We start from the raw sequence: 115,081 nt of genomic DNA, 5'->3' as shown, positions 1-115,081 counted from the left end.
GGGTATTGGTCTTGATATTCCAGTAAGCAGAGGGTATTGGTCTTGATATTCCAGTAAGCAGAGGGTATTGGTCTTAATATTCCAGTAAGGAGAGGGTATTGGTCTTAATATTCCTGTAAGCAGAGGGTATTGGTCTTAATATTCCAGTAAGGAGAGGGTATTGCTCAATCATATTTTGTTTTGTCAATAAAATATGTTTAAACTAAACTTATGGATAGGTGTACAAAAATATGTTCTCTAGATCTTGTCCTGCCTTCTTGTGAGATTTGTATCTGGTCCAGGTCTCAGGAAAGTTGAAATTAGTGAAATTAATTTAATAAATTTAATTCTGATTTTGCAAACAAAGAAGTTGGCGTTAGGGGGGGGGGGGGGGGGGGGGGGGGAGAAATCTGAGTGCTTATTGACAGTTAGGACAAAACTTCTTATATTGGGGCCTGATTTTGATGAGTAAATGTACGTATCAAAACTTGTATTACGTTGTTTATTTGAATGCGAGATATGTGCTCCACAGAATGTCGGGTCAAGAATAAGACACTCGCCATCGAGTCCAGGGGATGCCCTAGGCCAGTTGTACCTCTCACTCAGCGAGCTGAATGTCGCGACCAGCCTCACACGGCCCCACGAACGAGAGAAAATCTCGAAAGAATCGATAGTTACATGCTGGAGGGTGTCTGGGACCCTAACGCAAACAAATATAACAGCACTCTCCTAAAATGTCAAACATGCACCAACAGAAATATAGGAACAATACGTCATAGCGGCCTCATTCGTATATCAGGGCAAGGATGACCTGTCATGAAATAAGGTCACTGTAAAGGCAGCTGTGTCGTTCCCTTATTTTCGGTGGCAAGTATATACGCTGATGACAACAGAATACGCGAACGCCAATCACATTAAAATCAGATCTTAGTTCTCGATATCGCTTAACAAAGTTCTGAGGACATCCCATTAAGGGTCACGTCAGAACGACCTTTCATCCAATCAATCAGAACGTCGCTTAATTACCAGATCATGAAAGTGACAGTCGGAATGTATTTTCTAATCATGCAACCACGAAATATTTAACACGGGGTATTCCGAACGACAGTTACGGGTTTTATGATTATATCCATACAATCAAGGCCATCTATAAGGTATTCCAGAATGTTCTTCTTATCAGTTTTAAATTTTTTTAATCAAGAATACGTCAAAATATGTTTCGAAGCGTAGTCGCCAGTTTGAAACTAGTGTCGTAAAGCTCGAGAAAGCTGCCTTCTGATTGGCTAATGTCGATTTCCTGTCAGGTATTTCACTGGTCGGTCAAAATTCGCGAAAGGTCGTTCTGACGTGACCTGTAATGGGATGTCCTCAGATCTTTGTTTATCGGTAGCGAGAACTAAGATCTGATTTTAATGAGATTGAGCGAACGCTTATATTGTGTTTATTTGTTGTTTAACGCCGCACTTAGCAATACGGTCTGTAAATAAACGAGTCTGTACCAGTCAAACCAGTGATTGATATTATGAGCAACAATTCACGCCGTCGGTGTACGATGACACGCAGTCTACCAAGTCACGTACTTAAGTGGCCTCCCCTTGCAAAGCATAGGTTGCTGGGGAGAGTTGAACCCAGACTCCCCAGATGGTACGGTTTGATTGATTGTTTGTTTTTAACGCCGCACTCGGCAATATTCCAGCTATATGACGGCGGTCTCGACCAGACAATCCAGTGATTGACATCATAAGCATCGATCCACGCAATTGGGATCGATGACATACATCAACAAAGTCAGCGAGGCTGACCACCCGATTCCGTAAGTCGCTTCTTACGACAGGCATGGTCGCTTTTTACGGCAAGCGTGGGTTGCTGAAGACCTATTCTACCCCGGATCTTCACGGGCCCCAGGGGATACGAATATCTTTAGATGTAGTGCTGCATGGGTATGGAATGTTATGTCAAACAAATGACATCTATTTGTATGTGTTCCATTATATGCGGGGGCACGGGTGGCCCAGTCGTCTAAGGCGCCGCGATTCGCTGTGCAGAGTTGCGTCCCCTGGACACGCCAGAACCCTATGATTGTGGGTTCGAATCCCGGTTCGCCCCGATTATGTTTCTAGGTTTGTCAGCACCATACCCGTGCTCGTGGGTTTCACCGAAGTGGTAAACGTCTGAGACCTGCATCACTTCAGGCTTTCCTCCCACATTAAGCTGACACGCCGTGATACAACTGGAATACTGTTAAAAGCGGCGTTAAACCCAACTCAATCACTCACTCACTCCATTATATGCTACTCAATTCTACCTATTCTTTCATATATTACTACAGTTAATCCGACATGCACGGTTGGCCCAGTTGTCTAAGGCGCCGCGATTTGCTGTGCAGATTTTCGTCCCTTGGGCACGCCAGAAACCTATGATTGTGGGTTCGAATCCCGGTTCGCCCCGATTATGTCTCTAGGTTTGTCAGCACTATACCTTTGCTCGTGGGTTTCACCGAAGTGGTAAACGTCTCACTCACTCACTCATTGCACCCATCCTCGAGTATCCAGTGTATTATATATCTTGTCCATTGTAATAAAAAGCCTGGACCAAGAGAAATTTAGTGCTAATTTATAGTGATAAGAGAGACTGATTGATCAGATTACCATGGACATATACCCTAGATACTTGAGGATGGTTCATCTCTCGTATAATGTATATACTAGCGACCGTCTGGAAGAATATACCACTTATTCAACATTTGAGAACCATATCATGTGAAGTTCAGGATATAAGAAAATATATAAAAATGGGGTGCTTTTCCGTTTTTCATTAACATATACGAGCCATTATGGATAACAATGATGTGACCTCTCTCCGACTGCTAGAATGACAAATTGCTGTAACAAACTGGATTAAGCTTGAATAATGCGATGAATATGCAATGGCTGTACTGAAGTGATAAATTGTTTCTTAACAGTTTGTGAGGGACATTCAAGTGAGTGAGTGAGGTTTTACGCCGCTTTTAGCAATATTCCAGCAATATCACAGAAATCGGAACACCAGAAATGGGCTTCACACATTGTACCCATGTCGGGAATCGAAATCGGCGGGACGAGCGAACGCTTTAACCACTAGGCTACATTCAAGAAACACCGTCCAGTCCTATTTCTTTCTTTCGTCGAATCCAATCCCAAATACCGTCGTTAAAAATTAATGGCGTCCGCTTGAAACTTAACTATGAACCTATTGGATAACCCAGAGGTAAGTGTGTTCGATTGTCATGGATGAGGTATGGGTTCGATTCCAAATTTAGGTTCATGCCTCGAATTCTTTTGTAACTCCAAGTATGGAAATATGTGAAGCTGCACAGTACATTAATTTACTATGCGAAATTGATGCTTTACCCAAAAGTGAAAAATCGATTCAAATCATGCATACATACATTTTCGATCCATTAAACGAGTACCTTGGGAAATTTGGCAGACATTTTCTATCGTTTCCATACATTTTCAAGGCATTCAAGCAGAAGCCATTACTCCCCAGGGTACTACTGATTTGAGAGCTCAAAGAATATATTTTAATAATAAAATAGAAAAAACCCCACAATATTCAGTAATATGCTGTATATAAATGTTACCCCTGTTTCAGACATAACTACATTACTGCCGAACACTTTTGTACTTAGAAGATCAAGATGCAGGCGTAAGGTCACGTTTTGCTTGATCGAAAGTTGCTTATTATTCACAATTAAAACACATCTGTGACGTCATTCTATTGTTTGAACGCTCCATTATTTTTCAGGAATGGAGAGTTGCTTGTCAACTGTACATTATCTTGAAGCAGCATTTGAATTTGTCAAATATTTTCAACTACGGAATATTTTGTCAAAGTGTAAAAGTATAGATGAGTTTTAAGTAGGGGAATATCCTCGTAACTCTCCATTCCTTAAAAATAATGGAGCAGAGGCCCTGCGGGGCCTCTGCTCCATTATTTTTAAGGAATGGAGAGTTACTCGGGCATTCCCCTCTACGGAAAGTTAAGTCGTAAAGTACCGTGTAGCCTTGGTAATCTATATGTACACGCAAGAATAATTGATTCAGACGTTGTTCTGGTGTTTTGGAATAGTCCAAAGCCGTTGCTTAAATCACTTTGACAATTTCCGATGTCTCTTTAAGCTAGGTGCCAGGTCGTGCGTGAGGACGATGGCTTCATCTCATGTTTTCAATAGTTTCTGTCGTTTTTTTAGATTTCCGATCATTGTTTATTAGTGTTGTTTTGGCGGTCTTACTTTAAGAAACAGAGGAAGCCGTACAAGTCATGGCGGGACCCCTTCTGCCTGTCTCCGTGTGAATACGTTGTTGATTAGAATCGGTCCCCACCAGTCTATGCATGTAGTTTGTTTGTTTGTTGTTTAACGCCGCACTCAGGAATATTTCAGCTAAAGGTATGACGGCGGTCTGTAAATAATCGAGTCTGGACCAGACAATCCAATGATTGACATCATGAGCATCGATCCACGCAATTGGGATCGATGACATGCATCAATCAAGTCAGCGAGCCTGACCACCCGAACCCGTTATAGTCGCCTCTCACAAGCAGAGTCGCTTTTTACAGCAAGCGTGGGTTGCTGAAGATCTATTCTACCCCGGATCTTCACGGGTCCTATGCAGGTAGTAATGTGCGTCTGAACTGGTGAGTAGCTGGATGGGAGACCGCACTCTACTTTCCGCTGTAGAAGGATGTGTTCTAGGGAATACTTCTTGACTCCTTTATGTACGACACAAGTCTGTCTGCGGGTCCACAAAGGCGTCTGCAATCCCCCGTGTAATAAATACAGTGACCATCAGGATATCTCCTTTTTAGTCATGTAATTCCAAGAGTATTCCTGAGTTATAAGAATATAAATGACTTCTCTCACTCCCTTTTTGGACATCACTCCGCGGCTAACATGTTCTAGTCAGGTCAAAGGTGTGTCCCCCCGACAGGGAGTTTGGCTAAGGGGGAGGGTGTGAGGAATGCCACTGATTAGTTAGTGTTTCTTAATACAGAGTACGTCCTGCATATCTTGCCTCTGATACTACAATATTACCCTTGAGAGCGTCCAGCGCTCGTCATATAACGAGATGAGTGTTTACCCATTAAATGAGTAACCGGTTGGGGGGGGGGGGGGGGGGGGGGGGGGGGGGGGGTGGGAAATGGGAATGCAAAAACATATCTTTGGCATGTGTACGCCCAAGTGGATAAGAATAAAGTGTGTATTTACACTGAGCCTTGAGCTTTTGCTGTACTACACAGAGCATGATAAATATAGGCCCGTAAACGACGATCTCTAACAAGTAGCTTGATGATTGTGCAGATCGCAATTACTAAGGCTGGGACGAGTCCAAATTTACTACCCGGGTACCCACCACCCTGTTACCCGACCCTACCGAATACCCGCTGTAGGTCTTAAGAGGTAGGTACAAACTGTCCGATTGAGAAAAGTTTGACCGTAGCCCTGGCAAAATGTGTTTAGATAACGTATAAAACGATCTGGTGTATACACTGAAGTTGACTGGAACTTTTGTTCTTATTCAAACATTCAAAAGATAGAAGGAATGGGCGTAGTAGTCAGAAAGATCTGCGAACATTAGTGACTTGTAGTTTAAACATATAGTTCTAGATATTTTTTCTCTTTTGAACAATATATCACGTGACTAACCACGGGTCCGGGTAGTCCTATTGGTACCCGGATCCTACTCATTACCCACCCGACCCGAGTGCCCGAGTTACCCGTCCCAGCCCTATAGTAAATACCTATTGCTATATGAACTGACATCGTCCATAGCCTTGTTCGTTTAAGTGTTGTACCTTTTAACTACATGTCACTTAACATTATTGTTGAAACAGCGCTGTGTGATTGAGAGCGTAGCTGTCGGGGAGAAGCAGGTCGATATGAGACGAGTCCTTTACGACCATTGTGCTCTCAAAACCATTCGGCGCAATGAATCTCGCAATGTCTCGTTGTTTGTCGTGTCTCCACGCTTGTATATACAGAACTTGTTAAAGTGTCAGGTGAAATTATTTTTAATTGACGTATCCTCTGGCGTTATGGTTACAGTACGAGTACACATTGATAACTACGAAAGCCTATTGGGGTCAAAATTGAACTATGGAAAAGACACGAAAAGAAATTCGTTATAACGGAAAAAGATTCGTTATTACGGAAATGATTTCGTTACAACGATTATTTATTTTCGCAATAACGAATCTATTTTCCGTTTTAACGAAAATATTTCCGTAATAACGAATCTTTTTTTCCGTTATAACGATTTTCTTTTCGCATCTTTTTCATATTTCAATTTTGACCCCAATAGGCTTCCGTAGATAACGACTCTTAGACTACGAGGGAGTTCTTCTGTAACCGACACTCGTCTTGTCCGCCGCCCTGTGTGGATTCCGAGTAACATTGTGTAGCAAGTATTTTTATTTGATAGGCATTTAGAAGTTGGAAGAACATGAATACATGACACTTTTTATTGATAGCAACTTCTTTTATTCTTTGTCACGACGTTTCAGAGCTACTTCTTGCTCTTTCATCAGGTGAATACTAAGTTTTAAAGTGTGACAATCTCATTAAGATCTTAGTTCTCGCTATCGCTTTGTTTAGCATTGTTTAATGAGATTGATCTGAGGATGGTGGTTTGACATGGAGTGAATGTACTGGTCCGTGTGTGGGTGGGTTCGCGGTAATCGGAAGTGTGGATGTTGTTATGACTTGTTGAGTTGTACATTGAGGCAGGGTAATTGGTGTGGCTTTGTTTCCATGGTGAACTTGATCCTTTGGTGTTGTAGGTTGAGGTGGTCCATTAGGGCTTCTGGGTCGTTGTCTTTCTCTAGGGCGGTGAAGGTTTCATCTACACACACACACACACACACACACACACACACACACACACACACACCCCCCCCAACCCCACACCCACCCCCCCCCCCCCACCCTCCACCTACCACCACAATATATAGTTTTATTAAATTTTATCTTAGTTACGGTTTATCTTACTAGAAGATTCTACGAGCGCTTCCGGTTAATGATTATTCAGTGCTCATAACATACAGGCAGGGGAGTTAACTGACTATTAAAGTCGAATTTCCACCCTTTCCGAACTAGGCTGGTATTATGGAGTAACATTTTGGCTGGACAAACGAGTCTTTGCATAGTCCAATCAAAATCGCGATTCGTAAACTGTCATGCAGATTTCGGTCGATTGCAGGATTTGCAAAGCATGTGCACCGCTAACTCGTTGTCAACAGATGTTTTCTAAATCTTTTCTTGTTTTTAATCAAGGTGCTCACGTGATTTGAGGCACTTCGCGATGTAAGACTCGTTCGTTCACAATACAGATCTTGATTGTCGATCAGATCGTCTTGACTGGGCGCCGCCATTTTGTTAGAAACAAATGTAAGTGATACGAGAGGTGGAATCGGATTGGTCTATTTGAGAGGCATAGAAAGGACATAACTAGTAACACTGTTGGCGCTACGATCGAGCCTTGTTCAGCACGCGTGGAAACTGGACTTTTGAAGTCAGTTAACGTAGTACCCTCTTACCTCGGGAAGATAAACATACATGTACATACGGTGCCTATAGTGGTCTAAGGCCAAGTAAGTCACTTTGGACTTTCGCCCGCTTATCGTAGGTTTTTATCACGGAGCACCCGGGTTAGAACAGCAACAACAACCTATGCTTGTCGTAAGAGTCTCCAAAACGGATCGGGTGGTCTGGCTCGATGACTTGGTTGATTGGTGCCATTGTACGCTGACGACTTGGATCTATGCTCACAATATCGACCACTGGATTGTCCAGACTCAATTATTTATTGGCCGCCGTCCGTATAGCAGCAATACTGCTGAGTGCGGCGTAAAACAACATACATGGTGCTTGTGTCGAACATGTTCACCTGTGTGACATTACGTTAAGCGGACATCCCGTGTTAGGCGTTAAACCCCACTCTGTCACTCACTCATTTACTATCATAGTGCTGCGATGCTCCTTTCCCCCTTTTCTGTTGCCATAGACTCTGACCCTGGTTCCCCATGGGGATATGAGTACACTGTGTGAAGCCTTTTTCATGCCGTAATACTGATGGATTAGTGCTAAATGCGACATGAACCCATTCTTTCCAGAACAACAGTGCGATACCTCGTGAGAACAAAACAACATTCACATACATATCTCTTTTCACACATGGGGGCACGGGTGGCTCAGTCGTCTAAAGCGCCGCGAATCGCTGTGCAGAGTTGCGTCCCTTGGGCACGCCAGAAACCTATGATTGTGGGTTCGAATCCCGGTTCGCCCCAATTATGTTTCTAGGTTTGTCAGCACCATTACCCGTGCTCGTGGGTTTCACCGAAGTGGTAAACGTCTGAGACCTGCTTTCCTCCCACATTAAGCTGACACGCCGTGATATAACTGGAATACTGTTAAAAGCGGCGTTAAACCCAACTCACTTACTTACTCACTTTTCACTTATATGATTAAAAACACCGCTTGCTTTACTATTATTATAAGTATTATCAGTGCAGTAGCCACCTTGTCCAAAAGAGATGTTTCCCGGCATTCAAATCATCTTAACTGTGTTTCTCACTACACCTGTTGGTAGTGTAGCCTGTGAGAGGTCATTCTCAACCCTCCGGCGACAAGACCATCAATGACTGATGAACGACTGAGTGGCCTTGCCATGTTGCACACTCAAGCCACCCTGACACTTGCATGATTTTTGTCCCTGCAATGACGCGCAATGCGTCGTGGCAATTAAGGCGTGCCATTTCGGTGGTACGCAGCGGAGCGTGAAGCCGCGTTTGCGCCCTGTTCGCGCACTGTGCACGCATAAGTTACGCAATGTCTACGCAATGCACGTTCAAAAATGGGCCGCATTGACACGCAATGGCACGACTTGTTTACGCATAGGTTAAGTATTGTTCGCGCATTGTTCACGTCTACCGTACCGCACTGTTCCACAGTGTCACACACGACACGCATAGTTTCCGCTGTTTTCCCGCATCGCCACGCATTGCCCCGACGACTTCGCGCATGCGTGAAGTCGTCGTGGCAATTTTTGGTCCCACTTTGTCCCACTTGGCGGCACGCTTCAAATCCCGCTGTTGGCGTATTTCAATTCCAAATAGAAGAGACGCTTTATTCCTCGACTCGCTGTGGACGATACAACATGCCGAATACCAGGGACACTGTTATTGCAGAACAGAGAAGGTGCTCTTCTTCTGTCTGTTTTACTGTGGACTCTTCTTCACAGTTTCTATTTGATTCTCTGTAATAACTTCACGTTGTGTCTGTTGAACAACATCCACACTTGAGCAGGAGGAAGGAGGAGAAAGATCCCTCTCCCTGTCTGCAATCTCTGTCTCTTTCTCTGGCCTGTCCTCTTCCTGTCTTTTCTGCACTGGTCTTCCCCTTCTTCTACGGACTTTCTCCTTGTAAGGCATGTTGTCCGTTTGCTGACAAGTTGCAGAATGGTCGGGAACTATGCGCGAACAATGCGTAAAGACTGCATGAGCAGTTCGTGACATGCGCGACCTATGCGTGAGCTGGGCGTTCCACGATTACGTGAACAACTCGTGACAACACCCTAACGACCGCACGATCACTCCGTGACATGCTCGAATGCGTAAACGCGGCGCGAACAGGCGCGCCCACAACGTGGACAGTTCGTGACCAATGCGTGGCATGGCGTGTCAGAGTGTGTAGTGGATTCTCATGGCAAGCATTGACATGCACCGTCGGCAGTGTTCGCGCCGAGTTCGTGCAGTGTTCACGCATGGTTCACGGAAATGGCACGCACATGGCACGAACATTTCAAAATTCTCTCTACGACATGGCACGCACCCCCGCACCCTTCACACACTCCTCACGCTCGTTCCCGAAGACTTTAATCATTGGCACGCCGAAGTGCGAGCCATTGCGGGAACGAAAATCGTGCAAGTGTCAGGGTGGCTTTATTGAGCCACAGATTACATTCCAAGCCCCAAAGCAGTTTATGACAGAAAAAAGGACTGGCGCAAACTGAAACAATGTTAGATTGTACACAACATAACACAAGATCACTCCTTTAGAAGAATATGATATTATTAAGTTGTTTCATTTAATTGTGTTCAATGTTTAGCTGAAATTTGCCAAAGATGTTTGAAATATATTTCGAATAAAATTTACCTTTTTAGTCATTTGTGTTGTTTTAAAAAAATTAAATTGCACTTCAGTTCACTACATCAGACAGTTTTATTTGAATCATGAAAATACAAGTTGGGGACAAGTGATACTTGTATAAATATTTGCCCCCATGTAAAAAAAGTTAACTACGGCCTTGATTATATGTGTTTCGTGCTTGTCTAATCTGTTGGGATACCCTGGCAGACGAGGTCCCCAGTGTCTCATGCTTGTCTAGCCTGTTGGGATACCGGGGCTGACGAGGCTCCCAGTGTCTCATGCTTGTTTACCCCGTTGAGATACCGGGGCAGACGAGGTCCCCAGTGTCTCATGCTTGTTTAGCCCGTTGAGATACCGGGGCAGACGAGGCTCCCAGTGTCTCATGCTTGTTTAGCCCGTTGAGATACCGGGGCAGACGAGGCTCCCAGTGTCTCATGCTTGTTTAGCCCGTTGAGATACCGGGGCAGACGAGGTTCCCAGTGTCTCATGCTTGTCTAGCCTGTTGGGATACCGGGGCAGACGAGGCTCCCAGTGTCTCATTGCTTGTATAGCCTGTTTGGATTCCGGGGCAGACGAGGCTCCCAGTGTCACATGCTTGTCTAGCCTGTTGGGATACCGGGGCAGACGAGGCTCCCAGTGTCACATGCTTGTCTAGCCTGTTGGGTTAGCGGGACAGACGAGGTCACCAGAGTCTTATGCTTGTCTAGCCTGTTAGGATACCGGGACAGACGAGGTCACCAGAGTCTTATGCTTGTCTAGCCTGTTGGGATACCGGGGCAGACGAGGTCCCCAGTGTCTTATGCTTGTCTAGCCTGTTGGGATACCGGGGCAGACGAGGTCCCCAGTGTCTTATGCTTGTCTAGCCTGTTGGGATTCCGGGGCAGATGAGGTCCCCAAGATCTTATGCTTGTCTAGCGTGTTGGGATTCCGGGGCAGACGAGGCTCCCAGTGTCTCATGCTTGTCTAATATTTTGGGATTCCGGAGTAGAAGAGGTCCCGAGTGTCTAACGCATGTCTATAACCGCAGAAGAGGCCCCAACTAGCCAGTAGAAAATGTATATAATAAATGGTTCCAAATATATTCTTTGTCATGGGATGGAAGGGTGGAGACCTTTTTGTGGGCTTCTTTATATTAAATATTGCTCCCCTGGGATTCGAGGCCTCCGTTTGAATTTATACAGAGCATTATAGTTTAACCGTTGTTTTATATTCCTCCAAATGTGTCTCCCAAGTGTTTTATTCATCTCACTGGAACATGACTGCCCTTGTTCATCCGAGGGGAGTACAACTTTTTTTAAAATTAAACTATTTAAAAGAACACACACACAAAATTGTTACGGTGTCATTTCCAAATTGAAACGCAAATTAAAGCGGCTTATCATAAGCATGTGTTTATGAAACACAATCAAATAGTGATGTGACAAGTTGCTCGCGAAACGGAGAGCGTATCCTGCCCCACAGGTGGCACCCGTCACAAACACATGCAAAGGCAAATCTATTGTTCACCTGAAAACAACGGGAACATATGGTACAAGTCAAAATAGGGAATTGCATCAGACATCAATTTGGTAATGACCTCCACATGTCTACCATAAAACCTTTTAAAAGGTTTACCAAAGATGTATATACGTCCTTGGGTTTACTGAGCGTTTACAAACAACGTTTGAGCAAGAGTTGTATGACTTTAATAAAGAAAGAGGTACGTACATAAGTAAATTGTAAAATCAGTACATGGTATAAATGAATAAACAATAATTATACTGAAGCACACAGACAGTTTAAGATTTGCAATAAAGGCAATACAACGGTGAAATAAGTGACAGCAGCAATAAATCGGTGTTTTCAGAACAGTATCCCACCCGCCTTTGTACATAAGTACAAAAAACGCAAGTCAGATCGTAAAAGGCCTCGAAATTCCCTTTATAGCGCATATGTGTGTACGGACACCCTTCTAAACCCGTCCCGTCCCGAAACTTCTCGAACGAACATGTCATGATGTGTAAACATCCAGGGGAGGTAACTGACACCGACAATCCTCGACATTTTACCGGCGCTTTAATTATTTACTTCCACTGGCAATCACTACAAATAAACAGACAACAATCTACAGCCACATAACAACATACTGATAGAAATTAACTGGATATGTGTCACATATGGAATTCTGTAAGGTCCAGGGTTCGATCCCGGGCCGCGTCATACAAAAAGACGTTAAAAGATTGTACTTGTTGTTACCCTGTCTGGCGCTCGGCATTAAGGGGCTAAAACAAGGACTGGTCGGCTCGGAGTCAGTATACTGTGTCTGAGTGGGGTATTCATGTTAAACTGCGGCATGGTATCTCAGTGAGCTAGCACTATAAATCGACATCAGTCCGGACTAGTACAAGCAGCCACACACACACATACACGTGCATGCACGTCGCTATATAAGTGCGATAATCTTGGACGCGACGTTAAACCCAATTTCACCTCACCTCACCTCTGATATATGGAACTATTTACACAAAGAAAGAACTATAGAAAATGAAAGTACAGAAATGTTAATGTGTTGCTATCATGTGCATGTGTTGAACGATTCTAGAAAGGATTGACTGTCTACTTAAATTGTAAAAATTGTAAATGCAAGAGTAAGTGAGTTGGGTTTAACGTCGCTTTTAACAGTATTCCAGTTATATCGTGGCGTGTCAGCTTAATGTGGGAGAAAAGCCCGAAGTGATGCAGGTCTCAGACGTTTACCACTTCGGTGAAACCAGCGAGCACGGGTATGGTACTGACAAACCTAGAAACATAATTGGGGCGAACCAGGATTCGAACCCACAATCACAGGTATCTGGCGTGCCTAAGGGACGCAACTCTGCACGCTTTAGACGATTGGGTCACCCGTGCCTCCTGTAAATGCAAGAGAATAACCATCGTAGATTTTCTGCCGAAACAGATTCCACTTTGGTTAAAGGGCAAAAAACAAGACACTTCTCGGCGTAATTCGTTCAGACATTACTGTATGCAATACAGTTGAGACTTAACTTGAAGCATGACTTTGTTAACCATGTGGTTTCAGCTGCTAAAGGGTATATTTATATCTCAAGTATCTTTGGAAACGTTGCTGAATTTTTTATTTTATTCTTTATAAGTTATGGAAATATAAAATGACCATATTGCAAAGTTTGAAAGAAAATGGCCGTCGTGGGTATAACCAACACTAGGACTCTTGTTGTTTCTTTAAATACCCTGAGTATACATTGTACATATCTCTACTGCAATGAGTACAAAAAATATAGAAAGAAGAAGTCTAACCCCAGAGACGTCGTTCAATATCCACGACGTCCCGCGGCTGCACCATGAACCTGTAGTCATGAATCACTATCAAATACTGATGATACAAGGCGATAATTCTGTCCCACCGACGCCACATGCCACAAACACACGCTAAGGCTAGTCAATTGTTCACCAACAAAATCAAAGCAAAGCAAACACATCTAACTGTTACACATGTATGCGATGATATCCTAGCTGGATTGACAGTGTAATGAAATAGGAAGGACATATGAGAGACAACAGCAGACATCGATATATCAAACTATGTTACCGACAATAACGTTTGGTGTCCCAACAAACGGAGACATCTGATTGGCTAAGCCAAGGAGAATACCACCTTCCGGTTATTCGCATTCTATTTTTAGTAATTCAAATGAATGCCGTAAATTTTCAGACCTTGGAGTCAATAAGCGTTTCGAATGATTCATGGTCACTTCAAGGCCAATGGATATGACGGAAAACTTGTATTAGATAACAACTCAAGCTTCAGGTTTCACATTGAACATCAGTTAATTGCTACCAGATAACACGTCATGAGGATCGTAATCTGACAACTGAACGTATAATAAAATCATGTATATTTGCGTCAACACCTTTATAGCTGTCTCTTAAAATTGTAAACATTGTCAATCATTTTTGTATGATTATTTTTTTAATCTAATGAGAACAGTTAATCATGAACTACTACTCACATATATACAGAAAACGTATGAACTGCGTTTCTCTAAAACCAGCTTCACAATGACACACAATTATCTACAGAACAGATTGTTACCAATCACTCCGATACGGGCACTTGGTGTTTACAGTAAGAGTGATGCACATGAGGGTATGATTAATAAAAAATCATTAATTCCATTACAAGACAATGTTTTTGAAGAAGCAAATGTTTGTTTAATAAATTTACAATCTTCGTCATCAAAGGGCTTAGGACCGTATCCAACCTGTTTTCTGTAGGTGTGGGTGTCTGGGCGTAGACGCGGTCCATTTCATAAACGTTCTCGCATTAAAGAAAATTGTCATTTTCATGGCCTGATAATTGTTGTTGATATCAAGAAAGAGTTGAGGTTCATATATAACAATTTCCCAGTGTTGGGTTGTCCTTTATTGTGTCCATGGTACCTAAGTAATTGGTAATTATTTTGAGCTAAAGACAGTACGTAAATATATGCTACATTTGCCCTTATCTACCAACCACTCTTCGTTGTGTACTACAGGTAACTCTCTTGCCATTAATGACAGTTTTATCAAAACATGATAAATGCAACACATGAATAATTAATATAAGTAATAAATTGTCCCGATGAATTCATAATTGTTTTTAGGTAACATTCATACTTCAAGTTTAGAATATTTTATCTTACTTGTATCATTTACTGATATTTTTTATGTTTATTTCTTAATACAAAATGCTTCTGTTAAGACATCAAGTTACGTACATAATAAGATTAATACATTAAAACTCGCACAGTTTAGGTTCTAAGGTTTATCTCCCATTAGATAGACAGCCAGTTTTTAGACAGCCAGTTGTCAGACACTGAAGTAGGGGATTAATTAGGGCAGTACCCACAACAATGGTACAGTCCTACTCAGTGAACTAATTAGGCAAGGTTCATTGTTTGATCTTTCTCTACTTATTTTCTACTTATTTATTATTATTGTTATTTACTAGATTGCTACTCCAGTTGCCTGTTGTACTCTGATTATAAGTTATTATGTTAATCCAATATGTAGTGTTTAATCTTTCATACTTGTGGAAAATGAAGAACTTCTCAACTAGACTACTACTCAAGTTACACTTGCACTTATCTGCTTGTTATAATAACATTCTTAATATAAAACAATCAATCTTTTACTATCAGTTTGTCAGAGTCTACTCAGTTTAACCAACTGTGATATAAATATCATTACTGGCAGATCATGGAAGCATTATCAGAATGGCCGGGTTAAGGAAAGTGGAATATATTATGTCACAGAGAGGCACACCTCAGATTCTTCTGGATGGATATCTCTACAACCGAAATCGAGAAAGACAGACCAGCACCCACTGGAGGTGTGTTATCAAGACCTGCACTGGTAGATGCACAACAAGTGACGACTTCCTCCGGAACCAGACTGAGCAAAAACATCCACCAGAACATGTCAACAAACACAAGTTCCTCAGCACACTCCGAAAGGGCGCCCGTGAAGAAACAACCAAGATGCAGTCCCTCTACAATGACCACCTTCTGCCTTCCTTCTCCAACGTCAGCGGTGCCCTTTACAGACAGCGCCGCAACACCATGCCTGCTCTCCCCAGGAATCTCTCAGATGTTGATCTCCTAGGTTCCTGGACTGAGACCATTGATGGACGGCCCTTCCTCCTCCTAAGTGATGGCGTGCACAACAAGATCCTAGCCTTCTCTACCCTGGAACAGCTACACGCCTTGCAGACTGCGGACATGGTGTACATGGATGGCACCTTAACCTCCTGCCCAGACCTGTGGGATCAAGTATATATCCTTCATGCTCGAGCTGGTTCTACATCCTATCCACTTGTCTTCACCCTGTTGGCTGATCGTCAAGCCGCCACCTATGCCAGACTGTTCCGACTCTTGAAGACTGAAGTGCAGCAGAGACTGAACAGACCACTTGCTCCAACCAGAATTCAGACAGACTTCGAGCTGGCTGCAATCCGTGCAGTAGAAGAAGAGTTCCCCCAGACCATCATCAAAGTGTGCTACTTCCACTACTGCCAAGCCCTGTGGAGAAAAGTGCAAGACCTAGGACTGACAGTGCCATACAAAGAAGACCCTCGGGTCCAACAGTTTATCAGGAGAGCGGCTAGCCTGGCTCTACTTCCCCCAAACCGAGTGCAAGATGTATGGCTGGATGTAATGAACTCTTCCCCTGATGGTCGTCGCATTGAAGATTTCAAAGACTACATGGTTATCAACTGGGTGGATGATGATGCAAGGTTTCCGCTGCCCTTGTGGAATCACCATGAAACTGAAGGGCCACGCACCAACAACCGTCTGGAAGGTTTTCACTGCCGGTTGAACCAGTCCCTGCCTCATCGCCATCCCAATATCTTCCAGTTTATAGAGGTCATAAGACGTATTGAACATGCGGAAAAAAGCAAACTAGCCCAGGTTAACTTCGGAGCAGCACCACCCAGCCGCAAGCGAGTGTATCGCGAGATCGACAACCGGATCATCAGATTGAAAGACCATCTACGCCTTGGTCAGAAGACTCCAGGTCAGTTTTTAGATGCTGTGGGCCACATCCTGAAACTTGCCTAAAGACCTTAGTCTGATGAACCGAGTATGACGTTGTGTACATATCATGACTAAATTTAATATATGTGTATATACATCTGATGTAACAGCCAAATCTGAGATGAACGTTTATAAAATAAGTATATCTGACTTATCACGTCTTTTTGTTTTGTTATATCTTGATGTTTAGCTATGGGTCATTCCATTATCATTCAAGGTAACAGCATTGCACTTTGGTGTGCACTCAACCAGAAAAGTTGTTATTTTCAGGTGTCTAACAACTGTCTGTCTAACTAATGGAAGGACACCGTTCTAAGTGTAATACATTGCAATGTTAATTACTCCAATATATTAAAGTTTAACCCATCACTCAAAATTCCAACTATGGGTCCCGTTCCAGGTCTCGATGTTTGAGACCTTACAAATAATGCACCAAACGAACACTCTCAACCTTACATCAGCATCGTTAAAATATGTTAAAGAAGGCAATATCTTGAATGAATAATTTACATCTTCGCAAGAAAAAGTTGTATTTTAACTGGAACAGTATTACCTAAATTATTTGTCCAGTAAACCTCATGTTTGACATTCGTCCGTAAACCATCACTAGGTTTCAGCAGACGACCTGTAGGATTGCAGTCTGCGCATGCGTCAAACCACCACCCACTCTGATAATCGACTGCGCAGCTTCCAGATGGCATATTGTCATTGTCGCGGTCAAATGTACTAAAAGAGGACCCATTCAGTGGACTTAGACAATCCCCAAGAGGTAGTTTTTTCGGCGTCCCGGAGACCGAAAATGTCATCCGGTAGTTGTTCGCTTCATCTGCAACTCTCATATTTCTATAATATTGATGATGATTTCTATTGTTCACATTCATCACCACTTTGAGGTCATATTCCCTAGACATTGTTATAAGATGAATCTTCTCAAGTCCAAGCCAATGGTCGCTTGACAATTTACCAAACCCGTTTTTGTAGCCGTTCCAGTTTTGATAGAAATCCACAGAAGATATATTCCGGAACATAATTCGAGTTCTCCCGCCGAACCTCATCTCGCAGTAAACCGGAAATGACGTTGAGAAGGCCAGTGGTTTGATGTTGTACACGCCGTCGGTGTAGCCGAAGCCAGAGTTGAAACCCTCAGAACAATCTGTCGCAAGAGAAGATTTATACAATTAGTTATGTGGTCACTTGCACAAACTACTCTTAGCGTTACACTCATACGAAATGATCGGGATCGTGCAATCGTCACTATTCGCATCTTTCCGGTACCTACTACATTCGTGACCAACTCGTGTTATTCCGAGACAAGCCGATTAGCGACTCGTGCCCCTCTCGTGTCCATTTTTGCGACCGGGTTCCGTTTTTGGCGCAAACGGGCATACCTAAAACAATTGTCAACTCGTTGTGTAATGGTTCACACATTTCCCCGTATATTATATATATTTCAGATGCAATTTTAAGCAGATCTGGACATGCGGAATTATACAGTATGTTTGAACACATTTAACTGTATCTTGAGTATATGTTTAGATGCAAGCAATATGTAAAATCAAATATTATTTCTGAGGGATTCTTTGACGAAGAACTTGAAATCATACGCGCACTCTGATTGGTTTATCGTATTTTCGCACATAACATTCATCGATAGGGGGACGAGTCTTCTTGCAGGTTACGGAAAGGGGCGAGTAGTGACGAACGCGCCATGAGTCGAAACGGTGCAAGCCAACCAGGATATTAGTTCTTCGACAAACTTAATCCCTATTATTTAGATGAATTTTGGCAATCTGCCTCCGTTTAAAATGTGGAAAATGTAGATTGTCAGTGCCACATCGTAATATATACGGATATCCAACGTCATACAAATTGATGTTAATTGTAGGACCACGTTGGTGACAGAATCAAATCATTCACGTTTGTTTTAATTCATCAAATGGCTCACTGCGACATCCTTTCCACTGCGCTATAACTAGACATGGCTTACCGAAAATATTCTGTTTTGATATCCATTTTGATAATATACCAAAAGTTGAAAAGTGTATTAAGCAGAGATCATTGTCTCTGATTAAGATAATAAACTTATCACTATTTTCAAAACAAATTATTATCGTCCCTATTAAACTCTCATTGTATTATATTGTGTTGGGGACATTTAAGTCTACGATACTTTCACTTTGAACTTTTTGATTGACAAGTAACTGTAAAGACAAGATATTTTATGGGTGTCATTTGTTTGTAACAGGTCAGGTCATTCATATTTGTTCACGGTACTCGCGGACTGCACAAGGTGTATGTCAGCTTAGCTGAGTTGAGACATGTGAACCAAATGAAAGCTTTTACCTAGAAACTTTCTGTAGATATGACTTTGTCAGATATTACTCTCGGGTATAGTTTTAATGTTAACCATCAGTCCCGACAGACAGCACTGTGGACCCGTGAAGATCCGGGGTAGAATAGGTCTTCAGCTACCCATGCTTGCCGTAAAAAGCGACTATCGGGATCTGGTGGTCGGGCTCGCTGACTTGGTTGATGCATGTTATCGAATCCCAATTGCGTGGATCGATGTTCCTGATATCAATCACTGGATTGTCTGGTCCAGACTCGATTATTTACAGACAGCCGTCATAAAGCTGGAATATTGCTGAGTGCGGCGTAGAACAACAAACAAACAAACAAACAAACAAACAAACCGATAGCACTGAAACAGAGACAATCCACTGTTCGATAACAACTCATCCAAACATCCCCAATGGGAAGAAATGTAAGCACAATATTTAATAGTAAAGTGCATTTGTCATATATGATATATACTGTTTTAAAACTCAGTTAATTTCAGTTACTTAAAAATATTTATCGCATCAAAGTACACATCAAAATGAATATAAATCGTCTGAGATAAAACTCAATAGGAAAAAGCGGGAGTTGTTAAGTAAACAAACGCACGTGTGTGGATTTGAATTTCTCACCCTGCCTGATCCGATCTGTATTAACAACTGCACTACATGCAACACATGTACTGTGTAATGTCGAAATGACGATATATATTTTTCACGATTTTTTGAACTTTCAAATGATCACATATTGCCATAATTGATCAAAGTACTGGGATAACATTTGTGTTAAAGTACCTCTATCATGCGCATTCTGATTGGTTTGTCGTACACATCACATTGATCGACAGTGTGACGAGTCTTCTTGCAAGGTTACGGAAAGGGTCGAGTGTTGACGAATGGAGATTTTTTCGTTTGTGACGGAATAATTTCAGACAGTGCTTCAAGGTATACATTTTTTGGACGAAAACAAGAGCTTAACAATCTTTTTAGGTTTTTTTCAGGCCATCACGTGAACAGCATCTTTTTGTAAAAACCCGAGGCCATTTCTGTTTTCAAGTATTTTGTTGAGCATTGTTTTTTTAACGACTGGTGATATGTAAAATGCTGTATCACGAAATACTAATTACTCAAAACAAACAGCTTCCCCTTTTCCGAGTTTCTGCCAAGCTCTGTGTGCCAATGATTACTAAATGTGAAAAGTTGTAGAAATAAATTGATTGTTGAAAGAATCAACAATGAAATGAGCAGCAAGACACCCAAAAATGTGTTTCACATATTGTACTGATTTTGGGGAATCGAACTCGGGCCTTTAGGCGTGACAAGTCAACGCTTTACCTGCTATGCTACCGCACCGCCACAGTCAGTGTTTTAAGTTGGCTTCGTCGTTTAAGTCTGTTTACACAAACACGTGTCAAATAAGTTCTGAAGCATTGTATATTCCATGCAGGTGTTCACCAGTATTGTCACGTGAAGTCCTGGTTAAGAATGAGTGAGTGAGTTTGGTTTAACGCCGCTTTTAGCAATATTCCAGGAATATCACGGCGGGGGACACCAGAAACTTGCTTCACACAGTGGACCCATGTCGGGAATCGAACCCGGATCTTCGGCGTGACGAGCGAACGCCTTAACCAGTAGGCTACCCGATCTTAGTTCTCCCTATTGCTAAACAATGAACTGAGGACTTCCAATTACGGGTCACGTCAGAACGACCTTTCGCGAAATTTGACCGACCAATGAAATGACTGACAAGAAATCGACATTGGCCAATCAGAAGGCAGCTTTCTCGAGCTTTACGACGCTGGTTTCAAACTGGCGACTACGCCTCGAAACATATTTTGACAGAAACTCTACTGTCGTTCGGAATACCCTCAGGCTCTGTTAAATATATGTGGTTGCATGATTAGAAGACACATTCCGACTGTCAATTTCATGATCTGGTAAGCGACGCTCTTATTGGTTGGATGAAAGGTCGTTCTGACGTGACCCATAATGGGATGTCCTCAGTTCATCGTTTAGCAATAGCGAGAACTAAGATCTGATTCTAATGAGATTGTTCCTGAAGAGGACTCCTTTTTGTAACAGAAACCTCTTTTAAACATATTTAGCCTTTTCACACAAAAAGTGCGTATAAACACATCAATAGCCCACATATCGACCCATAAAAGATGGCTGCTGATCACCGATAGGAACTGTAAACTGTATCTACTTTTCCTCTATTTAACGCTGAGTTGCTAATACAAGCCTTTTATACACGCGGGGTTAACAGCTCTCGCGAAATTAATAGCCATCCGAGTGTCTAATAGAGAAAATACGGTACCCTTGGTAAGGGGATGTTTTTGACTGCGAGTTTGACGTTCTGGGCCGTAACCATGACTACTTCTACTGTTAAGGACCCGTTGGGTGGCGAACACGTAATTTCCCCATTGAAACGTTAATGGAAGTAAAATATAACATTATGAAAAAAGGTTTTATAAACTTTATTCATGACAACATGTTGTTTACAAACCTTTTTGTGATCGATATTTATTGCCATCACTGTCAACCAGCCAGGTTCGGATTTGATAAAAAAGACGTGAAAGTGCATTCGAAAACACTCACAAATGCCCCGACATCACAGGAACTTGATCACAACAGGTTATCAAACTTCATTTCAGAACACGCACACTTAAGCAAAACATACTTAAACCACTGTGTCTAGGACCATCTTCCCGAGGCAAGAGAGTTAACTGACTATAAAAGTCCAGTTTCCACTGGACTTTTAAAGTCAGCTAACTCTTTTGCCTCAGGAAGATGGTCAAGGCCACAACTGTCACATTTCGTTCATATGCTGGCTGTTCAGTCATACTCTATGCAGTTCCATTGCCAATCGCGTTGTACGAGCAGGCTCATTCACAATAAATCTTCAGGTTAATGTTGAACCACGTCATAGATCGGGGTTGTTGTCTTGCGTCGTGTAACTTGCAGAGGCACGGGGAGCGTAAACAACAACATTGTGAGAACTGTGATGTAGCTCTAGTTCTTCCATTTCCAAGTTCGGGGTGGAGAGGCATTTATAATCAATTTGTATGAATTATTGGGGGGAATTGCTAACAGACAAATAAGACTTACACATGTAAAAAATAGTAGAATTCATATAGTTTGTTGAAGAAATATATTCGTTCAGCACTGAGGGGTGAGTGAGGTAAAGTTAACAATGCATAGGCATTATTTTAGCCATATAGTGACGAGAAAAAGTTGATTTATACACACTAGTGCGTCATGAATACAAGTAATATTTAAAAGCAAATTTGTCAAACATATTATTTTTGACACAAAAATCGTATTTATAACTTATATAGGCGACTAAAGGGGATCGGGTGATTAGGTTCCCTGACTTGGTTGAAGCATGTCATCGTATCCCAATTGTGTGGATCGATGCTCATGAGGGGGCACTGGTGGCCACGTCGTCTAAGGCGCCGCGATTCGCTGTGCTCGTGGATTTCATCGAATTGGTTAACGTCTGAGACCTGCATCATTTCGGGCTTTCCTTCCACTTTAAGCTGACATGCCGCGATATTACTGTAATACTGTTAAAAGCGGCTCAAACTCAACTCACTCACTCACTCACGATCTCAATCACTGGATTGTCTGGTCTAGAATCGATTGTATACAGACCGCCGTCATACAGCTGGAATATTGGTGAGTGCGGCGTTAAACAACAAATAAATAAACAAACAAAATAAAATACTGAAGAAGCAGTTTTGACGGATATAAGTGCGAAACTAATTGATGTTGTTTACATCACTTATAATGATGTTGAAGTTGAGAAGCCCAGTGGTTGAAGCGTTCACTCCACGCGCGAAAACCCAGAATCGATACCTATTCTCATAATCACTGTCATGCGAAATCATTTTGATAATTACACGGACAGTCATCCGTAGCTAATAACGTTTGCTATTGATTCGGACGCGCAACAAGCCACTCGCGACTTGCTAAAACCCCAGTAACAGTCGACCGTAAATCTAAGCACAATTTAAAAGTATTCGGAACTAGACTCATAGAAGAGTGATTCTATAAAGCTGTTCGTAGTCGTTGCGAATATCGCGACCTGCTCCGCTTGGTTAAGCGCCAACCCTATGCCACAACTCTGCTCCTCTGAAGGAGAAGTGACTCGAACATGTGGGCATGGAGGAAAATCAAGGGGATAGAGCAGGTGTTACGGACCAGCGTATTCTGGTTTGGACCAGAGAACTAGAGCATACACATCCAGGTCCTACAGTCCTCTATGGTGGAGGATCAGTCCTGATGTTGGGTAGCATGACTGCAAGCTTGACATGGTCACTGTGCAGTGAATCTGACGGGTGACAGGTACTGGCGTCATATCATGGATCAAGTCGTTGTACCACCAATTGTCTTCCAGACCCGTCCACACGGACGACAACGCGAGGCAACAGGTCCTCCAGCAGAACGTCTCCAAGACTATCCATTGGCCAGCCATGAGTCCACATCTCAAACCGCTTGAACACATCTGAGGACGCAAGATGCGGAAGCTGGACCCACCAGTAAGGCAATCTATATGAACCTACTCTCGGAACGCATCAGAAGTCCCCCTGGAGGCATGAGAAGGTGGGTTGTGGCGGTCGCGATCATCAGGGCGTTTTTGCACTCTATTGACAAATCTCTGGTTGTCTTGGACACCCCTCAGCTTCTCAAATACAGTAGTTAATTCCTAGTGTACATAAGAGACAACCAACAGTCCCATTCGTTAAAAATAATGGATCGTTTGATCACAAGAGTGATGCCACATATGTCAATGTTAATTAACAATTACTAATGTTTGTTTCAGTGTTTGGTTTTAACATTACTTTACACACAACTGAGAGTAACCTCAATTCAGAAAATATAAAATTAAGACCCATTCTGAAACCAACTGAAACCTATTCATGATGTTTAATGGAGAAAAAGTAATGAAAACCTTTTTGACATTTATTTTACTTTTTAGACCTGTATATTAATAAAATTATTGTGGGTGACACATCATATTAAACCGCGTACCACATTAAGTAACTACATATGATGGCGAATGAATACCAGTTGTTATGCATGTCTTATCATAGTCATGAGTGGCCCGGCAAGTCCGATACTGGCGTTATTTGTGATGGGATAACAACATTTGAAAGGGCCGGAATCCTGAATTTCTTAACATACTTTACATTTTATTTTACAAAATACTTATTTTAGTTTTATCAACTGAGACAAATATAAGATATATTGCCGTATTGCTCTTTAATACTTGTGTTCTGATAAGTGAGACTGCAATGTTACACATCAGTTTAGGGAATACCCTCTCTTGATTGTGTGACTCACAAATAAACATTTAATTACTTGTATACTTTTTAATGCATAGGATAGTTCTGTATAAAATTGTTTTGGGGGAGTATATCAACCCACAATGTATTACTTTTATGTCAATTTTGTTGCACCAATAAGGGACAAGTACAAGCAAGTTTGAAATGAGCCTGTAACAGATATGTCCCACCTACCTCAAAATCAATAGGCTAGCTTTTTTCCAAAGGGTTATAGCTTCTCATTTGCTTTCTGGACATAGGTCTAATGTGCGTCAATGGTCTTCACCAATTGAATCTACCAAGCGATACAATCTCATTAAAATCAGACCTTAGTTCTCGCTACAATTAAAACAAAGATAAGAGGAGATCCCCTTTAATAAGGGTCACGTCAGAACGACCTTTCATCCGACCAACAAGAGCGTTGCCGACCAGATCAAGGAAGTGACAGTCGGAATGTGCTTTCTGATCATGCAACCTCATAAAGGTTAGCACGGGTATTGCGAACGACAGTTACAGTCAGTACGACCATCAAAACCATGTCTTTCTTTCGTCTAAGTGGGATATACATTTTTAACGGACGTTGCATTGTATATACGTGGGAACCACTGTCATACAATCTCGATCATATATTAGACATTCAAGAATGTCCTTTTGTTCAGTGTTAAAGTTTTTCATCCCAGAACTTTGTCAACATATTTTTCAATCATAGCCTGAAATGGATATCCTCAGTTTGAATCTAGTGCCGTAAAGCTCGAGCAAACTCCTTTTTGATTGGCTAATGTTGACTTCTTGTTAGTCATTCATTGGTCGGTCAAAGTTCGCAAGAGGTCGTTCTGACGTGACCCGTAATGTAATGACCTCATGTCCTCAGATCTTTGTGTAGCGGTAGCGATAACTAAGATCTGATTTTAATGAAATTACCAACCATTACCTAACGTGAAGTGGGGCGTGACCTAGGTATGGCTGAAGGTCAATACCGAGTTCCTTGTTGCACCACGTGGGGACCTGGGGAAGAATGTCTCCCCAGCACCCATTGCTGGTTGTAAGTGGCGACCGAATTGGGCAACTCGTTTGCCGTAGGTTGGGCCCCTGTATCAGTGGAGGAAGGGATTCTGGTGGATGAGAGCACTGGAGCCAGGAACCGGTGTTCCTTTTGCCCAACTCTCTACTTCGACCCTTACTTCACCTAGATGGGTAGTTAGAATTGGCCCGATTCTATCAATCGGCTGGCCACGCCATGCCCTGTGCATGGAAAATTTTGAATTTCACAATAATAACAATATGATAAATGGCTTTAAGTCATGCAACATTATTATCTAAATATGACATTGTAAATTTTGCCTACAGTCCTATGCCAGAAGGCGGTGGCTCATGGGCCAATTTGGTGATATGGACCTCTGTTTTCTGTGTTCTTTAGAAATGTGTCATGGGCCGAAACCAGCCTGGCATGTATTCTTTTAGATGTCACAGCTTTTCAAGTCTGTATTTTCTGGAGTATAGCACCCTTGTCGCCCTGATGTTGCAGACTGGCTTCCACTGTAGCATCGCCCTTGTGGACAATCGATGGCGGGTGGGGAGCAGGGGTGTTGAATACTATTAATTACACAATGTCTCAATACCCTCAATCTGGTTCATCCAAGACTAACACACGTCGACATGTTGACTCTGTTTCTTCTGATGAAGAAAATGATGATTCTTGGCCGAAGTCCTTAGTTATTACTTCCGCTGATGGTAACCCATTAAAATTAAATCCCCTTGCTATTTCCAAAGGAATTGAAAGTGTTTGTGGAACAGTTAAAAATGTCACTCGTCTCCGAAGCGGTTCACTTCCAGTTGAATGTGCACGGAGGCAGCAATCTGTTAATCTGCTGGGTTTACAGCAGTTTGTTAACACCAAGGTTGTTGTCTCGGTGCACAGGACACTGAATTCGTGTCGGGACATCATCAGAAATTATGCTCGTAGTCTTGCTGACATGGGCAAAGAAGAGATTGTGGCGGAGCTAAGATCCCAAGGTGTTACTGCTGTAAAGCGTTTCACCAGAAAACAAGATGAATCAATAATAAAAAACCCCACATATCTTGTCACTTTTGACCTTCAGAATTTACCACAGTCAATCAAAGCTGGATACTTTATATCAGAGTGGAAGAGTATGTGCCTAACCCACTCTGATGCTTTAGGTGCCAGATATTTGTACACGGTGCAAAATCATGCACTCGCAAAACTGTATGCGTATGTTGTGCAGGGGCTAATGAGAGCTCTGAGTGCACAAATGAAAAACTCAAATGTAACAACTGTGATGGCGAACATGTTGCCTCCTCTAAATTGTGCTCAATGTTTCACCATGAATCCAAAATTCTGAAAAAAAATACAGACAAAACATAACTTATCATGAAGTCGGAAAATTCATTAAGTCCCCGTCTCAAACAACTGTTTCAAAATCTTATTCCGCCACAGTCTCAACTCCAGTTCCAGTCATGAAAGTTCTCACAACTTCAACACAATGCCAAACAGACATATCTTGGATACATGATCAGCGGATCATTTCAGACGAGTCTACTAAACTCAGCCAGTTCAGAACCCCTAATTCAATGTCTGAATTCAGAGTTCATACAAACTGACCAAACGTCAGAAAAACAAGTCGAAACACTCAAGGGCGTTGACCATTTGACAAAAACGAAAAAAAACCAAATGCCGATACAAACAGTAAAGGGAGGATATCGGAAGATTTCATTTCTTACAAAGATGTATGTATTTTCAATGACAGTTCTGAAACCTATTTACAGCCTGGAGCGGCTACGTACTCATCTCTTGATTTATCTCTTACAGACTCTGATCTACTTCATGAAGTCGAATGGTCAGCCCACGATGACCTCTGTGGCAGTGACCATTTCCCAACAATATTAAAACCTGTTATCCCATCTGACGTTCCTCCATCAACCAGATTGAACTTTTCAAAAGCTAACTGGCCCTTGTTTGAAATACTGTCTTCAAACAACGCCTGCTCTTTTTACTGATGTACCTGATCCAATACAACATTTACTGATAAAATGAATAAAATAGCTGATACATGTATTCCTAAGTCTACAAATCCTCACATCCGTAAACAATGGTTTACTAACTATTGCAAACAAGCTAGGAAGGCACGGACAAAAGCTGAACACTATTTCCGTCGCCATCCTATGGTCCATAATTTGAATAAATATAAAATCTTAAATGCTAAAGCCAGACGAACACTTAAACGAAATAAACGTCAATCTTGGCAGCACTATGTTACAAAAATAAATTCATGGACTCCGATGTCCAAAGTATGGAACATGATCCAAAAGATCAAAGTTAAGGGTTCCAAAGCCAGCATCCACCATCTTAAAAATGGGGATGAACTGCTTACTGATAGTTCAGATATTGCTAATAAACTAGGAGCAACTTTGGCAACACATTCTTCCTCGACCAACATTACAAAAATACCAAAAGTAGCAGGAAAAGAAAAACATCAATTTTAAATCAGATAAAGGGGGAGACTACAATGAAATATTTTCAATCCATGAGCTCCATACTGCCCTTGGGCAAGCTCATGATACTGCTACAGGAACTGATAAGTTCAATATACATTATCCTGAAGCATTTACCGGAAATTTGTTTGGAAACCTTTTTGCTAATATTTGACAATATTTGGACATCTGGTAGGTTTCTTCATCATGGCGTGATGCCATAGTTATTTCTATACCGAAACCAGGACGGGATCATACCGTTCCATCAAATTATAGACCCATTTGGTTGACTAGCTGCGTTTTCAAAACGATGGAACGCATGGTCAATAATAGACGGACATGGTACTTAGAAACTAATAATTTAATAACAAATATTCAGAGGGTTTTCGTAAAAATTGCAGTGTCACTGACCAATTAGTTCGATTGGAATCATTTGTTAAGAATGCAATAATAAACAAGCAACATGCAGTGTCTCTCTTTTTCGATCTAGAAAAAGCATATGACACTACATGGAAACACGGTTTTTTAAAAGATTTACATGACTTTGGATTTCGAGGCCGATTGCCTCAATTTATAGCCGTCTTTTTAACTGATAGGCAATTTCAAGTCAGCGTGGGTTCTAACCTGTCTGATCATTGTCATCAGGATCAGGGTGTCCCTCAAGACAGTATTTTGTCTGTCACGTTGTTAAGTATCAAAATAAATAGCCTTTCCAAAGTTTTAAATGATTCAATTGACGGATCACTTTTTGTGGATGATTCTTATGTAACAATATGCATACTATTGAAAGATCAGAAAACGCTCCTCCAACTGTACAGAGCACTCATTTGCTCTAAACTAGATTATGGCTCAATCATCTATGGTAGTATGGTAGTATCCACCATCAAGGTCTGAGGCTTTGCCTTGGTGCCTTCAGAACTTCTCCTATCAATAGTTTATATGTTGAGGCTGATGATCCATCACTCAAACACCGTCGCTTAAAACTATCCTTACAATACATATGTTAACGTTTTTTCGAATCCGTCTAATCCAGCGTATCGCTGTATTTTTAATCGTCTGTATCAGGATCTCTATCATAAGTAACAATCCCTTACTCCGCCCCTTGGCATAAGAATAAAACCTGAAATTTCTGCTGCAAAAAAAGAACTTACTGACATATCTCCCATCCAATGACTGCCATCACCCCCGTGGCAACCACAGGTAGATCTTGAATTAACAAAACTAAAGAAATCAGAAACAAATCAACTAATGTATCAGCAAGAGTATTATCAGTTTCGAAATACCTACAATACTTACAGATCTATATTTACAGATGGTTCCAAAGATGGTGGTGCAGTTGCTAGTTTCACTGTCATTGGATCGAAAACATTATCGTCAAGACTACCAGATGCATGTTCCATTTTAAAAGCAGAATCCAAAGCTATTTTAACAGCGCTAGAATACATTAATCAACAATCTAAATATATACAATTTATCATCTTTTCTCTCTCGCATGTCTTCAGGCTATTCAAAATAATGCATGTCATTATCCACTCTTATTAGAAATTGTTGAATTATATAATGATCTTGCAACTGGCCAATACGACATTGTCTTTTGTTGGTTACAGCTTTTGTCTTTTGTTGGTTTTGTTGCAACTAAAGCAGCTCTCAACCAATTAGTGACACCACTTCAAATTCCATACAGCGATTATAAACCAGTGATCAGATGTTACATCCGAGATCTGATGCAAAAGAAGTGGGACATCCAAGTAGGTATCAATAAATTACATGAAATAAAACCAACTATTGGCTACACCTACTTGGGCTGTCAGTCCAGATTTGAAGAGGTCATAATACGACGATGTCGTAATAGCCATAGCAGGTATCCAAATGAATATTTTTTGAAAGGTGGGGATCCTCCATTTTGTATCCCTTGTGATGAAAGAATCACTGTCCTATCCTGCTTGACTGTATTGATTTGTCCATCACAAGGGATAAATATTTCAAAGTGTCATCTATAAAGGATATTTTTTAATCAAATACATGCTCATTTAAACATCAGTTTTTTAAAAGGAAATAGAATTAATTAATACATTTTGATGTAGAAAGTTATATATTTTATAAATTGGTAGTGTATGATTATCAACTGAGATTGTCAGTGGCTATATCCTCGAAGGGGGTTGAAGTAGCGTAAAATTATTGTCCCCCTGAAAGCGTATGTAAGCCCACATAAATCAAAGTATCTCTATGTCTACCAGTGTTTTAATCGTAGAATATTTTTTTGTTATAAATCTCCGGCTAAACCCTAATAATAACCACCAGTGACTAAAGGGATGTTGAAATCCTGCTGGGGTCCATGCAGGTAGCAAAGGTACTGTCAGTCCCCATTGTCCCCAATATGGTGACCTCACTTTAGTTGCTGGTGATATATAGCCCAATCTGATCTATTGTAATGTTATGAATAGTCGTATTTTATGGTTTTATACTAGTTTTAAACATACATCTGTGATAATCTAGTTGTTTTACTGCCCTTCGTCGACAGAATGTTTTACAGTTTACATATATATTATTAAATTCAAATTTTGTCTCGTCACGATATGGCTGAAATATTGCCGATGTGACGTTGAATATTAACTCACTCACTCACTCACTCACTCACTCACTCACTCACTCACTCACTCACTCACATGAACCTCAGTTTCATTCCATCGATATCTTTAGAGACAGCCGCTCGAAAATCGCGCAAGTCATCAACTATCGCTGATTAAACCGCATTCCAATTGGACTGGGAGTTAATTCAACGTCATTGAAATATTCAATTTGCATCCGATCCAGGTAGAGAATAAGTCTTAAACAACCCATGTTTGCCGGAACAGGCGACTATGCTTGCAGTAAGAGGCAACTTACGGGATCGGGTGGTCAGGCTAGCTGACTTGGTTGATGATTGTCATCGCATCCCAATTGCGTAGGTCGATGCTCATGATATCATTCACTGGTTTTACTAGTCCAGACTCGATTATTTACAGACCGCCATCTGGAATATTGCTGAGTGCGGCTTTTAACAACTGACATTTTCAGATAACCTCCTGTCGTACGTCTTGGTGTACGGAGTAATACGAATAAGCACGCACTCGTTGCGTTGTTACCACGACACACGCTGCAGAATTGAGTTAAATACCAAAGTCTCACCAGTCATTGGTCGCTCACACCGAGTACCAACGTGGCCATCCACGCATGCGCAGCTACCATCCGGTTTCAGGAAACCGCCATTAAGACATTTCGCCTGTAATACAGAAAATTAATGGCGTAATTCATGTTCGTGAAACATATCCTGAATTATTGCAAAAAACATAATTTTGAGATATACACGATGATGAATAAATCGATTTAATAACACGTGTTGCAATTTTCGATTGTTTTATGAGGTGAGGTGAAATGGGGTTTAACGTCGCGTCCAAGATTATTGCACTTATATAGCGACGTGAATGCACATGTGTGTGTGGCTGCTTGAACTAGTCCGGACTGATGCCGATTAATAGTGCTAGCCCACAGAGATACCATGCCGCGTGAAGATCCGGGGTAGAATGGGTCTTCAGCAACCCATGCTTGTCGTAAGAGTCGACTAACGGGATCGGGTGGTCAGGCTCGCTGATTTGGTTGATGCATGTCATCGATCCCAATTGCGAGGATCGATGCTCATGATGTCAATCACTGGGTTGTCTGGTCCAGGCTTGATTATCTACAGACCGATGTCATATAGCTGGAATATTTCTGAGTACGGTGTTAAACAACAAACAAATAAACCATGCCGCAGATTAACATAAATACGCCACGCAGACACAGTTTACTGACTCCGAGCCGACTAGTCCTTGTTTTAGCCCCTTAATGCCGAGCGCCAGACAGGGTAACAACAAGTACCATCTTTTAACGTCTTTTGGTATGACGCGGCCGGAGATCGAACCCCGGACCTCCCGATCTCCGGGCGGTCGCTCTTACCACTAGACCACGGAAGCGGTGATTGTTTTATGAAATATTGTTTACCTTTTTGTCAGTCTGCGTTAACATTCCACGGAGTGATATGTAGCTTTAATTTCAAGTCTGTATTTCATTTATTCCTTTGAGTGAGTGAGTGAGTACGGTTTTACGCCGCTTTTAGCAATATTCCAGCAATATCACGGCGGGGGACACCAGAAATGGGCTTCACACATTTTACCCATGTCGGGAATCGAACCCGGGTCTTCGGCGTGACGAGCAAACGCTTAAACCACTAGGCTACCCGACCGCCCTTATTCCTTTGAAGTGTAAGGCAAATTTAATTTGAGTCTACGCATGTTATCATTATAAACCTAATGTGTCAGTAAATATTGACGAAAATGTTATGCAATGGCAAAAAAGCAGATTAATATATTTTACGAAATTTACATGGTACATTGAACCGTATGGAGTTTGAAATATACTGACGAGGCGAAATAGTGAAACATAGCATAACATATTTAACATGATTCTTTCTGTGTCGAGTGAAACCACACGATATTCAAACATTTCACACATTGTCACATTGTGGCCACATGCCTGAGTCCGTATACTGAACTCAGTCATTGACATTTTCCCTGCTCTATCACCATGCGTTCCTTTATTTTTTTCCATCAGTATATGTGTGTTGACGGAGAGGGTATTTTTTAGGTATGTGGCCACTATAGTGATTATGTCTGTACCTTAAAGGGGAAGTTTACACGCAAAAATCGCTTTCTTTCTTTTTCTAAACAAAACGCAATTTTAGAATTAGTTAGTATCTGTGTTTGAAAATATACACTCATTTTTTTCACAGTGAAAGTAGGAAGCTCACAATAGTGTGAAAATGATATGCTGTTATGAGGCCTTCGTTTTTCGAGCTAAACAGGCCTGAGTTACCCCCCTTAGATTATGACGTAATTGGTGCCAATTCAACCGGGTCCCTGTCTATTCTGAACGCAAAAGATATCAAGTACCAGTTTTCGGTAAAACAACATGGCCTACGACACACTCCGGCGCAGTGGTGACTCTGCAAAACACTATGCTGGCTGTGGAATCCAGAACCGTACCTACACCACGGAAAGAGGCTGTAACAAAGCATGATGACGTCATAATGTTTATCAATTGGCACCAATGACGTCATATTGCAAGGGGCATAAGCCATGGTGTTTTTGTTATGGAAATAGAACACTTGGTAAATGTGAAAAATATAAATCGTTTTAATGCAAAACATATGTTAATTAATTGTGATATTTTTATATTTTTGTCTATGACACTTCTAGGTTAACACTTTTATTGTGGAAAAAGTACAAGAAAATTAGGTTCATTTCCGTGGGAACTTGCCCTTTAAGAACAAGTTCATCGATGCATCTGGCAAGGAGCTTTGGAAAACATAAAAACCTAATGCAATTTACCGGCAAAGTCGCCTTTCACGCAAGGGAAATTCTTCTCTGATGTTGGCTTCAGCTTGTGTCATTAAATAGGTACATGCATCAATAATATAGCAAAGTTTCGCTTTCGAAATTGTTTCATGTCATGGGATCGATGAGACAAGGCACAGATCGATGTATTAGTTCTGAACTCAAGGTGAGATAATGCATGAACAACATAAATCGTCAATCTCGGAAAAAGACTTTCGATTTTCTGCTAAACAGATTACTTTGGGCGTACGAAGCAAACATGTGATCATAATAATATGAATAGATAACTGAAATCACTAATGACACCATGTGTTCAGAAAAGGGAAAACGCCTCCTGCACAACTGATCTAACGAATCACAGTAAAGATTGGTTGTTGTTTAACGCCGCACTCGGCAGTATTCCAGCTATATGACGGCGATTAAGAATCGAGAAAACAATCGAATCTGGACCAGACGATCGTGTGATCGACATCATGAGTATCGATCCACGCAATTGGGATACGATGACATGCATCAACCAAGTCAGCGAGCCTGACCACCCGATCAATTTAGTCGCCTCTTATGAGATTACTGGGGACCTATTTTCTTACCAGGAATTCAAACGGGTCGAATCATTAAGACAATGTCATCTGAGGTTTACCGAAAAAACAATATATGGAATCCTGGACTTCAACATTGATAACGTCTATGTAAAATTTGGTGGTAAGACATTTTAGCAAGAAGTAGGCATCACCATCGGCAACAATTGTGCCCCCTCCTTACTGATCTGTTTCTTTATGCATATGAATCGGAATTTCTGCTCGGATTGGAAAAACCAAAACAAGGTAATTTGGCCAAGTAGTTTGATATAAACTTCAGGAAAATGGTTCATCTGATATCCTTCAATGGCCATCAAATACTAGGAACTAGAAATATGGGAGACCAGTGAGACTGCCTCGTCTGCTCAAATATTTAGATCTATGCATAAAGATTCAGAGTGACAAAACACTCTACATTTTACAACTTTTAAGGTACACCTGAGAATGCTCTTTCTGCCAAGATTTCATATGATTCTTGCTCAAAAGTTGTTTTAACAATGTAAAACATTCAAGGCCTCAGAAAAGATTTCAAAACGTCTTGTGGTAGACATGTGGCGGACATTTCCAAATTTGACGCATGGTGTCCGATACAATCTCCTTTGTTGACTTGTACCATATGGGCCCGTGTTTTTTTCTGAAGAAAAGTTGGCTTGCCTTTGCATGTGTATGTGACGGATGCCACCGGTGGGATAGGTTGTTCCTGTTGTAAAAGTATTGAACCTCTCTGATATAAATACCAGTAAGTTCTTTTGTACTAAAGTATATTTGGCAAAGCTGTTCAACTCATTCATTCTCATCTATTTGCAAATTATTAATGTTAAAATCAGATGTTAAAATTAGATGAAGAAAACTGACAAGACGGAGTTGGTTTTTCGGGTTTAAGTAATTTATACAATGACTTTCTCAGACACATTCAGTTACGCGTGGCAAATTTGACATGATCTTTTCAATGCTTGAATGACTTTTTTGAAACTCATTTATTTTATGACTGAATCTTTCTTTTCATGGACAGCGTTAACAAATAGTACACACATTTAACATGAATTAATAACGATGGAATGCCATATCCACCATGTCTAAGAGATGTATAGAAGTATTTCTGAACAAATACCCGCATCAGAGGGAGACGATGTAATATTCTAACCCCGTTGGGACTACCAAGTGGCGGTATGCTTGTCGTAAGAGGTGGCTTAATGGATGGGTGGTCGGACTTGGTAACTTCGTTGAATGGTGCAATCGTTCCTCGTCCGCGTGGGTCGTTGCTTACAATATTAATTACTTGTTTGCCTGGTGATGTCTCTTTTATATGCAAACAACAGGTGAATTATTGAAAAGTTTAAAGTGTTGAGAAAACAGAAAGAATTACAATGTTATCAACTAAAGTAAAGACACGTTACTGAGTACAAGCGATGTGCTATATATAACATAAATAGCTTTTACCGATTAATTTGTGTAGGAGAAATATACTAGTCTCTTACAGGTTAGATAAACCAATATATATGTACGTTACCCATTTATTTAATTTAAAACCCATAATATTTATTACATAAAGTTTTCATTAACAATTTCAGTCAGTATTAAATGCTGATCTTTTTTTTCCTTTACAAATTTCGAAATAATTCGTTCGAATCTTATATATCTTTGCGTTTATTATTTATGATATATAAACCATCATATGGTTGTGCATGTTTATTGAGGAATCCATATTCTTCTAGCATTCTGTTTGTTCGGTGATAACATAATGTTATAAAGGTATGTGACACGGGTCTGACATGTAACACAGAGGTGTTTGTGTAGGGATATCTTAGAATCCAGATAATAACCAAAATCTATATTTATTCCAATTAAATCCGTTTAAAACAAAAGTATGAAATACTTATATAGTTTTGTTTTCTTAATTGAAGCATGATATATCCTGGTCTGTCTCAAACAAATTTGAAAATATTGCAAATACATGTAGACTAAAATGATTCTGTTCTCCGTATACACTACGGTGGGACGACATTTTTTCACATTTTATAATCAAAAGCGTATTCCCAAAAATAATTTAAATACTCGGGATTATATTGATCGAAGTCGTTTCAACGCATTGCGGCCTTTTGAGAATGGGGGCGAACCTTGTAGGTTATGGAAACATGCGAGTGGTTACGAATGTGACCATGTGGAAGATTAATTGAACTTTCAAAACCTCACATTCAATTCAAAGTAAGTATTCATTGCCTGACGCAGCACAGCCATGCGACGTCAGCCTGTAAAATATTTATTATATACATATTTCCTGACCTGGTTTACTGAAAAATTGCCAAGTGCGGCGTTAAGACAACAAACAAACAAACAAACACACACACATAACAGGGGGTTGGATAGTTCAAATAACTGTGTTAAGTTCCGGCATGTGTCCACATACTCGCTGTTTGGGTCAGATTTGTTGTAGCGCCATACCAAGATGATCGCACCTTTGGTTAAGTCTATACAAACACGATATCTGTCGACAATGTCTCATCACCCTTTTGTAGTGATGTTTATTTGTGAGCGGTTGAACAGTGTTTCACTTGTATCACGGCCTAACAACCCAGTCAAGGTGACAAAAAAGCCGTTGTGACGCAGAACGTTGAAGATTATCACTTCAGTGTAATTCGTGGGCACGGGTGTTGTGCGGTCAAACCAAGGATCATAATCAGGACGAGTTTGTATCAGCGGATCCTGACCCCGCTAAAGGACGCAACTATTTGAGGTTCGGCGCCATAGACTACTGGACCAGCTGTGACCAGACAGTTATTTGTGGAAACATTAAAAAACAGCAAATTGCTTGATTATTCATTTGGTTGATGTGGACATAGGTAATAATATGAATGGAGATGTGTAAAATATGAACTCACCTTTCCATAATAATTAATATCGACAGCATCCGTCATCTTGGTACAGTCACCCATATCGAAATCATCATTTAGATGACAGCTCCGGGTCAGTTTGTCATGCTGAAAAGACTTGCACAGATCACTTTCAGCACACAGGGATGCACACTTGAGTCGACTGACTCCTTTAGCCACGCTGAACGTATACTGGCTCTGAAGAACCTTGCCTCGACAAGCAGAGATATCGGTAAATTCTTCAAACCTTATATCATCACTTTTTGCAAAAGTTAGAAGAAGCAGGACAGACAAACTGTATAGATTTCGCTTCATAATATTCGAGTACTTTTGTAGTGAAGCTCCAATGACTTCTTCAAATATCCAGTACCATGGTGTCATTTCGGTTCTAAACGATGCCACTTTTAGTTAAATGATCACTCTTAGTGGCAGTACTTTTCTTTTGCCCGTTGTGCAATGAATCAGAGTGAAAGCCAAATCACTCGCAGGTACTGACGGTTCGCAGCATTGCGCAAGCAATTGGCGCTACCCGTCTCTGTTGATTGGTTAGGAAATCAATTTCCACTCTGCGTTGCTTTAGTTCAATTGTTTTATGCTTGGGTCACATGATCCCTAAGATATTAGCAACAGTAAAAAAATTAAAAGCTTCACAGTTCATACACTTTAAACAAAAGAAAACAACCTATTTTATAACAGTTTATAATCTCTGTATCAGTTGTCCGACCCGTGAAGATCCGGGGTAGAATAGGTCTTCAGCAACCCATGCTTGACCTAAAAGATAAGTATGCTTGTCATAGGACCCGACTAACGGGATCGGGTTGTCAGGCTCGCTGACTTGGTTGATACATGTCATCGCATTCCAACTGATTTTGGTCACTGGATTGTCTGGTCCAGACTCGATTATTTACAGACCGCCCGCATATAGCTGGAGTGCGGCGTTAAACCACAAACAAACAAACAAAAATCAATTGTCCATTCTGATTGAATCGTAAAGTAATAATCATCACTCATGACTCAGTCATGAACAATAGATATACTGTCAAAATGTGTTTAGAATGTAAACACATACAAGAATATTTAGAGCTAAACCATCTTCCCGAGGCAAGTCCGTCCACTAGCCTTTTTGTCACAGTCTTGTTTCCACCCTTGCCACGACAAGCCCACTCTCCTGTGTTAAATATGATTGGATATACAGAGAGAGTTATTTTATTAACGTGTCACGTGTTACAAAAGAGAGATATATACATGTTCTTTGGCATATTAAAAAAGTAACACCCAGCCACTAGGATTGTGAGACACAATAAAACATTATATACTATAAAATAAATTGACAATATAATTTACATGTCCAGCTAAATGCCTAGCTAAATGATTGCTTACGTTTAAACATCTTTAAAAGTGTACTGGCTAACAAAGGCTGGATATCTTTACATTTTAAAATATAAATGAAAGCGACATCAACGCTAATATTTTCAAATAACGGATTTAAAACAATACATTCTCTAAGTAAAATACTTCTAAGATCATCATATAAAGGACATAACATTAAAAAGTGAAATTCATCTTCGACAAACTTTTGATGAACAAATTTAAAACAGTGCGGGCAGATTCTATTTTCTAAAAGGGTTGGTGGAGTTGTAAAACGTGCTGTTTCGATAGCCAGGGGTACAGATCCAGATCTAAAACTAGCTAAAATGCGACGGTGGTCCCTTAAAACATAAGGAGCAACAACGTTACGATCATGAAATTGCCTGTAAGTCCTTAGTTGATTGCCTTTAACGTTATGTTGATCGTTCCAAAGCTCTGTTCTCCATCTCAGTTCATCTTTTTCATGAGAACGTTTTTAACATGGGCAATTTTCTTCTGTCGGGACATTGGAGCAGTTAGAACATCATAGATATTAAGATTATAGGCAATTTTAACAACTTCAGTGTTCCATGAACTTTTATAAGACTTAGACATAGTAAACATTTTCTTAATCAAATCGTTACAAGCACTGTTGTTAATCTTGATGTACAGTCTGATAACATTAACATGTAATTTAACAAACGGGGAGGAGAGACCAATGTCTCCGTTAGTGGCTATATTGGAGGCACGTTTACTAACACCAAGAAAGAGTTTACAGGCTCTATTTTGGATTAGATTAACTTCTCTCTAAACGTTCAATCCCCATATGCTAGAGCCATAAAACATTACCGGCTCAACAAGATTTTCATACAATTTCATAAAAACATCATAAGACATACCCTCAGCAAAATAAAACTTAGATATTAACGAAGACAACGCACGGCTGGCAGATTTGTACAACTCTTTAACAGTTTTCTTCATATCTAGCTGCTCGTCAACCCATAGTCCCAGATAACGATATGATTCTACACAGACCAGTGTTTGCCTAGCGTAGAGGAATGAAACAGATGCTGTTGGCTGTGATACATTTCTAAAATGAATTACATTTGTCTTATTCATATTCAATGACAGTTGCCAACGTGTTGACCATGCATGCAGTACATTAAGCATGGATTGAAATGAACATTCACCGGGGGCAATTAATGCAACATCGTCAACATACATTAACATGGAGAGCATTGACTCATCAACAGGTACACCACAATTGAGATTGTTAATAGCCTCAGCCAGGTCGTTAACATACACAGAAAATAAAGCTGGGGATAATGTACAGCCTTGCTTTACACCATGATTAACAGTAAAACGTTCTGTAAGAAATTCTCCTACACGTACAGTACAATTGACATCTACATACAATGACTGGATAGCATTCAATATCGTTCCTCGGCTTTTTAAAAATCAACAAATGTAACAAAGGTTGATTGTTTTTTGTTTTTTCTATACTGAATTATAGACGTTAAAATATATACATGATTAATACAATCGCTTTTTGAACTAAAACCATTTTGCTCATCTGCTAGGATAGTGTTCTTTTCAAGCCAATCAGTTAGTCTTGAATTGAGTACCCATGGACCCTAGCGTGGTGATCTACCTTCAGTTGTTGGCGATCTTTAGCCTGTTTTTATATTGTGTTGCAAAATGATAATATATTTTTACATGCTCTCTAACTAGTTTTATGTAAATCTGTGATATTCTAGTTATTATACTGCCCTTCGTTGGTAGAATTTTATACAGTTTAAGATATATTGTTATTGTCAAATTTTGTTTCGTCACGATATGGCTGAAATATTGCCGATGTGACGTTAAACTTTAACTCACTCACTCACTCACGCACTTGAATTGAGTACATCAGCATTTACTTTACAGGGAATAGATGTTACCGTAATACCTTTATATTCTAAATGGTTTCTAAAATCCTTCATAACACTCTTAGGAATAGGATGGATTATACCGCTGTTCCACATAGCTGGTACAGTTCCATTTTCAAAGCAGTATTTAATAATTCTCTACAACAAATCAACTGAACTTACATTTGTTAACACTTCAGCAGGAATATCATCTACACCTGCAGCCTTTCCATTCTTAAGTCTAAAAACAGCCTTTTCAACTGGCTGCACTGAAATAAGTTGATTTAAAATGTAAGTATCAAGCATGGGAGACTGATCTAATGTAGGGTTCACATTTAAAATACAATCACCTGGTGCTGTGTTAAGTAGTGACAGATATGCATTTTTCCATTTTGATAAAACAGAGTCACAATCATATCGGATGTTTCCATCATCATCCGTGACTTCAAAAGGAACTTGGCCATGTATCATCAGCCAGTCCGTTTTTTCCATTTTTTTCCAAAAGTCTTTTCCATTCTTTTGATCAAGTGACGCAGCCAGTCTATTTTAGCTGATCAATCGCGGAGTTGCGCTTCATTTTACGGTTAGTGCTGTCAAATGTTTTCCTTCCATCTGTATACAACTTTTTTAGCTTTCTTTTTTCGTTTTTGTTACCTTTAAACCTCAACCATTTCTTTTCAAATTCACAAACAGTATTCCAAAGAGCTTGCAAACCAGCATTCCAGTATGGTATATGGAATGTCTTTCTATTTTTAGGTCGATTTTTATTCCCGCATACAAAAGGTCAATTGCCCCAGTCGTCTAAGGCGCCGCGATTCGCCAGAAACCTATGATTGTGGGTTCGAATCCCGGTTCGCCCCGATTTTGTTTGTAGGTTTGTCAGCACCATACCCGTGCTCGTTGGTTTCACCGAAGTGGTAAATGTCTGAGACCTGCATCACTTCGGGCTTTCCTCCCACATTAAGCTGACACGCCGCGATATGACTGGAAAAATGTTAAAAGCGGCGTTAAACCCAACTCACTCACTCACTCACACAAGAAACGACAGATAAGCACCGTCAGCATCCCTTTCATCAAACAGATTTCGCTCTATTTTTTCCATGGTTTCTAAAAGGAGCTGTATGGAGTTTTCATCGTTTAGGAAGTTGTCAGGAATATGATTAACCTTGTGTCTTATGTTATTGGCCTTTTCCCTATCAGGCCCAGTTTCTGGGCTATTTGATAAAAGTGAAATGGTCGTTTCTAAAATGGAGTGATCGGGGATTTCTTCAACTCCTTCAATAAAATCAGAATTTAGACCACACATGGCATTAGAGTCGCCAGTGAGAAACATTAGACCAGAAGCATTTTGATATTTATAGCTTTCTCGCGACCGTAAGGTGTGGTCAAATAATTCATTACTGTTGTTTTGCGTAGATACTTTTTTTATCATATAGAAACACATAAAACACGCGACCCTTATAGTGGCCAAGAGGGGATACTGAAATAGGTATTGCTTTACTGCGAGAAAGCGTGAAAGAGATGACACGAGACGAGAAAGCGATATACATGTTTTCTCGTCTCGTGTTATCGCTTTCTCGTCTCGTGGTATCGCTTTCTCGTCTCGTGTTATCACTGTCTCGTCTCGTGTTATTGCTGTCTCGTCTCGTGTTATCGCTTTCTCGTCTCGTGTTATCACTGTCTCGTCTCGTGTTATCACTGTCTCGTCTCGTGTTATCGCTTTCTCGTCTCGTGTTATCACTGTCTCGTCTCGTGTTATTGCTTTCTCGTCTCGTGTTATCGCTTTTTGTGTCGTGTTATCGCTTTCTCGTGTCGTGTTATCACTTTCTCGTGTCGTGGTATCACTTTCTCATCTCGTGTTATTGCTTTCTCGCCTCGTGTTATCCTTTCTCATCTCGTGTTATTGCTTTCTCATGTCGTGGTTTCACTTTCTCGTGTCGTGTTATCACTTTCTCGTCTCGTGTTATCACTTTCTCATGTCGTGGTTTCACTTTCTCGTGTCGTGTTATTGCTTTCTCGTGTCGTGTTATCACTTTCTCGTCTCGTGTTATTCGTGTTATCACTTTCTCATCTCGTGTTATCACTTTCTCGTCTCGTGTTATTCGTGTTATCACTTTCTCGTCTCGTGTTATCACTTTCTCGTCTCGTGTTATCACTTTCTCGTCTCGTGTTATTCGTGTTATCACTTTCTCGTCTCGTGTTATTCGTGTTATCACTTTCTCGTCTCGTGTTATCACTTTCTCATCTCGTGTTATCACTTTCTCGTCTCGTGGTTTCGGTTTGTCGCTTTCTGGCGACCGTAACCGAAGGCGAGAAAACGAAGCCCCCTCTCGGCCACCACAGCTGTGTGTTTCTATACGATTAAATGTATATAAATGATGAAATCATGATGGGGACAATCCAAGGAAACTGAATACAAATAAAATAGTCTATCTGGTCTACATCTTACTGTGACTCAGTGCAACTCAAGTCGCCATCTTGTCATGGTGAGGTCAAGTGGTTGCGGAGAGACTATGTTTGTTTGTTTGTTTGTTTATCAGATACAAAGAGGACTCATCAAAGCAATACCTGCCAACATCATATGGTGTTATTGGTCAGACATGTATGAACCGTGACAGATCAAAGGGCTCTCCGAGATTTCATAAATTAAAAAACAACGCAATGATAGGTGAAGAGGGCAATACAAAGAGTAGCAGACGGAGATCGATGACGAACTCACTTGAACGTTCGCGCAATAACTGGAGCGTTGAAATACATTATTCAATCTCCTAGTAGTCCAGGCAATGTAGGCCATTTTCTAACTCAATTTGAAAATAATTGCAAACAGAATGTATGTCACCACAATGCATTTCTACTAGGTCCCCAAAACAACATACTAAAGGTCGAAGGAGACTTCGCTTGAACGCTCACACTACAGCCAGAGCGATGCAATACATTTTTCACTTCATAACATCATCGTTTCCTTTTCAAGGATGTACTCCAGAGCCTGTCATACATTGAAATAAACTATTGTCATAGCGACTGATTTATGACTACCATTGTCTGAAGTACATTTGACTCCAAAGGCAAATTACCCTGTAGCCATGTCTCCATAACTTAATTGTCATTACGTTTTAGGCGCTAATCGCCGTTGTTAATCCTCACCAACATTTCATTGTATATTGACTGACAGCCAACTGGGCTACTTTATCACTTCTCGTTAATTACTGTTATTTATAGTATGACATTTATTGCCTTAATTGTTCATCCCCTAAGCTGTGTCACCCCCAGAAGTCCCATGTCCAGAACAACGTCATTGTCTTTCCATTGTTGTTCATTACTATTACTATGTGCTACCATTACACTATTACTACGGTGTTAGTCAGGCTTGGTATTCCGAGTGCTGGCATAGGGACGACCTCGAGCAGGATGTGCTGCTCGTAGGAAACGCCCTGAGGTGAGCTGGAGCTCCGTTCACCTCTTGTACGCCGGAGCTGGAAGGTCCGCTCATTGCTGTGTTCGTGTTGTCAGAGTAGGTATTCCGCTCATTGCGCAATTGTTGTTTATTGTTTACATGTTGTGCATAAAGCGTTCCGGGACAGTGATGTCGATTTTGTCCTTTATTCCCCCAAGAGCTAATTCCCCGTCAACATGCGCGTTGACACTATTTTTAAAGTTACCAGAGTTGTTGTCTCTCGTTTGGAACAATTTTACTGACAGTTTTTGTAACTGAAAGTAAATAGTGCACTAAATTATGACTTGAGTGGACAGAGATCCGTAGTTAATCGTCAATTTGCTAATAAGTGAATGAGTGAGTTGGGTTTAACGCCGCTTTTAACAGCAATCCTGTTATATCGCGGCGTGTCAGCTTACTGTAGGAGGAAAGCCCGAAGTGATGCAGGTCTCAGACGTTTACCACTTCGGTGAAACCCAAAAAAACTTCGGTGCCCCCCCCCCGATGAGACAGCAATCAAAATGTTGACTATCGTTAACGGAGTTACTTTTTCCAAACGCATAAAGCAAACTTCATCGGTAATGGATAATGAAATATTTATTGTCAACCATACCGTTCAACCAACACAGTGCTTGAACACACGGGTTGTCTTGTTCTACTCGACATGAGTTATTGGTTTTCAGTGAAAATCGCACGGTGCTTGACGTGAGGCAGTTTCTGAATGAGAAACCAACGATAAAAAGTAAAGGTGAGGTGAGGTGAAATTGGGTTTAACGTCGCGTCCAAGATTATTGCACTTATATAGCGAAGTGCATGCACGTGTGTGTGTGTGTGGCTTCTTGTACTAGTCCGGACTGATGCCGATTTATAGTGCTAGCTCACTGAGATACCATGCCGCAGTTTAACATGAATACCCCACTCAGACACAGTATACTGACTCCGAGCCGACCAGTCCTTGTTTTAGCCCCTTAATGTCGAGCGCCAGTCAGGGTAACAACAAGTACCATCTTTTAACGTCTTTTGGTACGACGCGGCCGGGGATCGAACCCCGGACCTTCCGCTCTCCGGGCGGACGCTCTACCACAAGACCACGGAGGCGGCTAAAAAGTAAAACACTTACTCAGGGCGAATGGAAAATGTAGCTACGACTGAAACCTTTTTCTCCATGCACAAATCCGGTCAATGAATGAACGGATTCCACCTGAATGATACTAAAATAAAACTTTGTGTGTCTATCAAGGATCAGGGGCGGTCGGGTAGCCTAGCGGTTAAAGCGTTTGCTCGTCACGTCGAAGACCCGGGTTCGATTCCCGACATGGGTACAATGTGTGAAGCCCATTTCTGGTGTCTCCCGCCGTGATATTGCTGGAATATTGCTAAAAGTGGCGTAAAACCATACTCACTCACTCACTATCAACGATCAACTAAAAAGTCGAGGAAAAGAAGAAGAAAAAGAAGAAGAAAGTACTCAAAGATTCCGACTTTAATCATAGCAAATCTGCATGGTGCTTGTTATATTTGATATCAAAAGACACTTGGATGAGATTCTCTATAGAAACAATATTACCGCGAAGTTTCATTGCAAAAAAACAACATGCATATTCCAGAAACTGGTATTATAAGCAAAAGCTCTGAGGTCATGATGATGCATTAAAAAATAAGTAATAAAAAAGCTTAATTAAGTAAAGTAAATAATGTCATGTTTTGTTTGGTTTACATGGCAACGATGTTTAGAATCGGATCAGGATTCTGGTATCCAAATTTGTAGAGACACCAGGGTTTTGCTTATTACTATCTACAAACTGAAAAAGTTGTAGAAGTGATGTTGGATGATAAATAAAATCTCACCCATGTGCTTTTTGATAGCAAATATACCAACACTTGTTGATAAAAGTGGAAAAACCCCTCGGCAAGCCTCGAAGCATTTCCACTTTTATCAATTTACAATTATATTTACAGACTACCGTCATATAGCTGGAATATTGCTGAGTGCGGCGTTAACCAACCAACAAACAAACAAGTAAATAATTAATATTTCGAAATGACATATAGGACTAATAATACGACAACACGTGTGAGACACTCGGATGAGATATTCTCTGTCGTTAAGCATCTCTCTCTCTCCCTCTCTCTCTCTCTCTCTCTCTCTCTCTCTCTCTCTCTCTCTCTCTCTCTCTCTCTCTCTCTCTCTCTCTAACCACTCTGGTTTAGAAAGCAATATTTTGGTGAAAATGTGAATTATGGATGTAATAATAATAAGTCTGCATTAAATATTAACTCTCACTTATTTTTCAACTTCTTTGATAGGCATTTAGAAGTTGGAGTACTAAATAAGGATAAGAATTTATGGATGAACAACTTCTTATTACACTAAAGAGCGAGGTTTCGGCGTAGGCTCTCACATTGTGATCAAGCAAGATAACGGTGTTAGAACCTACACCGAAATTGTAATGAAGAAGTTGTTCATCTATAAACTCTTATCCTTACTTATTTTTCAACTGTTCGTCTTTTATTTGCAAATTCATATTTCTATATTCAGATAAAGATATATGAGGGCGGTCTGTAAATAATCGAGTATTGACCTGACAATCCAGCGATTGACATCATGAGCATCGATCCACGTAATTGGGATAGATGACATGCGTCAGGTCAGCGAGCCTGACCACCAGATCCCGTTAGTCGTCTCTTAGGACAAGCATATCCGCCTTTTACGACAAGCATTGGTTGCTGAAGACCTATTCTTCACAGGTCAATCATACGAAGTTTTGTTTCAGCTAAAAGGAATTTTCTGAGAGAGTTCTTCGACGTATTCAGTCGCAATTGTGATTTTTTTCTTTTTCTTATTTGAATTAACAATTTAGCACTTACTAATTTCAGAATGGAATATGACATTTCGTGCAAGGAGAGCGTGAACAAATAGCATAAAACATTTTATACGTGAATGAGAAAAGACGCCTCCGAAGTTTTGGTTTGAAATGTAAAACCCCATCTTCCCGAGGCAAGGGAGTTAAATGACCATAAAATACTTGTTTCCGCCATTGCCGAACTAGGCTGGAATGATGGAGTTACATTTTGGCTGGACCAACGAGTCTAAGCATAGACCAATCAATATCGCGTAACGAAATCGACATCCGGTTCGTACACTTCTGTGCAGATTTCGGACGATTGCAGAATTTGCAGATCGTGTGTATTTGTCAGCTGGGCTTCGACAAATATTGAAGGTGAATATAGTCTGTTAACTCCTTTGCCTCGGGAAGATGGTAAAGCTCGAGAGGGAGGGAGTAGCACGGTGAAGGCCTATGGGTTTACATTTTCAACCCAAAGCAAGAAGTGCTTCTCTGACTTATAAACCGTCAAAACAACATTTATTAAGATTTGTCTAACATTCTGTTTTAAAGTGCGTTATGAGTCACACACAATGGTTAATATCCGTGATAGGTCATTACGTCCAACAAAATTGTTAATATCCGTGATAGGTCACTACGTCAAACACAATTGTTAATATCCGTGATAGGTCATTACGTCCAACACAATTGTCAATATCCGTGACAGGTCATTACGTCCAACATAATTGTTAATATCCGTGACAGGTCATTACGTCCAACACAATTGTTAATATCCGTGACAGGTCATTACGTCCAACACAATTGTTAATATCCGTGACAGGTCATTACGTCCAACACAATTGTTAGTATCCGTGACAGGTCATTACGTCCAACATAATTGTCAATATCCGTGAAAGGTCATTACGTCCAACATAATTGTCAATATCCGTTACAGAGTATTACGTCAAACACAATTGTCAATATCTGTGACAGGTCATTACGTTCAACATAATTGTAAATATCCGTGACAGGTCATTTCGTCCAACATAATTGTCAATATCCGTGACAGGTCATTACGTCCAACATAATTGTCAATATCCGTGACAGGTCATTACGTCCAACACAATTGTCAATATCCGTGACAGGTCATTACGTCCAACACAATTGTCAATATCCGTGACAGGTCATTACGTCCAACACAATTGTTAATATCCGTGACAGGTCATTACGTGCAACACAATTGTTAATATCCGTGACAGGTCATTACGTCCAACATAATTGTCAATATCCGTGACAGGTCATTACGTCCAACACAATTGTCAATATCCGTTACAGAGTATTACGTCAAACACAATTGTCAATATCTGTGACAGGTCATTACGTTCAACATAATTGTCAATATCCGTGACAGGTCATAAGATCCAACATAATTGTAAATATCCGTGACAGGTCATTACGTCCAACATAATTGTCAATATCCGTGACAGGTCATTACGTCCAACATAATTGTAAATATCCGTGACAGGTCATTACGTCCAACACAATTGTCAATATCCATGATAGGTCATTATGTCCAACACAATGGTCAATATCCGTGATAGGTCATTACGTCCAACATAATTGTCAATATCCGTGACAGGTCATTATGTCCAACACAATTGTCAATATCCATGATAGGTCATTACGTTGAACACAATTGTTGATATCCGTGACAAGTCATTACGATCAACACAATTGTCAATATCCGTGATAGGTCATTACGTCCAACATAATTGTCAATATAAGTGATAGGTCATTACGTCCAACATAATTGTCAATATCCGTGACAGGTCATTACGTCCAACATAATTGTCAATATCCGTGACAGGTCATTACGTTCAACACAATTGGCAATATCCGTGACAGGTTTATGCATATTTGTGTACATCACATGATCAGTATTAGTGAGTGAGTGAGTGAGCTGGGTTTAACGCCGCTTTTAACAGTATTCCAGTTATATCACGGCGTGTCGATGACTTAGACGACTTGGCACCCCGCCCCCCCCCCCCCCCCCCCCCCCTTGTAATATTTTACCAAACGCCGTCGGCGTGGAAAGATGCTCACGATGTCAATCACTGGAGTGTCTGGTCCAGATTCGATATATTTACAGACCACCGTCATATAGCTTGAATATTGGCGAATAAAAAATTAATGTTGAAAACTGGTTCAACTTGAAGATAAGAATCGAACTACGTACTATCACATTACACTGTGACAGGGTTTGAATCCGTGAGATGCAATTGAATACATGTGTAAAGTTTTGATATAAGCCCGAATAAACGTATTTATTACTTGCCCGTGAAGAGATCACCCGTTTAATAAACATACAGCTGTATTACACATTGTGTAATACCAAAACGCGTGCTTATGTACTCTCGGAACACGTTTCACGAACAAATATTGAAAGCTCTCAACATCCCTTGGCTTATTCAACGACATTGCTTGTGGAGATGATAGATCACTGAGAGGAGCTTATGCACACTGGATGACCCCAGCAACCTTGTTGCTAGGTTGACGTCACATGGCATTGTTTCGCCGAAGGATCTTGCAACAAAATTCCACAAATTACGTCATCGGGTATTGTGACGTGATTGTAAACTTTGAGGCGCAAGGCCCCGTTCCACAAGGCGATCGTACGGTAGCGCGACGACAGTCGTTGGTCAGAGTTAAAGTATATGAGTTGCGATAACCTTACCGCTACGATAATTTTGTGGACGGACGCCTGAATTCTAAAGTTGGACCGTTGGATGGTATTAAATTCATACGTTTCAACTTTTGACGTATTTGAAGTATTACTGAAGTATTACTGTGTAAAACTCAGTTGGATTATGCCGTGGATCGTGTAGGTGTCAGCCTATTCACACTCAACAGTATAATTCTAAAAACGTTATAAATGGCCAGTAATAAATAAAATACTAAACTCGCTCCCGTGTAAAACCAATTTTATGAAACTCGTTAATAGTTATGGTATCTGACTCGCTTTCGCTCGTCAGATACCAGAACTATTCACTCGTTTCATAAAATTGGTATTACACGGGAGCTTGTTTAGTATTCTATATTTAATTTTAGATTTAGATCACAATTACTACACCCAATTTCCATTATTCGTGTTTCCAAGTGTTTATTGATAATTTGTATAGCATGGCTACCTTTTATTGTAAAATGTATTAGAGCAAGAGTCTTCTTTCAAAGCTACCATATAGCTTTGTGTTTCTCATTGGTGGCATACTAAAATATAATTTTGATTGTCTATTGAGGAATCAGTATTTCAAACAATAGACATTTATGTCGCCCATCTTACGTAAGCTTGAATTTTTATATTCATGCATATACAACCACCTGTGCTAATTAATAAAGTATTAATTAAACATTATTAAGATTATATACAATTTGTTGCAATAAACGGTGAATAATAATCAACAGTGGATTGTCTTTAAAAATATGCGGTGTATATGATGAGGGTGATCGGTAGATTCCATTCTGACAACTGGAATGTTCACTCACAAATTCTAATATTTCGATATTCCGGGGTAGAATAGGTCTTCAGCAACCCATGCTTGCCGTAAAAGGCAACTGTGCTTGTCGTAAGAGGCGACTAACGAGATCGGGTGGTCAGGCTCGCTGACTTGGTTGATGCATGTCATCGGTCCCAATTGCGTGGATCGATGCTCATGTTGGCAATCACTGATTTGTCTGGTCCTGACTGAATTATTTACAGACTGCTGTCATATAGCTGGAATATTGCTGAGTGCGGCGTTAAACAACAAACAAACAAAAAATATTTCGATATCACATATAGAAGTAATAATACGAACATGACATCTGTTTGCTTTCTTTAGTGAGGCTTCTTTATTTTGAAAAATAACATATATTTTTAAATATTGCAGTCAGATTACTGTGAACACGCTTTTTAGCGTGACTTAAATGTAGTGTCGCATCAGCAAACTTTAGCAGCATAGTAACAAAGGAATATTTGTTGTTATATAAATTACTTGAATATAGTTATCAAAATCGATATTAACGTGAAGTTCGTTTTGGAAAGCTGAAACTGTGCCGTAATTGCACCCGTTAGTCTCTCATTCCCCAGGATAAATAGAGAAAGTCAACTGAGGGTCCTCCGAGATGAAATACATCAAGACGGGTAGATAAAGGTTACAAATATCCCAGGCTTGCCGACTTTTTATCACCTAGTTTTAATATATTTGAGCTTGGAAGACAAGAGTGTGGAACTCTATACTTATCAACCAAAATCAACAGTAGTAACTAGTGTCTCGAGTGTACAGTGAATGAGTCTGGTTTTACGCCGCTTTAAGAAATATTCCAGCAATATCATGGCGAAGGACACAAGAATTAGGCTTCACACATTATACCCATGTGGGGAATCGAACCCGGGCCTTCGGCGTGGCGAGCGAACGCTTTCACCACTAGGCTACCCGACCGCCCTTCTTGAGCATTAATAGCCATCCCCTATTAACTCAGTAGGTTGATGCCAGTTTACCAGCTTAAGTATCAGAGAGACTAGTGATGCCATTAGATGATATCGTGCAGGAATATCCACTGAGGCTTTAGGTTGGGTCGATATTTTAAATGCCTTATGTTTTATAGGAAAGGTTTAGAACTCGTTTTCTTGTAGTGATGTTAGATAAACCATATTGATAATCAATATCAACGATATGCATATGGTTAATTGGCTTCATGCCCCATTGGCTTCCATCGATGTGTTCTCCGTCCATCATGTTGTAACAGTATTATCCTTCTGTTGTCATTACTTACTCATGCTATCCCACTCATGTAAGCAGTTGTTGTTACTGTTAATCCTCCACCTACTATATATAGTATGTACAATATTCCTCATTCAGTCTTGCTTGACAACGGCATAAGGATCTATACCGAAACGTCGCCTTTACAGTATTAAAGAAGTTGTTATCCATAAATTGTGTTAACCTTATCATTAACCATATTGATCATGACCCAATGTGTCTGTGTCGGTAGCATGTCAATCTGACCTGACCTGGTAGTCTTGTGGGTGAGGCTTTGGCTCGCCACGCCGGTTACTCTGGTTTGATTCTCAGCATGCATTTTGGTTTGGTTTGTTGTTTTACGCCGCACTCAGCAATAGCTATATGAAGGCGGTCTGTCAATAATCGAGTCTGGACCAGACAATCCAGTGATTGATATCATGAGCATCGTTCCACGCAATTGGGATCGATGACATGCTCCAACCAATTCAGCGAGACTGACCACCCGATCCCGTTAGTCGCCTCTTACGACAAGCATTGACAAGCTTCTTACGGCAAGCATGGGTTGCTCAAGTCCTATTCTACCCCTGATCTTCACGGATCTCTCAGCATTAAAACTATTTGGAGCCTATAGATGATCCATTGCGTGATTTTGCTGGAATATATTGGTAAAACCATACTCAATCACTTACGTCAGTTATGACAATTTGCCACCGTGGTTTATCCTATAATGTATTATTCCCAGACATACCCCCGCCGTCTATACATTCCTGAAATGTTTCTTATCACTAACAACCCAGGAATTATTCTAAAATAATTGACAATGTTCAATTCAATTCAGTGTTTATTGTTTTTAAACCATCTGACTCATAATCCATTACAAGGATATAATTAAACAACATGCGCATGTGCATTTACTCTTTTCAACACATACATAGAATAATGATACAAATATTTTCCTAACATGGATAAGATATGCATGTCTTCTGTGATAAATATCGATTTTAAACAATGAATATTTTTACTATGTTACTTAGTTACGTTCGGAGTACAAAATTATTTGATCTACGTCTAAACGTTCAAATTAAATCAAAAGAAAAAAAACACCCAGAATACACTCTTCAAAAAAAGAAACGCACAGGTAGTATGTCGTTCATTGAACCTGACTACACAAAAAAATCCGGTATATAAATTGGATATATGTTATTGGAAAATGTTGGTAGCGTGATGTTCGACATTCGTTGATTTGCAATGTCTTAAAGGGACACTGATCTAACGCAATTCCCCGGACTGGTTGTTGCCTTTGTTATTGTTTTTTCCCCGTGAGTACCCGGATGATACGCAATGCAACTGAGCGTGACCAGAGACTGGGCTACCGTCTGCAAGGACAGCTAAATAAACTTGGAGGCTGGAGGCAATATTTGTTTAACGCATATTTGAACACTGATTAGTTTAACCGTGATCTATAAAGATTTCGACAAAAGGCGCATGTTAATTAATTTCTTCAGCCTAAACAAACAGACAAAAAGAATGGCGGAGCTTATCGTATGTCGTCATTTGGAAATACCCCAGATGGTTATAGTTTAATAATAAAAAAAAGTATCCATGCAGTGAAAGCATTTTCGGATTTCGGATTGCGTCGATAATACGATTACTACTCACTTGTTGTCATCCACGTTTTCTGGTATAACCCTACACTTGTGTATTTGTCGTCATTCACTTGATGCTCAGTTAATGAATTTATTACCGGTACAATTAGTGGTAGCACCACTTAGATTACCTGACAAAGGTTCCCATTTGGCATTTATTGTGTCTGGGGTAATTATTCAATCTAAATCAAGGTTTGAAGTGAGGTGAAATGTGTGTTATGTAATATGCACGTGGCAGCCCAGCAAGAGGTGAATGATCAGTTCATTTACTTTTTTGGTAAATCAACGGATCGTTCCTAGTCATCAAAGGATTAACAGAAAATACGTTGATTGATTAATCACTGTTATCTTGCACAGTGGATATGTCAAAAGGGAGTGTTTACATGTCTAAGTTTACTAAAACAAAGGGAATACACTCATATCATGGCGTGAAGTGTCGATGTAAAAACAACATACTTTGTTCAAAGGGTTAGCTAATAATACGTTGATTGATTGCTCATTGTTATCTATCACTCAATGGATTTTTTAGGAACCGTGGACGTTATGAAAATAGTTGTCACGTGGGCTTTCTCAGCCGACCATTGAGACTTGACACCTATGTGAAACACCTGAAACAATCCAAGTGATCAGTTGAGATAGGAACACAGGTTATAATATCCCGAAACGATATATATCTTTAAAAATATTTGATTGTTACAGAGACACGTGACATCGAATAGGTTTCTTTGTACAGCTGCAGACGAGTGGGATATTGTTCCTTTGTGTGGATATTCACGGAAACATTCCTCGAACAAGGAAGCTGCCCAAAATTTATTCACATAAATTTGGTAGGTTGTAATTATGGTATTTGCATTTTGTTTTCCTTCATTCGCTGTAGCATTGAACCGATTCGTTCTTGTTCCTCTACGTCTTGGTTGGGAAATTCTTCAGATTGACTAAAATTGATTAAGACGATCAAAAGGGCAGATTATTATGTTGGATTAGAAGCCAAACAACATAGAAACGTACTTTTCAACGTAACATTTTCAGTCTCTTGGTGATGACATTAAACATCAAAATGTTTGAAATTCGTTATCATAATAATACAGATGGAAATGTTTTTCAGTCACTTTGTAAAATAACTGAATATTTAGGCGTTTAATAAATTTGAAAATGTTACACATTTTGACAGTAAAAAAATATACACACTATAAAAAAAAGCAATGCTCAGGTTTACTTTGTGTTGCAAGTCAAAATAGTGTAAACGAAAATCGCAAAATTACCAAGCAAGTGACTTATCAAAATTTCGTCACCATTACCGATGCTACCCGCAAAGATACCTACATTTCCTTATTATCTCGAAAACTGTATTTCATTTTGTTGATCAATGTGACCATACGCCCTTATTACTACCCATAAAAGTGACTAATGCGCTTACGAATGGCGCAGCAGAGGTCGCGAACTAGTCTAGATTTCTGCTATACATCCGGGTACTCATTGAGAAAAAACAATAACAAAGGCAACAACCCGGGGAATTGCGTTAGATCAGTGCCCCTTTAAAAGGCATTGTTTTCATACTTCTTCAAAAATGTCATGGAGGAAAACAGTAAAACGAAATGCACTTGCAAGTTATGGAATTCGTAACACGTGGTAGTGGCTATAAAAAAAAGCTAGCATAAGCCAATAATTAGTCATTTAATTGTCAACAAGTTCGGAAATGCCGAAACTCAGCGCTGCCGATCGGAACATCGCCATAGAACGTATCCAAAGAGGGGAATCACAGTTTTCTGTTTCAGGCCACTTCAACGTCCACCACAGCACCATTTGCCGCCTTTGTGACTGATACACACAGTTCAATTCCACTGCAGATCGTCCGAGAACCGGACGACCTAGAGTTACCACCCCTGCACAGCATCGCTACTTTCGACTGTTGAACCCACGTCATGTCATCGCAATGCCACAGCTACGGAGACTGCAGGACTCATCCATGGTTTGAGGAGGCTATCGGACCAGACTGTCAGGAACTATCTCCGCGAGGTTGGAATCCGACCCAGAAGACCAGTTATCCTTCCTGATTTGCAACAGATCCATCGACAGCGACGCTTGCGTTGGTGCCATACCTTACAGCCTTGGAATTTGAGAAACTGGAGACGAGTGTAGTTTAGCGATGAATCACGATTTCTTCTTCGCCGGCGAGATGGAAGACAACGTGTTTATCGTCGTCGATATGAGCGTATTGCCCCACATTGTGTACGTGTATTCGACTATTTCGGTGGCGGTAGTGTCATGGTGTGGGGGGCAACATCCTATACCACGAGAACTGACTTGGTTGTGGTTCAGGTAAATTTGACAAGAAATCGCTACATGAATCAAATTCTTCAACGTTACCTTCTTCCTATCATTGACCGCCAGAGGGGGCTGTTTCAACAGGACAACGCTCCACCGCACACAGCTCGTGTCACGATAGACTACCTTCATAATGCCAAATTTAACGTCTTGCCCTCCAGATCTCAACCAAATCGAACACCTCTGGGATGAACTCGATCGACGTGTACGTCAACGTCAGAACACGAAGCAGACACTCCCACAACTGGCCAACGCGTTACAAGCAGAATGGCGCAGAATTCCTGATACTGAGTTCACCTGGAGGCCTTATGTGACATGACAATGAACAGTTTTCAATGCCTTTGTACAACGACAACATGTCAGTATCGAGCTCCAAAAATTCATATTTGTATCTATGGTATTAAATTAAAAATATCGACTTTATTAGGTACAATAAATTTACTAAAAATCTACCTGTGCGTTTCTTTTTTTGAAGAGTGTAGCTGCAAATTGATGAATCATCGTTTTCAATAACCGCTCAAGGAAAAGTGTGTTTCCACTGTGTTTTTACCGTAGGCGACAGCCGCTGTTTGTAGTCCAATGCGGTTTGTGAATATTTCACGTTCAATATTTGAGGGTATGTCGACTCTTAAAAGAGATATTCCCCATTTCCACATTTTGAAATCAGAAGAAATCAATTATATTTTTTTCGTCCTTATTGTTTAAGAAAATAGTTTTATCAACAGTGTTGATATGGGCCGTGCTAATATATGTTTCATGCTACTTTAAGACAGGTAATAAACCTATCACAGATTGTGACCATTCTGTTTTCGTAATAACCTCTTAGGTGGTTTTATTTTCTTCTAGTTAGACCTCATCCCGGTTCAGAGTTTTCACTTTTTCCTCGTAAGACCTCATCCCGGTTAAGAGTTTTCACTTTTTCCTCGTAAGACCTCATCCCGAGCGGGAGGTTTTACCTTTTCCCAGGAGGACCTCATCCTGGTTTAGAGTTTTCACTTTTTCCTCGTAAGACCTCACCCCGGTTCAGAGTTTTCACTTTTTCCTCGTAAGACCTCATCCCGAGCGGGAGGTTTTACTTTTTCCCAGGAGGACCTCATCCCGGTTAAGAGTTTTCACTTTTTCCTCGTAAGACCTCATCCCGAGCGGGAGGTTTTACCTTTTCCCAGGAGGACCTCATCCCGGTTCAGAGTTTTCACTTTTTCCTCGTAAGACCTCACCCCGGTTCAGAGTTTTCACTTTTTCCTCGTAAGACCTCATCCCGAGCGGGAGGTTTTACCTTTTCCTAGGAGGACCTCATCCCGGTTCAGAGTTTTCACTTTTTCCTCGTAAGACCTCATCCCGGTTCAGAGTTTTCACTTTTTCCTCGTAAGACCTCATCCCGAGCGGGAGGTTTTACCTTTTCCCAGTAAGACCTCATCCCGTGTAGGAGGTTTTACTTTTCCTCGTAAGACCTCAACCCGGGTAAGAGGTTTTACTTTTTCCTCGTAAGACCTCATCCCGAGTGTAAGGTTACACCGTTTTCTAGTAAGACCTCATCCCGGGTAGGAGGTTTTACTTTTTCCTCGTAAGACCTCATCCCACGAGGAGGTTTTACCTTTTTCTTTTACCTAATCAGTAGAGTAGCAGATGGCGTTTCAAACGTCCATTTTTCTGAAATCGAAAACAAGAATGTTTTCACTATAAGATGACGGGAACAGAATCCACAACCTCCCTATCAGTTGTCAGGCACTCTGACCTTTAGCCCACAGAATGGGCTGAAGATAGATTGTTCATTAGAAGGTTCCATGTTTAGTGTATAATATGAAACAAATATTAACGAATGTTATTTCGACGGTTTATAAGTCAGAGAAATCACTTCTCGGTTTTGGTTTCAAATGTAAACCCTCGTGATTCATCCTCCGTGCTATCAAATCCCCCGCCCCTCTGGTTTTATATTTCCAACCAAACCCCCCTCGAAGTCGTCTATTCTCATGTACGTAAAGATATGTAAACCCCGATATTATAATGATAATGTGTTATTGATACCGACTACTAACCTGTATGTGGTCAATGTATTCACCCATGTCCTTCGGAATCGATGTCCACGTGTGTTAAGTGTAAAAATATGTCAATGTCCTGTAATGCATAGTCAATGAGGGATATTGAGGTGGTTTAGGGAAGATCAATCAATGAACGGCCAGGATTGACGTCAAGGAACTATCATTATGACAGCAGAGGGGCACCAGAAATGGGCTTAACACATTGTAATCAAGACGTCAAGTGGGGAATCGAACATGGAAGAGCTAACGCTTTAGACACAAGCCTATCCCACCGCCCGCCTGACTTAAACCGGATTATGTAAATTTTCTGAAATAAGAATTTATGCATAATATAACATCATAAATAGCACAATCGGGTAATATTAAACAACATTTGGTTTATTTTGTTTTTAAATGAGATATGTATTTTAAGTCAATAAAAAAATATTAAGAAAAGTTTTACTTTGCTGTTTTCTCGACAGGGGCCACCAAGAATTGGGGTAGTGTGCGAACACTTTAGCCATTATCACAGGCTATCCCACCAATCCATGAACAGCTTAGAATGTCAGTATACCCGTTGATGGTCACGTTATTCTATGCAATGTATGATACAATGTATCGCAGTGCTAGACCTAGGGGACATGTGTGACTAAAAAACTGTACTGTCGGAAAATCTAGAAAAAATGTGTTTTGCCCGTTGTAAAATGATAGACTTTTCACAGACTGTTGCAATTGAAATATCGAGTCACTAACGATCGATCTACCTGTGGTTTGAAGTATTTCAGTCAGAAGAAAAATCCGAACGAAAACAGTAAGTACAGATTTATTCGAAGTCCAATGATGGAAGTCTAAAACGGACTATAGGAACATGCGCACGTGACTCCGTTATAATGATAATAAAGTAGTCCACATAAACATCTAATCCTCAGAAAAAATCATGTGGAGAAAATTCTTGATGTGAGTCTTCTAAAATAACAAAATGACGCTGCATTTGTTTTGTCAACACTGCTCCCATGATGCATGTCACATTACACTTGCATAGCCATAGCCATGGTACACGATATAGAGTCTGTACTTGAACAGTTCTTTCCGCTTTAACGAGATAGAGGGAAATCATATATTAGGGTGCATTACCGAACTGCCCAAGCTATGGGGGTTTCAATTCATACCAACAAGTCCACAGTATAAGTAAAACAGAGAACGTAAATGGGTGGTCTCAAAAACAGAACCAGGCGTGAGAGGATATCAGACAGGTTTGACTGAGCACACTTGTGTCGGTGTTGCGATATTTTCTTCTCTTTGTTGGCAGCCTGCCACCGGCGTGAATTTTGAGAGAGGTCTCAGCATGGGACTGTTCATTTCTTCTTAATGATGTCTACAAGCTTACAAACTTGTAGATGTTGGGGCGGTTAGGACCAAATTTTGTTCAGCTCAGAGTGTTAGTGGTCCTGGAACCCACAGTGTCAAACAGGTTCTGCACAATACGTCCATCAGATTCTACCGTCCAGCAACATTGTCACTGAATTTCAGAACTCTGCCATGATATAATAATCAAGGATTTCGAAGGTGAGCGAGGGGAAAGGCAGACGCACGTGGATTTACTCTCATGTTATTATTGTCTGGAGTTCACATTTTGGGGCATTTCATATACTAATTGAACAGAGTTCACCTGCACATGTCCACTTTAGTGATACAGACTGTAACCAAAAAATGCAATGAGCCGTAGCTCTTAATCCCTTATAACAACGGTAACAACACTCAGGGTGAGGACACAGTAAGGTTAAACCGTGTCCAAAAGACAATCTCAGGTGGCTAACGCTATATCTCCCATCAAGTCAGCTCTGTTTTTAAGCGCATAATTATGTTTTTACATACTGAAATAAAAGGAATTTAAAAAAAATCATATTTAACAAACCTACACATTACCAAATACAAAACTTTATAACCCTTTCTAGACTTCGTTCTAATTAACCTGGATCATTCAACTCGCTCGCGAAGGTCTTATACGACTTTAAAGTGAATACGTCTACAGTGTACAAGTAACTTTTAACTGTATCATATATACTCATGATAAGCAATTATTTTCGTTCCTAATTCGAATGAGCACATCCTAAGGCTAAATCTGCAAAAGGACAGACAAAATATTTCTTTGTACAATGCAAACGATACAAACGTAGCGGCTGATAATAGAAACAATGATTTAATAATCTGCAATATATCATTTGTTCTCGTTCAATCTATTGTACATACTGAAGTGATTGTAAAGTTTCTGGGGGGAACTAAAATGTTGTGGTATTATGAATGTATTTAGAATATGAATAGCGAAAAACAGTCACCATATCGGATGTACATGTATAACTTGTCTTCCAAAACCACGCTTGTGCCGTGGCCCATGGTCATAAAACTAATCGGTCCCATAAAAGGAGCAAATAGTTTCGCAGATACTACTTGCTATGGTTCACTCCCAATTGACACACGACCTAATCATCAGTCAGACCAGTCAAGTGTGACCAGTGTACCTGCCTGGTTTTACCTCCTAATTACCGAGCTGCCCAATACTGTCATACTGTCGGCAGAGTAAGCGGCTCCAACTCGTTGAGTGATACAGACTAACCAGATTATGATTGTGTTTGTAAGTTGCGTTTAATCTGTGTCGGGTTGCAGTTGTTTTATTAGGCAAGACCAGGGGTAGTTGTTTCAATTAAACCTTTTAGCCGTTGAGTTTGTTTTGCATTCATTTCATTAAATACATTGTTAGGTAGAATGATAACACGTTATATGGATTAAACATCTCCTTAACCTGAGTATAATCTCACATGTACCCTAAGTACCGTACTATATTACTTTGCGGAGACACTGAGTATAATTTTTGAGTTGGCATTGTATGCTGTCTGAATGACTTTACACAAATCCCTGCGTCAATGGACCCGTGAAGATCTTCAACAACCCATTCTTGGCGTAAAAGTGCGACAGCGCTTGTCGTAAGAGGCGACTACCGGGATCGGGTGGTCAGGCTCGCTGACTTGGTTGATGCATGTCATCGTATCCCAATTGCGTGGATCGATGCACATGATGTCAATCACTGGATTGTCTGGTCCAGACTCGATTATTTACAGACCGCCGTCATACAGCTGAAATATTGCTAAGTGCGGCGTTATACAACTAACAAACAAACAAAACTTTGAGGAATTCACAACAATCACTATGACGAGGTATGCATATCTTGCAATCAACCTGAATCCAGTTACTGGAATGTCAAACCCGGGCTTGGTTAAAACAAGAATTGCAGTTAGATCCCCTATATGCTGTAGATCTCCTGTAGTCAAGAGATGCAATAGCGAGGCAGAACAATGTCAATTTATGAGGGACAGACAGCTACTCGAACATATATAAACATAGCAGCCAAAGATAAAAATGAAATCATATCATGTACGGAAATAGAAATCATATCAACACAAAAAGAGAAAGTGTATGAGTACTAAAACTGGCAATAGATATGCGTACCCTACGTACACACATGAGTCCCATTCGACTGTCTACAAAACACGAATAACTGTCAAACATGTTTGGGTACCCCTTCTGTTCAGGCAAGTTATTTAGTTCAATAATTTTGTATTAAAATCCTTTTCAATATGTTTGCACCATTTTCCCTATTCCATGCATGTTTATGCTGCTACATCTTATTGCTCATGTTTCCAAGTATTGTAAAACACTTCAGTGTTTCTCCTTCTTAATCTAACGTTATAACATTTCAGGTCATTACCATCATCTAATACACAAGAGATGATACCAAGACATATTTAATCGGTTTTATGGTCTATGCGGTCTTACAATTGATTTAATTAGTCTTTAAATCTTATGTCTAGTACATATTTTAACAAACAGGGCTGTTAGATGATATAAGGAAGGTAACATCCAGTTGAGGACTGAATACGACGTACTTTAGTCTGTTAACGACGTTTCTACAATTAATATTTTGAATAAGCCGTTAATACGCCAGTTGTGACAGGGATGATGGTATGGTAGCTGTAGCAGACAGATTGACAGCCGTTGTTACGTGAGTCACTAGGTTATTAGTACGGCATTGGCCTTGTTGATTGTTACTCTACTTTGAAGATTTCTGTGGCCAGTGGCGGACGTAATTCAAACTCCTTCCACACTGACATCGCACCAAATATATTTGTGTACCGATTACATAACTCTTATTGACAGGGTAGGGTGGTAGTTCACGCGAAACGGACGACACTGTGTAAATTGAGCGGCTCCTTTAATATCGCCTCACAACATACTTTTAATGAATGACCAATTAAACGATGATACACATCAGGATCGCGGAGAAAATACAAGATTCGTTCTCGTTGAATATATATATATATATATATCAAGGCACCAATTCATCTTTCATAAACTTTTTGTGTCTTTGTGCTTAATATATCCACATATCAACGAAAATATGTAATACATGTATCCACAAAAAATATACATGTACAGGGCATTGCCTAAAAGTCGGGCCGGGCCAAGACGGGCCAAAGTGTTATTGGCTAATAACTTCATTATCGGCGATCATACCTTCATAAAAAACTGATGCAATATAAACACATGACATGAATGAACAATCACCAAACAAAAAAGTGCACCATAATTAAGTAATTCGGAGTAAATCGCTTGAAAACCAGAATGTGGAGCTGTGTGTAAGCGTCGCTGATCTAGCTTACCTGTAAAAGAGCAATCGTTAACGAAATAAGATTTAAAACGTATCAAATACTTCTAGCTATCGTGATACAAATTTCCATCTGTCGGCATAGCGTTTATATTTATAGGAACGTATTATATCTCAATAAATACCACTTTATAATGTCACTGTTCGTCGTATTTAAAGCAGACACGTTGGTTAAAGTAGACCTCTTCTCCCTATACTCTCAACAGTCACACAAGTGTTCGGTCCGACTTGGCCCGGGCTGTCAAAATCAACTTAAACCTTACAGATGTATCATCAAATGGATTCACATCTATAGATTAGTTTATGAAGGGTCTCAAAGTGAAGCCCTTTTCCCTCTACATTCTCAACATAGTCTCTATCAGAAGTGTTTTGCTTGTGTTGGGTCCGACTTGGCCCGGGCGGTCAAAATCAACTTTAAACACACAGATGTATCTTCAAATGTGTTTACATCTATAGATTAGTGTTAAATCTACCTATACACCACTTTATAATGTCATCGTACATCGTATTGAAAGAAAACAAGGGGCTCAAAGTGAAGCATTTTCATTGTATTTTCTTAAGAAAATCTATGTCAGAAGTGTTCGGTCCGACTTGGCCCGGGCTGTCAAAATCAAATTAAACCGCACAGATGTATCTTCAGATGTGTTTACATCTATAGACTATTGTTATATCTACCTAAATACCACTTTATAGTGTGTCAGATCGCGGTATATAAAGTAAACAAGGGGCTCAAAGTGAAGCCCTTTTCCCTCTACATTCTCAACATAGTCTCTATCAGAAGTGTTTGGCTTGTGTTGGGGCCGACTTGGCCCGGGGGGTCAAAATCAACTTTAAACACACAGTTGTATCTTCAAATGTGTTTACATCTATAGATTAGTGTTATATCTACCTATATACCACTTAATAATGTCACAGTGTATGGCATTTAAAGAAAACTGGGACGTTAATGTCAAGCTCTTTTACTGTATTTTCTTAAGAAATATTATCAAATAAGAATATGTGATATGTGATCACTTACAGACTTTAATGGTTTCACAAAAGGAACGACATTTCTCTTCTGACATGCTTGATTGTATTGCAGTCATTACATTTCCCCAAGACTCTGCACCAGTTTGATATAACGATTGTTACAACAGTGGAATTGCTATAAACGCATTGACGCGCGAAAGGGACGCGGTAATCAAAGAATTAAAACATTAACATAAATACGAAGGCCACAATAGCACCCGAATAGGACTCTGAAAAGCAACGCCACTGATTACGTTACTGATTGTTGTTTGAGACAACCAAACCGGAAATGACAACGTGACAGCAGAGATCACATCAGCAATAGGTATGGGTTTCATATGATTTATTTTGTAAAAATGCACTGAAGTGTAGCGTAATTCACTGTGGTTTGAATTCCAGTATTTTCCAGATGAATAAATTATATCGCCAACTTGAACAAGGGGATATTATGTTGTGAAATTTGATTCCATCATCTCCAGGACACGATGCTTGCCCATTGCCCATTGTCTTGCGAACTAAATTATTAAGATCTACAATTAATGTTCCCTTTGAATTCGTTGTAACCGTAGTTTGCTGTATAAACTTAATTTGATATTCCCAATGGTGCGTGAATGTTACTGAGTCTCTTGTGTGTCGGGGGCACGGGTGGCCCAGTCGTCTAAGGCGCCGCTATTCGCTATGCAGAGTTGAAGATACAAGCCAAACACTTCTGATAGAGACTATGTTGAGAATGAAGAGGGGGAAAGGGCTTCACCTTGAGCACCTTGTTTTCTTTAAATACGATGTACCGTGACATTATAAAGTGGTACACAGGTAGATTTAATACTAATCTATAGATGTAAACCCATTTGAAGATACATCTGTGTGTTTAAAGTCGATTTTGACAGCCCGGGCCAAGTCGGACCCAACACAAGCCAAACACTTCTGATCAAGACTATGTTGAGAATGTAGAGGGGAAAGGGCTTCACTTTGAGCCCCTTGTTTTCTTTAAATACCGCGATCTGAGACACTATAATGTGGTATTTAGGTAGATATAATACTAATCTATAGATGTGAATCCATTTGATGATACATCTGTGAGGTTTAAGTTGATTTTGACATTTTGTATTAAGAAAATACAGTAAAAGTGCTTGACTTTAACGGCTCAGATTTCTTTAAATGCGATACACTAGGACATTATAAAGTAGTGTATAGGTAGGTATAATACTAATCTATAGATGTAAACACGTTTGAAGATACATCTGTGTGTTTAAAGTCGATTTGGACCGCCCGGGCCAAGTCGGACCCAACACAAACACACATTTCTGATAGAGACTATCTTGAGAATATAGAGGAGAAAGGGCTTCACTTTGAGTCCCTTGTTTTCTTTAAGTACATCGATCTGAGACACTATAAAAGGGTATTTAGGTAGATATAGTACTAATCTATAGAAGTGAATCCATTTGATGACACATCTGTGAGGTTTAATTTGATTTTGACAGCACGGGCCAAGTCGGACCGAACACTTCTGACTTGGATTTTCTTAAGAAAATACGGTAAAAGTGCTTCACTTTGAGCCCCTTGTTTTCTTTAAATACGATGTACCGTGACATTATAAAGTGGTATATAGGTAGATGTAATACTAATCTATAGATGTAACACATTTGAAGATCTGTGCGGTTTAAAGTCGTTTGTGTACAATATTCACTCACGTTTACCTCAATCGCATTGAAACAAAATTCCCACTGGTCAGTTCGCCACCGCATGTAATTAAATAATTATTTCGAGATTTCGTTAGAATGTAAGATATTCAGCCAAACGTTATGCAATAAAAGACGAATATTTTTTTTTCATTAAAATACGCACACGCGTACCTGTATGTTTCATACCTACCCCATTAAACGATGATACACATCTTGATGAATATATCAAGGCTCTAATTCATCTTTCATTAACATTTGTTTGTCTTTGTGCTTAATATATCCACATATCAACGAACATTTGTAAAACATGTATCCACAAAAAAAATAAAAATTTCAGGCTAGGTGTTTGCCCACAGCAACACCTCCATAACTGTTTATTCACGCGTGGTGTGGTAGATCGTAATTGACCGACAGCAGGTATATCTTAAATAGTAATGTAATGATATAATATAAAGTATATTTAACACGATACAATATACTTTGCACACGGTTAGTTAATGCTTTAAAGGTACTGACGAAAACATGGGCGAAATATTTTAATAACGCCGTAAAATAGTTGAATCATGTGTCATGCTTGTAGACACACCTTTATGTATTTGCGAAACTAAAACTGTTGAGCAAAGGAAAATATTCTCGCCCATGGGCCAATCTCTCTCGTCCAGAGCGAAATATTTCAATAACGCCGTAAAATAGTTGAATTAAGTTAAAATTTGTTAAATTATGTGACATGAAACTTCTAAGAACACCTTTATGTATATGCGCCACTAAAACATGAGTTTTGAGCAAAGGGAAATATTCTCGCCCATTGGCCAAACCTTTTCTCGCCCATGGGCTAAATATTTCAATAACGCTATAAAATAGCTGAATTAAGTAAAATTGAGTTACATTATGTGCCATGAAAATGGTAAGAACACCCGCATGTATTTGCGAAACAAAAACATGAGTTTTGAGTAAAGGAAAATATTCTCGCCCATGGGCGAAATATTTCAATATCGCTATAAAATAGTTGAATTAAGTTAAAATGAGTGAAATTTTGTGTCATGATACTTGAATAAATACATTTAATGTATTTGCGATACAAAAACATGAGTTTTGAGTAAAGGAAAATATTCTCGCCCATGGGCCAAACCTTTTTCTCGCCAGTTGGCGAGAATATTTCAATATCGCTATAAAATCGTTGAATTAAGTTAAAATGAGTAAAATTTTGTGTCATGATACTTGAATAAATACATTTAATGTATTTGCGAAACAAAAACATGAGTTTTGAGTAAAGGAACATATTCTCGCCCATGGGCCTGCCCATTGGCCAAAACTTTTTTCTCGCCCATGGGCGAAATATATCAATATCGCTATAAAATCGTTGAATAAAGTTAAAATGAGTTAAATTTTGTGTCATGATACTTGAATAAATACATTTAATGTATTGGCGAAACAAAAACATGAGTTTTGGGTAAAGGAACATATTCTCGCCCATGGGCCTACCCATGGGCCAGTCTTCGCCAATGGGCAGGCCCATGGGCGACATAGTGTAAATATTGGGTTTTTGAACAATTTTTTTTCATTTTTTCTTCCTTGGTATGTTCCCATGAAAACAACATGTTTAATTTTGTAAATACCTTTAACCGAGACTGGGCAAAGACCGTAGAGTTTCTGGACTTTTGGGTTTCCAGAATTAAAATGGGACGTGTTATTTGAAATCATGCACGTAATTGTTTGAAATCATGTCTACGTCACAACTAGCCACATGAGCAATCGGTTCGGTACCATGTCCCCAAGGTCGTTTGTCCAGAACACCTCAGAAGGCACATTTGTTCGTTTCTCGTCCGCCGGACGAAGGAGACGACCATTCGGGTTACAATCTGCGCATGCGTTAAACCAAAATCCGCTTTCGTATTCGACGGCACAGCTTCCGGCATCATTGTCGTTGTCTCGGTCGTACGTGCTGAATGCCGATGCGTTGAGTGGAGTTAAACAATCTCCTAGGGTGGCACCGCTTTTACCACGTGTTTTCGCAAAATACATACGGTAGTCATCTCCCTCGTTTGAAAGAAAAAAGTTCTCGTAGTACTGTTGCTTATAAGAATCGTCGACAAATCTCAGTTCAATTTTCAGTGTACATGTCCCCGGTTTACAAATGTGGTATATCTTCTCCAGCCCCAGCCAGTGATCGTTGTTGGTCAGCCCGAAGCCGTCGCGATAATCTGCCCAACTCCGGTTGAAATCTAACGTGGCAGTTGGTGTTTCAAAGCGATAGTGGACAATCGTTCTTCCTCCAACCTTCATGACACATCTCACCGCAAACCCCGTCGATGAAGACGTTGGCTGGATGTTGTAGTAGCCGTCGGAATACCCAGCAGCATAACCTTCACTGCAATCTGAAATAATATTGGTCACATCTTATGCATGGGGCAAGTTGTGGAACATATTCTATCTAAAGTCACGAAACATAGGACACAAAACAGTCGCATTGTCTGCAAGACAACATCATTGCGTTATACATACACATTAAACAATACGATCTCCGTAACAGAGGGCAATTAGCACTTCGGGCGTCTTTAATCGGTAAGAATAAGATTTATGGATGAACAACTTACAATTAATAAAGAAGTTGTTCATCCATAAATCTTATCCTTACTTAGTAGTCCGACTTCTAAATGCCTATCAAAGAAGACTTTAATCGGTTCCCATCCACATCACCATTAGAGAAATCAAAGCTCACATCACCTAAAATCTGGCATTGATTTACACTCTAAGCGCTGTGTTCTAATATTGAACATTGGACGCGTCCGCATGTTCTGCCACAGAATACGAATGTTCTAGTTCGGGCAGCACGTGTTCTATTGCTGAACGCCCGTGATCTGTTGTGGAACACGCGTGTTCTTTCCTGGGCCCATGGACAAAAGCAGAGATAATAAGCTGAATACTGATAGATAAATTTAAATTCGACCATAAGTTTCTGTTTTCGGAATTTTTTTGATGAGAAGAAATGATCTCGAGGTTGATAGATTGGTAAGTCAAACAGAAAATGTGCATAAAAAGCCTGATATTTTGAGTTTGATGAATAATAAACAGCTTATAAACCCGGCATACTTTGTTTCAATATGTACCCTGACTAAATAAAGCAAGACTCGTTATTAAAATGCAGCTCATTGGTAGTACATGGAAATAACTTGCTTACATTACGGGGCATTTACATGCATCAGAAAACTGGCATTCGGTTGGCTAATTTTACCATCCACGATAACCTGGAGACGAGTGAGTGAGTATGGGTTTACGCCGCTTTAAGCAAATATCACGGCGGGGGACACCAGAAATGGGCTTCACATATTTAACCCATGTCGGGAATCGAACCCGGGTCTTCGGCGTGACGAGCGAACGCTTTAACCACTAGGCTACCCGAGTTTACGTAGAGTAGTGTGTACGTTGGTAGTGTCCTTTATTGAGCACATGGTGGTGCCAGTACTGTGACTGCGCTATGCACATGGTGGTGTCAGTACTGTGACTGCGCTATGCACATGGTGGTGCCAGTACTGTGACTGCTATGCACATGGTGGTGCCAGTACTGTGACTGGGCTATGCACAAGGTGGTGCCAGTACTGTGACTGGGCTATGCACATGGTGGTGCCAGTACTGTGACTGGGCTATGCACATGGTGCCAGTACTGTGACTGCGCTATGCACATGGTGGTGCCAGTACTGTGACTGGGCTATGCACAAGGTGGTGCCAGTACTGTGACTGGGCTATGCACATGGTGGTGCCAGTACTGTGACTGCGCTATGCACATGGTGGTGCCAGTACTGTGACTGGGCTATGCACATGGTGGTGCCAGTACGGTGACTGCGCTGTGCACATGGTGGTGCCAGTACTGTGACTGCGCTATGCACATGGTGGTGCCAGTACTGTGACTGCGCTATGCACATGGTGGTGCCAGTACTGTGACTGCGCTATGCACATGGTGGTGCCAGTACTGTGACTGGGCTAGGCACATGGTGGTGCCAGTACTGTGACTGGGCTATGCACATGGTGGTGCCAGTACTGTGACTGCGCTATGCACATGGTGGTGCCAGTACTGTGACTGGGCTATGCACATGGTGGTGCCAGTACTGTGACTGGGCTATGCCCATGGTGGTGCCAGTACTGTGACTGCGCTATGCTCATGGTGGTGCCAGTACTGTGACTGCGCTATGCTCATGGTGGTGCCAGTACTGTGACTGGGCTATGCCCATGGTGGTGCCAGTACTGTGACTGCGCTATGCTTTATGCTTTCCTGTATGTACTTGTATAATCTCTAAGTATCACATGTTGTGATTTATGAAGATACACTTCACTTTCTATATGATCATTGTCTATTGATATTGTACTGATTTTTTACACAAGTTCAATCATGTACTGCTAAACATCAATATCGTCAGCCTCGTCTGTCTACTCAGCAAAATGGTACTGGCCTCCAAATAGTATGAACCGAATCTATTATAGTAACATCGTAATTTATTAAGAATACGAACGATTGAGAATGTTAGTGGCCTTCAAATAATATGAACCTAATCTATTATAAGCGTATTATCAAAATTAGACCACCTCGGCATAACCACGAGGTACACCTACAAAACACCGCAACATTGCAGTCGCCCAGGGGGTGCAGACTCACCAATGGCCATGGCGCCACTGTCTTGGGCTATATCCACAGTTTCTTGTGTGTGGATATTCATGTATGATGTATGACTATGCATAGATGTTTGATAGTGCGGATGTCACCATTCATTATTTATTTGTAACAGTGTATGACAGGACAAACTGTTCATACAAACATGTTTTGTTTGTTTGTGTGTTTGTTTGTTTGTTTAAAGCCGCGATCAGCACTATTCCAGCTATATGACTGCGATCTGTATATAATCGAGTCTGGACCAGAGAATCCAGTAATTGAAGTCATAAGGAACATCAATGTACGTAACTGGGATACAATGACATGCATCAACCAATTCAGAGAAGAGCATGACCACCCGTTCCCGTTAGTCGCCTCTTACCACAAGCACAGTCGCCTGTTACCACAAGCATGGGTTGTTGAAGACCTATTCTCTACCCGGATCTTCACGGGTCCATAAAACATGTAAAATAAAAGCCATTATCACCATCCTAGATTTACCTGTTCGATTTTTGGCACTGGTTCAGTTTTTGGTAAGATTGGGATCTTCCACAACCACATCACCTAGTTACCTACTCCCAGTGAAGCAGTCAACCAACATCACCTAATTCCTTTTACCTCAAACCTGGATGAAGATTTGCACATCCTTTAACTCTTTTTTCAGGGGGGCAGTTGTCTCCAACTCGAATTACCAAATGGTGACACCAACATCAAACTCAGGGTGATATTGTGAGGCCACAAATTGTTTTACCTGCTTTTTGGATCCGCCGACTGTAAATGTGCTCTTCTGATAGCATATTGCACCAGATATATTTTCTTAAGGAGGACCCACTGAAGTTGACATACCGGGTATATTAAACATGCGAGTCAAAAGTTTATTGTTGTTCTTGAAAATGATAGGATGTATAGATGCATAACAGTATTCCCGCTTGATTCGTAAGGTTTGCAACATCCCACAAACCATTTTTATGTTTTTTATACCAGCCGAGTTGCAGCGGGGGAGAAAACTTTACAGAAATGTGACTACTTTTTCCCCACCTCCCAAAGCATAAGAAATATGTGAAAATATTTAAAAAGAGTGCAGCTTATCACGAGGGCAAGGCGGTTTTATGTACCCTCTTTATGGCCTTGATATCGAACCGTACACCGTCACAAATAATACTGTATTCCCTGAGGGATATGCCAACAAGGAATTTATCTTAGCGTCATGTTTTTTATTTGTCAGGATTTGAAAACAAAGGAAGTTTGTTTGTCGCCATATTGCCAAGTGAGCTCCAGGCCACACGTACGCCGCAATCAGTGTTACTGTACTTTACATTAGAGCGAGTGTGTTATCATTTAAAATCAGCATTATATTACATAAGAAACAAAGACAGCTAAACCAGTCATTGATGAAACGATAAATCACCATAGCTACGATTATACACAGTTCATTGACCACTGACACAAGATTCAACATAAAAATTCACAGTAACTGCTTATCTAAAAAGTGTTATGAGTCCAACATTACACAAAGTCTTGTAAAAAAATATTTAAAAAATATTTCCCTTTTATAGATGTCATAATCTACAGTAAACTGTAAACATAAAATGCCAACGTTAGAAAATATCCAGCCTCGGTTATCCGTCCAAATAGTTTCCTTTGGACGTAAAGGCAAAGTAGCGGTGAAACATATGAATGGATCACTGAAAATATAGCATTCAATAATTTCGTGCTAAGAATGTCACTGATGATTAATACATTCTTGCATACACAAACTTTGCTTAACATATCATTTCTTTATATTCACATCAAAGCAATATTTAGTTTGATTATGCGTATATTGAACGTATCAATATTTGGCCAGATACCTTGACAACATAGATTTATTGGTTCGAATCCTTCTTTGAGTAACGACTATTGAAAGACCCCCGAAAGACATACTTTGGTCCATGTTTCACGACTTTGTCCGCTAAACGGTTTCAAATCACAAAAAGCATCCCTTATTGACTGAGTCCATATGTAACAATCGTCCAAAAATCGATTTACAATTTCCTAAAAAATTTCATTGATGAGGAGGGAATTTTTCTATGAACCCTAATGGCTAAAGTGAAATGTTACACAATGTGTTTAAGTGATACAAATGTTTTTCATCCACGAAAACCTGGAGACGACTGAATGTGTGTTTTTATTGACTGAATAACAATAAAAAACTGCAAGTGAAAGTAGCTTCAAAAAATCCTTTTTCTATAGCTTACATCGAAATATCTGACTTTTGCTAGTGTTTTCTTCCAGCAAAGGGATTCGTGCTCTAACCAATGTTTTAAAGCTACAGTGGGTGAAATTATGGTATAGCGGCATTTATTCCAAATTTCCAAAGCACGACTTCAAAATCTCCCCCCGCTGTCCAGAAGACACCACTGGCCCAACTGGTAGCGAGTAATACCATGAAAATAGAGAGTGGAGTTTTAAGTGTTAGTAATGACAGATTACAAAATTGGCGAAGGGGCTGTTAAAGAAACCAGCTTGTATTCGGTTTCGAAAAGGCTACTTCGGAGAAGGCATAGTCTTCCTCCTCTCTATGCCTACAGCTCAGCCTCACCCTGTGAGGGTAGCATAGAAAAATCTCGAAATGTCTCGAATCCTCCGAATTATTCCATTGGGCGTAGAAGGAAACAAAGGTGATGGAAATATATACGAATGGATCACTGAGCATCAGTGATGAAAAGGCATTGCGTGTGGAAATCTCCATACAAAGGCCATAGCACCCACCCATCTATAACCTCCCAAGTCGTGAAACATTTTTTGTTGTTGTTGTTTCACACCGCACTCAGCAATATTCCAGGTATATGTAAATAATCGACTCTGGGCCAGATAATCCAGTGATTGGCATCATGAGCATCGATCCACGCATTTTGGATACGATGACATGCATCAACCAAGTCAGCGAGCCTGATCACCCGATCCCGTTAGTCGCCTCTTACGACAAGCATAGTCGCCTTTCATTTTCAATTTCGTGTTTGGCAAAATTTAAATACTCTCAATTCTGTAGGTACTTTTCTGCATCTTCCTAGTTCAATCTTAAGGCAAAGAGAAGAACATCTTTATCTTGAAAAATATTTTCTAAATTTATGAAGTTATTTCAAAAGATACTGTTCAGTTTTAAACTGGGACTTGAACATTACTTAGTATTCGGAATAGAACTATCTCATTTCATTGCATCAAACTATTGCATTTGGAGTGTTGATTTTACATGCATATGTATGTACTCTCTCCAAGATGACTAACATAATCATGCCCCATATCCCAGCACCATGTAACAGAATCGGGTTTATTTTTTTTATCAAATACTTTAAATACTTTAAAGATTTCTTAAAATACGGAAGAAGATCATTTTAGCTTGCGTTGCAGCATGTGTTAACTGGAAATTTCAAGATTCTTATTTAGATGAATAGATACCTAAATAGTTGTATTTCGTAGCTACGTCTGGAGCCTTACCTCTATAAAACTATTTCCCCCGTTTTGACATTTTACTGACAATTGTTTTTAAAAACAATTACTTTTGTTTTTTCCATGTTGAAAGTTTAACATAATATTTCACAAAACACTTCTAATACATTAATTTAAAAAGAAAGGGACTTAGAATACAAACCTGCCTAACTCCAAAATGACATTGAAATTCATTGGTATAAATACTAATACTACTTCGTACCACAGCTTTTACTGGACGTTGATATGTGGATGGTAGTAATTTAGACATTTCTGCATGGATTCCACGTTGCCTTGGTATAGACAACAATCTATCACGCTCTACTGTGTGGAAAGCATTGCAAAAATCAACAAAAATCGAGTACAGCTTTCCCCCCTTCCTAGATAGATACCGTTGAATTAATGAATACAATATGAAAACTTTGTCTCTAGTAGTATAACTCTCTCTCTAAAGCCAGCTTGCGATTCTGTTGTTTTATCAAACAAATCAGCCCCCCAAAACGAGTTTTTTTATTAATAATATGCAAGGAAAGTTGCTCAAAATACTTATGTGATTTCTTTATCATTATCAGCATCATTTACCGGTCCATGTTTATGTAGTGGCATGATTACACCAACTGACCAAACTATGGGGAAAATTGCATTCTCACAAATTGAATTAAATAAAGTTTCTAAATATGGTGCGACAATATGAGGCAAATGTTATTCCGGTAAAATTTCATCACATCCTTTATCGTTCTTTAAGCAGTATATACTTGAGATTATTTCTTCCTTCGTGATGCGTGAATCTAGAATATCTTCTACAATACAACTTTCATCATTTTGCGAGTAGTCATCTACAGGTATTTCTTCATTATTTATTTCGAAGAAGACCCGTGAAATGCCGGGGAAGAATAGATATTCAGCAACCCATGCTTGCCGTAAAAGGCGACTATGCTTGTCGTAAGAGGCAACTAACGGGATCGGGTGGTCAGGCTCGCTGTCTTGCTTGATGCATGTCATCGTATTCCAATTGCGTGATGCTCATGTTGTCAGTCACTGGATTGTCTGGTCCAGACTAGATTATTTACAGACCGCCGTCAAATAGCTAGAATATTGCTGAGTGCGGCGTTAAACAAAAAAACAAAACAACAACAAACAAACAAACAAATATTTGGAAGGAATATAGTTTCCTTAAAAATCATAGAATGTTCCTTAATCTATATTATTACCAACATGCGTACGTCCCAGAAGCGCTCTGCGTCGGAAATACAATTTCGTGTTTATCCCGCTGCTTGTTATTGTACCTCTTGGTTTTTTTTCGTTTACACTCGTTATTATACACATTCCTTGCACGAAAATATTTTTTTAATAAATTCGCACTTTGGGTTTGACGAAATATATTCAAACATCTTCATCTTTCCTTTTTGAGAAACTCACATTCAGAATCAAACCATTTCTTGTCCAATAATACTTCCTCTATGTTTTATCTTCATAAACATAACAGCTAGAAAACTGCTAACATTCTCACCCATATCACTAAGGGCCGCTTCCGCAGTTTTTGTTATTAAATTCTGAACCTGTTCACAGAAGAGAGCGTCCTGAAATTGTGCAAATATGTTATGATCCCACACAATTTGAAGGTCTGATAACTTGGTATAAAATCGTTGTTACTTCTTTCCCATTATTTGCTGCACACAAAGTGACAGTAATAGTTAAGTGTGAGTGAGTGAGTGAGTAGGGTTTAACGCCGCTTTTAACAGTATTCCAGTTATATCGCGGCGTGTCAGCTTAATGTGGGAGGAAAGCCTGAAGTGATGCAGGTCTCAGACGTTTACCATTTCGGTGAAACCCACGAGCACGGGTATGGTGCTGACAAACCTAGAAACATAATTGGGGCGAACCGGGATTCGAACCCGCAATCATAGGTTTCTGGCGTGCCCAAGGGACGCAACTCTGCACAGCGAATCGCGGCGCCTTAGACAACTGGGCCACCCGTGCCCCCCAGTTAAGTGTGAAGATTCTGCTCAACTGACAAAAGTAAAATTTCTACATTGGTGAAACATAAAGACGAACAAATAACATAACCTATAAGACTTGCCACGCCCGAATCGGAACCACATCTACCATTCATAACATGAATATTGAAAACTGAACATAGGAATAATAGTGAGTGAGTGAGTTAAAAGTTAACGTCACAAAGGGCAATATTTCAGCCATATCGTGACGATAAAAAGTACTACATTCAAAATAGATATATTTAGTCTTTATAAAAACCTGTTGTCGAAGGACAGTAAACTAATTAGACTTACCACAGATTTTATTTAAAACTAGTAGAGAACCATAAACGTATTAAGCGATAAAAATGAGCTATAGATCGCTAGCCACTGAAGGTAGGTTACCATACTAGGGGCCACGGTAACTTACGGTACCTTTGCTACCTGCATGGACCCCAGCAGGATTTACACCATCGCTGGCGATTGTACGTAAGTTTAGCCACAATTAAAATGACAAACATTCTACGTTTAAAAGCGTAGTAGATGTAAATATTCTTTGAATAACATGGACTTATGATATCCTCTTGAGGATACTGCCACTAACAATCTCAGATACAAATTCATTCTACCAATTCTAACAAGAGTCATCAGAAAGATGACATATCCCCCCGGCAGCTGTCTGTAAAGTAACCACAAGTAAATGTGCAATTCTGTATGTAATGAGTCAACAGTTGAATGTTCTTTAAGAAGCATACATTGTTTACCCACTGAACGGTTTTCGAATTCTGGCACAGGAAACGAACCCGTTCCCCAATGGAGTCTAGGTCAAACTTCTTTCCATAAAAATTGTAAAAAATAAAAAATCGATTTTTTTTTATCAAAAGGCACCACTTCGGTATGTGCCTGATAGATTTGCCAAGTTTCGATCAAATACACTGAATGGTTTTCGAATTCTGCCCCGGAAACGAACCCCAACCCCAATTGAGTCGATGTCCAACTTCATTCCATAAAAATTTAAAAAAAGTAAAAATTAGAACAATCCCGATATATAAAAAGGCCCATCTTCAGTTAGTGTCTGATAGATTTGCCAAGTTTCGATCAAATACACTGAATGGTTTTCGAATTCTGCCCCGGAAACGAACCCCATCCCCAATTGAGTCTATGTCCAACTTCATTCCATAAAAATTTAAAAAAATAAAAATTAGAAAAATCCAAAAATATCAAAAGGCACCACCTCAGTATGTGCCTGATAGATTTGCCAAGTTTCGATCAAATACACTGAATGGTTTTCGAATTCTGCCCCGGAAACGAACCCCATCCCCAATTGAGTCTATGTCCAACTTCTTTCCATAAAAATTTAAAAAAATAAAAATTAGAAAAATCCCGAAATATCAAAAGGCACCACTTCAGTATGTGCCTGATAGATTTGCCAAGTTTCGATCAAATACACTGAATGGTTTTCGAATTCTGCCCCGGAAAAGGATATGATTACGGACGGACAGACGGACGGACAGACAGACTGGCTGATCGCTATATCCCCCCGCATTATATGCCGGGGGGATAAAAACTATTTATTTATACAAAGCATATGTATAATACAGTTCTATTTCTTTAAAAACATATATATTTAAATGAGTGAGTGAGTGAGTTAAAGTTTAACGTCACAGAGGCAATATTTCATCCATATCGTGACGAAACAAAATTTGACTTTAACAATATATTTTAAACTGTATAAAATTCTGCCGACGAAGGGCAGTATAATAACTAGAATATCACACATTTACATAAAACTATTTAGAGAACATGTAAAAATATATTATCATTTTGCAACACAATATAAAAACAGGCTATAGATCGCCAACAACTGAAGGTAGATCACCACGCTAGGGACCATGGGGACTTACAGTACTTTTGCTACCTGCATGGACCCCAGCAGGATTTACACCATCCCTTCAGTGGTTGGCGATTATTGTCAATTCAGCCGAATTAAAAGAACATATATTCTGCGATAAAAAACGTGGTAGTAATAAATATACTGTGAATGACGTGGACTTACGTACCATCTCCGGGGGACAATCCTTTTACACTACTTCAACCCCCTTCGAGGTACAGCCAGTGACAATCTTAGCTATCCAATTTATTCTACCAATATTAAAAGATCATTTATTAATTACAAAACACATTTATCAAAATTTATGTACAAGTTCTATTTCTTTAAAAAGACTAAGGATTAAATGAGAGCTGATATTGTTAAAAAGATCCCTTAACGATGAAACTTTGAAATATTTATCCCTTGTGATAGAAAAATCAATACAGTCAAGCAAGACATGCTTGACTGTGATTCCTTCATCACAAGGGATACAGAATGGAGGATCCTCACCGTCGCATAATGACCTCATCAAATCTGGACTGACAACCCAAGTAGATATAACCGATATTTGGTTTAATTTCATGTAGTTTATTTATACCCACTTGAGTGTCCCACTTCTTTTGCATTAGATCATGGATGTAAGATCTAATCACGGGTTTATAATCACTGTATGGAATGAGAAGTGGTGTCACAGATTTGTTGAGTGCTGCCTTGGCAGCAGCATCGGCCTTTGCGTTACCGATGATTCCAACATGGCTGGGTAACCAACAAAAATCGATGTCGTATTGGCCAGTAGCAAGTTGATTATATAATTCAATAATTTCAATTAAAAGTGGATGCTTGCATGATATATTTTTAAAAGCCTGAAGACACGAGAGGGAGTCCGAAAATAATATAAATTGCTTATGCCTAGTTTGTTTACCAATATATTTTAGAGCTGTTAAAATTGCATGGGATTCGGCTGTAAAAATAGAACTATTATCGGGTAGTCATGAAGACATAATCCTAGATCCAACGACGGTGGCGCTAGCAACCGCGTCACCATCCTTTGGATCCGTCTGTAAATATAGATTTGAATGTGTTATATGTGTTCCGCAATTCATTAAATTCTTGTTGATAGATTAGTTGGTTTGTTTCTGATTTCTTAAGTTTATTTAATGACAGGTCAACCTCTGGCTGTACCAACTGCCATGGGGGAGAGGACAAAAGCTGAGTTGGAGCAATATTTTTAAGATTGATTTTGGCAGCAGAAATGTCAGATTTGATTCGTAGACCCCAAGTGGAGGAACAAGGGATGACTTTTTATAGTACATATCCTCATAGAGAGGATTGAAAACGCAATCATATGCAGGATTAGTAGGATTTGAATACAGCTTTGTGAGGTATTGCAATGAGAGTTTTATTCGACGTTGTTTTAGTGAGGGCTCATCCGCCTCTACATACAGACTATTGATAGGGGATGTTCTGAAGGCTCCAAGGCTAAGCCTCAGGCCATGATGATGAATACTATCTAATCATTTTAAATTACTTTTACAGGCTCCACCATAGATGATGGAGCCATAATCCAGTTCAGAGCGGATAAGTGCCCTGTACAGTTGGAGGAGGGTTGTCTGACCCCCTCCCCACTTTGAATTTGAAACGACTTTCAGAAGGTCAAGAGCCTTCAGGCACTTACCTTTTCAAATAATTGATGTGTGGTAAAAAGGTTAAATGGTGATCAAAAATAATACCCAGGAATTTAGCAGCCTCTTTTATAACTTTAATTGGAGTGCTATCTAAAACTAAATCAGGGTCCTTATGAGGTTTATATTTTCTACAAAAATGTATACAATTTGTTTTGGATTTTGAAAATTTAAAACCATTTTCCAACGACCATTTATTTATCTTATTTAGACACAGTTGTAATTGTCTTTCTATAGTACGCATGTTTTTACCACGACATGATATGTTAAAATCACCCACAAAAAGTGATCCATCAATTGAATCATTTAAAACTTTGGAAAGACTATTTATTTTTATGCTGAACAATGTAACAGATAAAATACTGCCTTGTGGGACACCCTGATCCTGATTATAATGATCAGACAGGGTTGAGCCCACACGGACTTGAAACTGTCTGTTTGATATAAGCTGGTTATAAATTGAGGCAAACGGCCTCGCAACCCAAAGTCATGTAAATCTTTTAAAATGCCGTGCTTCCATGTAGTGTCATATGCTTTTTCTAGATCGAAAAAGATAGACACTGCATGATGTTTGTTTATAACGGCATTCTTAACAAATGATTCCAATCCAACAAAATGGTCAATGGTACTGCGGTTTTTACGGAAACCACATTGAATATTTGTTATTAAATCATTTGATTCCAAGTACCAGGTTGATCTATTATTGACCATGCGTTCCATGGTTTTGCAAACGCAGCTAGTCAATGAAATGGGTCGATAATTGAAAGGATCAGTATGATCACGTCCAGGTTTAGGTAGGGGAACAATGATAGCATCACGCCATGAAGAAGGAAATTCTCCTGACGTCCAGATTTTATCAAATATTATCAAAAGGGTTTCTGAACAAGATTGCGGTAAATGTTTCAAAAGTTGATAATGTATATTATCAGACCCTGTAGCAGTATCATGAGCTTGTACAAGGGCAGTATGGAGCTCATGAATGGAAAAGACTTCATTATAATCTTCCCCGTTATCTGAATTAAAATTTATAGTTTTCTTTTCCTGCTGCTTTTGGTATTTTTGAAATTTAGGAACATAGTTAGCCGAGGAAGAATGCTTTGCAAGAGTTTCACCAAGTTTATTTGCAATATCGAATGTATCAGTTAACAATTGATCCCCATCTTGAAGATGATTATTGCTTGATTTAGTACCCTTACCTTTGATTTTCTGAATCATATTCCATACCTTGGACATAGGCGTCCGTGAATTTATCTTAGATACATAATTTTGCCAAGATTGGCGTTTGTTTTGTTTGAAAGTGCGCAGTGTTTTAGCATTTATAATTTTGAATTTATTTAGATTATGTACCATTGGATGGCGACGGAAATACTTTTCAGCCTTTTTCCGTGCTTTCCTAGCTTGTTTACATTCAGTGTTAAACCATGGTTTACGTATGTGAGGATTTGTGGAGGACTTCGGAATACATTCATCAGCTATTCTATTTAGTATTAAAATGAGAACTAATAGTATTAAAAAGATCCCTTATAGATGAAACCTTAAAATATGTATCCCCTGTAATGGAAAAATCAACATAGTCAAGCTGGATATGCCTTGACGGTGATTCTCTCATCACAAGGGGTGCAGAACGGGGGATCCTCACCTTTCAATAAATATTCACGGATGTAACGATAAAGGCCAATACGACATCGTCTTAAAATGACCTCTTCAGTTTTTTGGACTGACAGCCCAAGTAGGCCTAGGGGTACCCGATAGTTGGTTTAATTTGATGTATTTTATTGATACCTACTTGAGTGTCACATTTCTTTTGCATAAGATCTCTGATGTAAAATCGAACGACAGGTTTGTAAGGAATGAGAAGTGGTGTCACAGATTTTGCTTTAGCATCAGCATCAGCATCAGCCATTGTGTTACCAATGATTCCAACATGGCTTGGTAACCAACAAAAAACGATGTCATACTGGCCAGTAGCAAGTTTATTATAAAATGATATTAACTACTTATGCTTAGATTGTTTACCAATATATTTTAGAGCTGTTAAAACGGCATGGGATCCGGCTGTAAAAATGGAACTATTATATGGTAGTCGTGAAGACATAGTCCTGGATTCACTGACGGTGGCGCTATAATGGAAGTGGGAAGTAGGGTAGTGGGGAGAAAAAGTGAAAAGGTAAGTATTAGTTTGGTGTGATTGTTCCATCTTTTTCCTTGTAAAACGTTTAACGTCAGTAACTATTTGGCTTTTCAACTCAGTAGCAATTTTTTCTTCGCTCATGTCAGCCAGACAACGAGCGCGGCCCCTGATGATGCCTTTTTGGGAATTCAGTGTCTTGTGCACTGAGACAATAACCTGAGTGTTAACAGACTGTTGTAAAGACAACAGATTAACAGATCGTTATTTCCGTGCACATTCGACTAATAGCGAACCTGTACGAAGAAGTGTGACATTCTACTTCTCCACTTGCACCTTTGATGCCAAGGGAGATAGCAAAAGGATTGAGTCGCAATTGATTACTGTCTGCAGAAGAAATGACGATTAACCTTGGCCAAGAATCTTCAGATGTGTCAGGAGATGTGTACTTCTTCATCAGAGGTATTAGAATCTACATGTCTACGTTTATTGTTCTTGGATGAACCAGCTTGTTTGTGAGACATATTTGAAGTAATAGTATTCAGCACCCCTGTTCCCCACCTGCCATCGAGTGTCGACAACTCAAGGACGGTTTTGCAGTGGAAGCCAGCCTGCAACACCAGGGCTACATGGGTATTATACTCCAGCAAATGTAGACTTGGATAGCTATGAGAACTAAATGAACAAGTGCCAGGATTCAGAGGTCCATATCAACAGATCTGCTGACCCCAAACCTGAGATCGAACACCTCCGTCAAGTCTTCACTCATCTCCTCTGTACTCGATCCAAGATCTGCAACCCTTAAACCCGAATCAGCGCCCTTCCGCATCGCCATCCCATTCATAGGAAAAACCTCCCACATCATCAGCCGCCTCCTCAAACAGCCAGCCAATACGGACGCCTACTTCATCAGTTCCACATCCCCCAATACTCTGCTAAGGGCCAACGGCAGGAACACAGCCAAACCCCTAAAGGTGTAATTTATAAAACTGACTGCACCTTTGGACAATCTTACGTAGGCGAAACATCCCGCCCCATCAAAACAATAATCAAAGAGCACAAAACCTCAACCATCAAATCTGACAACAAATCAGCCGTCTCCGACCATATCAGCATCTCTCCTAATCACAACATTACAACAACGTCCAAATCCTCTCCAACAAACTCCATGATTTCACTAAAAGGAAACTAACAGAAGCAGTCCACATTCGGCGCCACAAGCCATCAATTAACAGATAGCAAGGCTATTTCATCCCATCCGCCTACTATGAACTCATTCAGCAATGATCACTACACCTATGCAAATATATCCTGTTTTATTGGCTTCATGTCCCGTTGGCCGCCACCTATGTGTTTTCTGCCCATCATGCTGTGACAGCATTATCCTTCTGTTGTCATTACTTACTCATGTTATCCCACTCATGTATGCAATTATTTTTACTGTGAATCCTCCACCTGCTTTATATCTTCTGTACAATGTTCCTCATTCAGTCCTGTTTGACAACGGTATAAGGATCTATACCGAAACGTCGCCTTTACAGTATTAACGAAGTTGTTATCCATAGAGTGTGTCTACTTCGTCCAGGAATGGGGTGCTGGGGACACAATACTATCTATCCCGGGTACCCACGGGGAATAGGAATTACAAACATTTACCAAATTTGTCCATTATCGTGAAGTAACACATCTGAATTATTTCCATGCGTGAAAGGGTGTTTACTGTTCTCTGCTGTTACGACCGGTAATTTCGTGAACAACGGGTGCCAGAGCTGTCATCCTGTTTTATAATATCATGGTATTTAGTGTTTTCTGTTTTTGATAATAAAATTAAAACAATCCATCGTTTCCCTTGGGGGCCAAGAGAGGATTTTATATCAGTTTGAGGAAACTTGACTTTCTTCGTCAGTGATTGAGCTATTAGGGAGGATCCATTTGATTTGTATGGGGTTGGTAGAAAGATTTTTTAAATTAACTTTGTTTTCAGAATTATGCCCAAAATGAATTTTTTTTGTGGCAGTGGTGGAAAAATGAATAGCTTGTTTGAATGTTAAGTGTCAGTTGGTAATTACTGCAATTTATTGGAGTTAAATTATAATTAACATAATGGGGAATACCATAACTAAAAAAATGTTGTGTTAATAGTGAAAATGAATAGACAAAAAGGGTTCCCCATCCCCCATCTAAACATACACACCAAAGACTCTTTGCTGAAATGACTAATTTAGAATTAGGAACACGAAGAGAAACGTCCTGGCCTCTTTCAGTGACTGTTACACCCACCTGTCATTATACGTTCACACCATGTACCCACGTAGCCATTGAGACACTGGCAGCTCGAGTCGGGTTGTAGAATACCGCCATTTGCACATTGTTGAGCCTGAAAAGTTAACCAAATGCAATATTTTACTGAATATACTGCCTGAACATGACACCTATCAATATAAATATTTATTATTTAATATATACTTCAGTGTGAAAGACTGAGTTTTCTGAAGTTGCGAAAAGGGATATTTTCATTGCAGTGAACATTACACTTTAACGGAACGATTGTCATACTAGAGTGACCTCCCCTGAAATTGTCTCCCTTTATCATAAGTGTTCACAAACTGTTGACTTCCTTTTTACGTCAGTTCCACACCGACAAGGCAAATAACGACAGATGGTCATTTATAGTATTAATATCGCTTCATGCCGTTTGTTATTCTCTTGAAAATGTTTCGTTATAAACTATAAATGTCTCATTTAAATCGTCAATCGAGGCTGTTTGTTTCGCAAAACGCCATTTTTATTACTTGACCAACATGTATTCTTTCGCTTCCAACAGCGGAGAGAAATATTCAAGAATATCTTTAGTAAAAGGTTTTTTTCTTTATAATCATATCTATATATATATGATATAGAATTTTTGGGACCCTAATTTTTTCTTTTGTTACTTTGGTTAATATTTTTCAAGATTTTGCAAACACGAAACTACTTTTTCATTCACCAATAAAGGGATGTTGAACCGTCCCTGTGTATTAGGTAGGGATAATTTACGTTTCAAGCTTTGAAATTTGTAATTAAATAATTAAAATTTCCGGTAGTCAACTACACAAAACGTATATAATAACTAGGATACTTCATGTGTCTCGTGATATATCATTTTCTCTCATCTCGTGAAGGGGGTTAAGGAGATATTTTCACTCGACACATGAAATATCCTCTTTTTATTATGCCTCCAAGTGAGAATGACCAATCAGAGCGCAGAACTACTCCCCACATGAGCCCGTATATTGTCAGTATAAACCCAAGATGCTTGTTACTGGCCTAATATGAGACGGTATAGCGTTAGTAACAGCCATTTTGGATTTTCCAACACCCACCTCACATATTTCGTATGAAAATTCTGGTACAGAAATTCGTTATTCGACATATTTTTATGGTTTAATACGATTAATTGTGAAGTGCAAAGACATTATTCTTTAAACCACGATCGTGACTTTATTAATGAAAATGATAGTGAAAACAAAGCTTACAACGGAGGTCACCGATTTACAAATAGCAACGTCATAGAACCTCAAATAGGATGACATCACAAACAAGAAACGTGACGCCAATGACGTCACATAGGAATAGAACAGATAGCAGCCTGTCTTTAGGGAAAGGTGGACTGCTATCAAATTACATTCGCCCGGAGATTTCTGATAACATGCGGACATTTTTATGATAATGATAAGTGACCCCCCGTGAAGACGTATCAGAACATGATGCTAAGGTCATAGGATTGCTTTTTCGCATCTGTAATACTACATATCAAAGTAGAAGAATTGGGTCGACAAGAATTAATGTTGTTCTTCAAAGGGAAATGAGTCATACATATCTTTAATTAGTTATTAGGAATGGCATAGGTATTGACTGGACTATCGACACATCGCATTTGTCGATAATCTGATGGCGACATATATCGATCATGAATAAAATTTGCAATAGTTATATTCAATGACACGCATTACACTATCGATGGTATGGATAAACGAAAGAAAATAACACAATACTATTAATTACTAACTTTTCCATTCGTCTTATCCATAATACAGGCAAAATAGCGGTGAAAATTATATGAATGAATGTCATATATTTATACAATTTCAATCATAATTACTTTATTCCTACTTTTTCTCTCGAGAACATCCCCCCCCCCCCCCCCCCCCCCCCCACACACACACACACACCCCGACCCACCCCACTGCCCCAACACCGGCCCCCAACTCTCACACTTATTATCAAATGTTCGGTTCCTGACCTCTTTTGCAATGAGTGTCCAAAGTGTGTATAACCTCCTACATCAAGATTGAAAAATAAGGCTGTCGAGAAATTGAAGTATTGATGTGGAAGCTGATGTGGATTACGTTCTTCCTTTTATCACACCGGAAATTCGATAGCTCTTCCGCACGTTTCAGGAATCAAAGTATTGATCGATAGAAACTTCAGATTTGTTTGACAATTCCATGCAAAATGATTTGGCTAAATTCGTCCTATGTATGTCCTAGATTCCTCATCCATTTTACCATGCCAACTATCTGATAACAATAAATATTACCTTATAATCACCTGGAAGATATATGGTGCCCGTTCATGAGATGAAACAGAATATATTTTCCCTTGAACCATGGTTAAGCTAGGTCTCTATTAATGAAGGGTCCATTAGTGCAAAGCTGCCAAAGACAATGGATCCCAGAAGTTCTAAATACATCAGCTCCAAGGTACACATATATATAGCTTTCATGAAAGAAAATTCGATCATCATTTTTACTCACAGAAATACGAATTTTTATCTTTAGCACATTATGTTTATTTTCGTTTGTTTTGACAATACAAGTTCATAATAAGAAAGTCACTAGGCTTGCAAGAACAAATCTGATGAATTGAAAAAATATGTGTAGTCACTTTTTTCAGGCCAAAAATAGTCCAAATATGGCGTTCAACTTGGATTTTCAGTGGTTTTGATTTTTCAACAGTATACTGCAGGGCCACCTCAAGAGCCAAGCAAAAGGAAGTATACATTTACATAAGTTACAAAAAACACTGCAATTCTAAGGTCCAAAACACAAGGTCTTAACAAGGGTGTACTTAATAAATGCTTGACCAAAATCAAATTTGATGAACGGAATATGCATAAAACAGACGATAATTAATAACAGGCGAAATTGTCCCAACAACAAAAAAATCCGCCAATGGTGTTAAAACGGGTTCTCCACCAATGGGATAAAAGTGGTTCTCCACAACTGGGGTTAAAACGTTCCCGGTGTTGACTTGGGTCGCAATATTTCAATGATCGGACTGCGCCAAGTCTGTCTGCTTCATCCTCGGATTTTATAATTGCATTACGTTATTTTCTGTCTGCTTATCAAAAGAAAATAGTAAAAAAGAAAATTGAAATATCTGGTGATGATATGGAAACAAAAACAGCGTGGGTGGGGGTGTATCTTTGAGCAGAAGATGTCAGGTGGCAGTAGGTGGGCTAGTCTTGTTGGAGGTTGAGTAGATCCCAGGGTATGTCTCGAGGCTTATTGGCGACTTAAAAGAAGCATACTGAGCACTTTCAACTGAACATTTAAATACTTTCTACGGATGTTATGCTTTTTTCTGTCTGGAATTGACTTAATGTATCTTGGAAAATTGATACTCGAAACAAAATCGCAATAATCTTTTTCACTTCACTTGCACTTTAGTTAAAGGTCTCGGCCAAACTTCCCGTTTTTAATTATGGCAATTCGAAAAGATTCTGAGTCGTATGAAAAAGGTGTTGTGAAAATAAATTGAATTGTTTAGCAGAAAACAAATGTGCATTTTGAAGACGCCCCTCCGTTTTAAAGAGTGGATCCGTTCTGAAAAAAACCTATACTGGCCAAAAAATGAAACACATAGCTGAAATCTGTTTTTCTTGACTGTTATTAAAGATGAAGGCTTGAACTCAATATAAATGTCATTGCTAACTGTGAATATTGACCTTACACTAATTTATTGCACAAGAACACAACATTTGGTGACTTGTCGCCAAAATACAGCATCTTGAAACCAAACTGGGAGAAATTGCATGGAGAAAAGGCTGTAAGCATGCTGCACGTGCAAATACGGCTACTTAACCTTTATACCGATGGGTATAAAAATTTGGCAGTCCTGCTGCGAATCACTCTCCGATGTTCTGTATGCGTGACTCTCATGATGTCAAGACTGAATGAAGACTGTAGAAACAGAGCCATTGGACGTCTGGAAGCTGGAGAAAGTCAGACATCAGTAGCCAGGCACTTTAACGTGAGGCAGAGTACCATTTCTCGTCTGTGGCAGCGCTAGAGACTCCACAACTCTACAAGAGATCGACCGAGAAGTGGAAGACCCAGGGTCACAACTGCGGCGCAGGACTGCTTCATCCGGGTGTTGCATCTTCGCAACCGGACAATCAGTGCAGCATACACAGCTAACAATGTTCCTGGTCTTCTAGAGTCTCCGCGCAAACCATCAGAAATCGTCTAAGACAGCATGGGATACGGCCAATGAGACCATCTACAGCGCCCGTTCTGTGGCAACATCATCGTCGTGCACGTCTGCAATGGAGCAGAAATGTTCGACCATGAACCCTAGAAGGATATGGTACTGGAGAAGGATATGGTTCAGTGATGAGTCGCGGTTCATGCTGTATCGCCATGATGGTAGGATGGTTGTCTACAGACTGAGAAATGAACGCTACACTCGACACTGTATTTATGAAGTCGACCGATACGGCGGTGAAAGTGTCATGACGTGGGCAGGCATCTCCGTGGCAGGCCAGATCTGGTGCACGTGCAAGGAAATTTAACTGCTGTACGCTACCGTGATGAAATCCTTCAATGTCACCTTATTCCCGCCATTGACGTCAGCAGAGAGATTTCCAAGCAAGACAACGCAAGACTGCATACTGAACGTGTTACCATGGATTATCTTGCCCACAACAATGTTACTGTGCTGCCATGGCCCTCCAAATCGCCTGATCTAAACCCCATTGAACCTTTGTGGGATCTGCTAGACAGACGTGTACGACGCCAACAGCCTCAACCACAGACGCTTCAACAGCTGAACCATGCATTGCAGGATGAGTGGAGAAGGATTCCACAACGCCAGATTCGACGACTCCTACAGTCCATGCCCAAGCGGTGCAGAGCTGTGATCGATGCTCGTGGTGGTAACACCCGGTACTGACTTTGGCACAGTGCCATCACAGACACAGACGTGCCTTAGAACATTAAATGACTGTTTGTAGTGTAAGAAACATGTGCCTCATCCTGTGTAAAATTTGGTTGTTGTATCTTAATTATTTTTTGTGCAATCCTATTTCATTAAACATGTAAAGAAACACTGATTATGCTGTTATGTGTTTCTTTTTTGGGCCAGTGTATATAGTTTCCTTGACACACGTTATTTTTAAGAATTAACTCGATTATTTTGAAACAGAAATATTGAAGTCTATTCTTATAAATAAATGTGTCAACAACTTCAGAGACACCACTGACACACACAAAAATGTAGACAATACTACATCAGTGACATCGTTAAGCGCAAGTATAAAACCCAAGCCCCACCCTCCATATTATAAACCAATAAGGAAACATAAACGCCAAAAATTAAATTGCATGCTTAGCCATTCAAATGCCATGCAATCACTTACAATGTCCTTGGTACACGTAAGGAAACATGGCATATTAGATGTTGATTGGTATTGGTAACAAACAATAATACCCACTAAACCCGAGTCAGCTAAGAAAGTATAGTGAGTGAGTGAGTTGGGTTTAGCGCCGCTTTTAACAGTATTCCAGTTATATCACGGCGTGTCAGCTTAATGTGGGAGGAAAGCCCGAAGTGATGCAGGTCTAAGACGTTTAACACTTCGGTGAAACCCCCGAGCACGGGTATGGTGCTGACAAACCTAGAAACATAATCGGGGCGAACCGGGATCCGAACCCACAATCATAGGTTTCTGGCGTGCCCAAAGGACGCAACTCCGCACAGCGAATCTCGGCGCCTTAGACGACTGGGCCACCCGTGCCCCCTAAGAAAGTATAAGAAACATGTATTGAAAACAAATTCAAACTGCGAATTTTTGGCTGTCGAGCCTATTGCTCTGCTTAACGCGTCACGTGTAATGTGCACCACGGAACCAGACACTAACATGAGGATCTCGATTCTATATTGAGAAAATATTTTGCTTCGGCTTTGAACAATGTATGCTGTGACATTTGTGGAATTATAAAATTGTAATCAGAATTGCTATCAGAATGACTCAGTTTTTAAGAAGTATGTCAGTGCATGTTATTAAACAATGCTTTTTTTCATGTTATATACATAAGAATGTATAGACCATCTCTAAAGTTAATGAATCGCACCTAAAGCAAACACGCTGTGATACTGCCATAATATTACACAACACAGTAATGCAGCAAGCATAACGTCATTATCCTCCGGCAGCCCTAATTCTACTTTTATCCATATAAAGGCAGCATCTCCATTGTTTTGCTACTCGTACTCGGATTAACGCCAATTCACAGGCTTCTATTCGCGACTATTTGAAGGTACATTCAGTTGTCAGATGTCGACATTGTTCAACACTTTTGTAATGTTTACATTTCATTTTACAATCAAATTAATACATTTTGACGAAACTCTTCCAAATAATTGTTTTGGACAACTAGAAGCCTGACCCTGCCACACATATTCAAGACGTAAACGAAAGCCCAAGGCAACGCTTGTGAAGATGCTGTTAGAGTGACTGAGTGAGGTTTAACGCCGCTTTTAACAGCATTCCAGTTATATCGTGGTGTGTCAGCTTAATGTAGGAGGAATGCCCGAAGTGATGCAGGTCTCAGATGTTCACCACTTTGGGAAAGCCAAGGGTATTGTGCTGACAAACCTAGAAACATAATCGGAGTGAATCGGGATTCGAACCCACAATCATAGGTTTCTGGCGTGCCAAAGGGACGCAACTCTTCAGAGCGGCGCCTTAGACAACTGGGCCATTCGTGCCTCCTAGATGCTGTTAGAGTTCAAGCGGGTCCTCCTATGGTTATGATATATAACAGATATTACAGTTTCTTGAGCTGGTAACATGAAAGAAATTTCCATGAACAATTTATTTTTGAACATATCACATGAGTTATACAATGGATCATATCTAAATCCACTTAAGCGAAACGGGTTTGAAGACAGGTGAGAAAAATAACAACATGTTTGCATGCTTATCGGCTTTTCTATGGGCTCTTAGCCACCCTGGCATCTTGTGCGTACACACACTTCATTCATTCTAGTTCAGTCACTTATGGAATATCTCAATACACATGAATGACTGAAGGTTATTTAACGCCGCTGCCGACATTATTCCAGCTATATCATGGTGGAAAATATATAAACCAATGGTCTGGAGCCGATAAACCGATGGTTGAAGCCATGCCATGAGCCAAGTGTGCTGACTACCCGATTAGGACGTGATTACGGCACTGAGGACCTATTCTGACCTGGAATTCCCCCATGAAGAATAACAAAATCTACAATAAGAATAACGGGTCCGTTATACAAGTATAAGGACATTTATGTAGTCTTTGACTGGATTGACTTTCGACCTTAAATGTACTCATACCTTAACGTAGTAAACCATTTCCGAAGTAATGTCCATCTTCGAGCAATCCCCTTGATCAAAGTCTGTGTTGAGATGGCACATCCTGGAGAGGGAACCGTAATGAAAGGACTTGCAGAAATCACTCTCAGAACATTTTCTTCCGCAGTCCAACTTCGTCACATCACGAATTATCAAGGATATGTACCCGCTCTTCATGATCTGTCCAGGACATGAGGTCAGAACCTGGTAATTGTCTGTCTTTATCGCACACATTGCGGGTGTCAGAAGAACGGCCAGAAAATGGCCCACGATAAGCATTGCATGTAGAACATCCATAGTGCGTCTCCCTCTCTTCCAATACCTCTTGCATAGACACGTATGTTTATCAACTGACGAGGTCTGCAGCCCCGATTGTCTTGTACACGACAGATATTGGCTTAAGGCAATGTCTCTGGTATATAGACAATGTCTCAGTGTCCTGTTTTTTTCATTAATTAACGTTACAGAGGCAAATAGGCCATTTTTTGGTTGGAGGCGTGTCTCAACGCTCAGTAGTTTTCTATTTCTATTTATCATTTATTATGTATCTTTAACGAGGCAAAGATATCGACCAAGATACACTATGAATCTTGTAATTACTGATAACTTTCTGAACAGACGAACTTTCTCTGCAGTGGATAACGAACTATTATTATACATATTTTATGTAACTGTCTGAGTTTGTCATCTTAATACAATGCAGATGTCTTACATAAGTCGACATTAACCCCATCAAGTTTTCACTTGTGAAACAGACTGAAAAACGTTTCAATAAAAACGAAAAACTAAAGTTCGATGAGGTGAACCTCATCTCACCCAACCCTTTGACAGCCGAATGCTATCCTTAATGATCACCGGGAGGAGAGATGTTATTGTGTTGCTTTTATTGAGGTGCCGTACGTCCTTGGAAATCAATGTGAAAAGTTCGATATCTGCCATATCACAATTCCCTTGATACTGAGTTGAGAATAAACTAATCACAGTGAACAAACCCGCCAATCTTGTTTACCTGAAATTTATTATTGTGTAACGGTTGCGCACTTATGATTCAAAGTCAATGTTTTTGACTGATGTTTCAAGAAGACAGAGTAATATATTCTACTTGAATAATTTGAATAAGACCTTTCCAATGCTGGATCAGTAAATGGCATAGAAAATGTTGACAAATAGTTTTCACAACCGGACTTACCAATTTTGTTTATAGCCAAATCTGAAATCTCTAATGTATATTTTATAGGTCAGGGTATTGGCACAATACGAAAAACACAAGTTAACACATTATGGAGTCTGTTTCGTCATTTGGTCGGTCTTGTTGTTCTCTGGCGTACTTGAACTGGTCAATGTTTCTGCTGGTGGACTGAAGTCCTCGAGTTTCGTCATATACGTAGCAGCATTCATCATTTATGCTGAGTCAACTACAAAAGAAATGTTTGGGCCAAGACATTAAAACTGCCCGCCACCGACTGTTGAAAACATAAACGTTGTTTCTTTACTCATAAGCAACATAATCTGCACGTGTACACAGCAGATGTGATTAAATATTAACGTATCGTTTTTTGTTTCAAAACAATCAGTAAATTATCTTGTTTGTTTGGTTTGTTTACATGCCAGCGTCGCATGGCAGGACTGTTGCTGTGCAGCTTCAGACAACACACACATACTTTTTGAAGCAAATTTTGTAAATGGCGGGTGATACAGGTAGGTCAGGGGGTGCTTATTCATTTGGCGAGACCTAGTGTCATCACTGATATTCAGTGGTCCATTCCGACCCCAGCACCGACCCCCAACTCTCACACTCAGTATCCAATGGTCAGTTCCTGACCTCTTTGCAGTGAGTGTCCAATGTGTGTATAACCTTCAACATCTAGATTAAAAAATAAGCCTGTCGAGAAATTGATGTATTGATGTGGAAGCTTTTTATGATTACTTTTTTTCTTTTATCACACTGGAAATTCGATAGCTCTTCCGCACGTCTCAGGAATCAACATATTGATCGATAGAAACCTCGGATTTGTTTGACAATGTCATGCAAAGTGATTTTGCTAAATTCATATATTTGTCCGAGATTCCTCATCCATTTTACCATGCCAACTATCTGATAATAATATATATTACCTTTTTATCACCTGAAGGATGAGGATGGAGGTCCTCCTAAAATTAAATTCTTGAACGTACAACAAACCAATCCACCCCCAAACCCCCATTTGTAGTAATAGTCGGCTACATACATAAAGGAAAATCAACATGTTATCTTTGCAGGTTTTAATACTTTAGGGTGTACTTAATAAATGCTTGACCAAAATCACATTTGATGAACGGAATAAGCATAAAACAGACGACAATTAATAACAGGCGAAATTGTCCCCAAAACGAAAGAATCCGCCAATGGGGTTAAAACTGGTTCTCCACCATAAAAGTCGTTCTCCGCCGCTGGGGTTAAAACGTTCCCGGTTTTGACTTGGTTTGCAATATTTCAATGATCGGACGGCGCCCAGTCTGTCTGCTTCATCCTCGGATTTTTTAATTGCATTACGTTATTTTCTGTCTGCTTATCAAAAGAAAATAGTAAAAGAAAATTGAAATATCTGGTGATGATATGGAAACAGAAAAAGTGTGGGTGGGGGTGTATCTTTGAGCAGAAGATGTCAGGTGGCAGTAGGTGGGCTAGTCTTGTTGGAGGATTGGCTGTTGGATTGGAGGACATTTTATGTGCTGGGACAGTTGCCTGCCAGCATAGTCCTTAGTTCCTTCATGTGGTCTGATGTGGCCACTCGTTAGGTCCTGGAGATGTAAAGACTGGCTGTGTGTTTAAGGATCTTAGAGTCTACGTTTTATCCATTCATTTTTATTTGGTAAAGGGAGTTGATGAAAGCTTTGACGTGTGTGAAGGGGAACTCGAAACGCTGCTCACCAAAACATTGCACAGTGGTGTTCTTCAGTAAAGTCTTCGAGGAAGAGTAAATGTTACTCTCTCCATCAAAAGTGAGATTGGCAGCTTTTGATCTGTCGAATTCGATATCGGGTAGCGTCTGTTGGGCTTCTTGGTCGAAGATACCAGGTGGGCTTAAGCTAGTCTTGAGGACACGTCCCTGGAAGGCGGTTTGGAGAGCCAGGTTTGGTGACTCCGATTTCTGCTTTGTGGTGAAGACCGGGCGTTGGTGAGAGGCGGGAGAGATAGCCGGGGCCTTTCTTCTTCTCTTCCCCCTGACTTGTTTGGTATCATCGGCTGCCTACTGGATTCGGTAAGACCGTCCTCTCTGGTATTGTCTTATTGTAGTTGAATTGTGTTGACGAAGACTTACATCTCGGTGTCAGAGTTTTCCGATGAGGCTGTGTGGAGGTCTTCCCTAGCAGATGTCTGGTTGTTCCTCCGAGGAGCTTTTGTTGTGGGGTGCTTGGAGGTCCTCACATACTTAGGGTGCCAAATGTCGAACATGATTGTCAGTGTTCGTGTGCCCTCTTTGTAGTTAGATCTGCAAGTTGGTGGCACCAACGGAGAGGTTCGATGAGGTTGAGGAGATCCCAGGGTATGTCTCGAGGCTTATTGGCGACTTAAAAGAAGCATCCATAGCACTTTTAACTGGACATTCAAATACTTTCTACGAATGTAATGCTTGTGACTTAATGTTGAGAAAATCGCAATCATTTTGTTCTCTTCATTTACGATTTAGTTATAGGTCTTGGCCAAATTTCCCGTTTTTGATTATGGCAATTCAAGAAGATTCTGAGTCGTATGAAAAATGTGTTATGAAAATAAATTGAATTGTTCAACAGAAAACAAATGTGCATTTTGAAGACGCCCCTCCATTTTAAAGAGTGGATCCCTTCTAAAAAGGTGTAACTATATAGTTTCCTTGACACACGATATATTTAAACAGAAATATTTAATTCAATTCTTATAAATAAATTTGTCAGCAACTTCAAACATGCCACTTACACACAAAAACCTGTAGACAATCCGACATCAGTGACATCGTTGAGCGGAATAATAAAACCCAAATCCCGCCCACCATATTATAAACCAATCAGGAAACAGTTGTCTGAATTTCCTTTTGCTCAAAGTTAAACGCCGAAAAATATATTGCGTGCTTAGCCATCCAAATGCCATGGAATCACTTCCAATGTATTACTTGGTACATGTAAGGAAACATGGCACAGTAGTTGTGCTTGGTTATGGTAACAAACACTAATACCAACTAAAACCGAATCAGCTAAGAAAGTATAGGAAACATCTGTTGAAAACCAGTACAAACTGCGGACTGTTGGCTGTCGAGCCTATTGCTCTGCTACACGTGTCACGTGTAATGTGTACCGCGGAAACCAGACAATAACATGAGGATCTCGATTCTACATTGAGAAAATATTTTGCTTCGGCTTTGAACAATGTATGCTGTGACATTTGTGGAATTATAAAATTGTAATCAGAATGGCTATCAGAATGACTCAGTTTTTAAGAAGTATGTCAGTGCATGTTTTCAAACAATGCTTTTTTCATTTTATATGCATAAGAATGTATAGACCATCTGCGTTAATGAATCGCACCTAAAGCAAACACGCTGTGATACTGCCATAATGTTACACAACACAGTAATGCAGCAAGCATAACGTCATTATCCGCCGGCAGCTCTAATTCTACTTTTATCCATGTAAAGGCAGCGTCTCTATTGTCTAGTTATACTTGCTACCCGTCCTCGGATTAACGCCTATTCACGACTATTTGAAGGTACATTCAGTTGTTAGATGTCGACATGGTTCAACACTTTTCTAATGTTTACATTTCATTTTACAATCAAATAAATACATTTTAACGAAACTCACCCAAATAATTGTCTTGGACAACTAGAAGCCTGACCCTCCCACACATATTTAAGACGTTTACGAAAGCACAATGCGATGCTGGTGAAGATGCTGTTAGTAAGTGAGTGATTGAGTGAGTGAGTGGGGTTTAACGCAACTTTCAGTTATTCCAGTTATATCGCGGCGTGTCAGCTTAATGTAGGAGGAAAGCCCGAAGTGATGCAGGTCTCAGACGTTCACCACTTTGGGAATACCAACGAGCATGGGTATGGTGCTGACAAACCTAGAAACATAATCGGAGTAAACCGGAAATCGAACCCACAATCATAGGTTTCTGGCGTGCCCAAGGGACGCAACTCTGCACAGCGAATCTCGGCGCCTTAGACGACTGGGCCACCTGTGCCCCCTGGTGCTATTAGAGTTCAAGAGGGTCCTCCTATGGTTATGATATATAACAGATATTACAGTTTCTTGAGCTGGTAATCGTAATGATATGGCTGAAATATTGCCGATGTGACGTAAATCATAAACTCACACACTCACTTGAGCTGGTAACATGAAAAAAAATTCCATGAACAATTTATTTTTGAACATATCATATGAGTTATACAATGGATATACAATATCTAATCAATTTAAGTAAAACGGGTTTGAAGACAGGTGACAATATTAAAAACAGTTTTGCATGCTTAACAGTTCTTCTATTGGCTCTTGGCCACCCTGGCATCTTGTGCGCACACACACTTCATTCATTCCAGTTCAGTCACTTATGGAATATCTCAATACACATGAATGACTGAAGGTTATTTAACGCCGCTGCCGACATTATTCCAGCTATGTCATGGTGGAAAATATATAAACCAATGGTCTGGAGCCGATAAACCGATGGTTGAAGCCATGCCATGAGCCAAGTGTGCCGACTACCCGATTAGGACATGATTACGGTACTGGGGACCTATTCTGACCTGGAATTCTCCCATGAAGAATAACACAATCTACAATAAGAATAATTGGTTCGTTATACAAGTATAAGGACATTTATGTAGTCTTTGACTGGATTGACTTTCGACCTTAAATGTACTCATACCTTAACGTAGTAAACCATTTCCGAAGTAATGTCCATCTTCGAGCAATCCCCTTGATCAAAGTCCGTGTTGAGATGGCACATCCTGGAGAGGGAACCGTAATGAAAGGACTTGCAGGAATCACTCTCAGAACATTTTCTTCCGCAGTCCAACTTCGTCACATCACGAATTATCAAGGATATGTACCCGCTCTTCATGATCTGTCCAGGACATGAGGTCAGAACCTGGTAATTGTCTGTTTTTATCGCACACATTGCGGGTGTCAGAAGAACGGCCAGAAAATGGCCCACGATAAGCATTGTATGTAGAACATCCATAGTGCGTCTCCCTATCTGCCAACACCTCTTGCATAGACACGTATGTTTATCAACTGACGAGGTCTGCAGCACCGATTGTCTTGTACACGACAGATATTGGCAGAGTTTGGCTTAAGGCAATGTCTCTGGTATATAAACAATGTCTCAGTCCCCTGTTTTTCTTGAAGGTTGGAGGCGTGTCTTAACGCTAAGTAGTTTTCTATATCAACTACAGGATATTATCATTTTTAGGCAATTATCGTTTATTATTTTTTCTTTAATGGCAAAGATATCGACCAAGCTACACTATCAATCTTGTAATTACTGATGAATTTATGGATAAAAGAACTTTCTCTGCAGTCGATAACGAACAATCATTTGATCTGTGACGCCCGATTCAATGTATGTCACATTGATTGAACTGTGTAGACACAATTGTATGGATAACAACTTCTTTAATACTGTCAAAAGCGACGTTTCGGTATAGATGCTTATACCGTTGTCAAGCAAGACTGAATGAGGGACATATTACAGAATATATATAGTAGGTGGAGGATTAACAGTAACAACAATTGCATACATGAGTGGGATAACATCGGTAGGTGTTGACAACAAAGGGATAATACTGTCACAACTTGATGGACAGAAAAAACACATAGGTGGAAGCCAATGGGACATGAAGCCAATGAAACAGGATAAGTGAGTATTGCCTGATGAGTTCATTGATCTCTGTTGATTGAAATGTTGAAATCATGGATTTTGTTGGAGAGGATTTGGACGTTGTCCCAATTGATGCTGTGATTAGGACAGTTGCTGGTATGGTCCAAGATGGCTGATTTACTGTCGGATTTAATGGTGGAGGTTTTGTGCCCTTTCATTCTGGTGTTGATTGGGCGGGATGTTTCACCTACGTAAGACTGTCCACAGTTGCAGTCAGTTTTGAAACAGCCTCCCGCATCACCAGGCGCTTCCACAAACAGCAAGCCAACATCAACACCCACTTCACCAGCTCCAACTCCAACTCCCTCAACACCCTGCTAAGAGCCAAACGGAAGGAACACAACCAAACCCCAAGAGCCTAAAGGTGTAGTTTACAAAACTGACTGCAATTGTTCTCTGTCCATCGTGTTGTGACAGTATTATCCCTGTGTTGTCAACACCTACCTATGTTATCCCACTAATGTATGCAATTGTTGTTACTGTTAATCCTCCACCTACTATATATATTCTGTACTATGTCCCTCATTCAGTCTTGCTTGAAAACGGTATAAGCATCCAAACCGAAACGTCGCTTTTTACAGTATTAAAGAAGTTGTTATCCATAAAATTTGTGTCTACACAGTTTAATCAATGTGACATACATTGAACTGGGCGTCAAAGATCACATGATTGTTCGTTATCGACTGCAGAGAAAGTTCTTTTATCCATAAATTCATGCGTCAACTTCTAAGTAATGCCTACCAAACAATTTAGATTGAAATAACGTGAAATGTTACGTCATCAGAATATATCGATAGAGCTACTTAGATATATGTGTATTTCCCATCTTATTCATATCTTTTATTAACCTTGAATCTGAATAACTCGGTGATAGGTTTTCAACAGGAAACAAGGTATCGATCCGATTTGTAGGAGGATTCCTTCAGTTCCACCTTGAATCAACAAGATATTTCACGACAAAATATATTTGATGCGTTTTTCACCTCAATACAATGAAGATGTCTGACATCGACATTAACCCCATCAAGTTCTCACTTGTGAAACAGACAAAACAATCTTTAATAAAAACGAAAAACTAAAGTTCGATCGAATAAACCCGATACACTTTCGACCCTGACAACATCTCGCCGAACGCTTTGACGGCCGTATATATTCCTTATTGATCACCGGGAGGAGAGATCTTATTGTGTTGCTTGTATTGAGGTGCCGTACGTGCTTGGAAATCAATGAGAAAGGTTCGATATCTGCCATAACACAATTCCTTGATACAGAGTTAAGTACAAAGTACTCACGGTAAACAAACCCGCCCATCCTGTTTACCTGAAATTTCTGATTATATAATGTGTAACGGTTGCGCACTTATGATTCAAAATCAATGTTTGAACTGATGTGGAGGCAAAGGTGGCCCAGTCGTCTAAAGCGACGCGATTCGCTGTGCAGAGTTGCGTCCCTTGGGAACGCCAGAAACCTATGATTGTGGGTTCGAATCCCGGGTCGAATCCCGGTTCGCCTCGAGTATGTTTCTAGGTTTTCAGCACCATACCTGTGCTCGTGGGTTTCACCGAAGTGGTAAACGTCTGAGACTTGCATCACTTAGGGCTTTCCTCCCACATTAAGCTGACACACCGCGATATAACTGGAATACTGTTAAAAGCGGCGTTAAACCCAACTCACTCACTCACTTCAACTGATGTTTCAAGAAGACAGAGGAATATATTCTACTTGAATAATTCGAATAAGACCTTTCCAACGTTGGATCAGTAAATGTTGACAAATTGTTTTTAAAATCGGACTTCACAATTTTGTTCATAGCCAAATCTGAAATCTCTCTATTGTACATTATATAAGTCAGGGTTATTCACGAAAGGCCTTTGGCACAATACGAAAAACACAAGTTAACACATTATGGTGTCTGTTTCGTCATTTGGTCGGACTTGTTGTTCTCCGACGTTTTACAAGTACTTGAACCGGTCAATGTTTCTATTGTTGGACTGAAGTCCTCGAGTTTTGTCATATGCGTAGTAGCTTTCATCATTTATGCTGAGTCAACTACAAAAGAAATGTTTGGGCCAAGACATTAAAACTGCCCGCCACCGACTGTTGAAAACATAAACGTTGTTTCTTTACTAATAAGCAACATAATCTGCACGTGTACACAGCAGATGTGAAAATTCACGTAGCGTTTTTTTTTGTTGCAACACAATCAGTGAATTATCTTGTTTGTTTGGTTTGTTTACATGCCAGCGTCGCATGCTGGACCGTTGCTGTGCAGCTTCAGACAACACACGCATACTTTTTTAAGCAAATTGTGTAAATGGCGGGTGATACAGGTAGGCGAAGACCTGGAGTCATCACTGATTATACCCCCATTACACCGGACGGCGACCATTCTGCGACCGTTCTGCGTTATTAAGTTTTGCCAGGTCGGCGATGAGGGCAGAGGGGTCGCAGAACGGTCGCATAGAGCGCACAAGGGAGGCAGAGGGAACGATCAGCCATCGCCAAGAGCGCCACTGACGCTGAAAAGTTTTGAACCTGCTTAAAACAGTCGCAGTGAGATCGCCGTCGATGTAAGTCGCTCAAGGGAGGCAGAACGGAGGCAGAGGGAACGCAGAGGGAACGCAGAGGAGACGCAGAGGGAGCGCAGAGATATCGCACAGTGAACGCCTAGGTCGTTCAGGGAACGCAGTGACATTGACAAAAGTAACATATTTAGTCGCAGAAGGAAGGCAGAACGGTCGTAGGAGCGTCCCCACTGCGCTCTAGTCAAATTTTAGGACGCAGAAGGAGCGCAGAGCGATCGCCGTTTGGTGTAATGGCCCCTTTATCAGTGGTCCATTCTTGTAGTTTTCATCGTTGTTTAATTTTTGCATCCAATGGTGTCTGTTTCGTCGGATGGTCAGAGCTGGTTTTTTCTCTGGCGTTTACGTTTTATGTGTACAGTTTCTGGTGTCCATGAAGATCCGGGTTACAATTGTTTTTCATCAACCCATTCTTGTTGTAAGAGGCGGAACCGTGAAGATTTAGGTTAGAATAGATTTTCTGCAGCCCATGCTTGGTGTAAAAGGCGACTAAAGGGATAGGGTTGTCAGGCTCGTTTACTTGGTTGATGCATGTCATCCTATCCCATTTGCGTTGATCGATGGTCATGATTTCAATCACTGGATTGTCTGGTCCAGACCCGATTATTTGACAGCTCTTATATTGCTGAGTGAGTCGTCGTTAAGCAAGTAACAAACAGTTTCTGATTTTCAGAACTACACCGAAGAACTCTACTAGACGCGTGAACTGATCTACAATATAGTGTATCTGGTATATGTGTCAGTCCGATGTTGTATTTTGAGGAGCAAATAAACACGACATGATACAAGTCCAAAAATAAAGATTATATCGAGAACACAGACGAATTGATTTAGGAATTTTCTGTTTTCGATCACTGTTTATTTGTGTGTACCAAATTACCCTTAGATGCACTTCCCCGTTGTAGAATGTGTTCCCAACACCCCATTGCTGGTCGTAAGAGGCAACTAAATTGTGCAACCCGTTTGCCGTTGGTTGTGCACCTGTTGAGGGCAGGAATCAGGTGGTTGAGGGCACTGGTCCAGGAAAAAACATTCCTTGACACAACAATCACCTCGACCCCAATTTCATCTGGACGGGTAGAAAGGGCCCAGTTCTGTCAACCGGCTGTTCACGCCCATTTTTTTCTTAACCTATCGTTTTTGGATATTGGTCAAATTACCTAACTGAACTGAACATGTTGACTTTGAACATTCAAATGTTTAGTTTGCCTAGAGTCGTATACCCAGAAGGCGGTTGGTCATGGGCCAATCTGGTGGATTACTTAATTTTCACTTAATCCTCTGCTTGAGTATACCATCTCATTATCCTTGGTGCTTCTGGTTGCAGATCCACTGGCATTAAGCATCGTCTTTCTGACACTCTGTGGTGGGTGGGGAGCTTGGGATGTGAACCACATATGCAATAACCATGGCACAACCGAAAAAAGCAAACGTGCATTGGATGTTAGTTCATCTTCTGAAGAGGAATATTCTTTTTCATCTTCAGACAGTTGGAACAGTTGAAGGTTTTTAGTTGTACGTTCTCCTGGTGGTCATCCCTTGAAGCTCAATCCTTTGGCTTCTGTAAAATTTGAGATGGTTTCCTCTTTATCGAGTTTAAAACTCAAAGGCTAATTACCCCGGAGCCATGACATCTATATGCATGGAAACACTTAATTATTTATAAGATGCTAATCCTAATTGTTAATCCCCATTGTATTGTACATTGACTGTCTGCCATCATCAACGAGATGTGCAAGAATTACTGTTGTTTATATTTATGACTTACTAAATGTGAGGTGACCTTGGCTATATAAGCCTTGGTCTAGAGAGGAAGAAAGAGAGAGAGAGAGAAAGAGAGAAAATCTTTGAGACATAATCAAAAGATGAAACTTGGCGAAACTGATCTTCAAGGTTGAAATTAAAGTGTCAAATGTTGTTAAAGTGAAACACAATACAAGTCTCTGAGAAAATGGCATAACAATTCAGTATCTCGTGTGTCCGCCATGTGCGTTGATGACTGCCGTTCAACGTCGATACAGGGAATGAGTGAGTGAGTGAGTTAATATTTAACGTCACATAGGCAATATTTCAGCCATACCGTGACGAGAAGTTATACATTAAATATACATATATTTAGACTTTATAAAAACCTGTCATCGAAGGACAGTATGATAACTAAAATATCACAGATAAGATAAAACTAGTTGAGGAACATCTAAAAGCAGAAAAAATAAGTGAACAACACAATATAAAAATGGGCTAGAGATCGTCAGTAATTAAGAGGAGATCACCATACCAGGGACCATAGGGACTTACAGTACCTTTGCTTCCTGCATGGACCCTGGCAGGATTTATATCGACCCTTCAGTCACTGGCGATAGTTTACCAGTTAAGCCTGACAAAAATACAATGTTTTGAAATTCTGGCATTCATAAAAATACTTTGAATGATGTGGGACTTACATACCCTCTTGGGGGACAATAATTTTATGCTACTTCAACCCCCCTCGAGGGTACAGCCACTAACCATCTAAGTTATGAATTTGCACTACCAATTTATAAAATAATACATTAAGCACATCAAAATTTATGAACAAGTTCGATTTCTTTTTAAAAACATAATATTAAACGAGAATTAACATCATTAAAAGGTCCTTAATTGTTTTAACACTGAAATATTTATCCCTTGTGATGGAAAAAGCAATGCAGTCAAGCAGGACATGCTTGACCGTGATTCTTTCATCACAAGGGATACAAAACGGAGGATCCTCACCTTTTAACAAATACTCATGTGTATATCTCGAATGGCCAATACGGCATCGTCGCATAATGACCTCTTCAAATCTGGACTGACAGCCCAAGTAGGTGTAACCAATATTTTGTTTAATTTCATGTAATTTATTGATACCTACTTGGGTGTCATACTTCTTTTGCATCAGATTATAGGTTTATAATCAGTGTAGGGGATTAGAAGTTGTGTCACATATTTGTTGAGTGCTGCTTTTGCAGCAGCATCAGCCATTGTGTTACCAATGATACCAACATGGCTTGGTAACCAACAAAAGACGATGTCATATTTTCAAGTAGCAAGATCATTAATTAATTCGAGAATTTGGATTAAAAGTGGATGTTTTGGTGATATATTTTTAATCGCCTGAAGGCACGAAAGAGAATCTGAAAAAATTATGAATTGTTTATGTTTAGATTGGTTTCTGATATATTTTGGTGCTGCAAAAATGGCGTTTGCTTCCGCAGTGAATATGTAACTGTTATCAGGTAATCGTGAAGATATTGTTCTGGATCCAATGACAGTGGCACTAGCAACTGCGCCGACATCCTTGGATCCATCTGTAAATATAGACTTATAAGTGTCATAATTGTTTTATAATTGATTATATTCTTGTTGGTAAATTAATTGGTTAGTATCTGATTTCTTTAGTTATCCGGGGGCACGGGTGGCCCAGTCGTCTAAGGCCCCGCGATTCGCTTTGCAGAGTTGCGTCCCTTGGGAACGCCAGAAACCTATGATTGTGGGTTCGAATCCCGATTCGCCCCGATTATGTTTCTAGGTTTGTCAGCACCATAACCTGTGCTCGTGGGTTTCACCGAAGTGGTAAACGTCTAAGACCTGCATCACTTCGGGCTTTCCTCCCACATTAAGCTGACACGCCGTGATATAACTGGAATACTGTTAAAAGCGGCGTTAAACCCAACTCAATCACTCACTCACTCTTTAGTTTACCTCTGGCTTCACCATTTGCCAAGGAGGAGATGAAAAAAGTTGAGTAGGAGCTATATCTTGGAGTTTAATATTAGAAGCTGCTATAGCAGATTTTATTCTAATTCCGAGTGGTGGAGTGAGTGTTGATATATTATTGTAAAGATCTTCGTAGAGAGGATTGAATATGTATTCAAAAGCTGGATTTGACTAATTAGAATATAATTTAGTGATGTATTGTAAAGATAAATTTAGATGGCGTTGTTTAAGGGAAGGCTCATCTGCATCTATATATAGACTATGAATGGGAGACGTTCTAAAGGCTCCAGGGCAAAGCCTCAGGCCTTGATGATGGATAGTATCTAGTTTTTGTAAATTACTTTTGCAGGCTCCACCATTGACGATGGAGCCATAATTAAGTTTTGAACGGATCTGTGATCTATACAAGTGTAAGAGGGTTGTTTGATCCCCTCCCGACTTTGAATTAGAAACTACTTTCAATAGATCAAATGCCTTTAGACATTTAGCTTTAAGGTATTTAATATGTGGAAGGAAAGTTAAGTGGTTATCAAAAATAAGTCCCAAGAACTTGGCCTCCTTAACAACTTTGATAGGGGTGCCATTTAGAAATAGTTCAGGGCCTTATGTGGCTTATATTTTCTGCAGAAATGTATGCAATTAGTTTTTGATTTGGAAAATTTAAACCCGTTTTCTAGACACCACTTGTGAATTTTATTTAGACATAATTGTAATTGCCTTTCTATTGTGTGCATATTTTTACCACGACAAGATATGTTAAAATCATCCACAAAAAGTGACCCATCTACTGAATCAGTTAAAACTTTTGACAAACTGTTAATTTTAATACTGAATAAAGTGACAGACATAATACTGCCTTGTTGGACACCCTGATCCTGATTATAATGATCAGACAGGGTTGTACCCACTCGGACTTGAAATTGCCTGTCTGTTAAAAACTGAGATATAAAATGAGGCAGACGGCCTCTTAATCCAAAACCATGAAGATCTTTTAAAATGCCATGTTTCCATGTTGTATCGTAAGCTTTTTCTAAATCGAAAAAGATCGATAAAGCATGTTGTCTATTTACAATGGAATTTTTAATGAACGATTCTAAACGCACTTAATGATCGATAGTACTTCTGCTTTCCGGAAACCACATTGTATATTGGTAAGAAGATCATTTGTTTCGTAGTACAACACTAATCGATTTTTTACCATGCTTTCCATAGTTTTACAAACACAGCTACTGAGAGATATGGGTCGGTAATTTGATGGATCAGAATGGTCCCGGCCAGGTTTTGGTATGGGGATAACAATGGCATTAATGCCATGAAGGTGGAAAGGTCCCTAATGTCCAAATATCATCGAATATATTCAACATAGTTTCAAGACATGATTCTGGCAAGTGTTTAAGTAGCTGATAATGAATATTATCAGCGCCTGCTGCTGTATCATAAGCTTGCCCAAAGGCAGTATATAGCTCAGGTAGTGAGAATACCTCATTGTAATCTTCACCATTATCAGATGTAAAATTATTTTTTTCTTTTCCTGTTGGAGCTGATATTTTTTAAATTCAGGAATGTAATTTGATGAAGACAAATGTTTAGATAAAGTTTTCCCAAGTCTATTGGCAATATCAGATTAATCAGTTAGCAAAGTATCGCCAACTGTAGAATTTGATCTTTTTTATCATGTTCCATACCTTGGACATAGGGGTACGAGAGTTTATTTTTTAGACATAATTCTTCAATGATTGACGTTTATTTTTTTTTAATGGACGTCTCGCCTTAGCATTTGAAATTTTTACAGTGTTCAAGTTATGGACAGTAGGATGTTTACGGAAGTATTTCTCCGCCTTCTTACGACATTTCCTAGCTTGTTTGCAAGTGTCATCAAACCATGGTTTACGAATTCGTAGGTTGACAGAGGACTTAGGAATTGATTCATCAGCAATTTTATTCAGTTGATCTGAGAACAACTGAATTGGGTCAATAACATTCTGAAAAGACGTAGGTTGTAATTTATCTTTGCATAAGGATTGAAATAAAAGCCAATCATCCTTCACAAAATCCCATCGAGGTGAAGGTGGATCATCAGTGGGATTAATGGGTTTAAGCACGGTGGGGAAATGGTCACTTCCACATAGGTCATCGTGGACTGACCAGGAGAATTCGTTTAACAAAACTGAATCCGTCAGAGACAGATCAAATGATGAATATGTACCAGTAGCAGGGTGTAAGCAAGTGTCTGAGTCATCATTAAAGATGCATAGATCATTATCAGAAACAAAATCCGCGATCACTTTTCCCCTTGATTAATGATAGAACTTCCCCATAAAGGATTATGCCCATTTAGATCACCCATGATGATACAGGGCTTTGGGAGTTGGTCGTATATTTTTTGAAGGTCATTCCGCTGAAGACACGAGGAAGGAGGACGATATAAGGAGCCAAGTGTGAAGGCAATATGCAGTGTAAGTCTATTTGCAACTGCTTGCAGATTCGTGTCAAGCGGAACAGGACCGTGAACAACGCCCCGCCGCACCAAAATAGAAGCTCCTCCAGTAGCTTTATCTCCCGAAGGAGAGAAGGAATGATACGAACTATACTGCCATAAATCCAATTTATCTGTATTTTTTAGGTACGTCTCTTGTAAACAAAATGCTGATGGACAAATATCCGTTGTCCTCGGCAATTCCATTGAATTAGATTGGAATGATTCATGGTGGTTCTACAGGAGAGCGTTCACGTAAACGTGAAGAGGAGTCACCACTATTGTGGTGTTGTGAAGATGGGGTGACATCCATCTCAAGAGGTTCAAAGAAATAATGAACATCTATAGATGTGTCAGTGAGAGTTTGGATCTTAGTTGTGATTTTTCTGTGTTTTGTTGTTGTTGTTGTTTGTTTTGCTATTTCAGTTGATGGTTTGTTGGTACCTGACATAACAGTAGCTGGTATTTCAGGAGTGGGTGTAGATGGGGACACAACCTGAGTCACAATTATAGATCCTAAAGACATTTCATCTGGACTGACGGAATGAGTTGTTTGACTGTCACATGTTGTAGTCATAGGCAGCGGGTGTTCAGAATGTGTCCACGTCAAGTCGGTCTGACATTCTATAGATAGGATTCTATTCATAGGATTGTTTGAATGAAGGTGTCCGGCTATCAGAGTTTTTTTTGCATCAAAGTAACTTATGTTGTTTTGACATTTGATTGTCAAAATGTCTTTTTCACGTCCCCCAAAAGGACAGGATTTAGATAACGCTACATGTTGACCCATACAATTAGTACATTTCAGGTCCGCTGTACAGTCTGAACAATCATGATTTCTACCACAACGGTGGCAAACAGTCAGACGATCGCATGATTTGGAGCCGTGGCCAAACTTCTGACATTTGTAACATCGGAGTGGATTGGGGACATACACGTCCACTCCGATGTTAAAATAGCCTGCCTTTATAGATTGGGGAATTGTTGAATGAGAAAAGGAGAACAAATAAGTATTGGTTGTAACAATATTCTCTTCATCTTTTCTAGTGAAACGTTTCACTGATGTGACACTTTGTCCTTTTAGTTCGTCCAGAATGTCTTCTTCTGACATTTCTGCCAGGCAATGAGCTCTGTCGCGGATGATCTCCTGAATCGAATTTAACGTTCTGTTTTCGGAAACAACAACTTCAGTGTTTGCAAAGCTCGTACATTTTAAAAGATTGATAGCCTGCTGTCTCTGTGCACACTCCACCAAAAGAGAGCCGCTCCGGAGCCGTGAAACATTCTTCACCTCACCACAAATACCTTCAATGGCTTTACATAAGGCAAAGGGGTTGATTTTCAAAGGTAGTTCATTTCGTGATTCCACTACGAGAAACCGAGCCCAAGAATTTGAATTTTGTGAAATAGAAACATCGCCGTCAGATGAGAAAATCTCAGCTTCCAGACGTCTCTTATTGTCATTGCGGTTTGAACCAGATATATAGTAAGCCATGATGAAATAAATTTATTCAGCACCCCTGCTCCCCACCCACCATGGAGTGCCACAAAGAGCGATGTATTCCTGCACCGGATCTCCAACATGCAAACATCAGGGATACAGAGGTGGTATACTCCAGTAAAAACAACATGAATAGCTGTATTTGTCTATCAAATAAAATGCAAGGCTGTTCGGCCCATGACAAGAAATTGAAGACATACAGAACACTGAGGTCGAAAGTGCCAGATTGGCCCATGAGTCACCGCCTTCTGGCATTGGACTCTTGGCAAGTTGATAACATAGAATTTCCTTTATAACATTTGTACCCAACAATCACATCAATCGAAAAATGATAATATGAACGTGTTACAAAAACACAGGGCATGGCGTGACCAGCCGATTGATAGAATCAGGCCAATTCTACCACCCGTCTAGGCGAAGTAAGGGTCAAAGTGATGTGTTGGGCAAAAGGAACACCGGTTCCTGGCTCCAATGCCCTTAACCACCAGAATCCCGTCCTCTGCCGAGACAGGGGCGCAACCCACGGCAAGCATGTTGCCCAATTCGGTCGACTCATACGACCAGCAATGGGGTGCTGAGGACACATTCTACCCCGGTGTAAAGTCTGAAAGTATACCCCCCCTTCAAAGTATACAGAGGTAGATTCTGGGGCCTTCCAGAATCTACCCGGGGGTAGATTTAGGGAGCTCCCAGAATCTACCCCCCTTTCCCAGAATCAACCCCGGGGTATAATCTGGGAGCTCCCAGAATCTGCCCCGGGGTATAATCTGGGAGCTCCTCCCAGAATCTACCCCGGGTTATAACATAATCTAGGAGCTCCAAAAATCTACTGCGGCCCTGTTTGATTTAAACATTTTTATTTCATGAATGTACATGAAGTTTTCTTTTGGGTGATGCATCTAACTCAGTCTTGATCTCTCCTGGTCAATTGCTGTAACAACATTGTCACCTGATTAAGTTAACATAAATGCCTTTTTAGTATACATCTAATTAGTTTTAAAACATGCATATCCTGTTATTTAAATTGAGAAGACAAAGGGAGGAGCACCAGTTTTTCCAAACAGTAATCATAATTAAAGAAATCTCACATGTGAGATGAGAATGTAACTCATTTAAATAGGTTATACACATGTATATATATAAATGCAAAGGTACAGATTTTATCCACTTTGAATTATGGATGATTAAGTTTATGACGACGTCTTGAGGTACCTGACCAAATCTGACCACAGCTATCCAGAGGAGATCAACAAGCTCAAGGGTGATCTTCGTACCAATGCCAAGTCCAAGTTCAGACAAGTTGCCAAGCCTTACACTGCACAGAATGGAACCTTGTTCCACCACGCTAAGGAAGTGTTGCCACAGCAAAGACTTAAGGGAGTACTGGAGGACTGTCATGACAACCCAACCACTGGTGGTCACTTCGCTACAGAGAGGACCTATCAGAACATTGTAGCAAAGTTTTACTGGAAAGGTAATTACTTTCAGAAATGTGTCAGACCTATTTTTCAATATTTTTAAATGCATCGGAATTTCCATATATCCTAAATATGATTAAGTTTAACCCAAGTATTTTCTAGAGCTCCACCTATCATCTACCCTGAATTATGTATCAGAGGTGGTCCAATAATCAAAATAGACCTGTTGTGGTCGGCTTAAATGGAATAAATTAAATTGGATTTAGATGTTATTGTGTGTGCTTGTGAGACCATATATTCTTGCATCATTTTAGATTTGTTGATTTTTGTCTGAGAATAAAATATGTGTCCCTTTTTCAGGAATGAAGAAATACATCGAGTCCTATTGCAAGGCCTGTGAGACATGTGTGAAGTTCAATCCTAAAATAACAACTGATGGCCCACCACTCCACTCCATGCCTGTGCCAGAAGAAGTTTGGAGCCAGATTAGTATAGACTTGATGGGACCATTTCAGATGACACAACGAAGGAATCGCTACATTGTTGCTGTCACCGATCACTTCTCCAAGTGGGCTGAAGCAGATGTGTATCCTGATAAGTCTGCAGATTCTGTGGCTGACTTCCTGTACAAGACCGTGCACAGACTTGGCTGCTTTGACATTTTGATCTGTGATCAAGGTAGAGAATCCATCAACACTATAATTGACAATCTTATGACCAAGCTTGGAACTGAGTCAATTCACCATACCATCCTCAGACCAATGGACAACGAGAGCGAGACAACAGGACCCTTAAGAATGCCCCCTCAAAGCTTGTCAACGACCGTGGAGACAACTGAGATGTTTTTATACCTGGAGTTCTGTTTGCCCACCATACATCTGTACATGCATCAACCAAGATGACACCATTTGAATGAATGTACATCAGAAAGGCAAAACTACCGATGGACATTAAGGACTCTCCAAAGCCAAAAGAAGATGTGATCAGTGACGATTTTCTCCAAGCCAAGCAGAACCTGCGACAAAACATCAAAAGTCAGCAACAATATTACAAAGGCCAAGAAGATTCAGAAGGAACAACATGGCATGCTACACGACAGTCATCATGAGTTGGAGCTAGGGACAAGCGTCTACCTGAAGAATTGACGTTGAATCAGCAGAATTGGAGCTAAGCTTGAGCCAAGGTTCCTTGGACCATATGAAGTTCATCAAGTGCTTGGCAAGGGACGTGTTAAGTTGAAGAGCTTGAAGAGTGGCCAAGAGCTTCGAAACGCATACCATGGATCAAATTTGAAAAGACACACTCCACATGACGTCTTCCCCACCAACCATACCAGTCCTGCTAGTCGCTCCAGCTACACCAGGCCTACCACCAGATCTACCTAGACTACCAGTTCAACCAGTCCTAGCTGTCGCACCAGCCACACCAGTTCAAAACGCTCTGTCAGCCCTTTTGTACCACACCACAGCAGGTTTATGAATTCTACTAGCCGTACCAGTCCCATCAATTCCAAGAACCCCAGCACCACAACCAGCAACAACCCCAAGAGGCCACATTACAGCTTCCAGCCAATGACCATTCAAAGAAGAAGAGAACTTTCTAAACAGTTACATTTACCTTCATTTATTTTGGAAGTGAGAAAGAATTTGAGGCACCAAAAAGACAACACAAGACCAAGGGGGATGGCAACTGCTTCTTCCGTGCCATTAGTTATTCCCCAACTGGTCAGGAGACGTCCCACTTACGCCTGAGAGATGCTGTTGTACAACACATGAGTGAGAAAGGGGAAAAGCTGGAAAACTACCTTCAGCAGAATGTGACGAAATACTTAAATTCGTCAAGAATGGCCGAAAATGGTGTCCAGGCAACGGATGCAGAGATTATGGCCACTGCTTCTCTTCTACAAACTGACATTGTTGTCTATACGCATTATGGAAAAGAGGCTGAAATGGCTATGCTACCCAGCATCATTCACACTTGAGAAACTGCCCATTGGTGCAGTGTATCTGACCAACCTCCATGAACACTTTGACGTTGTAATAAATGTCCAGTGACATTTAAATAATTCAAGGAATCAATGGGGTCCACACAGGGGAAGAGCTATTAGCGTTACCCAGCGCTCACCACAGGGAATGGATGAGGCGGTTGATGAGGGCCATAGGAACCTGAGGAACGCCTGACGCAGTTCAGCTGCAGTTGTCGGTCTTGGTCGGACGTCATTCAGCCGCCTTTGAATCTTGTCCCACGGGTGCTCAATTGAATTTAAATCCACTACATGGTTCTGATGCCATTATGCTGGAGAAAGTCTCTTGTTGCTCTCACAGTCTAGGCACGGGCGTTATCATGCTGAAACTCGTGGTTGCGGCGACGTGCCAAATGAGGTATGGCGTGTGGTCTCAAGACTTGATCAATGTACCGAGCTGCTGTGACACCATTGCCTCTCCCTGGACCGATATTCTGGAAGACCACGGGGCCGACCCTCTGTGCAAGACCAATTCCACCCCACACCATGATGCTCGGACCACCCCACGAGTCTCTCTCAACAACACAAGTATCCGAATGACGTCCCCTACGGCGTCGCCAGACTCTCTCTCTCTCTGCCTTCTGCGGTTGAGATACAGTAACGGCTCTCGTCTGAGAAGAGGACTCTTCTCCACTGCTGGTGGCGCCAATGCTGGTGCTGTGTTACCCACTGAAAACGGTCCCGGCGATGACGTGTGTTAGAATTGGACCTCGGTGTGGCCTGTGACAGTGGAGGTGTCTGCTCGTCAATCGTCGACGCACGGTGTCCGCACTAGTGTGTCGCTGTTGTGTCCCAATGGTCTGTCGAGCAGTTTCCGCAGCAGTAACAAAGATGCTGACGATCCTGACGATCCTGACGTCGGGTGGTGACCCTTGGTCTTCCACTACGGGGTCGGTCATCTGTGGTGTTAGTGGTCTGGTACCGTTGCTGGAGCCTGTATATGGGGCCTTACGTGGACTTGAATTGCATTGACTACTTGTCGGGCGGTTTGTCCAGCTTGCAATCGTCTAAGGGCTTGGTGTCGCTGATTTCATGTCAATCTTGGCATGTGGTAGCAATTCAATAACGAATGAATGTTATCCCATCTGGGTGGATTTTTATAGGGCAAGAAATGGGGGAACGGATGTACATTTCAATTTGCACGGAACTCACGTGCATCGGGTTACCATGGCCGTTGCCGTGATGCGTTTGGCCGATCGTTTTTATTGTCATCTGCTTTGTTTTTGTTATCATCAAATTTCATTTTTCCGGACAAGGTAATGTTAAATTTTCGAAACTTTGACAAAAATTACCCAGATATTTAAATGACAACTTTTCATGCAATGTTACTTGGGGTGACGTTTCTTTTGCGGTTCAGTATATATCTTGGTTTCATCTCACAAGACCTAATCTATTGTATGTCTATGTGTTTTTAATTTTTAATTTTTTTTTATTCTAAAACTTTGATATACCTCACTGTTTTACTGTCCTTTGTTGACAGGTATTTTAAAGTAAATACCTTCTTTCCATCACTATTTGGCTGCAATATTGCCGATGCGATGTACAATTTTAACACACTTAAGTGTTATTTTAGAAGCATAAGTATCAATGAAGATTTATGCTTCCAATGCGAAGTTTGTTACAGGTGTTTGTACCTTTATGAGGCCAGTGATCAACAACTTGCTAGGTGAGTGAGTGAGTTTGGTTTAACGCCGCTTTTAACAGTATTCCAGTTATATCGCGGCGTGTCAGCTAAATGTGGGAGGATAGACCGAAGTGATGCAAGTCTCAGACGTTTACCACTTCGGTGAAACCCACAAGCACGGGTATGGTGCTGACAAACCCAGAAACATACTCGGGGCGAACTGGGATTCGAACCCACAATCATAGGTTTCTGGCGTGCCCAAGGGACGCAACTCCGCACAGCGAATCGCGGCGCCGTCGACGACTGGGCCACCCGTGCCCCCCAACTGGCTAGGACATGATTATACTACTACAGTTACATGTACAGAGATTACCAACGCCAACAAGCTCGGTGATAAATGATGACAGGGGAAGCCGGAAACAATAAGGTTTTGTTGATACAATAATGGATCTAGCTGAAGAAGAAGTCGCCCAACTCGAGTATCAGGAAACATGTTGGGGCCTAGATTCCCCACATATATACGTCATAAATCTGTGACAGCCATACCATCTCACATTTTGCATGTCCATCCCAGTGATGTGAAAAGTGTCCGGGGCTATACCATCTTCGAGATAATGTGCAACCCATTTCTCATGGCTGAGAATGGTGGCCGAGACGGGGTCATCGCTTCATTGACTTCAATCACGGCCGCGTGATTGCGATAAAGGGACAAGAGGAGACGAGAAAGCATAGTATTGAAGTCTATAAAACGATGTCCCCGCTCGGCCACCAGGATTTGTTTGTTTGTCATTTAAAGCTTTATTAAAACTTTATTGACGGCGGTGTGTAAAAAATCTAGTCTGGACCAGAGCATGAGCAGTGAGCATCAATCGATGCAGTTGGATACGATGGCATGAACCAAATCAGTGAGCCTGACCACCCGATCCCGTCAGTCGCCTCTTGTGACAAGCAGCGGTTGCTGAAGGTCAATTCTAACCCGGATCTTCACGGGGCGCCACCACAAGAGAACCACTCTGTTTTGAATTGTAATTACTAATAATCAATGGAGCATGAATCATACACGCTTTCAGATTAAAGATAAAGCAGATAGCATGTGTAAGGAAAGAAACAATAGCTTAATTGGCCGTTTGAATCAATTCTCGTACAAACAATGAAAATAGATAAATGCACCCATGTCACACACACGAGTCCAAAAGAGGGGCGGGTCAGCCGAAGATGTCTGGACAAAGGACGACCTCTTTAACACTACAGAGAAGAAGAAAAATACTTAGATCGTTCATATTAGGAACTCACATTGTAGAATGGCACTATTCAAACTTGTCTAAAACGGAGACTGGGTGTGGTGCATCGCGAGAAATAGTAATACAATGTTGCAAACGAAGGCGCGGGCGATTACAAGTAGAATGAAGGTGGACGCCTTGAATGTTTCACACACACACACACACACACACACACACACACACACACACATACTCACACGCACTCACACGCAAAAGAAAGTCGAGTATGCAGTATACATGTTATTTATTTTCAACCTATAAAGACAAGAAATACTAATAGGTCAAGATTGACAAAAAATTTGACTGAAGACAGTTTAATGAATTAAAAGGCAGCTAACATAATTGTGTTTTTTTTCAAATGTTAAGGGTTTACACAGTTTTGGGTCAATACCCAAAATGTCAGTCAATACCTGGTGTGACCACCATCAGCATTGGTCACTGCCACACATCTCCTGTACATTGAGTGGATCAGACGATTTGTCAAGGCCCTAGGGATCCTCCTGCACAAAGCCAGAACAGCTGTGCATAGTTCATCGGCAGTTGTAGGGACTGGGCGCACATTGTGCAGACGCCTTTGAACCTCATCCCACAAGTGTTCGATGGGGTTCAGATCAGGGCTGAGGGCTGGCCACGGTAAAACACGGATGTTGTGTTGTTGCAGAAAAGCCATGGTAGCTCTGGCAACATGGGGACGAGCGTTGTCCTGCTGGAAAATGTGTTGTTGATGTTGTGCAAAATATGGAACAACGTGCACGTGGGGTCTGATCACTTGGTCGATATTCCGCTGAGCAGTGACGCCGTATCCCCGACCTTGACCTACATTCAGGAAGCACATTGGTCCAAGTCTCGCATTAAGTCCAATCCCTGCCCATATCATGACGCTAGGTCCACCCCATGGACTCCTTTCCACAACGTTTCTGTCAGCGAAACGATCACCTCGACGCCGCCAAATTCTCACTCTTCCGTCTGCATGGGAGACACAAAAGCGACTTTCATCAGAGAAGATGACACGCCTCCACTCACGATGACGCCAATTGTGATGACCCTGTGCCAACTGAAGTCGTGCTTGTCGATGCCGTGGTTGGAGAACAGGACGACGTGCTGGTCGGCGACATCTGAGGTTTTTAGAACGGAGACGTCGGATCACAGTGTCCCGGCTAATGTGTCGATTATGTGTTCCTTTGGTCTGTCCATTTCTGGTGTCCCCCGCCGTGATATTGCTGGAATATTGCTAAAAGCGGCGTAAAACCATACTCACTCACTCACTTTGGTCTGTCGAGCACTTTCACTTGCAGTTAGGAACGGATGTCGCTGGTGTTGACGGGTAATCTGCCGATCTTGTCGAGGTGTGGTGACCCTAGGACGACCGCTCCGAGGAAGGTCATCTGTGGTCTGTGTAGCATTGTATCGATGGAGGAGACGGTAAATTGTGGTTATATTAACTTTGAAATGACGGGCAACATCTTGGACAGCCTCTCCAGCTTCCAAACGTCCGATAGCCTGGTTTCTCTGAGTTTGAGTAAGCGTGGCATTGTTGACCAAGGAGTGGTAGGTCCAAGAATCGGCCACAGTTTTATACCCACTACAGTTCGTGACAGTTCGTGCATTTTCGATTTCGCGAGAAATGGTTGCATGATACCCACATATTCATTTTTTATGTTGCGTTTTTACTCG

The 115,081-nt window shown here is 40.4% G+C and overlaps 1 protein-coding gene across 1 annotated transcript; it reads right to left on the bottom strand.

Annotated features, from left to right (window-relative positions):
- Positions 1-66,019: 66,019 nt before the first annotated feature.
- Positions 66,020-90,269, bottom strand: LOC124116163 (fibrinogen-like protein 1). The gene is made up of 3 exons (XM_046477399.2): positions 89,850-90,269; positions 82,487-82,583; positions 66,020-66,815 (listed from the first exon to the last, which is right to left on the bottom strand). Exons 1-3 carry the CDS (start codon positions 90,162-90,164, stop codon positions 66,166-66,168), a joined length of 1,062 nt encoding a protein of 353 aa, XP_046333355.2. The 5' UTR covers positions 90,165-90,269; the 3' UTR covers positions 66,020-66,165.
- Positions 90,270-115,081: the final 24,812 nt, after the last annotated feature.

This window comes from Haliotis rufescens, unplaced genomic scaffold (assembly GCF_023055435.1).
Source record: "Haliotis rufescens isolate VD_foot unplaced genomic scaffold, xgHalRufe1.0.p SCAF_3, whole genome shotgun sequence".
NCBI lineage: Eukaryota > Metazoa > Mollusca > Gastropoda > Lepetellida > Haliotidae > Haliotis > Haliotis rufescens.
Note: the sequence above shows the minus strand (reverse complement) of the source record. Positions and strands in the feature narration are given on the sequence as shown.

Bases quoted from the DNA above. Each gene is read 5' to 3' on its own strand.
- LOC124116163 (XM_046477399.2), bottom strand. From the start codon at position 90,164: ATGGATGTTCTACATGCAATGCTTATCGTGGGCCATTTTCTGGCCGTT. The intron at 82,584-89,849 runs GTATGAGTACAT...TTAACTTTTCAG, and splicing joins AAATGGTTTACTACGTTAAG to GCTCAACAATGTGCAAATGG. The intron at 66,816-82,486 runs GTGGGTGTAACA...ATATTATTTCAG, and splicing joins GTGTGAACGTATAATGACAG to ATTGCAGTGAAGGTTATGCT.